The sequence below is a fragment of the Equus caballus genome, chromosome 20 (assembly GCF_041296265.1).
Source record: "Equus caballus isolate H_3958 breed thoroughbred chromosome 20, TB-T2T, whole genome shotgun sequence".
Lineage (NCBI taxonomy): Eukaryota > Metazoa > Chordata > Mammalia > Perissodactyla > Equidae > Equus > Equus caballus.
Genome location: NC_091703.1, coordinates 53,477,002 through 53,621,180, shown reverse-complemented (window position 1 = coordinate 53,621,180; position 144,179 = coordinate 53,477,002). Strand labels below are relative to the sequence as shown.

Below are 144,179 nucleotides of genomic sequence, written 5' to 3'. Positions count from 1 at the left end.
CTCCGATTCCCGCTCTATCCTGAAAAAATACAAGGGAAAAGAATCTCTTTGTGTCAGAGGAGGGAGCGGGCTGGGGGCTCCCTGGCACATCCCTTCCACCAAGTAACCCTTTCCGTGGTGCTCTGAGCACATGCGGACAAAGAACGGTAGGCTTCCTGACGGCAGCAGATCAGAGAGTAATCACAAGGCATTATTTGTCAGTGTAAAGTTAGTCCCCATTCATACTGGGCATGGTTTTCCAAAATCAACACTAAAACCCATGTGGTTGGATGTTCCTGAAGCCAGCCCGGGCTTTGTTACTGCAGTCTGAGGTCACTGGTGTCCTCAAGGGCCTGTGTCCCCCTCTTCCGTCCTTGGTAGAGGCCCCGAGACACTCAGGCAGGTGGTCGCTGATCCACAGTGGACATTGGTCCTGATTGGAGTTGGTGAGAAGCCAGTCCCAGGGCATCCTGCGCAAAGAGGGCTGTTTCTGCTGGTCGTCAGCATTGCTGGTTGTCAGAACTTAGCTGGCCCTTAGAGACTGGCTGTTTGTCCGCCTCCCCGTTTTCCCGAGGAATATCCCTGGCATGTAGGGATGGGAGAGAATTTTGCTGGCTTGACGCGTCTTCATGTCAGTGGTGGTATTGACGAGGTTAATTATTATCCTGTGGTGTTAGTATTAAGCCTTTTATTGAGGGCATAACTGCATCAGTCAGGGTCCCACAGGAAACAGATGGGTAATTAGGGAAAGGTTCTGGAAGACCCTATTAACAAGGGTGTGGACAGGATCTGGGGAAACAGGTACTCCCGGGATGGTAAAGCACCAGGGCTTGCAAAAGTGAGGAGATACCCCTAAGCCTGGAGTGATGGGGATGGCGTGGAAACAGAACTTCTTAAGATGTATGGGGGAGGGAGGCGATGAGGCAGAGGTAGGGCAGCAAGCTGTGGCGGAAGGAGAGAGGCCGGACCTTGGGAGAGGGTCAAGTCCCTGCCCCATCTGCCCAGCAAGCGGGGAGCCCGGTAGTGAGCACCCTCCTCGCGCCCTCTTGTCTCCTGCGGAGTTGGCTGCAGCCAGAGGTCCAGGAAGCCCATTGATGTGCTCCGGGAAGGTCTTCCGCTCTCTGCCCTGGGACACAGGGCAGGGTGGAGAATTATCCAGCGCTTGCAGATTCTGTCCTATCTCCTATTTGAATCCGGCCTCATTTACGCCCATAGGCAATCAGAAAGGGTGGCGCAGCAGGACCGATGCTCCTGAAATGCTACAAACTCTGACATCAGGCTTTTTGGACAGATGTTTCCTGAGTGCAATAAGCCAAATAGTGTAACACGTCTGCTTTACGCTACTTACTGCCCTGGTCTCTGGTGAGACCAGGATTGCCTTTGTTTCTGCAAAGCGGCAGCACATTAGATGCTTCTGCTTCCATCTTTTGCGGCTAGTTCAGGTAATAATCAAGTACCACTTAAACCCATTTCCTTCTCTTACCCCAGTGCTTTGCACACTCGGCCCTCAGGGACCAATAGGACTTTCCAGTGTAGCATAAATGGGGTTCTAATCGCCGCGTCCAATTACCAATAGTCTTTGGATGTCTGTATCCAACAGGAAATTACTTCCTTGACAGTTTCACCTGAAGGGGCTCCGACTCACTTGTCCATTAGGTAACTGATAAAATTTAATTGGTAAATTATGAAGTATGGGACAATTTTTAGAGTTTTGTGGCTATAATTAAAGAGCTCGAATTTTTATATTACCATGTTACCTCCCTTACTTTGAGGGAAGCAATTGTTTCTTTATCTTGCCTTGAATCATTTTAAGAAGAAAGGTTTTGAAATGCACTCCCTGCTGGAGTAGGCGACATCCCCACTGATGAACTCAGTAGGCAAAGACAGTTGACTTTGGGGCAGAGTAGCTTTGAGAATGAATGAATGAATGAATGAATGAAAGCTTCAAGGGGGCTGAGGGCCGATTTCCTTTCCTCTTCCCATTTTGAACTAGCTGGCATGACACATGTGGGGACAGCTGAGATCTAAAGTTGGCCCACACACTGGATGGTCCCCCAAAGCCACCATGACTACATGAATCTGAGCCACATCATCTTGCGGCTCCTGTTCTTTCTCAGCAGCATCATGGCCCTGTTCTAACCCTCGCCCCCTGCTCTGCGTACCCACTCTCTGTATGTCTTTCTGCTCAGCTCCCCCTCTCCCAGAAGTCTTCCTGAAGGAGAGCCATAAATCTCCAAACCCGGAACGCATTATCGAGTTCCTCCTTTGTGCCGAGGCTCCTGGTGGTGCAGAGATGAGTAAAGCCATGGTCTCTGCCTTCAGAAAGGCCAAGAGCCTCCACTTGTCCTTTGCCTAATTGTGTCCCAATTCACCACATCTTGTTGCCTTAAAACTAACTCTTCCTGCATCAAAGTCTTGCTTGCATCTTCAGTTTTAGGCACATTGCTCAGGGAGCGTGGTGGTGAAGAATCCAGACGTCACAGTCCAATGGATCTTGAGTTCCAATCCCACGTCTGGGGCTTGTTAGCAGTGTGCCTTTGGGCGAGGTCTGAGCCTCACTTGTTCTGTATAATGAGGCCTCTGGGAGGATTAGATGAGTTAATTTCTGTAAGTTGTTAGAGCGGTTCCTGGCATGTGGCAGGAGCTCAGAAATGGTAGTAGCAGCAGTGCTTCCTTCTAGAGTTGAGGGTAAATGAGGTAATTGCTGGCGTTTAGCATTTAGTAAGATGTCACAGCATGGTTGTCGATGTTTCTTACCGGGTTGTTGAGGGTTACGGGAGGTGGTCAGATAGAGGGCCTCAGCCTTGCCCAGCTTGCAGTAAATGTTCAGGAAAGGGTGATCACTGTTATCATTTCTGCAGTCAGGGAGTTGGACGAGCTTGGTAGCCCGGTTCTGATGTTGGTCCCTGAGCCTTCAAGGGAACGAGGTTGGTTGTCTAACTTTTTGCATCTCCTGTGGCATGGTGCCTTGCCCAAAGCATGCACTCAATAAATATTTTGTGATTGAAGGATTGATCTTGTATATTTTTTAATTCTGTTTTTCTAGAGACAGTGCTAAACAAAGACGTGTTTCTGGGGTGTGAAAGTGTCTCACCGGTCAGCTTTGTGCACGTGGCATGCAGGCATGCGCCCACACACACACACACACACTTGTAATGCATTCCTTGGCATGTCAGTTTGGAAAACCCGGTGTGGCCATCCTAAGGTCCAGGAGAAGGCCCTGGAATCACCCCGTTGGCCATAGTACAGTCACTGCAGGCCTTCGGATGTGGACCCTGGCCCATGGACAGATGCTTCTCTGCGTGGCTAAGGGTACTGATCCTGAACCCCATCAGTTCGGCCAGAGACAGTAAAGGCTGACACACTGATGGGAACCTGGAGGCCTCCTGATGGCCCTCTGGCCGGCACCCTACAGTTCCCCACCTTGGAACCTGCAGAACAGCTGTCCTCTTGTACATCCATCCAGGTGGCCCTGCCTCTCCCTCTTGGGAAAGGAGTGAAGGAACAGCCACGCTGAGAGGGGCAGTATGAAGAAGAATTCACTAAATCGATAGCAGGAGCATTTCCTGGTCCTGTTGTGAGTGTGATGGGGAGGGTGCATTTCGGTTTTGCCTCTCTCCCGAGTCCTCCGCCTTCCTTTTCCCTTCCTGTTTCCTCCTCTGATTCACATCAGTTGCAGGGGTTTTGACTGAGCATCTTCTCCGTGTCTAGTGTTTGTATCTAGACAAGTGTCAGAACTTCAGAGCGAGCAGAGATCTTGGGGACCTGGCGAGGCGGTGGGGCCTGATAGAGAGCTGCCCAGGCCCAGTGCTCCCCCTCGGGCACCCTCGCCTGTGCTCCTGGACTTCATTTCCTGAGGAAATACCCCTTGAGTTGATGTGTTCCCCTCTGTTTCCGCCCTGACTTCTCTGCATATGCAGCCACTTTTCTCCCCGTGGTCTGTCTCACCACACGTTGGTTCAAGGTTCTCTGTGCCTCCCTGATGTCCCACCCCATCTATCGTGGCGCCCCAACAAGCAGTCCACACATCGGTCTCCACTCTCCCGCTTTGCATGCACCCATGTCCAGCAGCTTCTGCCTCCTCCTTTCCTCCCGCATTGACTCAGCAAGGTCCCCAGTGACCTTGTGGTCCCCAAATCTGTGGGAGTCTTCATGCTTTCATTCATTCCACATATGTTTATTGAGGCTCCACTGTGTGCCGAGTGCTGTTCCAGCCGCTTGGGACCCATCAGAGAGAAAAATTAAGACCACTGCCCCCGTGCAGCTCCCACCTCTGTCCTGGGCTGCCTGGCCCTCCCTGGAGGTCTGCCGAGTTCGTACTGACTCTTGCAGTGCCCTGCTCCCTGGCTGCGGGGCCCCCTGGGTTTCCTCCAGCCTCGGACCACTGCTTCCTCTCTCCCCTCCCAGCCCCGCACTGCTGCTGTTTTCCGTCTCCGTTGATGGTCCCACCATCCGCAAGCCTGTCTGACTAACCATCATAAAACCTAGCATATTCTAGTAAATTATATATGTTTGTGCATCTGTTTCCTGAACAAGACTTGAGGCCCAGTCTTGACCACTCTCTCACCCTAATTTATTGTGCCACCGAGTCTTCTGAGATTGCTGTCTCATGTCTGTTGCCGTTACCTTCGTCCCGGCCTGCGTTAACCCTTCTTGCAGCAGCCTCTTTCCTAACGTGTCTGTGTGCTGCCCAGCTTCCCTCCCCGTCCCCAGCCATCCTCTGTGCGCTGAGCAGAATGCGCTCCCTGCCATGGGTGTCTCATTCTCATCCCCTGTGCAAAATCGTAAGCGGCCACCTCCCTCGTGTAGGATGAAGTCCACTTTTGAGACCTGCCTTAAAGGGCCCTTTGTAGACCCGGTTCCTGCCAGCCTTCCAGCCTCGCCACCTTACATTCACTCACACACACACACACACACACACACACACACACGCCAGTCACTTTCCCCAGAAGTCACATCTCTCCTGCTTCTCTGCCTAGTGCACATAGCCCCCTCCCGCCTTCTCTTAGCCTGTCCATCCCTTCAGGATACAGGCTGACAGGATCTGGATAGTGACATTCTTCATGCGAGGGGAGCTCAGTCCCTGTCTCAGTCAGGGGGGCCCCTCCGGCCTCCTGGACTGCCTCCGTGTACCCTCTAATAATGATGATTTTGTTGTGTTGTAAATGAGCCTCTGTAGACCAATTTGTCTGACTGGGCTCCAGATGTGGGTGGTGCCTTTCCTGCCTGGGATGGTGTTAGGGGTGGGGGTAGGGAGCATTCCCATGTCTGGGAGTTGAGGGGACAAAGCTTGGAAGGGTGAGGTGGGGTACCTGTGGAGTCCTGGGATACCAGGCCAGGATCCTGATTCTCTCCAAGGCACTTGGGAGTCATGGAGGACTGTGGAACAGGGCCTGGGGTATTTTAGGAGGATGGATGTCATCTTTCCCAGTGCAGTCAGGGTTGATGGCAGAGACAGCATTCTGGGATGGTTCTTTAATCTGCCCTCTGCAGGCCAGGGCCTTGGTCCCTGCCTCAGGGTGAGTGTACAGTGGGGGGACAGAGCAGGGGCTGCAGAGGGACAAGAACCTCTCTCCCTCCCCACCCCCCCCAACAAGGCCTTGGCAGGGGTGGGGCTTTCCTCTTCCTTCCCTCTTTGTGTGTGTCTGTGTCCTCCCCTCCTTCGGCTCTTACTGTGTTTTTGTCTCACATGAAGATTATCTGTGTTTCTTGGCCAAAGCTTAAGGTCACTGGTGTCCCAGGCAGTTCCTGCTCCTTCTTGTATCCCCATGAAATAAAGTTGCCCAACAGGCCCTGGGTGAGGGACACCTGGCCTTCTGGCACTTGCTCCGAGGCTGGGATTCATCAGCAGGTGGGGTATCGCTCCTCGAGCCTCGGATGCGGGTGCCGCGGCCTCCAGTCCACCTCCGAGGATGGGCTGAGTTCACACTGGGGGCCAGCCTCTCCCTCTGAGGTTTGGTTTCTTCCTGGGCTGCCTGTCCCATGTGGGGTCACAGGCAGCCTCCTGGGGTGCTCGGGGCTGTGATGGAGACTGGCTGTGCCAGACTGAGAAAAAACACTACTGATTTTTAGATGTTATTTAAAATACCACTTCCCGTTAGTAAAGTAAGATTTTGTAGTAATGTATGTAGCTATATCTAAGTGTGTGTGTGAGAGAGAGAGGGAGAGAGAGAAGGAGAGAGAGAGAGAAAAATATCTTGGAGTATGGCTTTTACCCTAAATATCCACATTTGCCTGGACTTTGTTTATGCGGTCTAGGGGTGTGGAGGGACTGGTTTGTGGCAAAGCGGGGATAGTGTTTACCTCAGGCCGTGCCTTTGGGCTTAGATTTGGGTTTTCTGTTTATCTGGGGAACTCTTGCCTTTCGTGTTGTTCTTTTTCTTCTCCACTTTGAAGACGATTGGCATATTCCCTTGGGAATATTATTTGCTGAGGAACAGGGATATTTGAGTGCTGGATGTTTTTCATTAACCTTCTTGGCTGTGATTTAATTCATCTGAGTCACATCACCATCCTCCACTTCTACTTCTCAGGTGCCCTCATACAGGTGGTCCTCGGCAGGTCCCTAGCCCCAGGCACAGTGGGCTGGATGCCAGCCCAGAATGGGGTTCTAAGACACGTCCCTCTGGAGCAGTGCGCATTCTTGTAGCGCAGAGAGTGGTAGGAACTAAAGGCGATTCAGAATCAGGATGCAAGAGCAGAGCTCCCGGCCTGACCTCGACTTCTCGCTGAGTGTGCGAGACGCAGGCTCCTGTTGGTATCAGAATGGTACCACAGTGGCCCATTCCCTGTCACCTGGCACTTAATCTCTTTCCTGCCTCAGTGGAGTAGGGGTGTGCGGAAACTGGGACATCAGGATCACACGCCTAAAATTCCTGCAGAATGGCTTATTTAATTTCTTTTGAGGAAGATTAGCCCTGAGCTAACATCTGCTGTCAGTCCTCCTCATTTTGCTGAGGAAGACTGGCCCTGAGCTAACATCTGTGCCCATCTTCCTCTACTTTATATGTGGGACGCCTGCCACAACATGGCAAGCTGTGCCGTGTCCGCACCCAGGATCCAAACCAGTGAACCCAAGGCCGCTGAAGTGGAACGTGCAAACTTAACAGCTGTGCCACTGGGCCAGCCCCATGAATGGCTTATTTTAAAAACTCATTTATTTGCCTTCCAGCCCTAGTTCACTCAGTTTAACTATGGGCAGAGGAGGATACCCAGTTAGGGCTTCTCTGTATATGCTGCGACACAGGTTCCTGAAGGCTCCCTGTGCTAATCAGCCGGCTGCCCTGCTGACAGGCCTGGTTTACACCCCTGGAGACGCCTTCCCTTTGCTCCATCCTTGTGAACTCGCAGTTCATTTTTCTAGCAAGCTCTAATCCACAGGCCTGACTCTTTAGTCAAAAAGTGGGGATCGACATGCAGATTTTGAGTAGGAAACTTTCCAGATGGTAGAGAATAATCAAAAGTGGTCGCAGTAGACTGCTGTCGGCTGTGTTCTCCTTCCCTAAGTGTAAACAAGCAAATGAAGGCAAATGCGCCTGGGCCCCCCCTGGTCCAGCTACCCTGGGGCTTGAGAGCCCTGAATAATCCTCTCATTTCGCCAAATACCGGGAAATGCCAGAAGTTCCTTGGGGATGATTCTCCCTGGCACCCGCTCTTGACCATTGCCAGTGATTAGTGACTGCCTATTGCAGACCCATCTGTGACAGTAAGGATTGCCCTGTCTCTTGGTGCTTCCTGCCTCGTGGAGCTAAAGGCTGTTTAAAAACTGCGGCGAAGACCACACTGTGGGGTGCTGGTGCGGTGGTTCCTGTTCTGCAATCAAGTCTGAAATGTTACCTAATCTCACCTCTTCAAAATCCCTTGCAGCCTAAAATTCTACAGCCCGAAAGCCTTGCTTTTTTTTTCTCTGTTTTGATTTTTAATTTACATTTAAGATGATCTTGCTTCTGAACAGGTGGCTTTTGGCCAAAATTAAAAATATTTTGTCCTGACCAATGTGTGTGTTTTAGGAAAATCCACATTGCAGCCAGTCATCTGAACTCTGCCATGTGGTGCAGGAGAAATGCATTTTAAGAACACTGATATTCTAAACAATTATTTTGGGTGCGCACTTCTTTGTCTTTATTAGGTTTTTAGCTTCCATGAGGAGGGGTTTATGAGTAGCCTGTGCTCTTCAAGTGAGGGGAAAGCTATCGGGAGTCAGCGAAGGAGAGTGAAGTATATAATCAAGTAAGAGTGTTAGAAATTTTGATCCAGGGCTCTTTCTTGAGGGGACGGATGAGGGTATATTAATCAGGCCTTCAGAGAAGAAAGATGTTTATTCATGCAAACGTCTATATTTTATCTGAGGCCATCTGTAAGGCACGTAGTCGCTCAAGTTCAATCTATGAAGCATATGTTGCATCAGTGTGCAGTCTTCTTAACGTTTTAATGAGGTGGTGCATATAAAGGCCGTGGGGAGCACTATCCCAAGGCCACCTCCTGTTTTTGAGTCCTTGATGGACTTCTCACATTGAGGATAGATAGCATGGCAAGTTCAATCTTTATATGTATCTTTTTAAAAAGCCCAAGTTCAGGGGCCGGCCTGGTGGCGCAGCGGGTAAGTGCACACGTTCTGCTTCGGTGGCCTGGGGTTCACCGGTTCGGATCCCGGGTGTGGACATGGCACCGCTTGGCAAGCCATGCTGTGGCAGGCATCCCACATAGAAAGTAGAGGAAGATGGGCGTGGATGTTAGCTCAGGGCCAGTCTTCCTCAGCAAAAAGAGGATTGGCAGCAGATGTTAGCTCAGGGCTAATCTTCCTCAAAAAAATTTTTAAAACTCTAAGTGACCCTTTCTAAATTCCTCCATATCCCAATATAAAGTTTAGACTTTGGGACTGATGAATATAATGAAGCAAATAATCTAATTTTGTCATAGCTGTTCCAATTATGAGTTTTTCTCATAAATATACATTGTCATTTTCAATCCAATATAAACTGCATTCAAGACTGTTAATGATGATCTCTTCAGCATGTGAACACGGCTCACAGAGAATCAGTTTGTGTGTGTATGTGTTTAGCTTTGCCTCATTCTTAGATCAAGGCAGTTTTTCAAGTGAGAAAACCACAATCGCTGGGCATTGTTAAAAGCCACACGGGAAGGCACTGTCAGAACTCTGCCCCCTGGTTTCAGGTGCTCGGCCCTCCCAGCCAGACTCTGATCATCCCAAATGGAGAATTTAGAAAGCAAGAGTGAAAAGCATCTTTGTTTCAGCTGTCTCTGCCTTCTCCCAAGCGATGGAGAGGATGCAAACCCACGTGCATGGAGTCCCAGCCGAGAAAACGCGTGCAGCTTATCAGGCCGACTCATGAAGCCAGAACTTCGGGGAACGAACACTCCAGGAAAGAAGGGCTAAAGACTTATTAAAAAAAGACTCTGTCCCACCAATGGGGCGTGACTTTCAAATGTTTTCCTGGTGACTGAAATTTTCCTGTCCACTGCCTCAGCATTAAGATGCAAAATCAATTTCGGGAAAGCCTGAGTCGGGGCCATTTGGCTTCCCGAGAAGAGGCTGCATTGGGGGAGAGGACGTTCCTCCTGGCTCCTCCTGGCCTTCTGAGGGAGGAGGTAGCGATGGCCTTGCTGTCCCTCCTGGGGTCACGGTTCGGACTTGTGCTCCACTTGGTGCTTCAGCCCATGGGTGGACATGGTGGTGTCCATGGGACAGAGTGGATCGGAGCAGACGCCTCATCCCCCGTCTGTCCTTGGTGGCTAGTCTGTGAACACAGCCCCTTCCAAGTGTCTCTGTTTGGATGTATCTGTCCAGAAAGACACAGCATAAACCAAACCAAAGGGTTGAGTACGTGCTACCTAAAAGAAGGCAATGAGCCTGCCTCCATCACAGCTCTTCTCTTTGATCTTCAGTGCCCAGATATCAACTTGCAGTGAACAGAGAGCAGATAGGGGCATTCGGAAGCCCGTGTGCCCAATGTCCGTGGGTGGCAGGCTGACAGGTTAACTCGAGAGGCCTTCCTTTCTTGCTGTGTCAGACGTAGCTGATACCCGGACTCGTGGTCACTTTGGGAAGACCTCTCAGCAGGTTGTCATGTAAGGCCGTGTTTTGGGTGTTGACCAATAAGTGGAATCAGGAGACGGTAGCCTTTTGGAGCTGAGGCTGGAGAGGACCTTTAAGGACATCCCTTCTGATCGCCTGAGTTGGCCTTATCCTTTCAGTGCTCATCTGTAAAATGGGGATATTATTAGTCGCTACCTTGCCAGGGTTGTTGTGAGAATTACATGAGATAATTTATATAAGCCCCTTAGATTCATGCCTGGCTCTGAGGAAGCACTTGATAACCTTAACTGCCATTAAGTTGTTGGTGTTAATGGATTAAAAACCGGTCCAGAGAGGTAAAATATTTGGCCTGCGGTCACCCAGCTGCCCCACAGCAGAGCTGGGACCGGAATCCTAGCATGCTACTCTTTGCTGGAAGCAACTGTTTCGCCAGCCTCCTTGATCTAGTTGCAACCAAGAGCTCGGATTCACGTGCCCCTAATAGAACACGGCATGTGGAACAGTTTGCGTTTTGTTATGGCTGCGCAAGCACGCTCAATGTCACTGCCTTTGTGCCTGATGCTCTGTTGTAGTTAAAAGTTCAATGAAGCTTTCTGTGTGTGCGTGAGAGAGAGAGAGAAAGAGATGTGGCCCCTCCTATGTAATTGAGTGTTCTCCCTCTGCCTTAGTGTATTAGCACGTTGTCACTTTTAACCCTTCACCCACTGAGCCTGGCATTTAAAATGCTATTAAACGCAATAATGTTTCCTATAAACAGCCTCCGAGGGATGGGACATAATTGGAATGACATTTTTAATAGGCTCCTGTTACAGCCCCTCTGTGCTACACAAACCAAACCAGCGCCCGCAGAGAGAAGCTTGTTAGTCGTTTTGTCCCTGGTCTGAGGTTGGGATAGGGTTATGGAGGGAAGTTTTGGGGCCAAAGGAGCTTTTAAAGTAGAGAGGGTGGTTTTTATGCTGGAGAAGTAGAGCGGCTTCTTTTGAGTAATCTCTATGTTTTTTAATTAATGGATGTGAAGAATCCAGGGGCTGATGCCCCTTCCTCCTTCAAGTGGCTCTGAGAAAGCTTAGAGCCAGATTTCTGGCCACCTTTAGCCAATGAGTAGGACCTCATGGTATGTGATCTCGTGGATCAGCCTCATTCCTTGCTCCGTCTCTTTGCCTTTGATATATTTTTTTTGGTCCCCTTCTGCTTACTTTTCATGTTGCGTTCTATTTTATGTGCCATGTTGTGGGTATCCCAAATTTGTTTTTGGAACAAATTTTTTAAAAATCAAGTTGAATGTTGCCTTTTCTACTTGTAACGTTGTGAGGCCTTTGGAGGCCACTTTCCGTCTCTGTGCCCCAGCTTCAGCTTCCTCGTCCGTGAAACGGGGAAACTGACACCATCTTTCTGAGACTCGGTCAAGTGGGAGCAAGCATCGCTGCCGACAAAGAAAGAGTCATGTTTTGGAATGACCTGCTGCTTCTACCAGAGGGGTAGGAATGGAAAAATACTGGAATCTAGTATTTTTGCCTTAATCAGAGTCCTAGATCCAATTGTCCTCTTAGAATCGCGTTCAGGAAACATTTGTTAAGCATTCATCTGTGGTTACTAAATAGTATAGCTGCTTGCAGTATTAGTTCATCAAATAGGTATTTATGAAATTGGGATGAAGATGATCAAGGCAAGTAAGAGCCATACTTTCCTATAACTTATGTTCCAGCGAAGAGAGAGTTTAAAAACAAAGATAAACCCCATAAAGCTGTCCACTTAACATGGGTGAATTTTATGGTGTGTAAATTATACCGCAACAAAGGTGTTATAAAAGAAGGTTTGGCCCTCGGAGCTGGCGTTCACATGTGCCTCGCTACAGTCGATCCTCATTCTTTGCGGATTGCATATGTGCCCATGCTCCTAGTCGCTAAAATTTATTTGTAACCTCAAAGTCACTACTCATAGCAATGTGGTGGTCACTTTGGGACATGCACAGAGCAGTGAAAAATCTGAGTCCCTGATGAGCGTGTTCCTGGCTGAGGTCGGACAAGAGGATGCTCTGCCCTCTCGTTGCCGCTCTCCTGCTGCAGGCGAGCGTCCTTGTTATAGTCTGTGTAGTGCCACACTTATTGCATTTTTGTGCTTTTTCTTGGTGAATTTGCTGTTTAAAATGGCCCTCAAGTGTGGTGCTAAAGTGCTGTCAGGTGTTCCTTAGCACAAGAAGGCCGTGACGTGCCTTCCTGAGAACATACGTGTGTTAGATGAGCTTCCTTAAGCATGAGTTAGAGTGCTGCTTGCTGGTCACGAGTTCAGTGTTTGCGCTGTGACAGAGGATATCAAATACTGCATCCTGAAACAAAAACACAGGTAAAACAAGGTTATGTATTGATCAGTTGATGGAAATGTGTGACCAGAGACTGTGGGAACCTATCTCTGTATTTCTCCTAGGAGCAATGGTTCAGTATCCACTAATTCAGTGTTTGCAGTGACTTCCTAGACGCAGAACCACCGTGAATAATGAGAACTGACTGAATATTCAGGAATAAGGCAAGAATATATGTAGAGCTCATAGATCAAAAGTCTGTCTTCCTTAAAAAAAAAAAAAAAACGGTGGGGTTATTCTTCTGTTAGAAGGAATAGCGGACTCTATCCCTTTATGTACACTCCCACCGACAGCCTGTTTTATTTGGCTCAGCTTTTCAGTGTTAAACATTAGGGGTAACCCTGTGGGAAATGTTAATGAAAAGCACCAGTATGTATAAGGAAGGTTTTATTATATACCCACTCATTTATATGTGGGCGTTAGTAAACATAGGTTGACCTCCACATTTTACGTGTAACTGTACTTGAATGCTTTCGTGTACATCGAATGGATTTGTACCTTGCCTATTTGTTACCAACAACCATTGATTAACAGAGCTACAAAAGTGATTTAAATATTATTTAATAACTTACAGCTATTTTAAAATTTTTTCACTCTTTAATCCCTTGTGTCAGTAAACACAGTCCAAGTTATAATGCCACAAGAACATAAAATAAATTCCAAATGGATAAGCGCATAGGAAAAGCTCTCAGAGAACTGACACCAAACATGCAGAAAGGGACATGAATATGGCCTGGGGAGAGAGAAGAAAGCAAAGAACATAGCGTGAATGTTAGATTTTTACTTACGTATTTCTGAATTGGTTCAGTTTTTTAAAGTATATGTATTTCTCTTGAAGTTAAAATTTACTTAAAAAATAAATTAAATTAATTCTATGAAGGACACAGAGAAGGTTCCAAGGCAGACTGGCCAGAGAGGCCTGCCTCGAGAGCGTGATGAGACAGTCTCGGCACAAGCGGCTGTCCGACTGGGCTGCAGGTTGGAATGCTCTGGGGAGCTTGATGACCTGCTGAAGCCCCACAGGTCGGGTTCAATTGGCGGCGGGTGGCCCAGGCATAGAGATTTTAAAAGCCGCTCCCAGGGATCAAATGTGCAGCCAGGGTTGAACACCAGCGCTCTAGGCACTGAGTAATAACGTGTCTTACAAATGGACGCTGGCCAACTGAGGGAGGCTCTCTGGGGGTTCCCACAGTTGCTGGGGCTCTGGGGCACTTCAGGGGCAGAGCTGTGGGGACCACAGTGGAAGCATCTTGGCAGGCGCACGGCGCTGACCAGCACTTCCTCCATTCCCACCCAAGATTCAGAGCCCAGGAGAGGGTGTCCGACTGGCTGGCCTCTGTCCTGGGGAGAGGGTCTGGCCCCTGCATCCTTCCAGGAGGAAGGTTTCACCAGAGTGACCCCCCCACACCCTGTGCACACACACAGCTGGGGAGAGGTGCTCCTCAGGAAACTCTGGTGCTCCCGGGAAGAGGAGAATGGGTGCTGGTGGGCCAGAACCCCAAGAGGCCCCCTCCGCTCCACGGCCTTAAAAGACGCATGTGTTTCCTGAATGGAATTGAAGGAGAGATTTGTGCTTAAGGCATGGGACAGCGTTCGGTCAATATTTTCTTCTTGCCTGCTCTCTTGCCTTTCTCCTCTCTCCTACCTCTGTCCCATTTCCTCCAGCTTCCTCTGATCTTCTCTCATAGGGATTTCAGCCTGAGAAGAGGAGGTTTACCCTCAAAGGAGTCCTGGCAGACAATATGGAGAGCCAGGTGGTCTCGTCAGGGATGACCAGCGTGACTGGAGGAGGAGGGTTGGGGAGACCACCGTGGCTGGAGTGGTGGGGGGGGTGTAGGTGGTTTAGCAGCTGGATAGGTCTCAAGGAGAAGGCTATGGGTGACAGGTGACAGAGAGGACAGCTGGAGTGATGGCACTGGGGCTGAGCGAGAAGTACAGTTGAGTGAGGCAAGCCAGCACAGACTCAGCGTTTGATTTGCATCTTCTCCAGTGAGCAGTTACTGAGCGCTTACTGTGTGCACCTGGGTTAGTGGCTTGGGCAGGGTGTGAGGGTAGATGAGGCAGCACAGTCCCTGCCCTCAAGGAGTGACACTGAGAGAACCATCTGGAAGGGATGACACAGCAGGATGTGGGCCTGAGCACTCAGGAGGAAGGGCTCCTGTGAGCAGGGGGCAGGGGCAGGGTTCCCAGAGGCATTACAGCTGAGCTGGGTTAGGAAGGATGACTGGGATTCTCATCAACGGAGCCTTTTCCTTCCTTTGTGGGGGAGGGTATAAAAGTAGGGTACCAAATGAGAGGGGCTAAAACCCCCAAAGGAAGTGGTAAGTGGCACATTTTGGCTGAAACAAAGTACATCTATTCTACAGAAGTAAAGCCATGTGCCACGTAATGACATTTTGTTCAATGAGAGCACATACGACAGTGGTCCCACAGGATTAGTACCACAGAGCCTAGGTGTGCAGTAGGCTGTACCATCTAGGTGTGTGTCTATGATGTTTCTACAAAGAGGAAATCACCTAATGATGCACGTCTCAGAATGTGTCCCTGCCGTTACGTGATGCATGACTGTACAGGCGTTTGGACTGGAAGGGAGGTCGGGAACATACTGGAAGAGGTCTCGAGGACCAAAGTAATAGATTTTGGGTCGGGGGAGGAAGACCTGTGAGACCTGTGTATTCGGATAGGGTGTTGAGTTTTCCAGAGCACCTTCTCGTGCCTAATCCCATTTGACTTTGCCCCTGCCAGTTTGGCAGAGCATGCCTGAGGCAGCAGCACAGAGACACGGGAAGGCTCGTGCATCACCACGTACAAAGAGCAAATGACCCCCCCACTGCAGAGAAACGGGGCTTGTTGACGGGGAGAGTTTTTCTCTTTAATGGGGAGGGTGGTCTCTGGGCTAGGCTGGGGACAGTGACCTCCCTCTGTGCTGTCAGGAGTGACGAGGGGCTCTGTATTGCCTCATTCGCCGGTGTCCATGCTGCTTTTGCCCCACCCAGAGTGTCTCCCCTCACACCCACGGTGCATCCTTCAAAACTTGTTGTTTAGAGGAGAAGCAGGAACTCTTTACTGATGAGGTGTCTCCAGGGGCCTCCTGGAAAAGGCTCAGCTCTGGGCCTCCTCACCTGCCCTCGCACATGCTCCGGAACAGTGTGGGTGGTGGTTGTCAGCTCCAGCTGCACATCAGAAACATCTGGGGAGCTTCAGAGAATGCCAACAGCTGCGCCAGTGCCACCCAGACTAGCGGGGTCCTACAGGAATCCCTGCTTTACGGACCAGGGAGTGGAGGCTCGAGGGGGACGTGGAGGCTCGTGGGTACCCGGCGGCCAGTGGCAGAGGCAGCACATGAGCCAGGCAGGCAGTTCCTGAATCCAAGCTTTGGATCCCCACGTTTCGGGATCTCTCCTGCAGGCTGAGTTGCCGGAGTACTGATTTGGCCATTAATAGCCAGGGGACAACCACAGGTTTTTCACAGCAAATCTAAGATTTTAAGAGCAGCTTTCGAAATAAACAAACCAGCAGTGTGCGGTGTTACGTCTTGCCCAGTGTCCCACAGGAGGGTAGATGTGAAACTAGCAGCTGGAGTTCTCGGTTTCTGAAGCTCTGGTTTAGACTTTGGGGCTGCTGTCCAGTGTGCAGTTAACCCACGTGCTGGGGAAACCCAGGCCCGAAGCTTCTTGAAGGCTGTGACCTCAGCTGTTAGTTTCCGTTTTCCACAGTGCTGGGTACATAGAACGAACCTAAATGCTTGAATGAATGAGTGGATGGATGAATGACTGGCAGACAGATTTGTACCCTTGGCCTGTGAGCTCTCAGCTGCCTGAGCAAGCTTGTCGCTTTCCACCTACAGTGAGCACAAGTCTAGATTCCATCCAGGGCCCGGGACTGCCTTGTTTGTAGTGTAGGTATTGGGAGGATGTCATTAAAGAAAAACAGAAGAAACCCAGTGTTAGCTCTGCTTTAGGTAAAACCCCTCACTGGGAGGCATGTGGGTCTGAGATGTGAAGGGGACCCTGTGGGCTGGTCATAGGCTCCACTTGTTCCTCTTGATGTGATCAAGAAGGTAAATTGGAACTTTTCCCCTTTGTTTCACAGGTCACCGCCAAGACTGCCTTCCTATTTATTTTACCTCAGTATAACGTTAGCGTGCCTACAGCAGGTAAGAAAAGCTCTGGCTCTCTCTTTCCCTGGTACTGTCAACCCGGAAGGACTAGGAAACCTCTTCCTGTGTATGTGTATGATCTTCTAAGATATTTAAATTCAGCATCCAACATCCTACCGCCCTTAAGATACAGTATGGGCCACATCCTGGTGGGGTCCTCAGGTCCCTCCACCAGGAACCATGTTTTGCGCTGCTTTCTCAGTTGCAAAGTGCTGGGCACCCTCTTGATGAATCACGGAGGCGTTTGTGTTGGCCGAGTCCTGTCCTGTCCCTTGTTCTCTGGTGGAGCGCTGAATTGTCTGGACTTCAGGGTGAGAGTCCTTTCTCTGCCTGGCTCCACCAGTGACTCGCTGAAGGACTTTGGGGCTAAATCTTTTAACCCATGGCCTGTGGAGGATGCAGGATCTTTTCTGGGCTCGCCTGCCCCCTGCAGTCACTGTAGCCAGACTCCGGAGAAGCCAACTCAGTCCTTCTGAGAATCAAACTGAGGGACGCTGGCAAGAAAGGGAGAGAACTCCATGCTCATGGAAGAGAGACAGGCTAGGCCATGGCCAGCACCGGTGTCAGGGAACAAGGCAATGATTGGCTGCTCATCCCGAGGCACAGGCCTGGGGGTGCAGTGGATTGTCTTGCTCAGTGCCATGTGGTGCAAGGTCAAATCCAGCCTTCTCCACTCCTGTCCCTTGAAAATCTTAACTAAGACACTTCTAGACCAGCTGTACTTAGGATTTATTAATTTAATTAAAAAAAATTTTTTTTTAATTGTGGTAAAATACACATAGCATAAAATTTACCCTCTTAGCCATGTTTAAGTGTACAGTACAGTGGCATTAAGTACATTCACGTTGTTGTGCTGCCATCACCACCATCCATCGCCAGAATTCTTCGTCTTCCCAAACTGAAACTCCGTCCCCATTAAACAGTAACTCCTCTTTCTGCCCCCATTCCAGCCCCTGGCAACCACCCTCCTACTTTCAGTCTCTGTAAATTTGACTATCCTAGGTACCTCATATGGTATTTATCCTTTTGTGAGTGATTAAAATTTATTTTTAACTAAACATTTTTCAAAATATATTTGCATCAGTCATGCATGACTTTCAGAGGAAATTTATAAAATGCAGGTAAGACATAAGAAGATAAAAACCACACGTGATGCCACCACTCAGCAAAACTACAATTAACATTTTTGGAGTATTGATTCATAACCCACTTTTCTTGGTGTTAGCATATGATGAATCTTTTTTCCATGGCATTCATTATTATTCCATTCAATGAGACATTTTGAAAAGCTGCAGAGTATTTCTTTGTTTTTTTTTTATTGAGTTCATACTAGTTTACGTCAATGTGAGATTTGAGTTGTACATTATTTCTTGACTGTCACCACATAAATGCTCCCCTTCACCCCTAGTGGCCCTCCCCACCCTTTTCTCTGGTAACCACTGAACTATTTTCTTTGTCCTAGTACTTGTTTATATTCCACATATGAGTGAAATCATCTGGTGTTTGTCTTTCTGAAACTGGCTTATTTCGCTTAGCGTAATTCCCTCTAAGTCCTTCCATGTTGTTGTAAATGTGATGATTTTATTCTTTTTTATGGCTGAGTAGTATTCCACTGTCTATATATACCACGTCTTCTTTATCCAGTCTTCGGTCGATGGGCACTTGGGTTGCTTCTATGTCTTGGCTAGTGTAAATAGTGCTGCAGTGAACATAGGGGTGCATATGTTACTTTGGATTGTTGATTTCAAATTGTTTGGGTAGATACCCAGTAGTGGGATAGCTGGGTCATATGGTAGGTCTATTTTTAGTTTTTTGAGGAATCTCCATACTGTTTCCCATAGTGGTTGCACCAGTTAAAGCTGCAGAGTATTTCTTAATAGGGATTACCACGAGTTATCTATTCAATCCCATATTATGGGATATTTAAGTTTCCAGTGTTTTTTTTAATTTCTTTAAAGATTTTATTTTTCCTTTTTCTCCCCAAAGACCCCCGGTACATAGTTGTGCATTTTTAGTTGTGGGTCCTTCTAGTTGTGGCATGTGGGATGCCGCCTCAGCATGGCTTGGCAGGCAGTGCCATGTCCGTGCCCAGGATTTGAACCGGCGAAACCCTGGGCCGACGAAGCGGAGCATGCAAACTTAACCACTCAGCCATGGGGCCGGCCCCAAGTTTCCAGTTTGTACTGTAAACAGTGCTACAGTAAACGTTCTTGTGACTAAGTTTTTGCATGCATTCATGATTATTTTCTTAGGATAAATTCCTATTAATGGAATATCTGGGTCAAGTAGTTTGTACATTTTAAAGGTTTTTATCTGTATTGCCAAAATCCTCTCTGTCATCTAATTCTTATGACCCATAAATAAGTTTGTTTGTAAATATATAATGTGTAGGCTTTTTCTTTTTGCTTGAGGAAGATTGTCGCTGAACTAACATCTGTGCCAATCTTCCTCTATTTTTTATATGTGGGATGCTACCACATTGTGGCTTGATGAGTGGTGTGTAGGTCCATGCCCGGGATCAGAACCCATGAGCCCCAGGCTGCCAAATTGGCGCGTGCGAACTTAACCGCTATGCCACGGGGCTAGCCCTGGCTTTTTCTTTTTTTTACTGTCAGAATTCCGATTTATTAATTTATAAAGAGATATCTGGCTATCAAATTTTGTGGTGATATTTTCATTATATTTCTCCCCAAAGTCAATTTGTATGGGATGCACCTCATAACCCAACTCTGCTTTATTAATTCACTGTGAGAAAGAGGTGTCTTGGGGTCACAACAGTTGATGTTTGTGTGACAGGGGCATGCCTTCATTATAGGAAGGGCCTGTTTGTAAAACCAAATTGTGCTAGAGGGTTGACTTTTGATTTTGACTGTTTCCCGGGGAAATTAGCAGACAAATGAAGTCCTCACAACAAGGATGAAAAGCTAGACTTTGTGCCCCAGGGCTGTCCTCGGAGCTTCTGCACATGAAGAGCTTCCCACTGTTGGTCGTTTCATGCCTTCATTCATTTGTTTTAATTAATTAATTGATCAATCCAGACAAATACTTGTGTGCCTGGCCCTGGGCGTAAAGTAGTTTATAAAACCCATCTGATCTCATGGAGCTTACCAGTGATTAGGGAGGGAGAGATAATAGACAAGTAAACAATAAATAATTGTAGCTGTGATAAGGGTGGTGAAGAAAATATACAAGGTTGTGCCATAAAGAAAAATAAAAGGGAGATGACCGAAGATGTTTCTGAGAAGCTGACGTTTGAGCCGAGCATGTGTGGGAAGTTGTGTTGAGGGTGTGCGGAGGGGGTGTGGGCAGAAGAAAGAGCATTCCAGGCAGAGGGATCAGCACGTGCAAAGGCCTCAGGTGAGAAACAGACACCTTGCACATTCTAGTAACTGACGAAGGCCAGGGTGACTGGAGCCAGCCAGGTGTGGGATTTTTCTAGGGCGGGGTTATTGAATTCTGCTCCCTGACCTCCTCCAGGTCTGTTATAGGCACATTATAATCCATACTGAATTGAGGAGGTTCAGTTACTTTGGGAAGGGAGGATAAAGTATTGTTAAATAGCGTACCTTTTGTTTAAATCTTGCCATTTGGGGCTATTTGAAATATGACAAGCAAATAATCAAGAGAGACAACGGAATCAGAATAGCCTGCTGAATTTCGTTTCGAGCTCCCTAATCACTGGCCCGGGATGGTAATGTTTGGTTTGTGAGTACTGGGGAAAGCAGACTTCTCGTGGGAAAAACAGTTCACAATAACGGATCTGTGGACGCTGCGAGTTTTAAAACCCTCCCCCGAAATCCCCGTACGGCTTGAGGTGCCTGGGAAGATATCCTTTGTGTATAACCTGGGTAAATTCTGATTTCTAAGGTTTCGTCTTTAAACAGCGTGTAACTTGTTCAACTCAGTATTTAAAATTTCAGTTTCAGTAGAGTAGTAACTGTGCCCAGACAAGGTGGCCTACCGTTTCTAAATCCCGTGTCTTCCCTCGCTGAGGGCGTCACCTTCCGCAGAAAGTAGCTCGCGGTGATGTTGAGTTTTCCTCCCGGCTCTGCTTCGCTCCCTCTCCTCTGCTCCCTTCGTCAGCATCCACCATAAATTGGGTGGCTTAATCTGGGTGGAGAAATTTATCGTCTCACAGTTCTGGGGGCAGGAACTCCAAGATCAGGGTGTCGACGGGGCCACCCTCCGTCTGAAGGCTCTAGGAGGCGTCTGTTCCGGTCCTCAGTCCTCGCTTCTGGTTCCTTGGCTGTGGCAGCGTAACGCCACTCTTCACGTGGCATTCGCTCTGGGCGCTTGTCAGTCTCTCCGTCCAGATTTCCCTCTTTTTATAGGGATATCAGTCATATTGGATCAGGAGCCCATTCTACTGCTTCATGACCTATCTTAGCTAACTACATCTGCAGTTATGTGGGTTCCAAATAAGGGCATGTTCTGAGGTGCTGGGGTTAGGACTTTAGCATATGAAATGTGTGGGGACACAGTTGAACTCATCACACCAGCTATAAAGGTATGATTTTGTCACATAATAGTGAGCTAGTTAAGAAGATCGAGAGAGAGGAATGAAACGAGATGGGCACAGTCGTATGTCCTGGTGGAGCACCTGCCACGCTGCGTCCTTATGGGTTCCTTTAAGATCACCAGCGATGAAGTAGGAAATGTTCCTTGTTACCAAACCCACACCTTCTTATTCCACTTGCACCCTGTTTTTTGTTAAGTCTCTCAAATAAAATCCAGGCCCACCAGTTAAATTTGAATTTCAGATAAATAGCAAATACTATTTTTTAGTATAAGTGTATCCCAGATTATGCATGGGACATAATTACACTAGAAATGTACTTTGTTTATCTGAAGTTTAAGTTCAACTGGCTGGCCTATATTTTATCTGGAATCTGTACACCCTGCCCAGCTCTGGCCAGGAATAAAATGTCAGCTTGCTGGTCTTATCATTAGACACTCTGACTCTTCCTTCTAATTAAATATCACAAAGAATCTGGTATTATGGCCAGAAATATATAGAATGTAAAAGGTCAGCAAAGAATAGAGGTTTGATCCTTTCCATAGACAGACTCAAGGCCTGCTGGCTTCCCTTCTTTTTTTTTTTTTTTTGAGGAAGATTAGCCCTGAGCTAACTACTGCCAGTCCTCCTCTTTTTTGCTGAGGAAGACTGGCCCTGAGCTCACATCCATGCCCATCTTCCTCTACTTTATACGTGGGAAGCCTACCACAGCATGGCGTGCCAAGCGGTGCCATGTCCTCACCCGGCATCCAAACTGGCGAACCCTGGGCTGAGAAGCGGAACGTGCAAACTTAACCGCTGCACCACTGGGCCAGCCCCCTGGCTTCTCTTCTGATCCAGAACAGGTGACCCCAGCAGGCTAAGCATTTACAAAGTCGTTTTGGGTTGTGCCACTAATCTGCTGAATTGTCTTGGGCAAAGCACTTAACGTCTGAGTCTTCATCCCCATCTGCCAAATGGAGGCGGTGGTCACTGTCTCAACCCAGCGTCTCCTGAAGACAGGAAGCTCTAGGAGGCCTGGTGAGCGCCTGCTGCTCAGATGGTCCACAGACTGTTCGCGTCACCTGGGAACTTGTTAGAAACAGAGACTCTCAGGCCCCACCGTACACCTGCTGCTCCAGAACCTTCGTTTTAACATGATCCTCAGGCGATTCCTGTGCCTGTGAAACCTGAGAAGCGTGGCTCTAGGGGCCCTGGGTGGAAAGCTCCAGGTGGGCTTTCAAATGACCCCCCTGGTAAGATAGGGAAACCCGCTACATCTGCTCAGTCATTTGCATCTTCTCTTCTCTGCCAGTTTTGGTTTGTCTATAACTGTTTGGTCTGAGGTGGGGGCGAGTATCAATGGGTGGATTTAGTTTCAGGCTGGGGCCGCCACTCCCTCAGGAGTCATGGACATGTTTGTACGGCGATGTGGGTGGGAGTCGAGGAGCTTTGATGTTCCTAAATCTGCCTGCTATTGCCCACCTAGCACAAGAAGGCTGAGGTGTGCACCTCTTCGAGAGGAGGGTTTGTTTGGGGTCATCGAAGGTGACAAGGACCCATCCCCTGGCTCTGTTGGTCTTCCTGGTTTTATGGCCACCAGCTGCTGGAGATGAAAGCCGCAGGGGCCTCCCACGCCATAGCTTGGCCATTGTTCTCACGCCCCGGAGGATGAGACACACCATCTCATAAAAGCAACCTCAGACAGATGGTTTTAAAGCCTCATTGGGCCGAAGGCCTTTGTCCAGGACTCAGAGTGTGTTTTTGTTCCTGTGCTGGCCGTTGGGAGTGCAAGGTCTTGTCTCATGCTTGTGTCGTGACCTTGAAAGATTGACACCGCCTAGCAAACCAAGCGCCTGTCTGTGAGATGAGCCTGTGCGCGACAAGAGTGAAGAGACTGGTGGGCAGCAGCCGTTCTGAAGATGGAAGCCTTACTTCATGACAGACGAAAGCTACCAGCCAGAGCTGTGGCCGCTCCAGCTGGAGACCTGAGACTCACGTAGCCTGGCCTAATCCTTTACACCAGGGGAACCAAGGCGCAGAGAGTTGATTGGCATTCCCAAGGATACACCAGTGAGGGCAGCGGAGGGGCTGGTCTGCTCACACCTCATGCGGCACCAGGCCCCAGAGAAGCTGCGAGAAGGTTGGGTTTGCAAATGGGGTGGTGGGCAGAGGGGGCGCCCAACCAGGGAGGCAGAGACCTGGCCCTGTCCTGGTCCCTTGGGCCAAATAACCACCAAGAAATCCTTTGGCCCTAAGGTACTGTCTGTATGAATGAGAGAAAATAAACCAGAGTCCTCAGTTTCCCTGGCTTTATTGGTCGGCCGTCTGGAAAAGAGTGGGCGTCTGTGACCCAGGACTTAGAGCCAGCGCTGCACTTGATTTTTTTTTCCCCCCCAGTAAACAGAAATTTTACTACTTATTGCTTCATATTAAACTTACTGTCTTAGTCCGTTTGGTCTGGGTGGCTTATAAACAACAGAAATTTATTTCTCACAGTTCTGGCAGTGGGAAGTCAGAGATCAGGCTGCAGCATGGCAAGCGAGGGCCCTCTTCCCGGTCACAGACTTTTTGAGGCATCCTCACATGGCGGGAGCTCCCTGGGGTCTCTGACAAGGCACTAATCCCATTCATGAGGGCCGTACCCTCATGACCTAAGCCCTTCCAAAGGCCCCACTTTCTAACACCGTTACATTGGGGGTTAGGATTACAACACGTGAGTTTTGGGCTGGGGTCGCCGCTCCCTCAGGAGTCATGGACATGTTTGTACGGCGATGTGGGTGGGAGTCCATTCACACAACCATTCAGACTGTTCCGTTATTATTTAAGTGTAACAGTTGTGCGAAAAAGTGGACAAACCATAACAGGTGAGCTCCATGAATTTTCACAAAATGAACACATCCATGTAACAGTGTCCCCTTCCAGCCTAGATGTGACGCGGTCCAATTCCCTGTTACAGCCCAGAGAATTATCCCATTCGGTGTGGCTTCCAGAGATGGAAGTCAGTTGACCCACTGAGCCGCTGTGGTGATTGTTAACCAGCCTGAAGCCCAGGGTGGGCGGAACAGCGGCTGGAACCCAGCCAATGGCAGCTTTGAGATGCTGCCTCTGCTGCCTTTTCCTGGGTCCTGGTTCCCTCGTGGTCCTCCTTCCCTTCCCTCCTACAGGCCCTCTGACCTGGGCCCCACCCCACTTTGTACTTCTTCACGTTCCCATTTCTCCTGATTGATCTTTTCTTCTCCTATCTAGCTAGGATAATTTTTTTCTTACTCAATTGTTCTAACTGAAATAATTTTTGCCCTTAATTTAACAATGGGCTTGTTAATATTGTTATTTTTATCCAAATTTTTAAAAAAAAGACTGATTTTAGATTTTTTTGGGTGTGTGATCTTGAGGCATTATTTTTCCCTTATGCTCTCAATGAATTAAAAAGGAAAGTTCACCCCTGCGCCCCATCAGCGTTCTTTGCATGCTGCATGTTGTCTGCCCAGGCCCGGGTCAGGTGGGTGTGGAAGCCTCCGTTGTAGACTGCAGTGGTCCTGAGGGTGCCTGGCACCCAGGAGTTATTAATGCTTCTTTCTTGAAGGCCAGAGGGAGGACTGCAGCCTTATTAAAAGGAATGGTACGTCAAGAAAACTGTTCGGGAGCTAGGCACTTTTATTTCCAAATTCTCTTTAATGCTTTTCTCCTATTTGCTACATCTCTCATTTTTGCATAAAATTATCCTTTCCTTGTCTTCCTACCTGTCTATAAAACTGGAGAAAATATATTCCAAATCATGCAATAAAGTGTTAAGATGGTAACTTCGAAGATTCCCCAGCTAGATCTTTACTGCTTGGGCAGCCTGGGAGGGAGGGAGAGGGAGTGTGTGTGTGTGTGTGAGAGAGAGTCAGCTCGGGCTGCCGTGATAACATAAGGGAGGGAGGGAGAGAGAGAGAGAGAGAGAGAGTGTGTGTGTGTGTGTGTGTGTTAGTTAGTCAGCTTGGGCTGCCGTGATAACATACCCTGGACTGGATGCTGGGCAAAATAAATAACAGACATTTGTTGTCTCGCAATTTCTGGAGGCTGGAAGTCCCAGATCAAGGCATTGGTAGGGTGTGAGGGAAGGACTTGTTCCAGGCCTCTCTCCTTGGCTTGTCGATGGCCGTCTTCTCCTGTGTCTTGTCACATCGTCTTCCCTCTCAGTGTGTCTGTCTCTGTGTTCACATTTCCCTTTACAGGGACACCAGTCATTATTGGATTTGGGCCCACCCTAATGACCTCATTTTCACTTGATGACCTCTATAAAGACTATGTCCAAATAAGGTCATATTCTGGTGGTTAGAACTCCAATGTATCTTTTTTTTGTTGGGGGCCGGGGAGCCACAATTGGAACCATCACAGTGTGTGTGCACATGAGGACCACAGCAGTGCTTGGAGTTCACACGACACTGGCCACATCTTCCAGGTGGGGAGGCCAGGGAGGGGGTGGCTTGGCAGCCTGGGGAGTTGGGGCAGGGGTGGAGGTCACAATGCTGCCCTTTGAGGCTGTGTGCCCCATGCCTGTCCTCAGCCCCTCTCTTTTGCCTGGTAACTCAGGGAGCGGGCAGGCCTTCAGGGCTCAACCAATGCACTCTCTGTGATTTGAAGGAAGGCAGGAAGCAGAGAGGCCTGGTGGGGAGACCATGGGCCTTGGCTTCTGGCATCGGCCGTATGGTTAGGGTCCTGGCCCACCCCTAACTAGTTGTAGGTCCTGGAGGCTCAGTTGCTCCTGGCATCTGACTGCCATGTCTGTAAAACAGTATTCCTCTGAGGGGTACAGGATGTCACTTATGAGACATGCTCACTACAGTGCCTGGCACAGAGCAAGTGCCCTGTAAATGGCTTATAGTTGCCGTTTGTATCATTTGTCCTAAATGAGCACCCTAATGGGAATATTTGCATGTGTGTGCTGTACACTGACTGTTCTGTTCCTTTAGTTTCTGATTCCTCCTGTTGGAAGCAGTCAGGATGATCTCATCTATTTGTGTAACACTTTACAGTTTATAGATCTCTTCTATTTGTGTAGCACTTTATAGTTTATAAGTCAGCTATCGATTTCATCCTTACAGCTTTGTGAGAAAAGGTAGATGTTATTGTTCCCATTGTCCGGAAGGGGTAACTGAGGCAGAGAGACCCTGGATCACATGATAGGCACGTGGCAGCTCCAGAAATGAGCTGCTCATGTTTTTTTTTTTTTGCCTAGGAAAATATAGAGCAATGAAGTAGGGAAGACGTCACTTTTAAAATTTTCACAAAGCAGGAAGAATTTAAAGTTATTTATTTAAAAAATTATTTTTTAATAGAAAATACATGAGTCTAAATATAAATCTGTACAAAAAGTCAGAGTGAAAGTCTTGTTTGCAGCCTGCTCTCCCTGCCTTTGACGCCCCGTCCCCATGTGGGTCTTCACCCTTGTCCCGTGTCCCCTTCCAGAATTTCTCATCTCACCTTCCAGTGTTTCTTTATGCACATACAAATGCATATTGTTCTTTTCTCCTCTTTTTCACATAATGGCCAGGATACCGTACGTTCTGTTCTGTATCTTTTTTCCCCTAGCAAGCTTCGTCATTTTCTTCAGAAATTTTATTGAGGTATAACACGTGCCATAAAGTGCACCCATTCGGAAGAGCACAGCGGGATGAAGTGTCACACGTGTGCACGCCCACGTGACCATCCCCTAGCTCGAGATGCGTACTCCCCCTTCCTCGTGCCCCTTCTCGCCAACACCTCCTCCCGACTCGGCCACTATTCTGCTGAGTCTCCTGACAAGCTTTACCTGCGCTTGGTCTTTATTTCTCTCTGAGTTTTTAAAACAGCTTCATTGTTAACACCGGTGCTTCTTAAATGTTAGCCTGCGTCAGAATCACACGGGGACGTTGTTAAACACGAATTCCTGAGCCATGCTCTGGGTTTCTGACTCAATGGGCCCCAGGTAGATACGCAGCAATATGCTTTTCTCAGCACGTTCGCAGGTGATGCTGCCGCTGTTGGCCCGCAGCCACACTCTGAGAGCCCCAGTGTGTTATAACTATGGTTTGTTTAACCGGTCCCCTATAGATGAAAACAACGTGAGTTGTTTCCATTAGTTTATTGTTAAAAACAGTGCTGTAGAACATGGCCTTGTACACGTGCCACATTTTGAACATGGCAGGTATTGGCTATAAGATTCTCAGAAGTGGACTTGCCGCATCAAAGGGCTGATGCATTTGTCGTCTTGATAGAAATTGCCAAATTGCCCTTCCAAAGAGGTGGTACACTTTGCATTGCCACCAGCAGTGTGTGAAGGAGAGCCTTTCATCACCATCTGAGCAAGAGCGTATCGTCAAGCTTTGGATTTCTGCCCATCTGATAGGTATGAAATGGTATCTCATTCTAGTTTTAATTTGCATTTCTCTTCTGTGTAAGGTTCAGCATCTTTTTAAATGTGTAAGGGACACCTGTGTTTCTTTTTTCTGTGAATTGTGTGTTCATATCCTTTGCCCGTTCTTCTGTTGGATTTCTTATCTTTTTATCCTCAAGTTCTAGGAGCTCTTTACATATTAGCAAGATTAGCTCTTTGTTTATGATCTGAATTGTAAATATTTTCCTCAGGTAATCACTTGGCTCTTGATTTTACTTATGATGGTTTTTTCCCATCTAAGTTCTGGATTTTTATATATTGTAAAAGATTTGAAATAATGTGAACACTGAGTTGGCCATAAGCACAGAAACCAGTAGAAACTAAATTTTACAAATCCAGATCTGCAGGACTTAAGAAGGAAACTGGGAGAGAAAGCCGCATCCTGGCTGTGCAGTGATGCTCTTAAACAGCCAGTTTTTCAGACAAAGGCAGAAGCCTCCTGGACAGATGCCCACACGCTAAGGAAATCTGAAAGCAGATGGGACGATGGCAACACGTGGCCACCATCCAGCTCCGGCCATGGGGTGGAGGTCAGAGACTTCCCGGTAGTGTCCAGACAAGGTCGGAACATGCAAGGGCAGGCAGGCGAAGCTGCTTACAAGTGACACCCAAGGAAACAGGAAAATATCTATTAGTCATAGGAAGCAAAACAGGAGGTCAATAAGAATGTTACTCCCGAAAAGGGACATCTGCTCACAGGGGTTGTCAAAACCGCCAAGGCTCTTATTGATTATTTTGGCTTTCTTTTCAAACTGTGATCAGACCTAAGCAGATGACACTTTTGATAGGACGTGGGATAACTCATCTGCAGTGGGAAGACCATTGTTGAAGATGGTTTCTTCCAAAGCTAGGTTAACTCCCATAGTAGGGCATGTTGCCATACTCCATGGGGGTGTGTAGGAAGAAGACTCAGAATTTTGGTGTTGGAAAGGTGTCAGGAATCATCTAGGCTGGAGATTGCAAATTGGTGGCCTGTGGTCAGAGTTGGCTTGCACATGTGTTTTCTTAGGCCTGTTTGGTGTTGGCCCATAAAGTGTTTTTAAAATTTTTTGAATTAGTCACCAACATTTTTAAATCAGATGATTTCATGTAAAGATCTCTCTCTTTGCTTTTGAAATACTGGAAATCTGTCTGCATGGGGCCGCACCCCACCGTGGCCACAGTAGCTGAGAAGCACCTTCCCCACTCCCTCCTTCAGCCCCTTGGGACATGCGCTCTCCAGTTTGCCACAGTCACCACTCATCTCTAGTGTGTCCCTGACATTGAGATTACCTGTCAGTCATCATTTATCCCAGTTTTAACTGTTGTTTTTCTTTTAGTAAGGTTAAAAACATAAAAGTGGGAAGGTTAAAAGTGGAAAGTGGTTAAAGGGAAACTTTTAAGAAAGTTATTTCTTAAACTTGTTCCTCTCTCAAAGTAGAAATGTGAAAGACAAAGAGGGCAATATGTTGAAGGAAAAAACGGTGGAAAGTGTTTGGTGGCAGTGAAGACGATCAGCTGTTTCATGCAGTGGCCCCCTGCGCAGAAAGGACTTGCCTTAAGACACCTGGACCACTTTTCTCCTTTGTGTTGCCCACCTGGTCTCTGCAGGCGTTTTGCTGAGTCACCTCCCGGGTCTAACAGCTCAGAGACATGCTGAGACTTACTCTTCTAAACAATCGTAACAGGTTAGCGCCACGCCATGGCCGTTCCTGTTGAGGGCTCACGCGAGACGGGCGGTGCTGAAAGAGGGCAGCTCCAACTTGGGTGGTGAGAGGATCTTTATAGGAATTAGTGGGCAACCCAAAATTTAAAAGTAAGAAAACTCAAAAACATCAATTTGTTGATAGCCTCCTAGAGGAACACACGGCTCCAGCCTCCAGAGCTCAGTGGGAAGCAGAAGGGACCAAACCAGTTTACTTTCCTGCCCAGCTAAAAGCAGGAGGGCGATAGATGAGGGGAAGCGATGGAGGGAATTGGACCAGTTGGAGCACCGCTGTTGAGTATCTGCAGTGATCGTGCTTGTTATTGCAGGAGAGAGAGATCAGAGGAGCGGCTTCTTGTCAGGAAAGGTGCGGCCTGGGGAGGGTCTGAGGGTCTTGTGGGCCCTGAGGTGGCTTTTGGTGGCTGCGCTAGGGCCTGGACCCTGGGAGACCTGAGAGATGGCCCATGTCCCTTAACTCTGTGCACCTGTTTCTTTATCCACTTCCCTTGCCTGTCTCATGAGATGCTTACGAGAATCACAGGATAACACGTTTTGAAACTGTGGAGCGCTACAGAGTACAGATGAGACTCCAGAAGGAACTTGAGAATCATTCCCCACAGCCAGTCCATCAGCTGGTTCTGTTGATTCCATCACCCACATCTCTCCGAATTTGTCGTCTGTCCATCGCTCTGCCATCCTAGTGCCGGGCACCTCCTGACTGCTCTCCCGGCGTCCTTGCCCCTCTGCCCATTCTCTATCCACCAGGAAGAGTGACCTTTATAAATGTGTGTAACTAAAATCCTCCACTGCCTTTCTCATCTGTATCTATGTCTTGCCATGATAACTGTACCCTTTGTTATACGACCCTCCCACCTCTGCCGCCTGCCCCGCCCCTGCTCTCCAGCTCCACTCCATCCCTCAGTCCCCCTGGATCTTCCCCGTGGGGCCTCTGCCCAGACCGCTCAGCCCTCACCAGCTCTCTCCTCCTGCACAGCTCGGCTTCAGGGTCCCCTCCTCAACCACCCTCCATGAAGCCTCTGCTCCTTGTTATTTCTCCCTCAGCCTTTGGTCCATGTCAGAACACTTATCACACCTGGCTGGTGTGGGTGTTTTTTTTAATTGTGGTAAAATATACATACTGTAAAATTTCCCATCTGAACCATTTCTAGGTGTGCAGTTCAGCAGTGTTAAGTATATTCACTTTGTTGTGCGGCCAATCTCCAGAACTCTTTTCATCTTGCAAAACTAAAACTCTGTACTCATTAAATAACAGTTCCCCATTCATCTTCCCCTCGTCCCTGGCCACCACCATTCTACTTTTTGTTTCTGTGAATTTAACTACTCTAGAAACCTCATATGATGGAATCATACAGTGTCTTTTTGTGACTGGCTTATTTCACTTAGCATAATCTCCTCTAGGTTCACATATGTTGTAGTATGTGACAGAATTTCCTTTCTTTGTTTTTATTTGAGGAAGATTAGCCCTGAGCTGACATCCGCCTCCAATCCTCCTCTTTTTGCTGAGGAAGACTGGCCCAGAGCTAACATCTGTGCCCATCTTCCTCTACTTTCTATGTGGGATGCCTGCCACAGCATGGCTTGCCAAGCGGGGTGTAGGTCCACGCCTGGGACCCAAACTGGAAAACCCCAGGTCACTAAAGCAGAGCATGCAAACTGAACCGCTACACCACTGGGTCGGCCCCTGGATTTCCTTTCTTTTTAAGGCTGAATAATATTCTGTTGTATATGTATACCACATTTTGTTTTTCCATTCATCTGTTGACAGACACTTGGGCTGTTTCCACCTTTGGCTGTTGTGAATAATGCTGCAGTGACCATGGGTATACAAATATTTCTTTGAGATCCCCTTCCAATTCTTTAGAAGTGGAATTGCTAGATCATCTGGTAGTTCTATTTTAATTTTTTGAGAAACCACTGTACTGTTTTCCATAGTGACTGAACCATTTTACATTCCCATCAGCAATGCACAAAGGTTCCAGTTTATCCACATCCTTGCCAACACTTATTTTCTTCTTCCTTTTTTTTTTTTAACCGTAGCCATCCTAATGGCTTTGAGTTGGTATTTCATTGTGGTTTTAATTTGCATTTCCCTACTGATAGTGATGCTGAGCATCTTTTCATGTATCTATTCACCATTTGTATGTCTTCTTTGGAGAAATGTCTATTCAAGTCCTTTGTCCATTTTTTAATCTGGTTGTTGGTGTTTTGTTGTCACATTGTGGTTCTTTGGCCTCTGGTTTTTACGTCTACTAGAATTTGGTGTGTACCCTAAGCTCCAGGAGGGCGGGGCCATGCGCACCTTGTTCCCTGCTATCATGGAGCCTGCACATGGTTATTGGTTGATGAACAGACATGCATGTAGCTCTCAACAGCAAAGGAATAAAAGAATGTATTAATTCATGCATTCATGCTTGTTTCGAGAAGGATTTAAGGCTCTGGTCACATCTCTTAGGAAGTACAGCATTTGGGGTAAGAATGGCAGGTGACCCTGAATAGGCTGTAAATGGACAAACCAGTCTTGACAGGTGTGATTTCACTGCTTTTGGACTGTGCCTGTTTGGTTGACTGTAAATCCCATTTCGTCTAATAATGCTGGTCCTGATGATGAAACTCTGCATGTGTTCAGTTATTTTATAGTTTCAAAATACGCAGCCATCTAATTAGTCTCCTTTGATCCTCCCTCATGAAGAAGGCAGGGAAAGCGTAAGCCGGCTTCACAGATGGAAGAGCAGAAAGGAGAGGTGGAGTCACCTGCGTCCCTTCTCTCCCACCTCCAGTGTCTCCTCTGGTCCTTGTGCCTGACTCCCCCTCCCAGACCTCCACCCCCTTGGTGGGTGAGCCCCTGCTCTTCCCAGTTCTCTGTCACTGACAGCCCCTCCCTCCCTTCTTCTCTCTTCTCCCGCTTCATTCAGGCCCTCGGGGTTCCTTACTAGGATCATGGTGGCAGCCCCCTACCTGCTGTGGACCTCTAGGCACGATGCTGTTCACTGCTGCCAGAGTAAACTTTCCCAAACTCCAATTTCCTCATTTTCCTGTGGAATTTGAATTCTTTGATGTTTCCACATTGCCTTCAGGGTAAAGTCCACACCATTCATGTGGCACCCAGGCCCTTCACAGCTCCCTCAGCACCTGCCGTGACTGACCCCCCGCCCTCCCGCCATGCCAGCCCTTCAGCCTCTTTCCCTGCAATCTTTGCAGATGCTGCTGCCTCTGCCTACAATACACCCCCCACAACCTGACTCCCCCAACTTATTCCCGAGTTTTGATGTCATCCTGTCCACCCTGACCTGCTGCCCCACCACCTCCACCCCAGCCGGAGTCGGGCCCCCGCCTGCCCCAGCTCGCTGTGTCTCTGTGTTTACCTCTTGGTACCACCTGCGCGTCTGTAGGTAATTGTACATTTCCTTGTCAGTCTCCTCGCTGGCTGTGCGCTCTGAACCTGGGCGGTGTCTTTTTATCTTTCTATTTCAACAGTTGGCCCAGTGCCTCTCACAGAGTAGGTCTTTGCGGGAAGGAGGAGGGAGAGGAAAAGGGAAAGTTTGTCTGATTTCAAAGTTCATGTGCTTGCTGTCCCTGCCCCCCCCACCCCCCCGCCCCCCCCTCCCCCCCACCCCTGCCATTGCATCCTCCCACGCCAGGGGGAGGGAGGTTATAGGTTGACTCCCAGAGTGACCCAGTCAGCTCTTCGTTCCCTGGCCACCCTGAAACTCACTGACCCCGGCCTACCTTCTGGTAAATGCATCCCAGCAAAGAGCGGTGACTCATGTGTGACTCAGCGAGGATGCAGCACAGCTGGAAAAGCGGCCCGTGTGTCCACTTGGGGGAGGGGTAGGAGGGATTAGGGAGCAGCCAAGAGCCAGGCCCTGTTCACGAGGTCTTGCAACCCCGCACCTGCTAACTGGAACGAAGGTATAAATCCTCCCGTGTCCACAGAGCAAGAGGCTGCAGGAACGGAGCCTTAGGAGACAGAGAGCTGGGATTCTAGCCAATCTATTACTGTTAGATAGTATTTTAATAAACTTCCACTTCTGCCGGGGTTACCATGGTTATAGGCACTGTGTTGAGCATCTTGCATATGAATTATCTCATTTAATCCTCACAATAGCCCAACATCAACAACAAAAATAATAGCAAATTCATGGATAGTGGTTACTACATGCCAGATACCGTTCTGAGCACTTTGCATTTATTGAGCCATCTAATTCCCCCAATAACCATATGATACAGGAACTATTATCCTTATTTTGCAGATGAGGAAACTGAGGCATAAAAAGGTCACCCATAGAGGTGCCCCAAAGTCCCATGGGAAGTAAATGGCAGCTGTGATGCACATGCAGGCTTCTGCATCTCCACTCTTAACCTCCATGCTGTGCATCCTCCGTGAAGTATGACTACAGTCCCATTTTACAGGAGAGGAAATTGAGGCTCAGAGAGGTTGGTCACTTATCCATAGTCACACAGCCAGGGAGTAAGGGAGAGTGGTTGTCTCCAACCCCTGGCTCCTCAACACTGTGCCCTCCTGCCCGGCTCAGGAGATGTAGTCGTCACGATACATGGTGGGCTTGGTTCTCCTTAGCCCGCCCCCACTGGTGCTGCCCAAGGGCTGAGTCCACAGGTTGGGTAGGATTCTGGGGAAGAAACTCTCCTAAGTCTAGGGTTACAGCAAAGGGAAGCGTTCGATGGCACGTTCTGCTGCAGGTCTCTTCTCAGTTTTGGGTCCCAGAGCACTTCCTCCCCGAGGGATGCTGACGGCGCTCTTATTACCTCCACAGACAGCGAGACCGTGCACTACCACTACGGGCCGAAGGACCTGGTCACAATCTTGTTCTACATCTTCATCACCATCATCTTGCACGCTGTGGTTCAAGAGTACATTTTAGACGTAAGTGACGCGTCTGGATTCTGAGACAGAGATGGGGGAGATGCCTTGGAGGAAACTGCAGCTCCGAACCCATTCGTCTCCTAAATTTGCATGCCCTGGTTGGTCCTGTTGCCCGATGTGCCTCCCCACACTTTGGTCTCTGTCCTTCTCACAGCCTTCTTAGGCAGGGCGTGGGGTAGCAGTGTTTATTATTACATGGGGAGACAGCTGCCTGGACTATGACAAGACAGTGTCCTTGTGGGTCTGTCAGACATAGATGATGGGGGGGTTCTTCACATCTAAGCTAAAGACGTTCATTTTGCTCTGTCTCAAAATGCTTGCTTTAAACTAAGTACTGTATGCACACAGAAAGCTTACACTAAATAACTTACATCATGGCCGGCTTCAAACTTCAGCCCTTTCGTGGGGAGAAAACAGGAGTTTATGCCTGTTCTCAATATACTTTTATATTAATACACAGGATTCTCTTTATTCTTTAGAAAATCAGCAAACGGCTTCATCTCTCCAAGGTCAAACACAGCAAGTTCAACGAGTCCGGACAGCTGGTCGTCTTTCATCTCAGCTCGGTGATATGGTGCTTCTATGTGGTGGTGACGGTGAGTGGTCCTCTGGCCTGCTGGAGGGTGGGGCCTGGGCCCCAGGCCGTGTGTCTCTTCTTGGATTTGCTAAGGAAATGTCTGTGAAGGGCGTAGCGGGGAAGAAAAAGAGTAAGGGGCAGTATGTTAACTTGGGGCAGTGTCTTAGAACGGGAGCTATTTTCGCATCCTCATGGTATTTGCCATGAGAGAGAGGCCGAGCTGTATAGATGCCATGGTGTAGCTGCAGGGTCACCCTGTCCAAAAATAAACACTTGTTATGGTTATTATGTGATGCTACAATCATGATACCATATATCTGCATAGCACTGCATCATTTTACAGGACCTTCCTACAAATGCTATCCCATGAGAGAAATTTTATGTTCATTCCGGTACCCGTGTTAGGGATTGAAGAAATGCAGGCTCCAATTTCACAGTGTGCTCATGGTCACCTGGTTCTGAAGTGACAAGGACAGGACTTGGACTTAAGGGTCTGGTTCCAAGTTCAGCACTTTCTGTTTTACCACTTTGGCCTCCTGCAGGCAAAGCCAGCACCCCCTTGTCTGCACATCTAATCCTGTGGGAGCCAATGCCATTCCCACAGAGGCCTAGAGGACCAGACAACTTGTCTACTCCCCTTTCGACACAATAGGGCTCTTACTTGGAGCAACCTTGGATACAGCAGAATTCCTTTGTATGAAGGGATGTGGACAGTCCTTTGGGGTTTGCTGTAGCCAGACCTGGCCTGTGATGCTAGGAAGTTCTTAACTAGTGCGCATGCGCTCGCACACACCCTTGGAGTCCCACCTGTCTGTAACCTGGTCTCTTTCTCAGGAGCTGGAATTGTCCTGTGGCTGGAGAAGTCCAGGCCCAGGGCTTAGAAAGTTCCGCAACCCTGTGTCACCTTTTAGAAGTGTCCTTCCCTGCCTCGCCGGTCGCCTCGCCCCCTTCCTCTTCCTTCAGCGGCAGTGAGGAGCTTTCCCATCCTAAGGAACTGTCTCCAGAGCTGAGAGCTGACTTCCTATTCTCAAAACAGGAGTCAACATGTCCTTTTGATTATTTCGGTTATTATTTAATCACAGAACAGTTTTCCTAAACAGAACACTAGGAATTTTAAATGAAGGACCCAAGACTTCTGTCCTCTCAGCTGGGCTGCCGTGTTACTCTGGCCCGGGAGGTGGACTTACCGTGAGGGCTGTGGGAGCGCCCCCTGCCGTGAGGCAGCGCACAGCCTGGTCCTCGGAAGTCTAGGTGCTTCTGGATCCCAGACCCCTCCCAGGGTCTTGGCATTTGTTCCTGGGGCCTCTGGAGACCCTGCACTGCTTTGAGGCAGACCGGCCTTAGGGTGCTACAGACATTTAACTGGTCTTTCAGGAGAAGCGTTGCCTCATCTCTGAATCACTTTTACCCTTTCTTCCTCACGCCCGGACATTCCACCCAGCTGTGACACATTAGAGCGGATTGGAGGCCAACGGCCAAGTTACTCAGCACCCCTTCCAGAGTGGGAATGCTCAGCTGCTCTGTCTCTGCTTCGCTCGGGCTTTCAAGGGCTTGAACATGGTGATGCTAATTAGCCTGGGAGCGTGTAGCACTCCTCTCGGGGAAGCCCAGCACAGGCTTCTATTATGGTGAAAGCCAGTTCCTCACTCAACTTCAACAGGAAATGGAGCCCAGGGGACCCTGGGAAGCCCCAGTGGCCCCAGCTCCTGATAGCACGTAGCTCCTGGCCCTCAACGACTCCATCTGAGCTATTCGGCAGGGGATGATGGTGAACTGATAAGAAGAGAGGGTAGTTTTGTAAAAGGAGTAAAAACAGCTAGTTTTTTAAAAAATCGTATTTTTTACATCATGATGCGAATTTTCCTTGATTCCTCCTTCTTTCACCCTCCATAGTCAGTCCATCAGCAGGTCCCGCCAACCCTACCTCCAGACACATTGAGGTTCTGTCAGCTGCCTTCTGTCTGCACCGCCGCCTCCAGTCCAGTGGCTCTCTCCAGGGAAGAGATGGTTCCCCAGGGGACGTTTGGCAGTATGTTACTGGCGTCTAGTGGGTAGAGGCCAGGGATGCTGCTGAATATCCTACAGTACACATGACAGCCCCACAGCAAAAATCTGTCCGCTCCCAGATGTCCATAGTGCCAAGGCTGGCTGAGCCACCATCATCTCTTGCCTGGATCACTGAATATCTTCCTTCTGGAAGAGGCTCTTTCCGTCCTTGTACCCTCCCACCCTAATCCATTTTCTGGTCAGCCAGACAGATGTTTTTAGAACGTAAATCAAGTCATGCATTCCCCTGCTTAAAAGCCCCCGTCCCACTTGCAGTGACATTGTTCTTCCTCACGCCTGTGCTCTGGGCCCTGCAGCCTTGCCTGTCTCGTCTCACTGGCCCTAGCCCCGCCATCTTGCCTCTGCTTCTCTAACTGTCCTGGCATTCCTCCCTCCTGGGCTTTGCACGGTGGTTCCTCGCATCAAATCCTCCATCCCCTGACATCACTTGGCTGGCTCCATCTTGCCATCCAAGTCGCTACCTAAATGTCACCTCCTCAGAGAACCCCCTCAGTTTGTATTTTCTGCCCCATGACCATCACCCGGGCGTTTTGCTTGTTCATGTGTGTATTCTTTGCTGTCTGTCACTCCCACTAGCCCCGGGGCTGATTGCGAGCAGGTGCCCTGCTCACCGCTGTATCCTTGGCATGGCCGAACTGCTCACTGAATACTGGTGGTGAGAACGAATGAGTAAACTGCGACACGTCTTCTTGCTCCAACCTTCAACAGTTTTTAAAGTAACGAAGTGATTGTTTTTGTAAACATCATAGGTGATCATTTTTTAAAAAGTAAGCAGTATATAAAAATTCAAGAAAGAAAGCAAAAATTTACCTCAGGTCACTCCCTCTAGAAATAACCAGTTTTATTTTGCTGTTTGATCCAGACCTTTCTGCATTTATACAGGCAGAGTGACAGGAGAGTGGCTGGACCAGCCAATAACTTTATAAGAATGTCAACCTCCTGCTTTTAACTTACCTTTGAACTATCATTCCTTGTTCAGGGAAATAGAGAAAAGTCACTCTACTGGGGAAAGCAGGGCCGGTGGGCGTTTGGTCTCCCTGCCTGACTTCGTGTTTTGAAACTGAAAGTCCAGGCCTCAGTGGGAACCCAGTAGGGGAACAGCGTTCACGCTGGTGCCGGTCAGGGCTGATTGCCACCAGTGGACCAGTCACGTAGAGCAGGACTTGCGTGCATGGTGCTTCCTGAAGGACCATAATAGAAGGTATGTCTGAATCTAGGAGCAACGCAGTGTCGTGCCTGGATTCTGCTGGTTCTGTGGTTTTGGGGTCGTGCACCTGGAAGGAAGGCTTCGTGGGGAGAGGGAGAGGTGGGTCCAGCTTGCTCAGGCCTCACTCAGGTCCATTTGTAGAACCAGAAGAGAACAAAGGACTTCCCAAGGCCCCCAGACCCTCTCCTGGTGCCTGTCGGGGGCGGGGTTGGGTGGGTTCCAGGCGCTGCCTCTGCCCCGCTTGGCCTCCTGCGGCCTCAGGGAGCTGGTGGGCCTGGGCTCGGAGGCACCCCCGCCCAGGCCCCCCTCGGGCAGCCGCCTGGCCCAAGCCCTGGAAGAGGCAGCGCCCAGGGCGGTGAGTCACGCTCCCCCCGGCCCCGCCCCTCCCTCCCCGCCCCTACACGGTCCCCGTGGACTGGACATCGCAGCAGGCAGCATTTTTCTGGGGAGTTTTCTTGGCTCGTTGGCTTCAAGGTCCTAACCTCGTTGTCTCCTAAGTGAAGGGGCCCAGCTGAGACAGGATCATCTGGCTGTTAGGTGTGCTGCTTCTCTCGGCCAGGCTTTTTTCTTTTTTTTTGGCAGAAATTCCTCCCCCACCTCAGTCCCAGAAGTACCGTTTTCCTCCTTAAATACCTCGCTGCTTCCTCTAGGGAGGAACGTTCTCTGATTTCCTTGACGTGAGGCAGAGAGGGTGGCAGACAGCGTGTCGTCGTGTGCCCAGGTCCGACGTTCTGATGCAGGAGAGAGGGATGGCAGCGATGTGGGGGCGGGAAGGCGCTGCTCCCACCCCCGTGTGCCCCAGGACCTTCCACCTCTGTGCGTGACCGAGGGAGGAAGGGCCGAGAGAGTGAGGAGACCGTAGAAATGAGGCCATGAGGGTTTCGGTGAGACCCCGTCCTTCAAATCTAAGTCACCGTGACTACACTGGTGCGTGAGCCTGATCGGACCTGTTAGGTCATTGGGCTGATGAGGCCATGAGGTGTGGGCTCGGGGCTGTGGACTGTCCCTGAAATGTCCAGGGGCATTTAGTGACTCAGAGGTGGGCGGATCAGCCCTCCCTCGGAAATACAATGGAGGATCCAATGGAGTCACCTGGTGCTCCTCACTCAGACACGCTGGCCTCCCTCTCCTCCTGCGCTGCTGACCCCCGCCCTTCGTCCCGCCGTGAGCAGTGAGGGTTCTCAGCCTCCTCACCAGAGCACCAGCTCAGTTCGTTACCTGACTGACTGAAGCAACCTGGCTGAGCTTACTGGACCAGGAGGTGGGTGGTCCGGCTCAGATTTCAGCTGCACTGCTGAAAAACCATCTCGTTTCAGGAGATCCTTCCAGTCTGTTCCTTCATTTCTCTATTTCTAAAATGAGGCCATACTAATCTAACCTTCTCTAAGTGACAAATAGGAGCCTTTTCTTTTTCCTCTGAAGAGAGAGATTGTCCAAAGCATTCAGCATTCATTCATTCACCCAACAAATTTTTATTGGACTCCCGTGGTGTCAGCCAACTCTTGCTCATGGTGGGTTGTTTCCCCATGTGTTTTGTAATCTTGGATCATAAACTCATCTTTAGCAAGGTTTTATGTGTGAGAATCCTGGGCATCCTTGGATGAGAGTATGTCCCAATGGTATCACTGGCCCACAATCTTACTCATACTAATTTCTTAGCTTGATGGTTCCTGGACCCCACGGGTGGTATATATTTGAACTGTAAACCCAAACCAGTATGAAAGTGAACCCGGGGTTACAGATTTTCCTGGGATAATATTTTTGTTTTCATCCTGAGCCCAGGGTGAACAGACATCTTCTTTATCTTCCTGTGTTGGTTGTCACACTCTTTCTAGTCAACTCTTTCTCTGAGGTGGTAGCCCTTTGAGGGTCCTGATTTTTTACAAGGGTCTCCGGTTCTGCCTCCCAGGGCAACATCTTCTATTCCCACGTGGGTGTGAACATGCTGGCCCCACAGTCCCACCCTACTGCTCTGGCTTTTAGCTCCTCATCCCTTTTGGGTCCCAGGGGTTTTCCCTTTCTTATTGTGAACTCAGCTTTGCCTTTAAAAGAGTATTTGTTAGATTTCATCCAGCATTTCTAGGTGTTTTACGATGGGAGGGTTTTTGGGTTACCTGCCTACTTTGTCAGAGCCCTGGGCTAGATGCTGGAGATACAGAGAAGGGAAGAAAAGACCCCAGCATGAAGGAACTTGCAGAGTGATGGAGACAACTGGCCATAGTGATGCAGTGTGGTAAGGGTCACACTGAGGCCTCAGAGCGAGGCCTGTGGGGTCCTGCCATTCTCTTTATGCACGGTGATGTGAAAAGCCAAACTAAGCTTTTCATTTTCCCAGAGGATGGTGGTTCTGGAGGCCATTTGCTTATTCACTCTGCAAGCATTTCCTGCGTGCCTACATGCCAGGCATAAGAGTGGACACTGTCATATCAACATGAACTGTCACGCATATTTCTAACAATAACTCTGGGAGGGTAAGTATTTTTATCCTCGTTTTACAGGCGAGCCAGCTGAAGCTTAGGGAGACAGACTTGCTGGGGGGTGTAGCTAGTAAGTGTCCGGCCCACGTTGAGATGCAGGGCTTCTGACCCCAGAGCAGAGCTCTCCTGCCATGTTATGGCTCTTTCACAGTCAAGAAACCGGCCAAGTGCCTGCGGCTCCAACACAGACTGGTCCTTCGGTTTCATGTTTCCTTGTCCTTCCTCTTTCTGGCCGCTGGGGGCTGGGTGCACCCCTGACCCCTGGGGCTGCCCTTTCCCCAGTGGCTGCTCTTTCCCCAGCAGGTCTCCCGTTCACATGTCTGAGTGCTGTCTCTTCTCGCCCACTGCAGGAAGGATATTTAACAAACCCACGGAGCCTCTGGGAAGACTACCCGCACGTGTACCTCCCGTGAGTATGCTCATGGCTCGGGCCCCGGGAGGAGTGAGCTGGTCCCTGGCCTCCTCATTCCAGAGTGTGGCCAGAACATTCCAGGGCCAGCTGGCCTGAGGCCTGGATTGTACCCCGAGCCTATCAGGGCACAGTATTGTGGGAGGCAGACTTGTCTGGGAGCTGCTTCCCCCCGGTATCTTGACTGCAGAATCCCAAAGTGGAATGTCGTCTACACTGGCCCCTATCACAGAGGATGTCGTAGTCATCTGCTGTAAGAGAACACCATCGGCTGGGGGGCTTATAGACCACAGAAAGTGATTTCTCACAGTTCCGGAGGCTGGAAAGTCCAAGATCAAGGTGCCAACAGCTTCAGTGTCTGGCAAAGGCCCGCTTCCTGGTTCACAGATGGCCATCCTCTTGCTGTGTCCTCAGATGGCAGAAGCAGAGAGGGTGCTCTCTGGGGCCTCCTCTGCAGGGGCACTAATCCCATTTACCAGGGCTCCACCCTCATGACTGCATCACCTCCCACAGGCCCCACCTTCTAATACCATCACATGGGGCTCAGGATTTCAACATGTGAATTTTGAGGGGACACAGACATTCAGTCCGTAGCAGGTACCTACACCGCATGAGACAGAACATCCCATAAATTCTCTGGGCTCTGTACCTTCCTGGTGACCCGTCACATTTGTAGCACTTCTTCCCTGCGGCCTTCCATGGCTGGTGAGCCTTCGGAGGCAGCATCCCCTTCCTCCCTGGCTCCGGGCCCCTGAGCTCCGCTCCCTCAGGAGGCCACGCGGCCTTCCCGAGCCCCTTCAGAGCAACAGCAGAGGACTCACAGCTGAGGCGGAGCCCGCCCTCGCTACTGAGAGCCGTCCTTCCCCCTCTGCACTCTTTCCATCATTTTTGTTTCTTTCCATGGACTTTCTGTCCCCTAAGTGCTCTTGTCTGTGGAGCAGGGTCCCCAGCTCCGGTGCAGTGCTGGGACCTCCCTCCCTCCCTGGCGCCTGGACCAGCTCCTCACACCGGCCCAGCCCTCGCCTCTCCCTCCTGGGCTTGGCAGGCACCTGCATGGACATCTGTCTCCGTCCCTCCTGTGTGACTCACTCCCTTGTCTCCAGCTTCCAGGTGAAGTTTTTCTACCTGTGCCAGCTGGCCTACTGGCTGCATGCGCTTCCTGAGCTCTACTTCCAGAAGGTACGGAAGGTGAGTACTCACTTCCTCCTCTTGGAGGCCACTCATCTCCCCTCCTGCTGTTCCCAGCACTGCCCTGTCCCTTCCTCTAGAAGCCCAGAGCGTTGGGTGCGGTGGGGATGTGCTGGCAGTCGGGTAGAATGCTGAGTCAGCCCTGGGGAAGTCTGTGGGCAGGCCTCCGGCGTGGGGCCACCAGCGTCCGCCTCTTTGCTGCCTCCCACAGTAGACATGTGGCTCGGGGCATCTCACTCTCCTCTTCTGGATCGTGGACGGAGAGGTTTCTGCCTTTCCCACAGTCTTTTTTATTTTTAAATAGCTTCCTTCTGAATTATTTCCAAAAGCCCTGTTCCCCAGTCCCTGTCTCTTCCTTCTCAGCCCCACCCCACCCTCTGCCCACAAACCCAGAGCTGCTGCCTCGTCCACCCTCAGACTGCTCAGCGGCCTGGTGCCCAGGCCTCTGGGGTTAAAGCGACCAGCCCTGTGGCCATGGGGGGAGGTGGCCTGGCCCACCCCGGCCCACCACGCTTCTCTCCCTTCCCGTGTCCTGAGCCAGGGATGAGCTCGGTCACTGTCGCCTCTCTCGTCTGCAGGAGGAAATTCCCCGCCAGCTCCAGTACATCTGCCTGTACCTGGTCCACATCGCTGGAGCGTACCTCTTAAAGTGAGCGAGACCCCAGAGCCGGCCCCATCTCCTTGCTCTTCTATGGCCGTGCATCTCTCCACACGTTCATTCAATTAGGAGGCATTTATTAGACACCCTCTGTGTGCAGAACACCATGCTCAGACCTGGGAATGCAAAGGTGGATAATGGACGATTCCTTTCTCTTTAGTGGTTCATTCTCAGCCTCGTAGGAGAGACCGTTTACAGGCATAGACCAGGATGGTTTTAGTGTGGTGAGCACTGCATTATGTTATGTGTCACCTGCCATGGGAACCCAGAAGGGTGACAGATGACCTCAACTCAAGACAGAGCCAGGGAAGGCTTCTGAGGGATGTTGGTGCTTGAACTGTGGCTTTGCAGGTTGAAGGCAGCCTGGAGCTGGGCTCTTGCCTCAGGTCCGGTGGCTGATGCGGCCAGAGCTCGGCGCCCTGGGCTCCCTTCCGTTCTGACGTGTGATGAAATGTGTAGTAGTCGCTGCGTGGTTGTTCAGAAGTGGGAAGAGTTGCTGTTGTGTTTGGCCTTGAGTGTCTCCTTTATGAACAGAATCATATTGATGAATAGGATCGGTCATTGCTCATTAGGCATTTTCTTGAGCTCGATCCTTGCAGTATGGGAGAATACCCTGTACTTTCTCTGGTCCGGCGTTTTGAGACCTTGCAGTGTGTAACTCTGCTAAGGTGCCTGGAGGTCCTGGAGCCCGTTACCTCCTAGGTCCTCAGAGCAGGCATCCCGTGAGAAGGACTGACCCCAGGTAACGGAGTCAGGAGGAAGGCAGCTGTCAAACTGCTCTCCTGTCTCGGGGGGCCTGGTGCAGTGTCGCTTCCCAGAGGGGTCTGGGAGGGGCAAAGGCTGTGTGTGGAGTATTGGGTGCTCACGTGTCTCCTGCAGACTGGGTGTAAGAAAGCCAGGCTGCGCTGTCCCAGAGCAGTGTGTGGCTGGGACTGGGGTGAGAATGCACAGGCGGGACCACAAAGGAGGAGAGCTTCCTGCTGCTCTCGGGTCCCCGCTGTATCATCACTTCTTCCTCCCAAAGATGAGAGGTACTCGGGGATCCGTTTTCCCCACATCTGACGTGTCCCGGGGAAGGATGGGCAGGTGTCTGGCCCTGTTTGGACCTAGTCTGTGAATCCTTGTTTTGGCGGAACAGACCTGAGAGGCAGGGAGGAGCAGATGCTCCAAAGTCACCCTTTCCATTCCATTCCCAGCGAGGCTGGCACTACTTTCAAGGTGAGGCCTCCTCTCTCTGCTCCTTTAGGGAGCATGGCCTCCTTTCCCCTCCATCTTATTCTAGTTTTCAGAGAGGAGTGGGGAAAGGAGAGCCCCTTGGCTGCAGGATTTCCCAAGGAAGACAGACCTTGACATGCCAAATGATACGGGGGCTCCTGTTGGTGAGGAGCTTGGCTTTGGGAGGCCTCCACTCACTCAGCACATGCCTGAGCCCCTCCTGTGGGCCAGACGCTGCTCCCAGAGCTGCACTTATACCTGGGTGAAGGGAGACAAGGCCCTGCTCTCCTGTGGCATCTGTTCTAGTGGGAGGCAGACCATAAATAAGGAAATAAATAAATAGTTTCCTAAGGTGGTATGTGTAGTGAAGAGAATAAAGCAGGATAATGTAATGGAGCAACTTGTCCACCGGCACCTTTGGTGTGCTGAGGGAAGGCCTCTTTGAGGAGGTGACTCAGATTGAGGAGTGAATGACAAGAGCCAGGTACATGAAGATCTGGGGAGATTGCTGGGCAGGCAGAGGGAACAGCAGGTGCAAAGGCCCTGAGGTGCGAGTGGGCATAAAGCCCAGTGTGGCTGGAGTACAGAAAATGATTGAGACAAGGTCGTGGGCAGGATCGTGTTGGACTCTAGGCCATGTGAAGACATTGGGTAGTTTTCACATCATCTCTTGACTATTCTCAGGATCCAGTGACCATCCTGATCGTTTCCACTTTGGTCTCCTTGGGTGGAATCGGCCAGATCCTGATTTATCACTGCCACATGATCTCAGGGACTTCCTGAAGCCCTGCGTGTTTGGCGGGATCTGTGACTTCGCTTTGCAGTCTTTTCCCATTTGTTTGAACTACAGCTGACCGTCGGCAGGAAGCTGCTAAGGAACTTAGGCCCAGTGTCACACCTGGAAGTAAGCGAGGGCCGTGTCTGAGCGGGCACTGATGCTCCAAGAGGTCAGCTCACTAGCACGGATTTTTGCAATATGTGGAGTTTGCTTCCTCTTAGCTGTGAAGACTTGGATAAGGACACATCAGACGGTGGGAGTCGCTCGTATTTCTCCATGAAAGCTCAGCAGCTTGTTATGTGCTTGGTTGCGGGCTAGGTGACAAAGACAAGGTGACAAGTGCTGTGGAGAGTCTAGGACAGGCTCCCTGTGGGAGCAGGCAGGGGCGCCTCCCCAGACAGCCCAGGTGGAAGCCAGTGGGGTCACTGTCAGGAACAATGAAAAGTGTGACAGCAGAACTGAACCCTCCGAGATGAGGCAGGGCCGGCCGTGCAGGTGGGAGTGAAGGCAGCCCAGGGCGCGGCTGCCGCCTCTGCTCCCCGGGGCGTTTCGGGGGACTGAGGCCGTGCGTTTGTCCGCAGCCTGAGCCGCCTGGGCCTGATCCTGCTGCTGTTGCAGTACTCCACCGAGTTCCTCTTCCACACGGCTCGACTCTTCTACTTCGCAGACGAGAACAACGAGAAGCTGTACGTGGTGCTGGGGGGAGGCCGGCCCCCCTGAGGCCTGGCTGATGGGGAAGGTCCTGCCCTGGGGGCACACTGCCCCCTTACCTGCAGGTGGCACCCCGAGGTCACTGTTTTCCTGGAGCATCTTATTCTAGATACCTCATCCCTCAAGCACCCTACTCGGCCACCCTTGAGCCCCCTTCCCACTTGGGGTCGCTTCTGGAGAAGTGGGTAAGGTTCCCTCACGGGCCCTAAAGGCTGACGTCCCTTTTCCACCCCCGCGAGCAGGTTTAACGCCTGGGCTGCTGTATTTGGGGTCACCCGCCTCTTCATCCTCACCCTCGCTGTGCTGGCCATCGGCTTTGGGCTGGCTCGCATGGAGAACCAGGCCTTTGACCCCGAGAGAGGGAACTTCAACACTTTACTTTGCAGGTGAGTTGGGCAGAAGCCCGAGGCGAGAAAGCAGGGCTCCCTGAGCGCATCCTGGAGCTCCCTGAACTTGACACAGCTTCCACGGAAGGTCTGAGGGTCCGAGGGCAGCAGACCCGAGTCTCCTGCTGGTTGATATTTAGCTGGAATTGTCTGGACGTCAGGTCTGAGGACAGAAGAGAGACCGGCCTTCTGCTGCCATCAGAACCACCTTCGCTTCCCGGCCCCGGCCTGCTCAGCCTGCAGTCGGGGCCCCAGTCGAATGGCAGTCCCCTCCCCTTGTCCAGCGCTTCACGGTGCACAGCAGCTTTCACATCCAGCCCCTCAACTGATTGTCACAAGCACACTTGGACTCTACAGCCGTGTCCTCGGCAGTTTGGCGAATGGCCTCCCGTAGCAGCAAGGAAGCCCTTGTGTTTCCATGGGACCCCTTGGCCTGGGAGGGTGTGTGCTTTGTCTGGGGTTGCTCAGCGTGTAAGTGGCATGCTGGATGAGAAGCCCCTCTTCTAGAATTATTTCTGCTATATAATAATGCATTTTAATTCTTCCAATATACATGGAGCTGACATGCCTTGTGTTCTGTACTTTGGGTACAAAGGCCGTGGATCCCATCAGGCCTGTGGGCAGGGTGGCTGTGGAGCTGGACGCGCGTCTGTCCTCCTTCCTGTCTCCCTAGTCTCCGTCCATCCGTCATCACCCCAGAGCACGCTAGAGCAGAGACTGGCCCTGAGATTCCCGCTGTTCCGGTGGTGGTGGAGGGATGGGGTGTGCTGGTGCTGGGGGTGATGGCCATGGGAGCTCAGGTTCCTGACTCCATCTCCCCACTGCCTGGGGTCCTGGGCCTGAGTGCATCCTGAGCCCACCGCTGTGCCCTCCGCAGGCTGTGTGTGCTGCTGCTGGTGTGTGCGGCCCAGGCCTGGCTCATGTGGCGCTTCATCCACTCCCAGCTGCGGCACTGGCGGGAGTACTGGAACGAGCAGAGCGCCAAGCGCAGAGTCCCAGCTGTGCCCAGACTACCAGCCAGGCTCATCAAGAGGGAATCTGGTGAGTGCCAGGCAGGGCCGCGGGCGGGTAGCAGGTGAGTCTGTCTGGGCTGAGTGGGAAGAACCAGGCCCTGAGTCTGCAGGCTCCACCAGGCCAGTGCTGCCCCTCCTTGTCCTGAGCTGCCCCCGGGCCTGGGCTCCTTGGCTCCTGCCAGGGCCTGACTGGCCCGTGGCTGGGCGTGGGCCAGGGACACACTGTGGGTGGGGCTGGCCCTGCCTAGGCGGGGAGCCCTCTTCGCCACGGTGGGCAGGGCGGCAGCTGGGCTAGGAACTCTGGCAAGAAGCGTGTCCTCAGGGTGGCTTCTGGACTGCAGCCAAGCTCTGCCGCCCGTTCCCTGTCCCCACCTGCCCTCTTGCTCTACATCTCGGCCTGCCTCTGCCTCCCAGGTTGCTGGCTCCTCGTCTGTCTTCAGGAGTGACTCAGGGTGGCACAGTGCTCAGTGGGTGGCAGGGGTGGGACACCCACTTCTCCTTTGACCCCTGCCACGCACTCTAGTAACCACCGCCCACCCTGGGTCCCGGGGCACTGCCAGCCCTGCACTTTCCATCCAGCCTGGGGGCCTGTCTGCACCAGGGTCTGTTTTCTGACTCATCTGCCCTTCTCCAGGTGTGGCCTGCCTGGCGAGGGTGCACGTGTGTTCGCACCAGACACGTGCGTAGTTGGGTGTGATGAGGTGTCAGGCCTGGCTGGGGGTATGGGCAGGAGGATTCAGCCTCTGACTGAGCAAGCACGCGGATGCGTTTGGCAACAGTGAAAAGATGGCACAACTTTTTGTCAGGCGTCTGAGGAGGGCCTTGTCCCTACAGCCTCTCTGCCTCCTTCTTCTGTTCCCACCATCCCAGGAGTTGTGCTGAAGTGGACTGGCGCCCAGCAGGGGCCTGGGAGAAACTGAGTGATTTTACAAGGGTCTGGCCCCGGCCTGCTCCTGGGTTACTGTGTGTCATCCCAGCCCCTCCCTCTAAAGGACAGTCAGAGACCCACCACCTCAAACATAGCCGCTGGCAGCCAGACATGGGGAAAACAGGAGCCCCGGGGGGGCTGTCTGCTGGTTTCCTCTCTCTGTCCCCCCAGGGCTCATCCTGTGTGCAGCCGCAGGGCAGCCCGGCCCCCACGGGCCCCTCTCCTGTGTCAGTCCCAGCAGAAACACCACATCTGTCTGTCTCCCTTCATTTCCTAGGTTACCATGAAAATGGAGTGGTGAAAGCAGAGAATGGAACCTCCCCACGGACTAAGAAACTCAAGTCTCCCTAAGGCCAAAGGCTGCCAACAGGAATCCTCTCGCAGGGCCCAGCAGGGAGGCGGGGAGCCTGCCTCCACCCCTGCGGCCTCTGTCCCTGCCTCCCCCTTCCTGCCCCGGACGCTCCTTCTCAAACAGCAGGCACCTGTCTTCAAACAGGGCTTCTCCTCTGTCATACTTCTTGGCTGTCTCTTCTTCCATAAACCATTCTCAATAAAACCAAAAATCTTCCTCTTTCTCTCCCTCAAGCCACCTCATGTCCTCACCTCTGTCCTGTGTTGGGTTTTCTAGAAGCCCAATTTCTCATGGTTATCTTTCTGCTTGCCTCCTCTTTCTCTTCCTTCATGGCTGCTGCCTTCTCTTTGTACTTCTTCAGTTCACCATATTGTGCAATTTTTCTGTGTCTGATTTTTACAATGAGAGGGAGCTGAGATCGCAGTCCTGGCCATCCAGCACCCAGCGTCAGTCCCCAGGACCTGTCAAGGTCTGGAAGCCTCGTGCCAAGGAGCCTCGGCCTGGGGCAGGTCGCAGGCCCCCCGGTGGCCCCCATGTGGATGGGCAAGAGGAGGAGACTACCCTTTCAGATGACCGTCTCCTAGGTGCTGACTAACTGACGAGATGTGTGATTCCAGTTCGGCACGCGCCGTCGTGAGGCCCCGCAGCGCCACTGCTGGTTGTAAATGCCAAGGCCTTTGGCTTCGGGACAGGATGTCTTGGTCCAGAAGGATGGTATGAGCTGCGTTGGGTCCTGTGACTGGAGACAGCTTACTGGTGGCCACTCCCAGCCTGGAAACCACCCTGCTCCCGCTCAGTCTGGGAGGTGCTACAGGAGGACAGGTCTCCCGCTCTGGAGCAGGGGCAAGCGCACCATGCAGCAGGCTCTTCCGGAAAGGTGCTGGCAGCAGAAGTGGTGGCCGAGTCCTCCTAGGCCTCTTGTCCGCAGCCTCAGTTGCTTTTCAGCCATTCACCAGCATTCAAAAAACCAAATGAAACCGCCATTAACAGACCAGCCTGGGATTTGCTGGTCCTGAACCCCAGACCCGGCCGGCCTTGTTCCCCGACGCCATCTCTAGCTGCAGGAACACTAACCGCCACGTCGGCCCCTTGGTGCCCCAGGGAGCGTCACCTGGGCCACTCACCCTCTGGCCTCGCTCATTGAGTGTTCTTCAGAATTGTTGTTGTCACCTGATGTTTGCTGGGCACACTGACAGCTTCCAGACCGCAGGACCCAGGGCTGAGTCAGAGTCACTCTGCTGGCTCGGGAGCAGACACAGCAGTACCGACAGGCGGCTTCTGCCCCGGCCCTCACTCATGCTCTCCCCTCCCTCCACCAAAGCTGAGGTCTCCAGGTCCTTATGATGCCTGGTGAGGGCTTCCAGAAGGGGCGTTAGGCTTTCAGAGTCCCGATTAAGAAGTGAACTCTGCTGAGGCGAGGGGCGGCGGTTCTTGATGGCACAGGACTGTCAGTGTCATTCGACGTGCTGGTTCTCTTTCTGATGTCACAGGAGAAAGCAAACCTTGGATTATTACCCAAAGGGGGAGATGGGTCTTTCCATCAGACATCACTTCTCCAGTGGCTGAGGGATTTGTTACCTGACACTGCTGTCGACCCTTACCTCGTCCAGGTTCAGGTGGCAGAAATGGGAAGAACTATCCTTGGCTTCTGATCACCCTTAGGAAAACACGCACTTCTCCCGTCCTTCCCTCTCGTCCCTGACGCTTCTCTGGGCAGCCAGGCAGAATGTTGGTAAAAGGGTGCACTGGTCTCACCCCAACAGACGCGGTCCAGACCCCTTAGCCATTTCCATCTAACAGCACTGATGCGGCTGGTGTTGTCACGCCCCCGCCTTGTCTGGTGACTGCTAATGGAGGGGGTGTTCAGCCAGTGGCCGCCTCAGCCGCCCCGTCAGCCTGGCTGCCTGTCCAGTTCTATCCGGGCTGCATCCTTGGCAGGCGCTTCTGCTCCCCCCAGGTGCGCCCTGGGGAAGCCGCTGAGCTGTGCCTGCAGCAGATACTCGAGTCCATGGTGTGTGCGGGGTGCTGCAGGTGGCGGGTGCTGAGTGACAGTCCAGGTCGTGCCATCAAGCAGCCTCCCTTCCCATGGACAGGGTGTTGGCCCCACATTCCCAAGGTCTCCCGCGGGCTCTGGGTGCAGCAGTGTAGTGCGCCTTGGTGGTGGTGGCACCATCAACCCAGGGGCCGGGCGACTCCAGCTCTGTTCCTCCAGGACAGCATTCATTCAGCAGTGAGAGTCAACAAAAGCTTTTCTGCTGTGAAAACCCTGAGACTCTGAGTAAGGCTAGCATCTCACCAGCCGGTCTTCAGGAGTGACTTAGGGAAGAGGTGGCTGAGGGGGTAGTTGCAGGGTCTTTGTCACCCCACCGGCGTTCCTGGCACATTTATTCCGAGCAGAGCCATGGCTTTGGCAGTTTGGCTCTAACCATGTTGCCAGGGGCCAGAACGACTTGGTTCCACTTCATCCTGTGAGCCTGGTGGGCTGGTCTGGCCCAGTCTGCCCCAATTTGGCCCCTCTGGCTGTTTTCTTCAGTCTCAAACACTCTCCTGCTGCCAAAGTGCCGAGCCACCTGTGACGGCCCTGCCAGACGCCCCCAGCTCGAGAGGCCGCTCAGCGCTGTTCGCCAAGAGCTGGCGAACAGATGCTAATCTACCTCAGCAACCGCTGCCCCGCTCAGCATCGCTGACCGGCACCGGCCTGGGGGAAGCGGGCAGGTGGCAGTGGCAGGAGAGCGAGGATCCCGTGCTCTGATTCCCCTCCTTGGAGGTTATTTTTACCATCCAGGCTCTGATAGCTGTACTATTAATAAGTTACATGCGTTCGTTTTGAAAGTAGAGGAAGGTTCTGGGGGAACTGAGGAGAGATGCTGCTCCCATTCCAGTCGCTCCTCACCCTGTGTGTGTCTGGGCCACCGGCCCTAAATTGTTGCTGAGAACCTTTTCCATTTCTGCCCCAAGGCAGAAGTCGCCAGCATTTCAGAAACCAAAATAGACGTCTGTGCCCTGGCCCTCTCTGCGGGTGCCTCTCGAGACGGGCATCCCTCGGGCCCTAGAAGCGCCCAAAGGCTGGGCTGGATGTTCCAGGGGTGTGCACTTCTGGTTTCTCTCTTGGGACCTTCTTCGTCAGCACCCTTTGATGTTATTGTAAGTGGTGAATAAGAGGTAGGGGCAGACAGTGCACCCCCTCCCAAAATTCCGGAGCAGAACATTCTGTTTCCTGGATGCCTTTTGAATTTGAGGCGGCTTGCTGACCCCATGTGGCCGGGGGAGGCTTGGTGTGGGTTTCCTTTGTGGCTTCAGCCTTCCCCGGTGGTGTTTCCTAGGCCTGGGGGGAGATGAAGGAGGGTGGTCTGGACAGAACTGCCCTCCCGAGGCCTGAGTGTCGCAGGGAGCGGCCTTCGTTCTCCACCTTCCAGGCCTCTGCCCTGTCCTCCTCTAACAGCGAGTGTGCTGAGTGAGTCAGGTTGCTGAGTGGTCCAGCTGCCTTCCCGTGCTCAGCCCTGGTCCTCAGGAGGGACTCTGGGCACAACTGGGGAATTGGGTCATTGTCAGATCACTTGAAAACCTAAAGAAACTCCCTCTCCTGCCCAGGGCTGGCCCAGTGAGGAAGGCTTTACTGACCTCTCCCACTCTTTACCCCGTTCTCGGTTCTCGCATGCATGTCATCTCCTCCCAAAAGGCTGAGAAAGCCTGCTCCTCCGCTGCCCCACCCCCCCTTTTTATGGAGGTCTCAGAAGAGCCCCGCGACATTGGGACTTCCGGGCTCTGCGCCTCAGATCCTTATTCTCTTGCTGTAAGAAGTGCCTTACTTGCCGGGTGGTTTTCGGTCTTCCCTTGTGCTGTGTGGCCTGCCCCCAGTTGCCAGGGCTTAGGGCTGTCCGTCATGTGCAGCCAGGGCCACTGGACCTGCTATAGTTACATGTAAAAGGGACACGGATTGGGACAGTTTTGCCTCATCCATCTCTCCCACATTGTGATGGGTCTGTGCCACGTCCTCTGTTCTTTCTGGTTTCTCCCCCGTGTCAGTTTTCTGTGAGGCCCAACCGCAGGCTCCTGTGCCTGCTACCTATTAAGGGAAGCTCAGGGGTCCCCTGCGCCTCTGGCCTCACACGGTGAGCCCTGCTCTTCCAGTTCCCCCACATTAAAAGGAAAGGCACCCTTGTGATAACCTCTTCCCATCTCTCTGGCTTCCCATTCAACCCAAAGTCTATATGATAAAGGTGTTTACTTTTACTTCCCAGTCACAAGTGTTGACTCCTGGATGCCCGTGTGACGGTGGGTTTGGTTCGGCTGTTACAGAACTTCCTGGAGCTCCTCATTCAGTGTCACCTTGTGTTGGCAGCAGTGCCCCTGTTCCCTGCTGGCCTGCCTTTCCTTGCTCTTCCGGGTTGTGCAATAACTCTCCCAGCCAGTGGTCCTTTCCACAGGCTTTGCTATCCCTTACAACACCCTGCAACTGAGGAGGGAAGGGACCATGGGAGGGGTGGTGGTCATCCCCTACAGAAGACACATCAGCCACTTTCCTTCTGTTACTGTCATTCTCGTGACCCTGGCTGGCTTTCTGTGGCACTCTAGTAGAACATTGTAGCATCATCTTAGAAGTCCATATATTTTTTTAAAAATCTGTTGAAAAGGAAAAAAAACCATCCTCATGACGGGGCATTAGTAAGTCAGCATCTGGGAATAAGATGACACCCGAGACATCACCATCACTCTGCCTAAGAGCATTCCAGAGTTTCTAGTTCATGTGGAGAGGAAGGGGATTTTCCTGAGAGCCAGCCCCGCGTGGACAGCCCTGTTCACCTGATAGGACCGGGCTGTGACTAAGTGCTGCCATGTCCTTGGGTACAGATTCGAGTGTTTATGTGATGAGACGATAAACCTCACTTTTCAGTTCCTCGTGTTTAATAAACATCTGAAGGATGAGCTGAGGCTGCTGGTGTCCTGAGCAACTCAATGCAAACGTGGACAGACCGTCTTTGTTTTTCCACTTTAGCCTGTTCATGTCATGGACCAAATTTCAACAAGGAACTCAAGGAAAACTTGTACATGCATATTTATGCTTTCATGTCAAAGGGTTTTGGGGGGGACTTTTTACTTTCAGTGAACTTTTTCCAAAATCCTTTTTCCACTGTTTCTGTCTGGTTTTAAAACAAATTACGGTTTTGTATGGATTTTTTAATGCACATTTTGAAACAAATGATCAGCAAATATTTTTGAAATAACTGAATAAAAGGTATAGAATTATCAGTCTAATTGTCTCTGGTATAATTCCTTATATTCCTTTTTAAATCTGGATGCTTCGTTTGCTTTTACTTGAAAAGTGAGTTTGCATCAATTTTAGTCTCGTTTCTAATGTTTTTCACCATATTAGTTATTTCTTGGAAATCTCCTGTGATATATTTGTTCATTGTGGTCATGTGAATTAGGGCATTGGCACTAAGGATGGAGAAAGGGTTGGTTATACTGAGTGCTAGGGAGTAATAAGCATCATTTTCTTTGGTCTCCGACAGTGAAGTATGAGGGCGGGAAGTTCCCTTGACGAGGGTCTGTGGGTAGGAAGCTGCACGAGGACACACACCATGCTCGGTGCCTACGCTGTAATGAGTCATCTGGCTAGAAGATGGGATGAAGTTTGTAAAAGCCACCACATGTTAGTGTTGGTGCTAAACAGAAGACAACCTAGTATTAGTAATAATAGTGGGCAGTGGGGATGTCTGGTGTCAATGCCTGCTATTGCCCACAGCCGCCAACCTGGGCTCTGAGGATTAACCAGGAAACGCTGACTGAGCTGCAGGGGAGGGGTACTATCGAGGGCGAGCTTTGGGGCAGAGCTGGGCTGCAGCTGCCCCGAGCGCGGGGTCACCTCCAGCAGCTCATCTTTCTGGGCCTGCTTGCTCCTCTGTGTCCTCCGTTTTGTGGTTGGTTGGTTCGCCTGCTTGCTTGTTTCTGCAGGGAGCGGTGGTGGGAGATTTAGGGATAGTGAATGCCAAGTTCATGGTACATATAAAGCACTCAGTAACTTTTTCTTAATGAACATACTCATATTCACGTGCTAGCAGGCTATTCGGGAGTCACTCACCCAAGTAACCCTTGATTCTCTGGAAACAACATTTGGAGACGTCTTCTCTACCTCTTGGTCCCAAATGCCCTCAAAGCCTGTAGCTGTGGCTTTGATACACCCTAATTAGATGGTATTTTCAAGGCCTGCTGGTGGTACAGACACAGTAGAGGCCCAGGGCCTGAGGAGTGGCTAACTCACAGCCAGTCTTCACCCACGGGCAGATTTTACTGGCCCTGACCCCATAAGCTACCCTAAAGCATTGTCACACAGCCTTCAGTTAGAGCCCCAAGCCGCAGCTACTCACCTGCCTCTGCTGCACACGCTAACAGGCAATGTTAATTGTGTCTCAGCTCCCTGGGGGCCCATTCAAAAGAGGGTCATTTCTTCTTCCCCCAGTAGTGCTTGCTGCAGGCTAGTCCTCGGTTCCCTTCCATCACCTGAGCCAGGACTCCAGGTGCATGCCAGGTGTGACTGTAGCATAAAGTGGCAAAGCTGACATCTAACAGTTGCACTGCCATTCAGGATCTTGGTAGGAAAAGTAACTGGCTCTGACTTTTGTGGCTCTTACATGTGGCTGCCTTGTGTAAACTAGTGCCTGCCGACACCGCAGAAATGACCGTCCGGCTCTGGTCTTCTGTGAAGTAGCTTTTACACCTTGTGATGGTGCTGGCAGATCTCAACTTCTCCATCCTGGGTCAATTTGCAAGGTGAGGCATGGACAGCGCCAACCTTATTCAAGGCAGGTCCAAAGACCCTTCTAACCATCACAGTGGGGCTGACATTTTAATTCTGGTCCCCATTACAGTGGAAAAGGTATAGGAGGATAAAAAGGGAAAAATATCAGAACTGAGGTTAGAAGGGCTATGAACACTTGGACCTCAAAGGCTGGGTAAGAGGGTGTTAAATGAGACTTTTTCCCACGTTTCCAATTTCGGTTAAGGACAGAAATTGGCAAGTGTCTCCATGTGCTGCAGACCGGTGCAGATCACGACAGACTTGCTGGAAGGGGCCCAGAGCTGCTGCAAACCTCCCTCCTCCCCAGGAGGCAGGGTGATGCAGAGATTACTGGCGAGTGTGGATTTCCTGCAGGGAGCTGTCAGAGTGCTCTTGTCCACAAGCTAAGGGAGGGAGGTGCTCTATCAGACTTGGGGCTTGACGTGTTTCCCCTGGAGCTGGGAGAGCACAAGATTTTGGGTGTCCGAGCCTCACCAAAAACAAGTCTCAAGGAGAGGGGCTGGCTGAGCTGCCTACCTGCCCAGCCAAGAGAGCAGTCTAGAAGGAAACAAGCAGGAGCGGATGCCCTGGAGAGCAAGTTGGTCTTATGGGCCCACCGACCCAGAGGAGCTCTGAGCGGGTGAGAAGGAGCCTGGCAGGAGCACTGTTGGGGCAGGCAATTGGTCTCCGAGAACGGGGCACGGGGGCTTCCTGGGGGAAAGTGTCTGAAGAGCTCACAGAAAAGGCGCCCAGGGAGAGCGCGAGCCAGGCTTCAGGCACATGCCCATCAGAGGGCCCTGGCCCAGATTACGACTTTACCAGCCACAGAAATAAGACTTGGCCCTGTTCCTCTGTCTCCACCCCAAATCCTTCCCAACACTACAAAGGCCACAAACAGCAGTATGGCTGAATGGGGGCAAAGGGAGGGGAGACCACAAGGAAGGCAGAAGGAACAAACCCACTCGACCTGCCCTGCCACGGCCCCAGCACACGTGCTGCAGGCTTCCAGGTTGAGGCAGCACTAGCTGGGTAGGCAGCTGCCGGGCCGGGGCAGCGTGAGCCGGGGCAGCTTCTTAGCCAGTGCAGTATTAGCTGGCGCAGCGCAGAGCTGGGGTGGGGCAGGCTGGAGAGCTTAGATTTTCTTTTAGACTGAATGGACATTTAAATACTTGAAAATTAGTTTTTTAATAGCTATGAGTGACTGGGAAAACCCAAAGAAAACATGGTTCTTCTTGAGATATCAACCTGGAGCAGAAAAGGAGGGGTCAGCAGAATCCCCGCACAGCCCTTTTCAGAAGCTGGGTAGAGGCGCCTCAGCTCAAGGAGAGGGAGAACCGAGGGAAGCTGCCCGCGAGTTCAGAGAGGGCCGGGCGTCCTGGTCCTGGTGACCCACCCTCACGTCCAGCACCCGCGAGGGAGCAGCCAGGGGTCTGAGAGAGCGTTTACACAGATGAGGCGGTGGCTGCAACTGAGGAGCAGCCCTCCTTTCACACAGCCCATCACAGCTCACTAGAGGACCAGTAACCGCTACTAGTCTTTCCCTCCCATCTCAAGGCCAGGTCTCTAAAAGCAGAGATTTTTCTAAAAAAAATTTTTTTTACTATAACCCACATCAAGAAATAGATTTTATATCATGATCTAGTAAATACACATTCAGCTGAAACAGAAGTTTCATGAAACAGTACATACCCTACTGTGTGTACACACTATTTCCTCTTCTGTTCCACTTTTTAAAAATGCGGGTCCTACTCGTGGCATAGAACCAGAGTTTGAAGAATGTGGTGTATTTCCCTCTCCTACTAGGGTGAGCAGGCAGGTGTGGCGGGTATTGGTAGCAATACTAGTACTGTGTGCTTATTTTCCAACACCCCAAATGACGCTTCTCTTAGCAAATTCTATCTTTCCTGCTGCTCGCAATCCCTGTAAACCTGTATTAGTCAGGGTTCTCCAGAGAAACAGAACCAAGAGGATGTATACAGAGAAAGAAAGAGATTTATTATAAGGAATTGGCTCACGCGATTATGGAGGCTGACAAGTCCCAAGATTTGCAGTCAGCAGGCTGGAGACCCATGAGAGTGATGGTATAGTTCCAGTCCTGTCCGAAGGCCTGAGAACCAGGACAGCTGGCTGTGCAGTCCAGTCTGAAGGCCAGCCGGCTTGAGACCCAGGAAGAGCCGATGTTTCAGTTTGAGTCCGAAGGCAGGAGAAAGCTGATGTCTCAGTTTGAAGGCAGGCAGGAGGAATTGTCCCTTACTTGAGAAAGGCTCAGCCTTTTTGGTCAATTCAGGCCTGTAATGGACCTGATGAGGTCCAGCCACAGTGAGGGGCCATCTGCTTTACTCAGCCTACCGATTCAAATGTTAATCTCACCCAGAAATGTCCCCACAGGCACACCAGAATAGAGTTTGACCAAATATCTAGGCACCCATGGTCCAATCAAGTTGACACATAAAATTAACCATCACGAAACCTCTACCCCTCCCTCCCTCAATAAGGCACCAATCTGAGCTCCTACAAGGTCCAATTTAATTTAGACTTTAGTAGTAGCGAAAGAGAAGGACCATAAAGAAATATAATCTCAAGAGCTCTGTAAATGCTTCTACAAAGAGTACAAGGTATATTTCAAAGTGTAGGTCCAACCTCCAAAAAGTGTCTTGCACTCCCTCATCGGCAGGTCAGTTTGAGAAAGCCCGAACAAAGTTGTAGTAGTCGATCTTGTCTTCTCCGTGAGAGCACATCCTGATCAACTGCAGAGAGAGCAGAGGAGCAGTGACAGACACGCAGGGCTGTCCTCGGCGTCACGGCAGAGCACTCACTCATAATACTCCCCGGCCTTGCTCAACCAGTTCCGAGTGTTAATATCCTCACTAGATTCTGAAATGATCCTGTGAACCTGGTAGGTATGTCAGATATTATCCCCATCTTACACTCTCTGAAATCAAAGCTCAGATGGAGTAAATGGCCTGCCCAGGACGTCAGGACTAACATTTGTATTTATAAGGGCATTATCATTTCCAAAGCACTTTTAATTGTTTTTATGTTCAAATACAAGACTTTTCCACCCATTCTGTGCAGAGTAATACTCTTTAAAATAGCAGGTTTCTGTTATCACAGCCTAATACCTAATAGAAGAATCTAGTGATGTCACTGCTCAAACCATGTACCTTGAAACTCAGCTGTGAGTGGTAGTAGACTGATCCGCTGTGCTACCTTTATGACATGTGCAAATCCATCCCACCCACACCTTCCCTGGCCCACTTCCCACTGACGGCAATTCCTCTCTCCCGTGTCAGGTCACAGAGAGCACCAATGACTTAAAAATCAAAATGTGGGCAGGCTGTCTTTAGAAATCTGGGACGCTAAGTGGGTGTTCAGCCACATGAACCGGTACCTTTCTATCTGCCTCCCCGCTCCTTGCTAATGTTCTGTCTGCAACAAATCCTCGTCTCCACCCTGGTCACTCTAGGCCCAAAGAGAAGCCTTCCCTAAACGAGTCTTAACTTCCGAACATCCCGTTTTGCTCAAAGATCCTTAAGATGGTCTGCAGCCCCTCTGTGTTCCTAATCAGTGAGAATGTCTCAGGGAGCTGCAGTCGTTGGCAATTGTGGGAGAAATTTTTTTGTTCTGACTTCTAGGGGAACCCTGGCTAACAGGGTTTATTATGAAAATAAAGTGCAGGAAACGCCCTTTTCAACTCATTCATAAAAATCCTAGTAGGAGAATGTCCATGTCATTCTTCCACGTGCAGCTGGCCATGTGACCCCTACTGACAGATGCCACTGTCCCTGTGCAGTGGTCACACCCTCTTCCATGCTGGTGCTACTGATGGGCCGTGAGGGGTGTCAAAGGCTGCCCACCCACCTGCTCAGTCCAGTTGCCTTTGAGTCCCCCTTGGCGGCTGCCCCTCCATGATGCCCTCTGCTGCCCTCCTTCTGCCCTGACAGGTCTCACCAGCCACTCTGTGCTGTCTACCCCCACCCCCACTTAAAGAGATGCCTGCAACAGCCATTAGAGAGGAGCATCAGTGCTAGCATCAAGGGGAAATACCATAATCGGGGCCGACCAGGAGATCTGATTTGAACATCCTCGATCATCCCCAGTTAAAACGAAATACACAGGCAACTGCCTTTAGGAGAAAATGAATCGTGCTCAGCCTCTACGATCCACCCAGGGCAGTAACTTGTACTGACCTCCTTGATCAAGGAATCATCAACTGGGAGGTTAAGAGAGTCACAGACTTTAAAGAACATCTCTTTGTCCACATATCCTGAAGCTTCCTTGTCATAAATTTGAAATGCCTCACGAATGTTGTCTTTGCATGGAGGATCTTTCAGTTGCTTCTGGATTGTGTCTATTAGTACCTCCAGTTCTTGCACGCCTGGATCCACCTCAGTTTGCTTGCTGTAGAGAAAGGAAGAAAATTACTGGACATAGTATTTATTCTTGACCAGTCTTTCTCAGTGACCAAAGTTCTCACTTGGTGAAGTGGGGGAAGCTTCTCATGACAAACAGCTTTGACACAGAGCAGACCAATAACTGACCACTTGCCCGCAGGGGCTGGCTGACGGCTGACGCCCACATCCCGAAGGCCTAAGGAGGGGCAGCTTTTGAACTGAAGCTCCGCCTCCCTTGCTGCCATCTGTTAAATCACTGCCCCACAAGGAGCCAAATCTACCTCCACCACCATCCCAAGTTCCTTGTTTGTGGGAGTCACATGACTGTCCCGTAATGCCGTTGCAGACCAGCATCCTGTACGTTACATCATCTAAAAACAAATGTCTCAGTTTCAAAAATCTTTAACCATAACTCTGCAGTCACAAATCTCTTGTACTTTTAACATCCCCTTTCCAATTCACTCTGAATTTTGTGACAGGCTGTCTATGGACGTTAAGAGACTGCCCTGTGTCGGGGGTTGAGGATCTTAGGCCTAGCATTTATTGAAACCAAGAGAGATTAGTGACCCAGAGCATCAGGAAGAGAGAAGTCTATCCTTCCAAATCACAACCAGGAGAAGCAGGAGCCTGATTCTTATTTCCTCTGAACATGAAGGTACAGTTACACAGTTAAAGAATTTTAGAGCTGGAAAGGATTCTCTCATGTTTCATCTTCAGAAATCCATTTTGCAACAAAATGGGACCCATATAAACTTAGTAAACACTCCTCCCTTTTTGTTTTGTTTTGTTTTGTTTTTTCACTGAGGAAGCTTAGCCCTGAGCTAACATCTGTGCCAACCTTCCTTCACTTTACACGTGGGTTGCCACCACAGCATGGCTGACGAATGGTGTAGGTCTGCACCTGGGATCCGAACGTGCAAACCCAGACCGCCGAAGTGGAACATGCAAACTTAACCACTATGCCACAGGGCCAGCCCCACCCCTCCCTTGTTCAATGGTGAGGAAACAGACTTGAAGACCTGAGTGACTTATTCCTGATCCCATGTCAGAGGCAAGGCAACAGCAGACATCTCACTCCAGTTCTAACCTGTTCTCTCCAGTCTGCCCAGCCACCTCTCACTGACCCCTTCCTTCTAGTCCTCACTCTACTAACCCACCACTGCTTCTCCCTTCCTGCTTTTTCTTGTATAGGATACTCAAAAAGTTCACGGCTCCAAACAGCCTTTTCACTCATTTCCCTTTTTGCCTGCTGGCGATCCTTGCTGGAGGAGGTATAAAGTGGTATAACCTTTCAGGAACAATTTGGAAACATGAAGCAAAAGCCCAGCAAAGAATTTCAAATAATTTATCTTAAGGAAAAGATCATGAGTTGTATACAAAGATACATCTATAACGCTGTTTTGAGACAGCCTAAATGTCAAAAAAAAAAAGGTCTAAAGATCAGGAATTGGTTAAATAATATACACTACCATCAGGCAATATAATAATAAGGCAGCACTGACAATGCTGCAAAAGATAAACTTAGTGAGAAAATCATGATGCAAAAGTGTGTACCTTCTGTGTAAAAGTTGTGGGGGGAATAAGAATATATTTATTATGGTTTTTTTCTTTTGTTTTTGGCAGAAGGCAACTCTGATACCAACAATGTGCTAAAACTTCAAAGTGTGGCCATTTCAATTGCAAGGGTTCCGCGTTGACCCCTTGGCCTAACCTTACTTCTTGATTCGTGATCCAGGGCCTCCCCTTTGCCCAAGTGACAGTAAACCCACTCCTAGGACACGCAGTCACTTGCCTAGAGGGCTTCAGGTAGTCAGGAAGCTGAATAAGAACATCCCCAGGCCAGCCCTGATGGCCTAGTGATTAAAGTTCAGTGCTCTCACCACTTCAGCAGCATGAGTTCATTTCCAGGCCATGGAACCACACCACCCCTATCAGTTGCCATGCTGTGGTGGTGGCTCACACAGAAGGACTTACCACTACGATATACAACCATGTGCTGGGGTTTTGGGGAACGAAAAAAAATCATCCCAATTTCTTGGTGCTTTTCTCCAGTGAGGCAGAACAAACTATAGTTAAGAGCATGGCCTCTAGAACCTGCCTCGTTCAAAATCTAGGCTTTGCCACTTAAAGGTTGCAGGAGCTTGAGTAGATTAATTAACTGTTCTGTGCCTCAGTTTCCTTATCTGCAATGTGTTAGTTTCCAAGGGAAGCCACCTCATAAAGATTGTTGTGAGAATTAAATGCGTTATTAAATATAAAGCACTTAATACCTGACATGGCAGACACATACAAATGTTAGTTTTTAACAAAGTTCTTTTGACAGTCCTAGTAGGAATAGTCATTCACTCATCTAAAACTATTTATTAAACACGAATGGCTCAATGCTAGCTTTACAATAAACTGTTGAGTGTAACAAGGAACCTGTTTCTAGTAAGGATCCCTGCTCTCCAGAAGGGGAGTTAAGGCATAGACTTTAAAATCACTAAAAGAAGAGAGGAAATGACCATTACCATTTTAAGAGGTAAAAAAGATGACAGGATCAGGAAGGGCTGAACTGGGAGGTGGCATCTGACCTAGGCCTTGGAGGATGTGAGGGCTTGGACCCACCCGTAGGATGAAATAAAGGAACTGCAGACAATGGGAACAGCCTGAGAAAAAGCATGAAGAGAGGAACTGAGGTTAATACAATAAACCTGTTTGTCTGGGGTGCACAGCGTGCAGAAAGGGAAGCCAGAACTCGCTGAGAGGGTCACTGGAGCCACAACAAGCAAGTTCTTGGATGCCAGACTAAGAACTTTAGAATTTTGTTTTTGAGTGATGGCAACCTCTTAAAAGTAGTATAATTAAAAAACCAAATAAGATCAAAAGAGAAATCAAAGAATATCTTGAAACAAAAATGGAAATACAATATACCAAAATTTATAGGATGCAGCAAAGAGCAGTTGCAAGAAGGAAGTTTATAGTGATAAATGCTTACATTAAGAAAAACAAAAAGATCTCAAATAAACAACCTAACTTTATACTGCAAGGAACTAGAGAAAGAAGAAAAAAACTAAGCCCAAAGTTAGCAGAAGGAAGGAAATAATAAAAATCAGAGCAGAAATAAATGAAATAGAGACTAGAAAAATGATAGAAAAGATCAACAAAAGTAAGAGGTGGTTTTTTGAAAAGACAAAATTGACAAACTTTTAGCTACACTAATTAAGAAAAAAAGAGATAAGACTCAAAATCTGAAATGAAAGCGTAGAAATTACAACTGATACCACAGAAATACAAAGGATCATAAGAGACTACTATGAACAATTATATGTCAACAGATTGGATAACCTGGAAGAAATCAATAAATTCCTAGATACAAACAAACAAAAAATTCCGAGAAACATAATAACTTACCAAGACTGAATCATAAAGAAATAGAAAATCTGAATAAACCAATAATAAGTACGGAGATTGAATATCAGTAATCAAAAATCTCTCAACAACAACAAAAAACCCAGGACCAGATGGCTTCACTGGCGAATTCTACAAAAGATTTGAAGAAGAATTAATACCACTCCTTCTCAAACTCTTCCAAAAAACTGACGAGAAGGGAACATTCCCAAATTCATACTACAAGGCCAGAATTACCCTGATCCTAAAGCCAAAGATCATACAAGAAAAGAAAATTACAGGTTAATATCCCTGATTAACATACATGCAAAAATCCTCAGCAAAATACTAGCAAACTGAATTCAACAGCATATTAAAAGGATCATACACCATGATCAAGTGGAATTTATCCTCGGTATGCAAGGATAGGTCAACATACACAAATCAATAAATGTGATACACCACATTAACAGAATGAAGAAAAAATCATATGATCATCTCAATAGATACAGAAAAAGCATTTGACAAAATTCAACATCCTTTGATGATAAAACTCTCAACAAATTAGGTATAGAAGGAATGTATTCCAATATTATAAAGGCCACATATGACAACACAGCTAACATCATAGCCAACAGTGGACAACACAAGGATGCCCACTCTCTACGATCAGGAATAAGACAAGGATGGCCACTCTCACCTGTTCAACACAGGCTAGCCAGAGCAATTAGGTAAGAAAAAGAAATAAAAGGCATCCAAATAGGAAAGGAACTGTCTCTGTTTGCAGATGACATGATCTTATGTATAGAAAATCCTAAAGACTCCACCAAAAAACTGTTAGAACTAGACATTGAATTCAGTAAAGTTCCAGGATACAAAATCAACATACAGAAATCAGTTGAAAGAGAAATTATGAAACTACCTGAAAGATAAATTAAGAAAACAATTTGCAATAGCATCAAAAACAATAAAATACTTAGGAATAAATTTAACCCAGGAAGTGAAAGACCTATATATACACTGAAAACTCTAAGACATTGATGAAAGAAATTGAAGAAGACATGAATAAATGACATGTTCTTGGATTAGAAGAATTAATATTGTTAAAATGTCCATACTATGCAAAGTGATCTACAGATTTAATGCAATCTCTATCAAAATTCCAACAGCATTTTTCACAGAAATAGAAAAAAATCCTAAAATTCATATAGAACTACAAAAGACCCCAAAGAGCCAAAGCAATCTTGAGAAGGAAGAACAAAGCTGGAGGCATCACATTTCCTGATTTCAAACTATATTACAAAGCTATAGTAATCAAAACAATATGGTATTGGCATAAAAACAGACACATAAACCAACGGATCAGAATAGAGAGGCCAGAAATAAACCTATGTATATATGGTTAACTAATCTTTGACACGGGAGCCCAGAATACACAATGGGGACAGGATAGTCTCTTCAATAAATGGTGCTGGGAAAACTGGATATTCACAGGCAAAAGAATGAAACTGGATCCCTGTTTTATACAACTCACAAAAATTAACTCAGAATAGATTGAAGACTTAACCATAAGACTTGAAACTGTAAAACTCCTCGAAGAAAACATAGGAAGAAAGCTCCTTGAAAATGGTCTTGACAATGACTTTTTTTTTTTTGGATATGACACTCTAAGCAGAGGCAAAACAAGCAAAAATAAACAAGTGGGACTACATCAAAACAAAAAGCTTCTGCATGGCAAAGTAAACAATCAACAGAATGAAAAGGCAATCTATGGAATAGGAGGAAATATCTGCAAACTGTTTTAGTCCATTCAGCCTGCTACAACAAAATACCAGAGACTAGGTAACTTACAAACAACAGAAATTTATTTCTCACAGTTCTGGAGGCTGGAGAGAGCTCTCTTTCTGGTTCATAGCCAGCACCTTCTCACGGTGTCCTCATGTGACGGAAGGGGGCTGGCAGGCTCTCTGGGGCCTCTTTTATAAAGGCACTAATTCCACTCATGAGGGTTCTGCCCTCATGAGCTAATCACCTCCCAAAGGTCCCATTTCTTAATGCCACCAGGATTTCAACATGTGAATTTTAGATGCACACAAACACTCACACCATAGCACAAACCATCTAATACAAGGAATTTATACAATTCAATAGCAAAAAAACAAACAATCTGATTAAAAAATGGGCCAAAGATTGGGGCCAGCCCAGTGGTATAGTGGTTAAGTTTGCCCACTCTGCTTTGGTGCCCTGGGGTTCACAGGTTCAGATCCCAGGGGCAGACCTACACACTGCTCATCAAGCCATGCTTTGGCAGCATCCCACATACAAAATAGATGAAGACTGCCACAGATGTTAGCTCAGCAACAATCTTCCTCAAGCAAAAAGAGGAAGATTGGCAACAGAAGTTAGCTCAGGGCCAATCTTCCCCGTCAACCCCCTCCCCCCGCAAAAAAGGGCCAAATACCTGAATAGACATTTTTCCAAAGACAACACATAAATGGCCACCAGGTATATGAAAAGATGCTTGACATCACCAATTATCAAGGAAATGCAAATCAAACCACAATGAGATATCACCTCACACCTGTTAGGATGGCTATTATCAAAAGACAGGAGATAACAAGTTGGCAAACATGTAGAGAAAAGGACCCTATACATTCCTGATGTTGGTGGGAATGTAAATTGGTGCAGTCATTATGGAAACAGTATGGAGGTTCTTCAAAAAATTAAAAATAGAACTACACTAGTGTGATCTAGCAATCACAATTCTGGAGATTATCTGGAGGAAACAAAATTGGTATCTCAGAGAGACATCTGCACTCTCCCATTCATTGCAGCATTACTCACAATAGCCAAGACATGGAAACAACCTAAATGTGAACTGACAGATGAATGGATTTAAAAAAAATGTGACACACACTCAGAGAGGAATATTATTCAGCCATAAAAATGAAGCAAATCCTGCCACTTGCAAATGGATGAACCTGAAGGACATTATGCTTAGTAAAATAACCTAGATAGAGAAAGACAAATACTGTATGATCTCATTTATATGCGGAATCTAAAAAAAGTCAAAACTCACAGAAACAGAGTAGAGGGTTGCTGCTGGGGACTGGGGGTTGGGGGAAAAGGGAGATGTTGGTCAAAGTGTATAAACTGCCACTTATAAGACAAATAAGTTCTCTGGATGTAATGTACAGCAGGGTGACTATAGTTAATATACTGTACTGTATACTTGAAATTTGCTGAGAGAGTAGATCTTAAGTGTTCCCACCAAGCACACACAAAATTAAATGGTAACTGTGAGATGAAGCATGTGTTAATTAACTTGATTGTGGGAATCATTTCACAATGTATATCAAATCATCACATCATACACTTTAAATACATACACTTTTATTTGTCAATTATACCTCAATAAAGCTGGAGGTGAAGAGTATGATGAATTCGGAGCCAGGTTTCAGGCAGACTGGTCTGGTAACAGTGTGTGAAATGGATTAAGGGAGAAAGAGGGTGGAGGTGGGAAGATGAGTCAGGAGGCATTGTGGAAGCCTAGGCAAGCAGGCATGGGAGTATGGCAGACACTGGTGATTACCTGTCCAATATTCTCCCTCTCCGTCTTCCTAATAGAGCCCTTATTTTGTTTGGAGCAGCAATTAGGAGTGGCCATGTGACACAGCCCACACAACGGGATGTAAGCAGACGTTGCTAGGTGGGGCTTCTGGACAAGCCCTTCAAAAACAGGAAAGATTTCAGTCTTCTAGCCTTTGACCTTCCCCTTATTCCTGCCTGGAATACAGATGTAATGCTGGAGATGGAACATTCACTTTGTGGCCACAGAGGAAAAAGCATGAGGACAAAAGCTACTTGCTAAGGATGTCTGAGAGAAGAGAGAGAAAAAGTCAGGTCTCTGTGGGCATCGTAAAGCCATCACAGCAGCCCTGGACTGCTTCCCTCCAGACACTGTGTTCCCTGAGAAACCTAAAACTTCACTGGGTTAAGCTAAAGTAAATTTGTTTTTGTTGTTATTATGTGCAGACAAATGCAACTCCTAACTGATTGAGTGCTTTAAATTAGGAAATCATGGTGGGAACAAAAAGGAGAAGTCAGAGAGGGAAGAGATATTGTAGAATAAAAGAAAAGAAATTGGGAGGATGGTGTCAAGATGGCGGCATAGGAGGACTCTGAACTCACCTCTTCACATGGACACAATAAATTTACAACTACTCTTGGAACAATTACCCCTGAGAGAGAACTGAAAACTGGATAAAAAGAACCCCCACAAAAAGGAACAGTGCTGACTGAGGTGGAAAAAGCTGAAGTCCCTTTCTGGAGAGAAAAAAGCCACCTCCAAGCCTTGGTGTTTAACGGTCAACTGGGAGCAACCTTCAGGTATGAAGCCTTCCCTGGAGGAGTGGGGGATCTGAGCAGGGGAGCATTACCACAATAAGCAGCTTTTGGACTCAGTACAACTGAGACGAGTGTCATGATATCTGGGTTTGCTGGCTATTAACTACAACGGGGAATACCCCCAGAAAAGCTATCAGACATAAGGGAAAAAAAGCCTGCTCTTAAAGGGCCCATGCACAAATTCACACATTTTTGGAAAGCAACCTAAAATCACCAGAAAGAAAGGTGCACAGTCCTTTGATGAAGAGACTCACTTGATAGGCTCTGGGTGCATCTCAGGATTGGTGAGACCTCCCCAGGGACTGAGACATTGGCAGCAGCCATTAGTGTGACCTAGTACAGTCATGTTGACACAGACGCTAGCAGATGCCCTTGGCGTTCTTCCCCAGGCCTGTTAGCCCAAAGCCTGCCTCACCCACTGGAGCACCAATTAAATCCAGCTCAGCCAGGGCAGACAGCCCATCCTAGGGATTGGCCCAACCCAACAGCAAGCCCTCAGGCAACTTGTGGGTCCACATAGGTGGGGTGCCTGGAACCTCAGCAGCTGGGTGAGGGGGTCCACCTCTGTGGGGCAGGGCATGCACAAGGGGTGGGCCTGTGTTGGTGGACTGTTGCCCCACTTTGCAGTGGGGCAACTGAGTCTGCTTCAGTGGGTCAGGGCATGTGCATAGAGCAGGACTGCGGTGATGTGGTGTATGGCCCTGCAGACAGTGGGGCTTGTCAGCTGCAGCTGACTTGTGCTTTTCAAACAGCCATATAGGGGATCGGCCCCCACCTTCCAGAGCCTGAAAGAATTGGGTGCTCCTATGCCTGGGGCCAGCCTCACTCAGCTGCAATCCTGAGAGAGCTGACAAGAGCCTTGCAAGCAGGAGGCCTATAGCAATTGTAAGCCCCTGAGCCTAGCAACCAGCCACCCTGGGGGCCTACTCCCTTAACAGAAAAACTGCAACAGGAATGTGCTATTAGACCTTGCAGCCAACTGTGCTGGGGCTCCCCGTGCCTGATAAAGTGACTGAAGGGTCCATAGCAGCCACACGCAGCTGAGCATTACAACCAGCAGCTAGGGGGACAGCCTAGCGTCCCCAGACACCTGCAGCAAGAGCAATCCTGCCCCAACAGAAGGACACAAAGAACCCATGCAGGGGTCACTCCTGGAACACTGGGGACTGGTGATGAGAGGGAAGCACACTGCTGGGCCTCATAAGGTATCTCTTACATAAGGCCACCTCTCCAAAATCAGGAGACATAGCTGACCTACATAATACATAGATATAAGCACAGAGAAAAAGGCAAAATAAGGAGACAAAGGAATATGTCCCAAATAAGGGAACAGGACAAAACCCCAGAAAAAGAACTAAATGAAACAGAGATAATCTACCTGACAAAGAGTACAAACTAAAAGTCATAAGGATGCTCACTGATATTGGGAGAAGAATGGATGAACTCAGTGAGAATTTCAACAAAAAAAGTGGAAAATATAAAAAAGAACCAATCAGAAATGAAGAATACAAACTGGAAATGAAAAATTCACTGGAAGGACTCAATAGCAGAGTAGATGACACAGAAGAATGGATCAGCAAGCTTGACGAAAGACTAGAAGAAATCACCCAAGCTGAACAGATAAAAGAAGAAAGAATTAAAAAGAACAAGGATAGTCCAAGGGACCTCTGGGACAACATCAAGCACACTAACATCCACATTATAGGTGTCCCAAGAAGGGGAAGAGAGAGATAAAGGGGCAGAGAATCTACTTGAAAAAATAATAGCTGAAAATTTTCCTAACCTAAGGAAGGAAACAGACATCCAAGTACAGGAAGTACAGAGAGCACCAAACAAGATAAGCCCAAAGAGGTCCACACCAAGACACATTATAATTAAAATGTCAAGTATTAAGGATACAGACAGAATCCTAAAAGCCACAAGAGAAAGACAACAAGTTACATACAAAGGAAACCCCATAAGGCTATCAGCTGACTTCTCAGCAGAAACCTTACAAGCTGGAAGTGAGTGGTATGACATATTTAAAGTGCTGAAAGGAAAAAACCTACAGCCAAGAATACTCTACCCAGCCAGGTTATCATTCAGAATAGGAGAGAGAGTTTCCCAGACAAGCAAAAATGAAAGGAATTTGTCATGAAAAAATCAGCCTAACAAGAAATGCTAAAGGGACTTATTTAAGTGGAACAGGGAAGACCACAAACAGGAATAAGAAAATTATCAAAAAAGAAAAAAAACAATAAAGTCACTGGTAAAAGCAAGTATGCAGTAAAGGTAGCAGATCAATCACCTATGAAGGTCAAAAGACAAAAGTACTAAAATTATCTATTTCCATGATAAGAGGATAGTGGATATGCTCAAAAAAGAGGTTATATATGATATCAAAAACATAAAATGTGGGAGGAAGAAAGTACAAGAGTAGAGCTTTTAGCAGGAGGTCAAACTTAAGACACTGTCAACTTAATATAGATTGCTATATACGTAAGTTATTACATATGAACCTTATGGTAATCATAAGCCAGAAACCTATAATAAACAAACAAAAAATTTAGAGAAAGGAACCCAAACATAATACTAAAGAAAGCCATCAAACCGCAAGAGAAGAAGACGAGAATAGAGGACTACTAAAACACCTAGAAAAAAAGTAACAAAATGGCAATAAGTACATTCTTATTAATAGCAACTTTAAATGTCAATGGACTAAATGCTCCAATCAAAAGGCATAGGGTAGCCAACTGAATTAAAAAACAAGAACTATATATACGCTGCAAACAAGAGTCACACTTCAGACCTAAATAGATTCACAAACTGAAAGTAGAGGGATGGAAAAACATACCCCATGCAAATGGAAATGAAAAGAGAGCTGGGGTAGCAATACTTATATCAGACAAAAGAGACTTTAAAACAAAAACCGTAACAAGAGACAAAGAAAGGCACTACAGAATGATAAAGGGAACAACCCAATAAAAGGATATAACATGTGCAAATATTTATGCACCCATCATAGGAGCATCTGAATATATAAAGCAATTATTAACAGACATAAAAGAAGAAATAGACAGCAACACAATAATAGTAGGGGACTTTAACACTCCACTTAGACCAATGGATAGATCACCCAAACAGAAGACCAATAAGGAAACATTGGCCTTAAATGACACTTTAGACAAGATGGAGTTAGTAGATATATATAGAACATTCCATCCAAAAATTGCAGAATACACATTCTTTTCAAATGCAAATGGAACATTCTCCAAGATAGATCACATAATAGGCCACAAAACAAGTCTCAATAAATTTAAGAAGATCGAAATAATACCAAGCATCTTTTCTGACCACAATGGTATGAAATTAGAAATCATCTACAAGAAGAAAATTGGAAAAGCCACAAATATGTGAAGATTAAACAAAATGCTACTGAACAACGATTGGGTCAAAGGAGAAATCAAGAAATACTTGGAGACAAATGAAATGAAAATACAACATGCCAAAATTTATGGGATACAGCAAAAGCAATTCTAAGAGGGAAGTTTAGAGAAATACAGGTTTACCTCAACAAACAAGAAAAATCTCAAATAAACAATCTAACACTACACTAAAGTAACTGGAAAAAGAAGAACAAAGCCCAAAATCAGTAGAAGTAAGGAAATAATAACAATCAGAGCAGAAATAAAGACTAAAAAAAAAATAGAAAAAAATCAATGAAACTAAGAGCTGGTTCTTTGAAAAGATAAACAAAATTCACAAACTTTTAGCTAGACTCACCAAGAAAAGAAGAGAGAAGGCTCAAATCAATAAAATCAGAAATGAAAGAGGAGAAATTAGAATGGATACCTCAGAAATACAAAAGATTATAAAAGAACACTACAAAAAGCTGTACACCAACAAACTGGATAATCTGGAAGAAATGAATAAATTCTTAGAATCATACAACCTTCCAAAACTGAATCAAGAAGAAACAGAGAATTTGAATAGACTAATCACCAGTAAGGAGATCAAAACAGTAATCAAAACCTCCACCAAAATAAAAGTTCAGGACCAGATGGTTTCCCTGGTGAATTCTACCACACATTCAAAGAAGACTTAATACCTATCCTTCTCAAACTTCCAAAAAACTGAAGAGGTGAGAAAGCTTCCTAACTCATTCTATGAAGCCAACATTACCCTGACACCAAAACCAGACAAGGACAACACAAAAAAAGAACATTACAGGCCAATATCACTGATGAACATTGATGCAAAAATCCTGAACAAAATACTAGCAAATCGAATATAACAATACATTAAAAAGATCATACATCATGATCAAGTGGGATTTATTCCAGGGATGCAGGGATGGTTTAACATCCACAAATCAATCAACGTGATACACCACATTACCAAATGAAGAATAAAAATCACATGATCATCTCAATGGATGCAGAGAAAGCATTTGACAAGATACAGCACCCATTTATGATAAAAACTAAATAAAATAGGTATAAAAGGAAAGTACCTCAACATATTAAAGCCCATATATGATAAACCTGCAGCCAATATCATTCTCAATGGAGAAAAACTGAAAGCTATCCCTCTAAGAATAGGAACCAGACAAGGATGCCAACTTTTGCTGTTCTTATTCAACATAATATTGGAAGTCCTAGCCAGAGCAATCAGGCAAGAAAAAGAAATAAAAGGGATCCAGATTGGAAAGGAAGAAGTGAAACCGTCACTATTTGCAGATGACATGATTTATATAAAGACTAAAGAACCCATCAAAAACTTTCAGGAGTAATAAATAGGATACAAAATCAACATACAAAAATCAGTTGCGTTACTATACACTAACAATGAAGTAGCAGAAAGAGAAATTAAGAATACAATCCCATTTATAATTGCAACAAAAAGAATAAAATACGTAGCAATAAACTTTACCAAAGAGGTGAAAGACTCATACCCTGAAAACTATAAAATGCTGTTGAAAGAAATAGAAGATGACACAAAGAAATGGAAAGATATTCCATGCTCTTGGATTAGAAGAATTAACATAGTTAAAATGTCCATACTTTCTAAAGCAATCTACAAATTCAATGCAATCCCTATGAAAGTTCCAATGACATTTTCCATAGAAATAGAACAAAGAATCGTAAAATTTATATGGAACAACAAAAGACCCCAAATAGCTAAAGCAATCCTGAGAAAAAAGAACAAAGCTGGAGGCATCACAATCCCTGATTTCAAAATATACTATAAGGCTATAGTAATCAAAACAGCATGGTACTAGCACAAAAACAGACACACAGATCAATGGAACAGAATTGAAAGAAATAAAACCACACATGTACGGACAGCCAATCTTCAACAAAGGAGACAAAACATATACTGGAGAAAGGAAAGTGTCTTCAGTAAATGGTGTTGGGAAAACAGACAGCCACATGCAAAAGAATGAAAGTAGACCATTTTCTTACACCATATACAAACAGTAAGTCAAAATGGATTAAAGACTTGAATGTAAGACCTGAAACCATGAAAGTTCTAGAAGAAAAACTAGGCAGTATGCTGTTCGACATCAGTCACAGCAGCATATTTTCAAGTATCATGTCTAACTTGGCAAGGGAAACATTAGAAAAAATAAACAAACGGGACTACATCAAACTAACAAGCTTCTGCACAGCAAAGAAAACCATCAACAAAACAAAAAGATGACCTAAGAACTGGGAGATGATATTTGCAAACCATGTATCTGATAAGGGGTTAATAGCTAATATCCAAATATATAAAGAACTCATATATCCCAACAACAAAAAAACTAACAACCCAATTAAAAAATGGGCAAAAGATCTGAACAGACATTTCTCCAAAGAAGATATACAGATGGTCAACAGGCACATGAAAGATGTTCAACATCACTACCTATCAGGGAAATGGAAATCAAAACTATAATGAGGTATCACTTTACCTGTCAGAATGGCTATAATTAACAAGACAAAAAATAACAAGTGTTGGAGAGGATGTGGAGAGAAGGAAACCCTCGTACACTGCTGGTGGGAGTGCAAACTGGTGCAGTCACTATGGAAAACGGTATGGAGATTCCTCAAAAACTTAAGAATAGGAATATCACACAATCCAGCTATTCCACTGTTGGGTATTTATCCAAAGAACATAAAAACACGAATGCATAAAGACATATGCACTTTTATGTTCACTGCAGCATTATTCACAATAGCCAAGACTTGGAAGCAACCTAGGTCCCCATCAAGGGATGAATGGATAAAGAAGATGTGGTATACATACAAGATGGAATACAATTCAGTCATAAAAAGGGTAAAATCTTGCCATTTGTGATAACATGGATGGACCTTGAGGGTATTATGCTAAGTGAAATAAGTCAGAGGGAGAAAGTCAAATACCCTATGATCTCATTCATAAATATAAGATAAAAACAACAATAAACAAACACATAGAGACAGAGATTGGATTGGAGGTCACCAGAGGAGCAAGGGGAGGGAGGAGGGAAAAGGGGGTGATTAGGCATATATGTATGGTGATGGATTGTAATTAGTCTTTGGGTGGTGAACATGATGTGATCTACATAGAAATCAAAACATAATGATGTACACCAGAAATTTATATAATATTATAAACCAATATTACCACAATGAAAAAAAAAGAAGAAATTAGCAGCTATTGAATGTGGTGTAAAATAGAAGAAGTCAAAGGTATCTCCAAGGTGCAAATCAGGGTAAATGGAACTCTGACGTGATTTAGAGAAAGAGGGGTTAAGAGTTACTGCTTGTCTCCTCTGTGCTGGTGTTTTCCATGTGTTATCACAACTCGTTATCACAACTTTATGAGACAGTTGAATGGGAAGAAGGAAGAGCAGGTGTGCTAGAAAGATGAAAACGATGATGGTTTCATTCTTAGTTGTGCAAAGTGTGAGGTGCTGGTGACTCAGCTGGAGGAAGACACACCCAACAGGCAGACAGGAATCCGGGAATATTATCAGAAGGGTAAGGATGGAGAGCAACTTACTTAGCCACTCTGCAATGAGATGAGATGAGATTTCCAGAGTATAGACCAAGCAAACAAGAGGATCAAAAACAGGACCTTGAGAAACACCAACTTAGTAGACAGAAGTAGGAAGAAGCTTCAAAGAGTAGGCTTCCAGAGAAGGAGGAGGCAGAGCAGAGACTCTGACTTATCAGAACTCAAAAGAAAGGGTTCCAAGAGAAGGTGGTAAAGAGTAAATTGTATTATATGTAGATAGAAAAGGCTAAACACTTGACCAGGGGGTTGGCAAACTTCGGCCCACAGGCCAAAGCCAGCCTCCTGCCCGTTTTTCCAAATAAAAGTTAATTGTAATACAGCTCCCCCTACTCATTTACACAGTGTCTATACTGCTTTCACTGACAAGGGTGAGCTGAGTAGTTACAACAAAGATGGCATGGCCCACAAAGCCTAAACTGTTTACTACTTTCCTCTTTACAGAAAAGCCTGCCAACTCTCGCCCTTGACTATGAGCTCCCTATTCTCTCATCTATCTGCCTAAGCATTTATTAACGTCTAGTACATGGTGCGAGCTTAAATATCTGTTAAATTAATGAATAAATGAAAAGAGACCATTAGATTTGGAAACAATCAATGACCTTCAGGAAAGCAATTTATGAAGAGTGTTTGGAGACTGGAGCAGTCAGAAACGAGGCAGTTAGACACAAAATAGAAGAATTAAATTTGGAGAAATGGGAGCTACTTTTCTCTAACAAGAAGGCAAAGAGAAGATGAGTGACAGTATAGAAACATTCTAAGGTGAAGAGTGGGAAAAGTGAAGAAGCTCACATTGGACCATTTGGTCTCATATTTGACACCAATTGCAAAGTGAATATGAAAGAGCTTGGGGCTTAAAGAAAAAGGAAGAAGAAACAAAAATAGTTGGAAATGTCTACATGGGAAAAGTGGCTGGAAGTGAAAAATAGAGGATTAAAAGGATCATCAATCATGGGAGGAGGATCCTCTTGAGGCTGAAGAGCACAAATGAACATACTAACAGAACAAGAATAAAATATATGAACCCATGGGTGTGTGTATGCTATTCATATACGTAGATTTCATGTAGAGGGTTGGATTTATGACCATTTGTTATCAGTAAATCTGAGTTCAATATACTGCAATGAGGACCCAAAACCCAAAAGAACTTCAGATGAAGTCAATACTCATTACCCGTGCACTATTTTAATTTTCTTGCTCAGAGAAAGAAAATAGCTAACCCCAAATTTTATCATCCTGTAATTGACACCTGATATAAAAAATATTCAGGCCTGACAAGTACTTGGGAATCCCCTTTCATTAACCTTAGAAATGATTAGTCAAATAAAGGATTTGTATTTCCTTAGAGTGGGATTCTTTACCAGATGGGAGGAGTTAGAAGCCAAAGACAGAATGGCTAGAAGAACTGGAAGGCACGACCCTTGGATCCACACCATCTTTGAGCATCTTCTCTCAGTCATCTGTCCGACCCATCACAAAGGAAGAAAGGGAAGGTGAGGATCAAAATGAGAATAGCAGTGGATTTCTTAACCCAGAACTTGAATTTCTCTTTATTTTTATTGGTATCTTATTCTAAGTGCCATGGTGCTCTTTTTCTCATTATTAAATCAGATTAAAAAAAAAAAAAAAGATTCTACTGGTAGTATGCCAAAGCAAGAAGCTTTCCAATGTTGCTGGTATTTGCATAGACATGGGAAAACTACAGAAAAAAACTTCTGAGAAGTACATGAATTAAACGTATGACCATGAATCTCAACTCAGCACTTAATGCTGCCCAGCCACCAAATTATGCTTCGCTAGTGCATTTGTCCTCCCACTTTCTGAGAGAGCTGCCATATTTAATCAGTCCTGAGACAACATTTTTTACATCTCTGGAGTCAGGATGCACTTTTTATTGATGGTGAATATCAACTATACTTGTTGGATTTTCTTTCTCAGTAGTAGATAAAATAATGCTATGTATTTATTTTCATTTTATTTTTATATTCATTTTTCTTATATAGTCAACAGAATAGACAGCATTTCACAACTTTTCCTCTCTCCTGAAACTTCCAACATCTCCCCATCCTCACTCTTCCTACTGCACTACTACACTGGAAACAATGACATAATCAGAAGGACCCCTCAACCGTCTCTACCCGCAGCAGCATCTGTACCCACACACTCTGCCTTCCTGCCTGTTACCATAGATTAAGCTTTCAAAGAGTAATCCCAGGACCCCTGGGGGTTCCTCAGACTCTTTGGGGGTCTGTAAAGTCAAAACTATTCTCATACTACTACTAAATCCTTATTTGCTTTTCTACTCCTGTTTTCTCACACATGCACAGTGGAGTTTTCCAAAGGTTACATAATGAATGATATCACAGAAGGCTCAGTACAGAAGCAGACGAAAATCCAGCTGTCTTCTATTAATAAAGTCAGACATTAAAGAGATTTGCAAAAATGCAAAACAATTCCACTCTTCTCAATAAATTTTTTTGTTTGGAAAAAATAGTTATTTTTCATAAAAATTACGTTATTTGTACTAACATGAAATAAGTTTATTATTGCTTTGTAGAACATTAATAAATATTTTAAATGTCTCAGATTAATTTCTAACATGGTAAATATCAATAGATATAAACTACATAAACGAAAGCCCTTGGAGGTCCTGGATAATTTTTAAGAGTACAAAGGTGTCCCGAGACCAAAGAGCTGGAGAACTACCGCCCGAGATGAACGACTGGTGCTTCTCTCTAGAGCCGTTCCTCCACTTGTGTACTAGACTCCATCCTCTCTCACACGCTCCACAACTCTCCCCACTCTCACATTTATCAGCGTTTCCCTCTAAAGAATCATTCGCATTTATGTACAAATATGTCGTTATTTATTCTATCTTAAAAACAAACAAAAAATCCTTCTCTTGACTCCACTTCCTCTGCCAGCTGCTGCCCCATCTTTCTGCTTCCTTTTGCACCAAGTTTCCTCAAAAGAGCTGTCTATACATACTTAAGATGTCGAATTCCTCTCCTCCCATTCTCTCTTAAATCCGCTCCCATCAGATTTTCCTACCCTCCCATTCCACTGAAACTCCTCATTAGGGTCCCCAATGCTCCCTACATTGCTAAATCCCCGTGTGACACAATGAACCATTCTGTCTTCCTTGATACACACGCACTTCTCACTTTGCACAGTTCCGATACGCATGAATTTCAGTTACCACCGTTGGCAACAACATGGTTCAAATTTCAACTACCTCAGTTGATTAACTGTGAGTAATTGCATAAAGTACAAATTCATTGTTACGTTTTCAATCCACCAACTTCTATATAAATAACAGATGTGCATGATGATCAGTGACAACTGTATCAGCTCTTTCAAGTCTACTGATGACTGGTCACTGGGCATCTGTTTTTCAGTTCACACAGAGAAAGCAAAGTGTGTAGCTATGTTGCCTTCTTGTCTCTCAGTGATAAACCCACATGACATTTTACAAAAATGGATAACTGAATGAGGGAATTGGCCAACAAAGATGAAAGTGCAGCAGAGAAACAAAGAGCAATAAAGCTAGAAGTGAAATTCGAATCAAACATAATGGTGTTATAGAAGAAAGAGCTGATTGTGGGAATGCTGACACTGCCACCATCCAACAGACTCTTGACGTGCAGCCAGGAGAACTCGGTGAAGGCCAACTTACTGACATAAAGCGATGGTAAAGAAAAGGCTGAACACAGCCCAGATGCCAGCAAAAAACTGCACATTAAAAGAACTCTGAGATATTTCGTGTCATTAAAGGAACTCTAGGAGACCTTTCACAACATTGAAAGCAAAAATAATAAAGTGTTGGGAGTTGATCCAAACTTAGAAAGGAATATGACCATTTACCAAGGCATAGAAAAGATGTTCATTCTGTATCATAAGTTACACAATGAAAAGAAGGCAAGCACCGTTCAAACCACTCTTGAAAAGCTGTTCACAAAGAAATAAAACTTTAATTTTCAATGTTGCCCATGTTTTAAATTACAGTGTACTAAATAAAAATTAGTTTCACTAATCTTTCATTGCCCTATACATTTATAACCATCACAGTTTTTCATGTTTTGACAAAAATTTTTCAAGGTCACAGAACAACAGTAAATGTTCGCACTGATTAGTAAGACTGTCATTTTTACAGCCCCGCACTACTGTGCAGAGCGAGGGCCGCCTGCCCTTTCCTCATCTGGCTTCCAGGATACCACACCCACTTGGCTTCTTCCTGCCTCACTAGCTGTCCTGCTCAGTCTCCTCTTCTCAGCTCTTGGTGTTGGAGGACCCTGGAGCTCAGTCCTTGGAGCTCTTCTCTTCTTTATCTACACAGACTCCCTTAGAGATTTCACCCAATCCTGTGGCTTAAAATATCATCTATACGCCAACAACTCCCACATGGACATCTCCAGCCCAGATCTCGCATCTGCACTCTGGATTTATATATCCAACAGCCTGCTTCAGATCTCCACTTGGATATCTAATAGATATGTTAAACGTAGTATAACCAAAACTGAAGTCCTCCCCCCTCAAAAAAATCTCCTCGAAAAGATAGCCTCTTCAATAAATGGTGTTGGGAAATCTGGGCAATCATTTGCAAAAGAATGAAGGTAGACCATTATCTCATGCCATCCACAAAAATAAACTCAAAGGATCAAAGAGTTGAAGCTAAGTCCTGAAATCCTGAAACCACTAAACTCCTGGAAGATAATGTAGGCAGTACACTCTTTGACATTGAACTTAAAAGGATCTTTTTGACTACCATGTCTCCTCAGACAAGGGAAACAAAAGAAAAAATAAACAAGTGGGACTTCATCAGACTTCTGCAAGGCAAAAGAAACCAGGATCAAAACAAAAAGATAACCCACCAACTGGGAGAAAATATTTGCAAATCATATATCCAACTAGGGGTTAATCTCCATAATATATAAGGAACTCATACAACTGAACAACAAAAAAACAAACAACCCGATCAAAAAATGGGCAGAGGATGTAACAGACATTTTTCCAAAGAAGATATACAGATGGCCAATAAACACATGAAAGATGTTCAACATCACTAATCATCAGGGAAACACAAATCAAAACCACACCAAGATACCACTTTACACCTGTTAAAATGGCTATAATCACAAGACTAAAACCAACAAATGTTGGAAAGGGTGTAGAGAAAAGGGAACGCTCATATACTGCTGGGGGGAATGCAAACTAGTACAGCCACTATGGAAAACAGTACGGAGATTCCTCAAAAAGCTAAAAATAGAAATACTGTATGACCTAGCTATCCCACTACTGGGTATCTACCCAAACAACTTGAAATCAACAATCCAAAGTAACATACGCACCCCTATGTTCATTGCAGCACTATTCACAATAGCCAAGACATGGGAGCAACCCAAGTACCCATCAACCGATGATTGGATAAAGAAGATGTGGTATATGTATACAATGGAATACTACTCAGCCACAAAAAAAGACAAAATCATCCCATTTCCAACAACATGGATGGACCTGGAGGGAATTATGCTAAGGGAAATAAGCCAAACTGAGAAAGACGAACAACATATGATTTCACTCATATCCAGAATATAAACAAACACATGGAAAAAGAAAACAGTTCAGTGGTTACCAGGGGAAGGGGAGTGGGGGGTGGGCACAGGGGGTGAAGGGGAGAACTTATGTGGTAACAGACAAGAAATAATGTACAACTGAAATTTCACAATGATATAAACTATTATGAAATCAATAAAAAAATTATTACAAAAAGAAAAAGAAAGAAAAAACACCTCCTCTACCCACAATGCACATCTTCCCCATCTCAGCTGATGGCAACTTCTTCCTTCCAGTTGCTCAGGCCCAAAAGCTTGGAGTTATACTTAACTACTCTCTCTTTTATAGCACCTATATAAGCTGCTGAAGTCCCATTGGCTCTACCTTCAAAATATATCCAAAATCAGACCACTTCTCCCCACCTTCACTGATACTACCTGGGTCCATGCACCATCATCTGTTGCCTGGATTACAGCATGTTCTCCTAACTAGTTTCCCTCCTGATCTATCTCAACACAATAGCCAGGGTAGTTCTTTTAAAACATATGTCAGATCTTGCCACTCCTCTGCTCAGAACCCCCACAGTGGCTCTCCATTTCAGAGAAAAGCCAGCATCGTTCCAAAGACCTAGTAGGTCCTACACGACCTGGCTCCTTGTTAATTTTCTAACTCCATCTCCGACTCCTCTTCCTCTCACTCACCCCATTCCAGCCACGCTCGCTGGCCTACTTCTTGCCAGCGTTACTTGAGTATTCTAGGCATGCTACTATTCAGGGCCTTGACAATCACCATTCCTTCTTTGTGGAAAGCTCTTCCTTCAGATATCCACACGGCTAACTCCTTTACCTTCAAGTGTTAGCTCAATGTCACCTTGTCAAGGTGTGACCACCTCCCCTGATCAACGGCAACCCACCACCACCCTCCAGAAACCCTTATCACCCTTATTTTCCTCCACTGTTCCATAGTACTCAGCACCTAATATCCTGTATAACTTGCTTGTGGTGTTTATTGGCTATCTTCCACTGCTTAGAAGGTCAACTCCATGAAGGCAACAATTTGTTGTCTACTTTGTTTACTGATAAAAGCCCAAGGGCCTAGTGATAGTATCTGACACAGAGTAGGCGTTCAATTATTATTTGCCAAATAAGTGAAGTTGAAAAAGTTTAAGTTACTAGTTATTATATTGGACCCAGGGAACCTTCTGTGTATAACTAATAACTCCCACCTGGTGAGGGAAATCTGAAAATCTAAAATGTGATTATCCATTCATTTGATCAAGAACTATTTCCTGAATATTTCATATGTGCCAAAGCCAGAATGGACCCTAGACAGTCAAACGTACTTTTCCAATTCTGGTGCAGGACCTTCTCGCTTTCGAACACGGTTCTGAACTGACAAGAGTGCTTCTGGTGAATACTGGGCAGCATTGCTTTCCATGTACTTCAAAACATAGTCATCTGTATCAAGGATGACGAACCGGTGGCCAAACACTGAGGAGAAGGTAGAAATATACTTAGCTTGGTTATGTTTTTATCATGCAATCAGGAGTAAAATAATAGTGACCCTCCAATGACAAATTCACAGGTAAGCATTTGTGACCTAGACTAGGGAACTTTCAAAAGCTCTCTAAACTAATATGCAGCAGTTTGCTCAGTGTTTAGGAAGCTCAGGGTCTACATCTGTAGCCAACCAGTGCAACCAATTTACAGCTTAATTGATAAGGAAGGAGATTAAGACACTGCATTGCATATACAAGTATATTAGCTTTATCTCAGCTGGAATGCAGCCCAGCTGCCTCTTACAAGGGTTAATTGAATTAAATTCCAACTAAGAACCCAGTCACTTGGCTAGTAGGAAAGCCTACACTGTGTTTAGACCTACCCTCAATCACAGCACCAATGAAGAAGTCACTAGGGCTGTAGTAGACCGGGTTTTCCACCGACGAGTATGGTTTAATAACTTTAGTTCTGCCAAGGTACTTGCCCCCAATGATACCAGAATTGCGAACAGGAGGTTCAAAGATACTGATCATGTCGGTGGCTAGAAAATAAGAGAAGACGAATCGGCGGTCTTTGTCTTCTGGGATGGGGGATTCCTAGAAAGGTGAAGAAAAGAGGATATTATGAAGGTACATGATCTATACAGATGCTCCAAACTTACATACCTACAGAGACTAGGTATATAATATAAACCTAATCTATAAAGTACCATATAAATGAACGGTATGGGGGGACTCTGGTGGCTTGGAAAGGACATGTCCATCTAAAAGAGGCTGCCCCAACTCAACTCCAGGTGATTGTTGCTTTGTGGGAACGTAGGCCCAATGTTGCAAGATCTTCCAATTTTTCATGAGGAGATAAACATCTGGATTACTATATAAAACCCCTGATATTAAAATGTTGACTCCAACTCTTTTAAAGCACCATGCAGGCCAAATAAAACACTTAAGTGGGCTACATTCTGCCCACAGGCTGCCAGTTTGAGACCTCTTGGCTGACATTATGTTCAACTTCGTGGACACTAAGATGATTATGCAAAGTTTCGTTCTTTAAACAAGTCCATTTGTATATATAATTTTAAAAAAAATTTATGAAGGGAGGAATGAGTAATATAACATCATAGAGTTGAAAGTGATTCTGAGAAACTGACTTGTAGACAAGACACTTCCTAAATCAAATCACTGAAGAGTGATCACATAACCCTTAAGAAACAAATTCCAGATTGAACAAGCCTAAATAGAGACATGCTTGTTCTTGACTCAAATCCTCTCATATCACAACTTCAGCACGTTATCTTTTCATTCAGACCATGGAATTATTTGTGTAATCATTTCTTGGTTATCAGAGAAAGTCATGGGGCTTCCTCTTAGCAAAATAATTTCCTCATACCATTCCCTAATCTAATATTCTTCAAGACTTTTTTGATTGGACACCCCTATAATAAAAAAAAATTAACAAACATCCACAATATAGTTAATAAAAATCAAACCACATCACTCCTCTGCTCTCAAACTTCCAGAGGATTCCCCCATCACACTTAGAATAAAATAGTTCTGAGCAGGGCCACAGGCAGTGGTGCACCAAGGGGGTTGGGGAGATGGCAGCAACAGCTCACCCTGGCAGGAAGGAGGATTTTAAAACTTACAAAAATTTTTTTTACCTTTTTATTTTTAACTAAGTTTAGACTTACAGAAAAGTTCATAAATAACAGAGAATTCTCATATGCCCTTCACCAAGCTTCCCCTAACATTAACATCTTACATAACCACAGTACAACTATCAAACCCAGGAAAATAACAGTAGTACAATCCTATTAAGTAAACTACTGCCCTTGTTCAAATTTCACCCATTTTTCACTTATGTTCTTTTTCTGTTTCAGGAGCCTATATGGGATCCCATACTGCACTGAGTTATTTCTCTGTAATCTCCTCCATGTGACAGTTTCTCAGTTTGCCCTTATCTTTCATGACCTTGACACTTTTGAAAGGCACTGGTCAATTATTTTGTTGAACGTCCCTCATGCATCTTATTTCTGCATCTATGGCAAAAATACCACAGGAAAAAACAGTGTGTCCTGCTCAGTGCATATCAGAGTTCACAATATCAGTATATCTTGTTGTTGGTATGTTGAGCTTGACCACTTGATTAAGAAGACATCTGCTGGCTTTCTCCCCTATAAACTTACCATCTTTCCCTTTGCAGTTAATATCTTAAGAGAAATGCTCTGAAACTATGAAAGTCTTGTTTCTCTTCACAGGTTTTCCCACTAATCTTAGCATCCACTGATGGATCTTATCTGCAACAATTACTGCTGCCGTGTGTGCTTAACAGTAGTTTCTATTGTCCTCTTCTCTCCTACATTTAAGAGTTGAAATTCTACTATATGGAGGAGCTGCCTCTTTGGGGATGACTGTTTTATCAGTGATGCTGTTTAGAATTACAGGCACACGATGACAATAAGAAGTAGATCAGCTTTTACTTGGTTTTACTTTTCAATTCTCCACAGGCTTGTTACCTGCACCCTGGGTGACTGCTCCCACCACCCACCCATCAGGCCTTATGCCACTGGCTGCAAAGCCCCAAGCTGGCCCCCGAGCCCCTCTTCATTTCTGCCCCTCTACGCTCCATTCCCTGTGTACCGCCCTTGCCTGAAACACAGTTGCCTCAGATAGTGCCCTGGCGTGCTCGCTTGGTTATTCCTTCTGGTCTCTGCTCAGCTGTGCCCTCCTCGAAGACGCTTTCCCTGATCTTCCAATGTAAATGAGCCCCCTCCCCATCACTGTCTCCTGCTTTCTCCCGAATGTGCTATTACCTATCCTGGTATGATATCTTTCCTTATGGACTAAAAGTCCTCCGTGAAGGCAGAGATTTGTCTGTCTTCCACTGTACCCTCAATGCCTAGAACTATGCCAAGCTCCAAGTAGTTCTTTAATATTTGTTGAACAAATGAATAATTAAACATACGTTCTTCTATATAACTATGTTTTGTGCATTACAATATACATATATATATATATATATATATATATATATCAGGGGCTATAAAATAAATGCACTCCTAATAAAATAAAAACAGAGGCTGTCATCTTTTCTTAACAACCTCCATCGATTACATTGTCTTGCACACTCCCTGGAAGGGTGTGCACGCTGCTTCAGAGATCACCGCTCAAGTCAGGTTTCTTATGCTCTTCCAAAGCTTCCTCAAGTTTCTCAGCCAGCACCCAACTCTGAGCCCCAGATATTTTTACTTAGGCACCAATTGCCTACCTGGGTTTATATACTTTATTTCCTCACAACATGTCCAGTGCCATCTGAACTTAATCTATATTTGTCTCTGATCATTCCTCCAGCATATTCCCGTCTTTTGAATTTCCACATTTTCTTCTGAAGTCCTCACCTTATTCCTAAGCCCTTTCCCCTTATTGTCAGATACCCTTTCTTTCATCCCAGAGCTTTTATGATGAGCTGAATGAATACACCCTCTATTTCACCAAACAGGTCAGGAAAAACCTTTGAAAATTACACTATCAGAATACCACATCTTCTTTCTTGTCTGTAGGAAGATATCCGCTACTTCCTTACTAATAGTTCTGTTGGTGTTCTTCTAAATATATATAGATATATTTTTTTACTGTGTCCCATAACAGAGAAAACTGCAAGAAATCAAAATGTATAGTTCAAAGAATTTTCACAGAGTGAAAACTCATGGAACCAGGACCCAGGTCCAGGAACAGAACACTGATGGAACCCAGAAAGCAGCCTGCCCATCACCACTCCATCCCTCCCTCACCAAAAAGCCAGTATCCTGAGTTTTATGGTTTTCTTTAGTTTTACTACAAAGCGGGGGTCCCCAAACAGTTTTGTTTTGCCTGTTTTTTAATCTTCATATAAATGAAATTACATAATATCCAAGTATTCTTTTGTATCTGGATTCTTACATTCAAAATTATGCTTACGTGATATATCTTTGTTATTTGTAGCTACAGTTCCTTAATTTTCACTGCTAAACAGAATTCAAATCATTGTATATTTGCCATAATTTATTTATCCAGTCTTCTATGGATGGACACTTCGACCTATTTTTGGCTATCATGAATTATGCTGCTATGAAGATTTTCATCTCTTGGTGCACACACACGGTACCATTTTGGCACAATTTAGTGTACCTGACTATGCCAAACTGTTTTCCTAAGTGAGTGTGTCACTGAGAGTATGAGATTTCCAGTTGTTCCATATTCTCACCAATGCATTAGCGATCCTGGTGAGTGAGTAGAGGCAATTCGCTCTGGTTATAATTTGTAGTTCCCTGATCACTAGAGCCCAGTTCACATGTCTACTAGCCTTTTGGATATCCTCTTCTGTCAAATGCCTGTTCAAGTTTCTTGCTTATTTTTTTTTTTTATTTTTTTTTTTAAAGATTTTATTTTTTCCTTTTTCTCCCCAAAGCCCCCCGGTACATAGCTGTGTATTCTTCGTTGTGGGTTCTTCTAGTTGTGGCATGTGGGACGCTGCCTCAGCGTGGTCTGATGAGCAGTGCCATGTCCGCGCCCAGGATTCGAACCAACGAAACACTGGGCCGCCTGCAGCGGAGCGCGTGAACTTAACCACTCGGCCACGGGGCCAGCCCCCTTGCTTATTTTTAAAAATGATTTCAGAGTGTTCTTTATGTACGCTCGATATGAGTTCTTGGTTGATTTCTGTAGTAACATCTTCTCCCACTCTGACCTTGCCTTTTTTACTCTCTTAATAGAGTTTTTTGAGGAACAGAAACTTTCCATTTTAATACGGTCAAATTTATCAATTTTTAAAAGAATTACTGCTTTTTGTGTCCTCTAAAGAAAGCCTTCCCTACTACAAGGTTAAGATTATATTATCATTAAGAAGTTTTGTTGCTTTGCCTTTCACACGTAAATCTTCAATCCACCTGGAATTGACTTCTATTTTTGGTGTGAGGTGGGGGTCAAATTTTCCTCTTTTTTCCCATATGGATATCTAATTGTTCCAGTATCATTTCCTGAAAAGACCTTCCTTTCCCAACCTTCTGCATTGCCATGTTTGACATATATCTTAAGTGTGTGTGGGTCTGTTTCTGGGCTATCTTTTCTATCCCATTGGCCTAGTCATCGATCTTTGCACCAATATGAGGTTGTCTTAATTACTTTATATGACTTTTTAACATATTGTGACATTTGGTTGAGCAAATCCATTGATCTTGTTCCAAGAATGTCCTGGCTATCCTCGGTACTTTACATCCCACACAAATTATACAATCAGTTAGTTAAGCTCTGCAAAAATAAAAACCCTTTTGGATTTTGACTGTAATTGCTTTGAAACCACACATCAATTTGGGGCAAATATCTTTATAAGACTGAATTTTCTAACCAGTGAACATGGTATGTCCCTTCATTTATTTAGGTCTGCTTTAATTTTCTCTCTCTGTCTTAGGTATCACACACCTTTTGTTTGATTTATTCCTAGGAATTTAATATTTTTGTGCTATGGTAAATGGCATTTTTCTAACTTTATTTTTTGTCTGTTGCTGTCTATACATTGACTCCACTAACATATTATATAGCTTCTCTTTGATTCTCTGCATATATAATCATTCATTTTAGACGATAACAGTGTCATTTCTTCCTTTCCAATCCTTACACCTTTTATTTCCCTTACTGTCTCACTGCTCCAGCTAGGACCTCTGGTACAGTGTTGAATAAAAGGCGTGACAGGGAGCAGTCTTGCCTTGATCCTAATCTCAGAGGGTACACTTTCAGCATGTCGTCACTAAGCATGCTGTTTGCAGTAGATTTTTGGTAGATACCCTTTATCAGACCACAGAACTTTCCTTTTATCCCCTATTTACTAAGAGTTTTGTTTTAAAACCATAATAGATGAATTTTATCAAATACTTTTCTGCATCTAATTTTTTCTTTTATTGTTACTGTGATAATTTTCCAAAATACAAACACTTTGCTTTGTTTATAGATCTCTGCTGAAATTCTCAATCTTATCCTTTAACTCCTTAAACATAGTAAACATAGCTTTTTTAAGTTTGAGTTTGATAACATCAGTATTTGAAGCCCCTATGGATCTATTTCTATTAACTGTTTCTGCTCATTTTCCTTCATATCATCTTGCCTTTTGTCTGGCCATTGTATTGTTAATATTGTTTTTTTGAATGAGTGCCATACATTGTATTACTTAAATTGTTTGCAGAAATAATTTGAAACCTAGGACAATGCAATCTTCAGAGAATTTACATTTGCTTCTGCCAGATACCTGGGGACATTAGTAATCCAGGATTATCTTAATCTGATTTCCGGAATTTAGGTAATTCAGGGACTGAGATAATTCAAAAGCAGACAATAGTCCCTTCAAGGATAAGCCACTAAGGACTAAAGCACAGAGGGTTTACCAAGTGCTTCTGCCTTTGATGGGCCCTAGATTCCAATGTTTGCCCTCAGAGAATGCCCTAAATCCAACGTTTGCCTTCTAGAATCAGCAAACATTCCCAGGGGAGAATGGCCCCCTTTTCCAGGCTCACCTCTCTGGTTGTCAATATTCTCCTGGTTCTTGCTCACTGATTCTTCACATCTTTCTAGTTGTTCAGCACCCTCAAGCAGTAGTAAATACACACACACACACACACACACACACACACAAACGAGTTTTTCTAGTTGTCCTCAGCAAGAGGGCTGATCCAAATTACCTAGTCTATCATGGCTAGAAACAGAAGTCCTCTACCTACTTTTCTACATTTTGTGACACATCACATTTGCCTGGATTTGTCAGTATAGAAAACTGCAGTCAATATATACATATTCTTTCTCCTCATTTAGCAATATCTAATGTTATTCATAGAAATTTTTATAATCAATCATGTAACAATTTTCCCAGGATTTTTAGGTAGGAAAAGTAAGCTTAGAACTATGTAGTTTACAAACTCATGTGAGTCCTTTTCCCTTTTCATAGCCTAAGCACTATACTGGTTCTTCATCAAAAGAATGCTGGGTTGAGGATTCTCAGAGCTGCAGGAATAGGATTTTTTTCCAACTTCCTTCCTTATCGTGACTCTTCATGTCACCCTCTTGAGGGCTGTGGTAACTACTTCTCACTAGTAAAAACAATTGTGATCATCTTTTCACTACTGCTTCTCTCATATATAAGACGGCAGTATTAAAGCTGCTTACATGAATGTACTGTCATATTTCCAAAATAATATACATTGTAAAATAAAAATACACTATTTTTTTCAATTACTTTATTGAGGTCATAATGGTTTATAACATTGTGTAATTTCAGGTGTACATTATTATTTATCAGTTCCTGTATAGACTGCATTGTGCTTATTACCAATAGGCTAATTTTTACCTGTCGTCATATATGTTGGTGCCCCTGTACCACTTTCACCCACCACCCTACCCCTTTTCCCTGGTAACCACTTATCTGTTCTCTTTAACCATGGGTTTATCTCCACATATGAGTGAAATCATGTAGTGTTTGTGTTTCTCTGTCTGGCTTATTTTACTTAAAATAATACCCTCAAAGTCCATCCATGTTGTTGCAAATGGGACGATTTTGTCTTTTGTTATGGCTGAGTAAAATTCCATTGTGTATATATATACACCACATCTTCTTTATCCATTCATCCATTGATGAACATGTGGGTTGCTTCCATGTCTTGGCTATTGTGAATAATGCTGCAATGAACATAGGGGTGCATAAGTCTCTTTGAATTGTTGATTTCAAATTCTTTGGATAAATACCCAATAGTAGAATAGCTGGATTGTATGGTATTTCCATTTTTAATTTTTTAAGAAATCTCCATACTGTTTTCCATAGTGGCTGCACCAGTTTGCATTCCCACCAGCAGTGGACAAGGGTTCCCTTTTCTCCACACCCTCTCCAACATTTGTTATATTTCGCCTTGGTAATCATAGCCATTCTAACAGATGTAAGGTAATATCTCATTGTAGTTTTGATTTGCGCTTTGCTAATAATCAGTGATGTTGAACATCTTTTCATGTGCCTGTTGGCCTTCTGTATCTTCTTTGGAGAAATGTCTGTTCACATTCTCCTCCCATTTTTTGATCAAGTTGTTCGTTCTGTTGTTGTTGAGGTGTAAGAGTTCTTTACATATTTTGGAGATTAACCCTTTGTCAGATATATGATTTCCAAATATTCTCTCCCAATTGGTGGGTTGTCTTTTCATTTTGTTCCTGCTTTCTTTTGCCTTGCAGAAGCTTTTTATTGATGTAGTCCCATTTGTTTATTTTTTCTTTTGTTTCCCATACCTGAGTAGACATGGTATTTGGAAAGATGCTGCTAAGACCGATGTCAAACAATGTACTACCTATAGTCTCTTCTAGGAGTTTTATGGTTTCAGGTCTTACACTCAAGTCTTTAATCCATTTGAGTCAATTTTTGTGTATGATGTAAGATAACTACTTTCATTCTTTTGCATGTGGCTGTCCAGTCTTCCCCACACCATTTATTGAAGAGACTTGCCTTTCTCCATTGTGTGTTCTTGGCTCCTTTGTTGAAAGATTAGCAGACTGTAGATGTGTGGTTTTATTTCTGGGTTTTCAATTTCAATCAATTTCGATCTAAGTGTCTGTTTTTGTACCAGTAGCATGCTGTTTTGATTACTATAGCCTTGTAGTATATTGTGAAGTCAGGGATTGTGATGCCTCCATCTTTGTTCTTTTTTCTCAGGATTGCTCTAGCTATTTGGGGTCGCTGGTTGTTCTATATACATTTTAGGATTCTTTGTTCTATTTCCATGAAAAATGTCATTGGGATTCTGATTGGGATTGCACTGAATCTGTAGACTGCTTTAGGTAATATGGACATTTTAACTACGTGTATTCTTCTAATCCATGTGCATGGAATATCTTTCCATTTCTTTATGTCATCTTTGATTTCTTGCAATAATGTCTTATAGTTTTCAGTGTACAGGCCTTTCACTTCCTTGGTTAAATTTATTCCTAGTATTTTATTCTTTTTGTGCAATCGTGAATAGGATTATATTCTTGAGTTCTCCTTCCGCTGGTTTGTTATTAATGTATAGAAATGCAACTGATTTTTCTAAATTGTTTTTGTACCTTGCAACTTTTCTGTAGCTGTTGATTATTTCTAATATATGGTGGATTCTTCAGTGTTTTCTATATAGAGGATCATGTCATCCACAAACAGTGAGAGTTTCACTTCTTCCTTTCCAATTTGGATACCTTTTATTTCTTTTTCTTGCCTAATCGCTCTGGCCAAAACCTCTAGTACCATGTTGAAGAGGAGTGGCAAGAGTGGGCACCCTTGTCTTGTTCCTCTTCTCAGAGGAATGGCTTTCAGTTTTTCACCACTGAGTATGATGTTGGCTGTAAGTTTGTCATATCTGGCCTTTATTATGTTGAGGTACTTCCTTCTATACCCATTTTATTAAGAGTTTTTTTTTTATCATAAATGGATGATGTATCTTGTCAAATGCTTTCTCTACATCTATTGAGACAATCATGTGATTTTTATTTCTCATTTTGTTAATGTGGTGTATCACATTGATTGATTTGCAGATGTTGCACCATCCCTGCATCCCTGGTATAAATTCCACTTGAGCATGGTGTATGATCTTTTTAATGTATTGTTCTATTCAGTTTGCCAATATTTTGTTGAGGATTTTGCATCTATATTTGTCCATGATATTGGCCTGTAATTTTCCTTATTTGTGTTGTCCTTGTCTGGTTTTGGGATCAGGGTTATATTGGCCTCACAGAATCAGTTGAATCAGTTAGGAAGTCTTCCATCTTCTCCAATTTTTTGGAACAGTTAGAGAAGGACAGGTATTAACTCTTCTTTGAATGTTTGGTAGAATTCTCCAAAGAAGCCATCTGGTCCAGGACTTTTGTTTCTTGGGAAGTTTTTGATTACCGTTTCAATTTCTTTACTTGTGATTGGTCTGTTCAGATTCTCTATTTCTTCTTGATTCAGTTTTGGGAGGTTCTATGAGTCTAAGAATTTATCCCTTTCTTCTAGGTTATCCAATTTGTTGGCATATAGTTTTTCATAGTATTGTCTTATAATCCTTTGTATTTCTGTGGTATCTGCTGCATTTTCTCCTTTTTCACTTCTAATTTTATGTATTTGAGCCTTCTCTCTTTTTTTTCTTAGTGAGTCTGGCTAAGGGCTTGTCAATTTTGTTTATCTTCTCAAAGAACCAGCTTTTACTTTCATTAATCCTTTCTAGTATTTTTTTGGTCTCTATTTAATTTATTTCTGCTCTAATTTTTATTATTTCTCTCCTTCTGCTGACTTTGGCCTTTGTTCTTCTTTTTCTAGTTCTGTGAGATGTAGTTTAAGATTACTTATTGAGATTTTTCTTGTTTGTTGAAGCAGGCCTGTATTGCTATGAATTTCCCTCTTAGAACAACTTTTGCTGCACCCCATAAGAGTTGATGTATTTTCATTTGTCTCCAGGTATTTTTTAATTTCTCCTTTGATTTCTTCACTGATCCAATGGTTATTCAGTAGTATGTTGTTTAGTCTCCATCTATTTTTCACTTTCCAGCTTTTTTTTCCCCTAAGATTGGCACCTGAGCTAACATCTATTGCCATTTTTTTTTTCTTCATCTTCTCTCCAAGGCCCCCTGGTACATAGTTGTATATTCTAGTTGTGAGTGCCTCTGGTTGTGCTATGTGGGATGCCACCTCAGCATGGCTGATGAGCAGCACCATGTACATGCCCAGCATCCAAACTGGTGAAACCCTGGGCCAGTGAAGTGGAGTGCGTGAACTTAACCAATCAGCCATGGAGCTGGCCCCTTTCCTAGCTTTTTTCTTGTAGTTGGTTTCTAGTTTCATAGCATTGTGGTCAGAAAAGATGCTTGATATGATTTCAATCTTCTTAAATTTATTGAGGCTTGCCTTGTTTCCCAACATATGGTCTATCTTTGAGAATGTTCCATGTGCACTTGAGGAGAATGTGTACTCTGTTGTTTTTGGATGGAATGTTCTATATATATATATATATATATATATATTAAATCCATCTGATCAAGTGTTTCATTTAAATTCACTATTTCTTTGTTGGCTTTCTGTCTGGATGATCCATCCATTGATGTAAGTGGGGTGTTGAGGTCCCCTACTACTAATTGTGTTGCTGTTAATTTCTCCCTTTAGGTCTTTTAATAGTTGCTTTATATACTTTGGTGTTCCTGTGTTAGACTCATAAGTATTAAGTCCTCTGGGTGGAATGTCCTTTTTATCATTATACACTGCCCTTCTTTGTCTCTCACTGCCTTTTTTATCTTGAAGTCTGCTTTGTCTGATATAAGTATGGCAACACCTGCTTTCTTTTGCTTGCCATTTGCTTGGAGTGTCGTCTTCCAACACTTCACTCTGAGCCTGTGTTTGTCTTTAGAATTGAGATGTGTTTCCTGGAGGCAGCATACTATTGGGTCTTGTTTTTCAATCCATCCAGCCACTCTGTGTCTTTAATGGAAGAATTCAGTCCATTTACATTTAGAGTGATTATTGATAGATGATGGCTTAATCCTGCCATTTTATCTTGTTTTCCAGTTGCTCTTTATTTGCCTTGTTTCTCTTCTCTTGTATTTCTGACTGCCATTTCAGTTTGGTGGTTTTCTGTGATGGTTTTCTCAGTTTTCTCTTTATGTATGATTTTTGTCTCTGCTCTGATTTTTTGTTTTGTGGTTACCATGAGGTTTATATAAAAGATCTCGTAGATGAGATAGTCCATTTTCTGATAGCCTCTTATCTTCATTAATCTAAGCAGGTTCCATCCCTTTCTCTTCCCCATCTACATTATTGTTGCCACAAATTATTGTTTTGCAATGCGTTTGTGATTAAAATGAAGCATTTATATTTATTTTTGATGTTTTCCTTGTCTTTATCTTTTATGTTAAAATTAAGTGTTTGCTAACGTGTTCTCATAGAAAGCTGCAATTTTCTGATTTTGTCTATTTATCTCCTTGCTCAAGACTTTGGAAACCTTTGCCATTTTGCTTCAGGTATGAGGGCATCCTTGATCATTTCTCGTAGTGGCAATGAACTCCCTCAGCTTTTGTTTATCTGGGAAAGTTTTTATTTTTCCATCATATCTGAAGGACAGTTTTGCTGGATGAAGTATTCTTGGCTGGAAGTTTTTGTCTTTCAGTATTCTGACTTTATCATTCCAATCTCTCCTAGACTGTAACGTTTCTGCTGAGAAACTGGCTGAAGGCCTGATAAGGGTTCCTTTGTAGATTATTCTCTTCTGCCTTGCTGCCCTTAATATTTTTTCTTTGTCATTGACTTTTGCCAGTTTTACTATTATATGCCTTGGAGAAGGTCTTTTTACATTGATGTGATTAGGAGTTCTACTGGCTTCATGTACTTGTAAGTCCAGTTTCTTACCCAGGTTTGGGAACTTCTCAGCTATCATTTCTTTGAACAAGCTCTCTGCTCCTTTCTCCCTCTCTTATCCCTCTTGAATATCTATAATCCTTAAGTTGCATTTCCTAATTGAGTTGGATATATCCCAAATAATTTCTTCATTTTTTTTTTAAGTCTTAGTTCTCTCTCCTCCACCTGAACCATTTCTATATTTCTGTCCTCTAAATTACTAATTCTGTCCTCCATAACATCAGCTCTGTTTTTTAAGGTTTCTAGATTCTTTTTTATCCCATTCATTGTGTTCTTCATCTCCAGCATTTGTGGATTTTTTTAGAGTTTCAATCTCTTTTGTGAAGAATTCCTTCTGCTCATTAATTTTATTCCTGAGCTCATTGAACTGTCTTTCTGAGTTTTCTTGTAACTCATTTAGTTTCTTTATGACAATTATTTTGAATTCTCTCTCATTTAGACTGTAAATTTCTGTGACTTCAGGATTGGTTTCCAGAGACTTGTATTTTTCCTTCTGCTCTGGGTGTTAATGAGGTTCTTAATGGTGTTTGATGACTTGATCCTTTGCTGGTGCATAGTGGTAATATCAGGTCACAGATTCCACCTGCCACCACTGGGAGGGCAGGAGCTATATTTTCTGAACCCACTGCATCTGCTGGAATTCGTCCCAATAGGGCTCATCTGTATTTGCCTGCTGGCTACAGCAGCTTGGCGGGTCACACACGCATGCACAGGCACTCTGGTGTGGATCTGCTGCCTTGGCTGGGGACTAGGCCAAGCTGGTGCGGTAGGCTGGGGGAGAGGAGGGGCACTTTCTTATGCGTGCATGTGAGCCCACTCTGCACTCATGGGCAGTTCACCCGGGCTGCTGCGCTTGGTCAGGGCGCCCACACAGTGGCTGAGCTGTGCCACTCAGTGTGGAGCATTCCCACGGGTCTGGCTGCCACTCTGAAAGCAAAAGCATTTGTGCACAAGCCTGACTGCTCCCCCACCTCCTTTTACAGTTGCACGCCAGTTGCTGCATGAGGACCTGTGACCTAGATCACTGCTGCTGGGGAGGAGAGGGGATCCGCTCATCTCCCTCCACTGTTTCTTGGCCATCCAGGACCCCTACCTTCAGATATATGGCTGCATGGATCTCTCAGATGTCCTATTGTGCTTTGAAGGGAATCTTCTGCTGGTTAATGAATGTTTGTTTTATTCTAACTTGGTGGGGAGAACCTAAGGGAACAGTTCACTCCACCATGATGCTGATGTTTTATACTCTTTAATTTAAAAAGAATGCTGGGTTGAAAGTCAGAAGGTTCAGTTTTACTCCTGCCTCTGCCTAAGAAGCACTGAGACTGGGACAAGCCAATTAGCCTCTCTGATTCTTATGTTTTGAAACATAAAATGGGTATAATATTCTATTGCCTAACTCATAGATGTTAAATGTGCAAATAAATTCATTTACCCATTCAACCAACAGTTACTGAGTACACACAAAATCTAGAAAGACATGATCCCTGCCCTCAAGGAGTTTACAGTTACTACCTCGTAATTCAGCAAGCCCCTGCAATTTGAACCATAACTCAAGAACTTAGTAATAATGCAAACCTTCATTCATCAGAGTTCTTATGGTATGGAGTGTTCTGGTTGCCCTAGAGCTTGCTAGAACTCCCTTCTTATTTTAAGCTTTTTTCAACATTTTCCTAAAATACACAAGTTGATTGTGCTTTCATTTAAGTTTTATTTTTTTAAATACAAGTATATAGTTTGAAAAATCATCTGACCCACCCCTACCCACTCCCAATTCCTATTCTCAGAAGTAACTTATTTCAATTTCTGGTATTTAAGTCCATATTTCTAAATAAAATGTTTATGTTCCTATTTCTATATTTTTCCCATTTATAAAGACGTTATCCTTTGAACTCCTATCAGTAATTTGCTCAGGTAATTCAGCCAGTGAGTAGAATATTCAGGATTTGCATTTATGTCTGCTTCTACATCCATGCTCTTAACCACTATCCATATGACCTCTCAAAGGCAACATCTATTAAACTGGTATGATTCCATTTAATACATTTAATGAATATAAAATGCATCAAGCAAATATCACAGGTAATGCTAGAAATTAATAGGACATGGTCTCTACCCTCAAGGAAATCACAGGACACTGGAAAGGCATACAGATACACAAATAATTTGAATGTAAGTCAGGCTTTTACAATTGATTAACAAAAAAGGCAAAAAGATCTGTCAAACTTGACAGGTAGAGTAGAGAGATTAATGATCTAAGAAAGATTTGGGGAATAGATAGGATTTGAGCTAGGTCTTGGTTTGAGGGCACTTAATACTATCCAACCTGCCCAAAGGCTGGGTACTAGACCCAATGGTTGAGTAAACATATAACTCTGACAGCTATCACTCTACAGCTTACAGACAAAATGGACAACTGTGCACAGTACTGAGACAGGATAGAGTCTTGGTATATAAAAATTAACCTCACCAGTGCAGCCAAATAACGAAGCACCTTATTATCATTCAGCAGCATTTTAATAACATCTTTTCTTGGAGCTTTTGGAATGAGAGCAAAGCAATTCTGAGCAGAGTCTTCCACTAGTCCATAACCATTATAGGGAGGTAATTCCTGAAGAAATACGGGAAACAAGAAATAAAGCAGACGCTCTTTGTGTTAAACATTACATTAAGGGTAACTAGTTTCCTTTTAAAAAAAATCTAGACATCATTTATTCAAAAGCAATTTCTACATATACAAATATAGTCAGAAAAAACAACATACTGCATGTTCCATTCCTCTTTATTTATATATTTTACCCCATGACCACTGCTCATAGAAGTGACTGATGATTCTACAAAGTAATCCTCAGGGCTAGACTGAAACTATCGCTGATGTCCACTGACCCCTTACTGCCAAAGCAGGGCCTGGCCCTACTCCCAGTCCCAATCTTGGCCCTTGTGGTCATCCTAGCATGGTGAAGCCCATGGGTCTGTGACTTCTTTGTTCAAGGGTGTGGGCCTCAGCCTGGCAGATCTGGAAACCATTTTCTGAGTTCACTCCAAGTGTGTACATGTGTAGGAGTTGGGGCAGGGGGAGAGTCAGGACTCGGTTCATGCTACTTTTTTTCCCAGTTACCTCCATATTTCTAATATTATTATTTCTTGATTTTTGTCTCACAGAAGAGGAATGAGAGCCATACTTTACTGAGAACTCATACCCCTTGTCCACCCAGGACTTTCCCTTCCTAGTGAAGGAGTAAACTCAAGAAAATAAATTTCAGATGTGAAGGTTTTTGGTGAGTTAGTTATGTAAGTATAGGATGAGCTTATATTTTCCATTCAGGTTCCATGAAGAGCTGAAGGCATCACTCTAGGATACTAGGGTTTGTTTGTTCAAAAACTTTAGTTCAGAGGCCGTTTCCCCACTCTCATCAATGTTCAGTAGACTGAAGCAGAGTACTTTTTCTCTGACTTCTTTTCACTATGCTTTCTCAGCAAACTCAGCTCAGACCATGCTTTTCACTTGTAAATACCTTCCCTAAAACTTTTTTTATTTTACTTTTTTGGTGAGGAAGATTTGACCTGAGCTAACATCTGTTGCCAATCCTCCTCTTTTTTTGCTTGAGGAAGATGAGCCCTGGGCTAACATTTGTGCCAAATTTCCACCACTTTGCATGTGGAATGCCTCCACAGCATGGCTGATGAGTGGAGTAGGTCCGCACCCAGGATCCGAACCCGTGAACCTGGGCCACCAAAGCAGAGTCGAGGGAGCTTTAACCACTCAACCATGGAACTGGCCCCCTCAAATCTTTTTATGTATTGTATCCAGGTACTTTAATAAATTAGTCTACACAATCCCTGGTCCACCTCTAAGAGAGTACTCCCTCAAACACTCATGACTCTGCCTCGTTCGTCCAAGGTGTAGTGCTTGGAACACCAACCTTTACCCATCTCCCAGGGCTGCAGTTAACGTGATCATCAAGGCTGGAACATGACTAGTGGATCCAGTCACTATGGAACACGACTAATTGGCTCCCAGTGCAAAACTACTACTCAATGAATATAAAAGTTGCCATGGACAGAGGGACCTTGGGTGAGACACCAAACACTAAGAAGCATCTGAGTTACTCTGGGGGCTAGGCAGAAATGCACGGTGATGGAAGCTAAACTTGCTTTGCATCCTCATCCACACGCAATGAGAGCAGCCTGGTTGGGGGATCAGGGTGGAGGTTGACGGATTTTGAATTAGGGAGGTAACTGTAAGCCTCTAGTCTTCCTCTCAAATTCCCTTTGTGTTTCAGTAGGCTTCTACTTGTTTTTCCTTAACCGCACGTCATTTCTCCTGCTTGGAATGAAGACTTTCCCTAAATATCAGTCCATATGCTTGGGGTGCTGGCACCACGCTTCTTGTGCTCCAAGCTACTGCCTGGGTCCTGTTCTAAACTAGATGAGCCATTCCTCTGACTGTAGATTTATCACTCCTAGATGCACTTGCTCATATGACCCACCAATCTGCCCAGGCTTTCTTAACAAAGCAAGTACCTGCGGAGCCTGAGAGTCCCATAACCCCTAACATACTGCTTTTAGGGGGCAGTTCCATAGCAGATGAGCTCTCCTAGTCCTGGATTCTCCCTCCTCCCTCCTAGCATGTCTCCAGATGAAGCTAGCCTGAGACAGAGCACATCTGGCCATGGGATCCATGTTTACTTATTCCTGATTTAGCAGACCAGCCTGCCCTACAAGTGTTGTGATTCTCCAACTGAGTACATCTACTTCATATCCACTTCTGTCCCTAACCATCAGCATGACTCAGCCTTTATCCCTTTAGACCCTGCTACAGCTTCCCATCCCTGCTTTCCAACTGCGTTGTTCAGGGTTTAAATGACTGAAGTGTAATGACTAAGGAGTGCTAAACGGTATTTGCTATTCGGTAAGTGGAGCTCTTCTACTCACTGCCCACAAAGACTTTCATGGACAGGCAGAGAGAATTTATTTGTAACAGAATTGTTTATGATAGAGAATTCACTGAAAATAAACTGACCAAACACCATGATTAATATGCTCTATGTGTAAATGTAGAATTAGTTTTATTATCCAGAGTGACCGAAATAGGGCAAAACAAACAAACAAACCAAAATCTACAGTGGTTCTTCAGTTCTCTCTGCTCTCTATTCAAGCCTTCCCTCCCTTTTCTTTCTTTAGAAGAGAGGTAAGGAGAAAAAAGATGAAAGGCCCGAGGATGGGGAGCAGAGGTATTCTAGGACTCAAAAGCTTTTATCAGCTCCAAAGATGGATGGATGCTCTTTGACTAAGAAAAGTGCACCACTGTGTTGCAACCCCTCCCCATCCCACCTCCTGGGTAGCTGAGACTCCTTGTAAGAATGTTTGACATTTATAGAATCACCTTGTAGTTTGCAATGTGACCTTGGGCAGGACCCTTGGAATGCTAGCTCACACTATACTTACTTATAAACTAAAGTGGTGGAATAGTTTGCTTGATCAAAACCTAAAGCTGTTCCCATTGTATTTTTTCCTGTATACTCATCAAATGCTGCCCCAAAATTGGGAGTTTTATTATAATTCTTAATCAATGAGTGCACTCATTGGTAAGGAGTTCTATCAGAGAAAAAATTGACAGGGAGAGGTATTATCACCTACATTTCCTTCCAGAAGTTTTATTGCCCCTGGGAACTCACAGCATACCAAAATCCAAATCCTTTGTAATTGTTTTTATGAAATGCTGGTTCTAAGACCCTTGCCTAAAACACCACTTGCCTTTTTCGGGAATAAATATATACTTCATAAGCAATCTCTTCAGTCTAGTTCACGGAAAATACCACATACTTCCTATTTGCTAGGCACTGTATTAGGTGCAAGAAGTACAAAGATGAACAGGACACAGTCCCTGCCCTCAAGTAACTTACAGTCTAATTGAAAAAATTTATAAACAGGTATTTTAATATAATAGATAAACGCCAGTGGAGGGAGGCACAGAGTACACCAGGACAGAGAGCAGAGGTGGTTAGTCTGCCTGGAGCATTAGAGAAGCCTTCTTGGAAGAGAGGCAGCCTACAATGAGTCTTGAAGGATAAGAAAGAGTTCTGTAAAGAAATGATGGAAAAGTGGTTCAACAGGTGGAAGAGCATCAGCAAAGGTCCAGGAAGTAAAACAGGATGCTGTACCAGCTGAACTACATTGATTCCGTACAATTGGAGGACCAGTGCAAGTGGTATGAGCAGCAGATGTGGGGAAGACAGGGGCCTGGGCTGGAGGAATTCAATAATTCCATCCCTCTAGCTACATCTTTCTTTTGAAAAGGAAAAGCCCAGTGACATTAGTTTATCCATACAGTGGCAACATAAAGATGGGCCGCAGGTATTAACACCCTATTTTATACATGGGCAACAAAGAGGTTGTATGAATTGCTCCTGATGCGAACACATATAACAGGCATCATTACTGTCATCCATGAAACTATGCTGCCTTTATACTTCAGATACTTGAATTTGCTGTGTAATATGTAACTTTTTAAAACATGCAATTCTCACTTAAATCTCTAAAATATGTGGCTGAGCCACTCTGAAGGCTCAAGTTTATCAGATTACTATTTCGGTGCATTAAAAGCACCATGAACTTACGCTCAGATCAGTGGACTTTTGTGGTGCACAGAAGTGAATTTTGTGGTTCAGTGTGATCGTAAGGAAAGCTGTGCTGCAATGAAAGGGAGCCATCTTCCAACATCTTCAATTAATCAGCTTTTGTTTTGTTTGATAAATAGGCACGGAACAATGAAATGCCCTAAGGGTCTGAAATTTTAAAAGATGTCTTTTTTTTTAATAAAAACAAAAAAAATATAAAAGTAATATAAGACTTGGTATAAAAAGGGAAATTAAAACCACAGAGAGTATAAAAAGAAAGGTCCCTTGTCATCTCCCACCTCCCTCCCTACTCCCCACTCCCACATGTTGAACTAACCACTGCTCACAGATCGGGTGGATATTCCTCCAGGTCTCTTCCTCAGTGCAGATAAGCAGATGTTGTATACAGTCACTGACAAAGACGCCACATATCACGTATACACATTCACTTAAAAATGTCATGGACATTTTTCCATGTCAAATGCATAGACTTACTTCCTCTGTCCTCTAACTGTATGGATGGATATACTATAATTTATTCTGCCAGTCTCCGTATACTTTATTATAAATAATGCTACAATACACATCCTTACACATACCTTTTTATAGTCTCCCAACCAGATCTTCTGGGTCAAGAGATATGTAATATTTTATTTTGAAAAAATTAAAATAATGACAAACTGTCCTTCAGAAAGGTATTTCTCATTGGCTCTCCTATTAATAGCTATGAAAATGCCTGTTTCTCCATATCAGGGCAAACATTGGATATTGTGAGTCTTTTAAATCAAACAGATCCAAAACCTCATTATTTTCATTTCTATTTCTTTATCAGTTAAGTTGAGGGTCTTCTCATATGTTCATTAGCCATTTGCACTTCTTCTTTTGTGAACTGCTCATCTGCACTGTCCATTTTTTATTGGGCATTCGCGTAAGAGTCTTTTGTTTTTCTTTTTCTCAAACCTCTACATGAAAAGATTCATTCTCTCACCACACTCAGAACTGGTGTTCCATTACCTGTTTTACAGGAGCTGGTTCCTTCTTGCTCACATCAATACGTGGTAAATCGGAGATGCCAAACTTTTCTTTGTAATACTGCCGAGTAAATGGATCACAATCGTAAATGAAGAACGTTCTCCCGAGGATAGTGAGTGATTTCCCCACGAGGAAGTCTTTGGCGGTATACCATTCCAACACCTCCTGATCAGAGATTTCCAGCACACACTGAGGGAAGTTCTCTGACATAAGACAGCAAGGAGAGAGGAAAGAAAAAGGAATGAGGATGGGAAGAAAGACTGACCCACAACAGCCGGGCATTCTTGAGACCCTGAGAGGGGACGGTCTTTAGCTCCGGTCGAGGGTCAGGGACTCCTCCACATTCCCAGCAGAACATAAGGCTGTGTATTTCCATCTCTTGACAGGACAGAAGTCCTATCAAGTAATATCCTAGACGGTGCTTGTAAAGCCTCCCACATTCAGCTCAAACTATCACTACAGGTCACTACTCTCAGCAGAATGAATGCCTAGAAGAAATCATTACAGGAGGAAAGGATAAATGTCCTTCTACAAAGATAAGCGTGTTAGATCTAGGAGGGATCCACATCGTTTAGTTCAACCTCCCACCCATTTATTCATTCATTCAACAAATCATTGGTGACCAGGGGCCAGTCTGGTGGTGCAGCGGTTAAGTTCTCACGTTCTATTTCAGCGGCCTGGGCTTCACCGGTTCGGATCCCGGGTGCGGACACGGGACCGCTTGGCAAGCTATGCTGTGGCAGGCATTCCACATATAAAAAGTGGAGGAAGATGGGTATAGATGTTAGCTCAGGGCCAGTCTTCCTCAGCAAAAAGAGGAGGATTGGTGGCAGATGTTAGCTCAGGGCTAATCTTCCTCAAAAACAAAACAAAACAAACAAACAAAAAATCATCGATGACCGCATACATGTATCATGTACTAGGTGCACTGCTAAATACTTAGATTACAATTAACAACATAGATAAAACTCCTGCCTTGATGGAGAAAACATGCCGTCTGGGGTGAGAGACAGTAAACAATTAGACAAATAATGGTTTCCTTTCAATTGTGATCACTGCTATTAGGACAGTTGGACCTAGTCCTGTGGCAGGAGGTGGGGACAGTCAGTGAGATGATTACAGTAATCCGTTCATCTGGGGAATCAGTAGATTTCCAAATATAGACTGAACCTCGCATTTTGGAATAAATCCAATTGTGTCACACTGTTTTATGAGAACCAAGGGTTGACTGGTTTAGGATCGCTTCCCTGCAGCCTGACCTCCATGGAAACCATAAGGTAGTCAGTCGATTCCGTTGAAGAGCCACATTGTATAACTGTAACCAAAAACTTGGCCCCAGAACTCTGATCACAGAGGCAGGAGAGGTAGGCCGGTATTCTCCCAAGTGACAATTGCCCAGACGGAAAAATAGGCAGGGAGGTGAAGGTTCTGCTACATCAGACAGAAAGGCTTGAACTCCAGTCCTTGATCGTGCCAAAGGGCTGGAACCTTCCTAATCAGGCATCTGAAAAGCCCTACAGACCAAGGGTTCCTTCTCCCAGCGTCTAGTGCTAACCTGCTAGATCCCTTTGAGTTACCGCAGGCAGTGATGGGCAACGGGCGACACAGCTTGGGACTCCACGGGTTTCCCTCAGGAAAGTGTTCCAGGACATCTGTGTGTGTGTGTGCGCGTCTGTGTGTGTATATGCTGTCCAGCCATTCAACTTTGTTTGCTCAGCAATTGTGTTTTTTATACACTGCTGGATTTCATTTACTGATATTTTACTTAGGTTTTTTGCATGTATGCTCATGAGCGAGACTATACTTCTTTCTCATGGTGTCTTTGGTTTTATTGGGTTTTTTAAAATAAATGAATTATATTCTTTTTCTTTCCCATGAAAGAGTTTGTATTAAGTTTGGAATTATCTATTCCTTAAATGTTTGGCAAAACTGAAAATTATCTGGACCTGGTGTTTTCTTTGTGGAGAATTTTTAAACTGATTTTATTTTTATTAAAGCATTTCATTTCTATTTCTAAAAATTTGCTCATTTCACCAAAGTTTTCAAATTTACTGGCATAAAGTTGTTGGTATTATTTTCTGTTTAATCCCTATTGTATTTTTAAGTATGCCTCTTTCACTTTTAATATGGTGTATATGTGCCTTCTTTTTTACTATCTTGATAAATCCTGTCAATGGTTTGTCATTTATCAGTCCTTTCAAAGAAATAACTTTTTTTTTAAATTGGCACCTGAGCTAACATCTATTGCCAATCTTTTTTTCTTTTTCCTTCTTCTCCCCAAAGCCCCCCAGTACATAGTTGTATATTCTAGTGGTAGGTCCTTCTAGTTCTGTTGTTATGTGGGACGCCACCTCAGCGTGGCTTGATGAGCAGTGCTAGGTCCACGCCCAGGATCTGAACTGGCAAAACCTGGGCCACTGAAGCGGAGCACACGAACTTCACCACTCGGCCAAGGGGCTGGCCCCAGAAATAACTTCTGATTTGACAAAACTTCTCTGTTACTTTTGTTTTCAATTTCATTAGTTTCAGGCTCTTATTTTATTATTTCCTTCCTTTTAATTTCTTTAGATGTACTCTGTCATTCCTTTTCTAACTTTTTAAGAAGAATGCCTAGTCTATTTTTTCAGTCTTTCTTAAATAAGCATTTCAGGCTATAAATCTTCCTCCAAGTACCACTTTATACGTATCTAAAAGTTTTCAGGGAATTTTTACTATCATTCAGTTCTAAGTATTTTCTGATACTAGTTTTTTACTCATGGATTATTTAGAAATGTGTTTTTCAATTTCCAAATATATGATTTTTGAGTAACATTTCCAAAACTGCATTCTAACTTAATTGTGTTGACATCAGAAAATATGGTATAAGATGTCCAGTCTTTAAAATTTAAGACTGACCAGTTTTTATAAGTGTTCTATATTTGTGCTTAAAAAAAGGGGAATTCTTCAGGTGTTGATGCAAATACATATTCATTAAATCAATATTGGTAATTAAGTTGTTCAAATCTTATATATATACACATATGCTTATTGATTTGTCTTTTTGATATAACAACTATTAAAAGAAATGTTTTAATGATTCCCTCTATTTTGATGGATTTGTCCATTCTCTTTGCATAATATTGCTAAAAACTTTTTTTACGTTTTGAAGCCATGTAATTAAGTGCATTCAAGTTTAGAATTATTACCTTTTCCTAGTAAATACAATTCTTGCAATAGGTAATGATCTTCTTTATCTCTAGCAATACTTTCTGGACTAATTATACTAATATAGCTTCCTCAGTTTCTTTTGATTGCTTGTACATCTTTTTTAACCTTTCTATGTCCCTATATCTTAAGTATGTTCTTAAAAATAGCATTTATTCAAACTTTGCTGTTTTTTTAATCCTATCATCCCCTCCTATGCCGTTATTGTAAATATATTTTAATTCTACCTTGATTTTTTTTTAATGTTTTTTTGTTGGTTTCTTTTTTTTTTTTGGAAGATTAGCCCTGAGCTAACATCTGCCACCAATCTTCCTCTTTTTGCTGAGGAAGACTGGCCCTGAGCTAACATCCATGCCCATCTTCCTCTACTTTATATGTGGGATGCCCACCACAGCATGGCTTGACAAGTGGTGGACAGGTTCGCACCCAGGATCCAAACCGGCAAAGCCCAGGCCACTGAAGCAGAACGTGTGAACCTAACCACTGTGCCACCGGGCTGGCTCCTCTACCTTGATATTTTTCAACCCCCAGAAATTCAACATTGTTCCTTTCCCACACTTTGCTATTTCCTTTATTTATCACTTCTTATATTGCAGATCTTACTTCTGGAATCATTTTTCTTTCTACTAGAAGTATACTCTAGAATTTTCCTAGTAAGGGTCTATTGTTAGTAAAATTTGTTTTGTTTGCCTGGAAATGTATTTTACCTTCTTCTTGAAAGACAGTTTCTCTAGGTATTAAATTTTACTTTTTCTCAGCACTTCAAAGACATTATTAGGCTATCTTCTGGTAACCACTATTGCAACTGAGAAGTCAGCTGTCATTCTACTGGACATTCCATATGGGTAAACTTGTTCTTTGGGGCTGCTTTTATGATCTTTTTGAATTTGGTGTTCTTAAGTTTGACTATGATATATCTAGGTATGAATTTATATTTTTACAACTTTATTGATGTATAATTAACTATAATAAGTTGCACATATTTAGAGTGTACAATTTTGATGCTGACATATATATTTACCCAGAAAAAGGCAAGACCAAAGTATGAAGGCCAGTCTAAAGGATAAGTAACAGACTTTCAGAACCTAGTGTCAAAGGAGAAGGCTTTTGGTGAACCAAATACCCTCCTTTTGACATTACTCATCTCATACTGTAACCTGCAGTTACCTTCAACACAGAAAGAACTTTTAGAATTCCTGATATTTTAATTCCATCCATCATAAAGTTATAATTTGGATTCAGCTTAACTACTTAAAAGAAGGTCCTGGCAGAGAGAACTTTGGAAGGATACCGCCGTAATTTCCTGTTACTGTCCAACACAAACTCTCCACGCAGCCGCTGTCTCTTGGATGCCCCCAAACATACCCAACTTGTTCCCAATTCCCAGCCCTGGCTCTTGCTCTTCTCTCAAAAGCGTTCGTGCCGTTTCCCTGCCATTCTAAATCTGGGTCCAATCCCAGCTCCGCCACAAGGCTTCTTCAGTCTTTCCAGCTCACCTTTCTTCTTCTGAGCTATCTACATGACACGACCAGTCACATATTCAGATCGTCTGGTAGCCTGTGCCACTGCTGAACAGCTTCATGTACTCATGTGACTTGTCTCCCCATCACTAGAAGTGACTGAAGAACAGGGATCCTAGGTCTGAGAGTTACATTTTCATTTTATCCACCACAGGACTTAGCACATAAAATAGCTCCCACGGCAGATATTTAAGTCTTGTTTAACTGAATTTAACAAAAATCATCCATTGGATAATGCCTTTGAGTCAATTAGACGCCACCTCTTTAACACCATGGCTCTAGTTAAAGGAATTATTTAGCTGATGGGAACTTAGCCTTTTCTGTCATGCTAGTGCATGATTAACAGTGACTTTCACAAAAAGATGTTTTCTACCTCTTAAAAGGACCCCACATATGTCACCAGGCTGCCTTTCCATATAATTCTGATAAAAATTTTGTTGAAATTTGAGAAGTTAGAGAAGAGGATGATTACATATTGAAAACTTTAAACACTGGCCAGATTGACGAGGCAGAGATGAGCAGGGAACCCAAGATTTCAAGGGATCCAGTTTCAGTGACATTTTTTTTGCCACCCTGAATACATGCCCATTCTTTCCCTTAATCTACTGTAAATCTAACATTTGTTAGCTCCAGGTGGCAGAAATTTCAGGCTCATTTAAGCATTCTGGAGGGCCAAAATTCGTTCATTAGTCCCAATGTCAGGAATTCTAAGCGGGTTCCACAGGAGGCTGAGTATAAGGATATGCCAGGCAGCAGCCAGACCATGTTGAACTAGGGAACAGATCCAGTTGTTGCCACCTGAGAATGCAAGCTGTGTCAGCAATTATTCTCATTACTCAAAAAAAAGAGATTTTTCTTTAAATTTAATTTTTTATAGCAGTAACATTGGATTATAACATTATATAACTTTCAGATGTACATCATAATATATTTCAAATTCTGTATAGATTAGATCATGTTCACCACCCAAAGACTAATTATAATCCCTCACCACACACGTGCCTAATCACCCCTTTTGCCCTCCTCCCTCCCCTCCAAAAAAAGAGATTTTTTAACATTAACTCTCTCAATTTTAAAATGATGACAAGTTTTACTCTCTTTTTTCCTTTTCCCCAATCTCATTCTCCTCTCCCTCACATACAACCACTCTAATGTGCAGCTTTTTGATTACATATGTACTATGCATACTGTTCTGTGTGTATCATACTTTACGTAAATGTTACTGCATTGTTCATCTCATTTTACTTATTTTTCCACACAGCACTATGTATTTAAGATGCGTCTATTTGCTTTCTTGTACAGTGTTTATTGCTTCTTACTATTACATGTTTATCAAGATGTATCTTTACCACATTTTGTTTATCCACTCTCCGAATGACGTAAATCTCCAACTCCCTGCCCCCAAATAATACTGCATTTTTCTTTACCACTGTGCAGGCCAAGCAATACATGTAGGTAGGTTGAATTTAGCCTTCAGACTTCCAATTTTTCTATAACCTCTAACTCAATTTGTTTATAACCTCTAAGACAAACCTCTTGCTCAATATCTGGAATTTCTTATCTTCCAGTTCCAAAAAATAGAGTAAAAAGAAAAAAAATCAATGAAAGTATTTACAAAGTTCTGTCAGGCAGCCACCCAAGCGTGAGAGATGTCACTACACACATCCAAGATGACATTTTTGTAAGAGAGACTTCTTAAATTACTAAATCCATAACTACAACAAGCTTGTTTATCCCAGAGAAACAGTGGTGGACGGCAGGGTCAGCTGCACTTTCTTTCCTTCTCTCTCTTCAATCCACTAGGTCAGTTTATAGCAACAAGGAAAGAGCAGGGGTGACACAATGGGGCTCCCCTCTGTGAGTCACAGACATGCCTTTTCCAATCCTAAGCTATACCGCAGAGAAACTTCCTAGTTAGGAAGTTGTTGGGGTGAGAAGCAAAGTCAGGAAGGCACATGAGGAAACAGTAAGCTACGTCTTTGAATGAAAACAAGCTTGTTTTAGAAATGCATTACTCCACCAGACCATTTCGGAGGCAAGCCTGGACCAAGGAACAAGTAAAGAAGGAAATTATAGAAGAGTCGTTTTTTGAGTACCTCTGAGAACACAGCAAGAACCTCCCAAGTCCTCCCAAGGGAATGATGACACTGATTAAGTAACTCCTTTGAAATCCAAAAAAAGGTCCCAATTAACAGAGGACAAACTGAACCAAACATACCTGCGTTCTTCACCAAAACCTTGGGCACTCGCTGGCGGCTCATCAGGAGCGGGAAGGGGTCGCGTCCGTTATTCCGTTCGTGGACCTCTCGAATTTCCACCGTATCATCCATAAGATAGTAATGAATGATGTAGGTCCGACATTCACCAAACATGCTGTCTGTGTCATCCCAGATCGCATAGAATCGAAGAACCTCGAGGAATCCAAAGCAGTGACTGAAGTAAGAATTCTACACAAGGAGAGTCTGACTTACCTACTTTGGTGTTTACATACCAGTCAATGATGAAAAGATTAACTGGAAAGACAACAAAGTAATCTCAGATGGCAAAAAAAAAAAAATACAAAAACATCTGAAATTATATGCCAGATGTCAACAGCTAGAAAATACTAAATAATAGACTTGTAAGTTTGCACTGAGAAAGAAGAATTCACTTTGATCCAAAATATTAGTCACTGAAAGAGAAGCTGAATTAAGAGAGCAATGAGTCCTTTAGGGATTTATAAGTATTAATAAAGGTACATGTGAATAGTTTATATATAATTAGTATGGAAAGAATTTTCATTTATTAATCAGTCTTTTTTTTAGTTTCATCAATACACATCTTCTAGTAACAGTATCAACAACACAATCTGCGCTCCATTTCGGTGACCTGGGTTCAAGGGTTTGGATCCCAGGCACGGACCTACACCATTCCTCAGCCATGCTGTGGCAGGGACCCACATACAAAATAGAGGAAGACTGGCAACAGATGTTAACTCAGGGTGAATCTTCCTCAGCAAAAACAAAAAACAAAAAAATACAATCTTAAACAGCTAAACATTTTTAAGGGCTTTTTTTTTTTTTTTTTGCTGAGGAAGATTCACCCTAAGCTAACATCACTGCCAATCTGTTTCTTTTTGTATGTTAGCCGCCACCACAGATAGCCACCAACAGACAACGGTGTAGGTCCGCCCCTGAGAACTGAACCTGGGCTGCCAAAGAGGAGCATGCTGAACTTAACCACTAGGCCACCAGGGCTGGCCAACAACACAATCTTTAAATACAAAATAATAACAGATATATGACTGATATAAAGCATGTCCTTAAAAGACCATGTTGTGCTAGGTAAAAGTTTGTGAACTAAAGGAATTGCATTTCTGAGAGAAAAAGAAGAGCAGCAAAGAAGCACTGAGAGTGACCTCTGTTTTCTCTTTCCCTTTAGTACAGGAGAAGACTCAGATCTGCCTCTACACACCAGCCCACAAGGGGAGGACAGGAAGGCTGGAACAGAGCTGGAAAATAACCAGAACACTCTGTTCTCACACATTAACAAAAAATTTAACAAGGAAGCATTTGCAATGGGATTTCTGTGAAATGACTATTTTAACATTAGAAACCTACATATATGCAACAGTTCTGAAATTTCCCAATAATTCATTTAAGGTTTCCCAAAGGATTCTATGAGATTAACTCATACTTGAGAAAAGAAGTAATCAGCTGGAAATGTAAAGAGAGCAGCAGCTGTAGCTCAGGAACCGCTTTAAGACTTAAAAGTTTGGTGGAACTCACAAGGCTTCACTCCACAACCTCCTCTGAATCTCTGCTAAGAAACTTGGGCCTTCCTATCCCTCTAACTCTAGATGCAGCCAGATGACAGCACCGTATCCAACAGGGAAGTTACAGATGTGACACACAGCTATCAAAACACACAGCTGTCAAAGTAGCTCGCATGTGCCACATTTGGAAGCAAGGAAACCTACTGAAGTGTCTAGCTCACTTACCTGCTTGTCGAAGGTGAGAAACTGCTTGAGTTGATCAAAGTCCGATGGCGTGACATACTTACGAAGAGGCTGTTTCCGGAGTTCAGTGTAAGGATCGAGAGCCATCTTCTCTGGCGGATTTAGTTCAATTCCTTGACTTTCCAAAAATACCTAAATAATTCAAAATTAATAATCATCATCTTGAAGTTTCTTAACATATAAACTGATGGTGTAAAAATAAGCGTAATAATAATTTCTGTGCCATTGCCCAAGTTAACCATTAGTTTGCAGCTCGAGCATATCTTAGCAGTATTAAACCTCCAACTGACCCAATTCTATAATGCAGATGATAATTGATAATTACCTTAAGTCTTCTATATTGTAAAATTGCTGGCAATGTGCTAACCTAATTGGAAGACATAATGGTAATGTAACTGGCTCCAAATATGAATTCAAATCAATGAAATTTAGTTAGGCACCCAAAAACAGAGTGAGTCCTAGGATTGCTTACATACACACATCCAGAACCCGACCATAGTTTCAAACAATATGTAATTCATATCAGGTACAGGGGTGAGCTGCACAACAGCGAAGTTAGCTGAAATCAAATCCCCAACTTTCCAACTCACTTAAAACAAGAATATGATCACGTCTCCCCCCGAAAAAAGAAAAGGGAGCATACACATTGGTTATTTTAGCCCAGAAAATATTTTCGCAAAATAGAAAAGACAAATCAAGTTCTCAAATCTCCCAGAAAAAGTTAAGGAAAGCACCTGCACTTGACATAATCTTGAATTTTATTTTGTGAATTATGAATACAGTTCGTCCCTTGGTACCCATGGAGGATCGATTCCAGGACCCCTGCAGATACCAAATTCTGAGGATGTTCAAGTCCCTTACAAAATGGTGTACTATTGCAGATAACCTACACACATTCACCCGTACACTTTAAATCATCTCTACATTACTTATAATGCCTAACACAACGTAAATGCTATGTAAATAGTGGTTATACCGTATTGTTTAGGAAATAATGACAAGAAACAAACAGTTCTGTCCATGTTCAGTACAGATGCAGCCATCGCAGGCTTTTCAATCTGAGCTTAGTTGAACCCATGGGTAGAGAGGGCTGACTGTAAATATAATATTCTTCTCAGAGTCATTATATCTTTTAATATAACTTGACATCTCTTCTTCTTAAAAGCACCAGAATAAACTGTGCCTTTTTTGATAATCAGAAAAGAAAAGATCAATTTCATGGGATCTGTTTACATTCTGAAACTGGAAATTGAGCTGAAATCTGGGTTTCTTTTGGGAATCCTGTGGTTTGCTTTTGGACAATTAACAGAAAATATACAGAACTCAGGGCCAAAATATTTGAGTTCTGGTGCTAGCTCTGCTGCTAACTAGCTTGTAATCTTAGTATTTAAAATTTTACTAGGCAGTCTCTAATATCCTTTCAATATTAAAATATTATGCTCTTAACATCTATTAAAACTAATGAGCTGGAGATAACGACTGACAATTCAATTCTCTTCTCCCTTGAGATGGTGTATTACTGCAGCAGGATTATTGACCGAGGTATTAATGGGTTTTTACTCCTTTCTGTTGCTTATAACAGCTAACCAGGCCCTGTGTTAACCTTACCTTGGGGATTTGGACAGGAATGTAGACACTTCCTGAAGCTGACTGTTCTTCCTGTCTCTTAAAAAAAAGCCTAAACTCTTTGAAGAGATTATTCTAAAGTGACCCAGAAGGAGAGGAGAGAAGGGAATGTCTTTGAGAACAAGAAAAGGGGAGGGGGAATTCCCTGGACGGGTCTCAGAGGAGCACGCCTGCGCACGTGCTCTGCAGGGTGCTCCGAGCACACACACCGCCTCTCAGCACCTTCAGTCTCGGCATCAGAGTCCTGGTATCTCACCTAGCACCAGAGCATCAGGTAGGGGCCCTTGGTCCCGGGACAACCTATGGACCCTGCCTGTATGTCCCCTGTAGGCCTGGGAGAGCCCTGCTTCCTGATTCTCAGGGCTTGGAATCTTTGGCAAAGCTGAGAGTGAACAGAAAGCCAGCCCCATTGGATTGGGGCTCAAGTAGGTTTTAAGATACTTTTAAAGAACAAATCAATATTTCTTGCACACCCACATTTGTGGAGTAGGATTCACATCTGCTATGCTAGCAATAATACTTTAATAAAGACAAGAAACTCCAGATCTCTGATTTCTGGAGCGTTGTTTGTTTATTTGTTTGAGGAAGATTAGCCCTGGGCTAACATCTGCTGCCAATCCTCCTCTTTTTGCTGAGGAAGATTGGCCCTGAGCTAACATCCGTGCCCATCTTCCTCTACTTTATATGTGGGACGCCTACCACAGCATGGCTTGCCAAGCGGTGCCGTGTCCGCACCTGGGATCTGAACTGGTGAACCCCGGGCCGCTGAAGCAGAACATGCAAACTTAACCGCTGCACCACTGGGCCGGCCCCTGGAGCGTTGTTTAATTCAGTTCATTCTGTCTATGGGACCAAACGTTTATTTGGAGCAGACAGGAGAGGGTGAAAAGGGGTGCTGTTGGTGATATATTCGAATAGAGGTGATTCCTGGTTCAAAACACACCACTAAACAGCTGTCTTCCTTAGCCACTCAGAGGTCCAGCCCTAAAGAAAACCGTGAAACCAGAGAAGGTGTGTATAATTGCTATAGGAGCCAAGTTCAAACTTAACAATCAACTATTAAAACACAATTCAATCTAATCATTAGTGGCTGAAAGACACAGCTCTAGTCAATTATCAGTCATTAAAATACAGTTGATCATCACCATTCACAAATTCTGCATTTGCAAATTCGCCCACTTGATAAAATGTATTTGTGACCCCAAAACCAACACTCATGGCGCTTTTGTGGTCCTTCGCAGACCTGCGCAGTGGTGAAAATCCTGAGTTGCGTGATGTGCACATTCCCAGCTGAGACTGAACAAGGTTATGTTCTGCCTTCTTGCCTCAGCTTTCATACTGAAAAAGCGTCCCTTTCGTGGTCTATTTAGTGCCACTTTTTCTCACTTTGTGCTTTCTTTTGGTGTTTACAATGACCCCCAAGCTTAGTGCTGACGTGCTGTCTCGTGTTTTAAGTGCACGAAAGCTGTGATATGTACTTAATGCCACTAAACTGTACACCTAAAAATGATTAAAATGGCAAACTTTATGTTACATATATTTTACCACAGTAAAAAAAAAGAAGGGCTGCCATAATGTGCCTTAAGGAGAACACACGTCTGCTGGAGAAGCTTCCCTCAGGCATGAGTCACAGTGCTGCCGGCCGTGACTTCAACATTAATGAATCAACAGTATATGTATCTTAAATATGGCATCTTTAAACAGAAACACACATAAAACGAGGTTATGTATTGATCCGGTGACAAAAATGTGGAGACCAGAGGCTTGTAGGAACCTAACCCTGCATTTCTCCTGGGAACGATGGTTCAGCATTTGCTGATTGGTGTTTGTGGTGACTTTATAGAACACAACCACCGTGAACAATGAGAACTGGCTGTAACTGGCTCAGATCAACTGCTCAGGGATCAACTTGCAAATGTTCAAACTGTCCATAAAGACACAACCATAAAAATAATCCTAATACCTTAAATTTATATAACATTTTATAATTTCTCATTGTTGGTACAATTCTGTAACTGTCTATGATAATAAAGACCTAAAAAATGAGAGATCAAAACACGTGTGAAGGAGACAACAGCTCAAACATGGTTGCGTACCTCTACCGTCTATTCCGTTTCTCTCTGCTGCTGGGGACGCCATGCATGCCGCAGCTCCTTTCTTCACTTGCTCGAGGTCTCTATTCACAAGTCGTCTGCCCAGTGAGGCCCTCCCTGACAAGCCTTTATACACAGCACCCCGCTCCGATTCCCATCACCTTTATCTGCTTTAGTTTCATCCACAGCTCTTAACAGCATCTGATATATTACTTATTTGGTACTTATTGCCTCCTCCAACCAGAATGTAATAACCTCCATAAGGGCAGGTCTTTAAACCTGGTACCTAGAACAGTGCCTGGCACATACCAGGCACTCAGTAAGTGTTTGCCAAATAACTCACTAGATGAAAAAAATAAATGAGTGAATTCACAGGAGCACAGTGCACGGTAAAAATTAATCACTCTTGGCATTACATAACGTGGGATAAGGGGCATAAAGTAATTCAGAAACTCTATCTTTGGGGCCAGCCCAGTGGCACAGCGGTTAAGTTCGCACGGTCCGCTTTGGCGGCCCAGGGTTTGCCGGTTCAGATCCCGGGTGCGGATATGGCATCGCTTGGCAAAAGCCATGCTGTGGTAGGCGTCCCACGTATAAAGTAGAGGAAGACAGGCACGGATGTTAGCTCACGGCCGGTCTTCCTCAGCAAAAGGAGGAGGATTGGCAGTAGTTAGCTCAGGGCTAATCTTCCTAAAATAAATAAATAATAAAATTATATATATATATATATATATATAAAGAAACTATATCTTTGCTTCTAGAAATTTTTTTTAACTAAGATAAATTTGGAATTGATTTCCTAATACCTACATTTTGTACTAAAGATAGGTCACCATCTCTTCTCTATTTCTCTCGGTATACACATGTACACATAACTTTAAGAAAAGTTGTCAAAAATCTCTATTTATGAAATAAAGAAAATCAAGGGTTTCTCTCAATATAAAAGCGTTTTCCTTTACAAATGGTTTTTTTTCAGGAATTCTTTAGATAGCAAGTTTCCCTAGAATATAGCAAGCATAATTTACAGAAAAAACATAAATTGCACAAAAAAATTTAGGCTCTATCTACTAACAGAAGTAGTACTATTTTGTAAACTCAAACTTCAGATACATCGTCCAATGCCTCTTCCATGTTTCTATCCCAGAAAGGGTGTGGCCTCTCCTACTCTCTATTGGAACTGGCATGTGAACTGGTTTCTTATCAAATGATTCAGCTATGATGGGAGTTTAACCTTATTTGAATGGATGTGTATCAATATCACTGTAAAAAAGATGACATCACTACATAGTGTTGGCACATGTCGGACCATACACCATACCAAATTAACCTGTATAATAATCCACACAGGACAGATTATCAGTGTCCTCCTCTCATCCTCATAAATGAAACGTATCCTTCCATAAATTAGGATGACACCTCAGAGACCACAACTTCCAAAAATATATACTATACCTGTGTGAATCGGTCGCAGTCAACAACACGGAAAGTTTTGCCATAAATTGTAATGTCTATTCCTCGATTTAGGTCTTTCCAATGGTAATGGTCTCCCCGGTCATTCTTGGCTAGCCGCTGGCGTTTGATTAACTTGCCTTGAGGGATCCCAGAGTTTTCCACAACAGGCTCGATGACAGACATGCTGTCATCTTCGAGATAGTAGTAAATTTTCACTTGACGGATCCTATAATGTTCCTCAGTCGACATAGGAACATCTTCTTGGAAATAGGCATCAAATTTCAGCACCTGTAACCCATAAGGAACGGAGAAATGGCGTTGTCTTATTTTCTCATCCACAAAATAGCAAGTACCCTCCAGTAAAGAGAATCATTCAGGGAGATTTGAATACTCATCACTTCTATCTTCTAAATCAAAAGTTACCAAACTACAGTCCACAGGACTAATCTACCCCTGCCACCTGTCTTTGTATGATCTGCAAACTAAGGATGCTATTTTACATATTTAAATGGCTAAAAAAAATAAAAATAAGAATAAAATTTCACAACACATGGAAATTATATCAAATAAAGCCATACAAATAATTAATATTTATTTTCTAATGGCTGCTTTCCCATTACAAGGGCAGAGTTGAGGAGCTGTGATAGACCGTATGTATGGGCTGCTGCTATGGGCTGAACTGTGTCCCCCCAAATTTTATATGTTGAAGCCCTAACTCTCAGTGTGACTATATTTGGAGATGGGGTCTTTAGGAGCTAATTAAGCTTAAATGAAGTCTTAAGGATGGGGCCCTAATCCAACAGAACTGGTGGCTTTATAAGAAGAGGAAGAGAGACTCTCAGCACACACGCACTGAGGAAAGGCCATATGAGCACACAGCAGCTGTCTGCAAGCCAGGAAGAGAGCCCTCGTCAGAAACCGAATCAGCAGGAACCTTGATTTTGGACTTCTAGCCTCCAAAACTGTGAGAAAATAAATTTCTATGATTTTTTTTGTTTTTATTTTTTTGCTGGGAAAGATTTGCCCTGAGCTAACATCTGTCGCCAACTTCCTCTCTTTTTTTTTCTTCCCTAAAACCCCACTACATAGCTGTATATTCCAGTTGGAAGTCCTTCTAGTTCTTCTACGTGAGCCGCCACCACAGCATGGTTACTGACAGATGACTGGTGTGGTTCCACACACGGGAACTGAACCCGGGCTGCCCAAGTGGAGCGCGCAGAGCTTTAACCACAAGGCCATCAGGGCTGGCTCATAAATGTCTATGTTTAAGCCACCAGTCTGTGGTATTTTATTATGGCAGCTTGAGCAGACTAAAACAGCTGAAAAGCCCAAAATATTTACTACCTGGCCCTTTACAGAAAAAGTTTGCTGACCTCTGCTCTAAATACTCAAACTATATGTAGACTATTTATTGAATGTGTTCCTTGATGAGATGGCTTAAAGACCTTAAGTCTACGAGCTTCACCTCCATGTCAAAAATCTCTCTTAGAATTTCTGGAAAGAGGAAGAAATTTGAGCAATACTATGACTTGGTTTCAAAATGAAAATGAAAGCTCAAGTTCATTTCTTTAGAAGTGGAGTTCCTTGTAAATGAATATTAATGACATTTTCATCGTTAGAGACTTTATATTAATGACTCAAATCATCAACCCACCACAGAATCTTTGGGAGGTATGCAAATACTGTCCTTGTGCTCAGAAACATATATGACAGAGCAAACAAGTGGTCCTCTGGGGCGCATCAGCACCAGGTGAAGTCAAAATGGCCCACCTGTACATTTAAAAAAACACTAAAATATCATAAAAAGCTTATGTTGACATGCTTTGGGATTCTTGGATTTCTGTTATTCGGTTTCTATTTTTAATATTTCTTTTTCAGGGAGAGAAAGTATTAGAACGATGTTTTGGGTAGGCAACAGTGTTAACCCAAACCTCTACTAGAATAAGAGGAACAAACCAAGGAGACTCTTTAGTGAAGACACAAATATCGCTCAATGACAGGAAGATGAAATAATTTTATACGTGAGTGCTATTGCTAAAAAGGTATAGTGTCTACTGTGGAAGAACAGGATAGTTGCATAGGCGAAATATGAATATAATGGAGCGAAGGCCTTGAAAGTAATAATAAAAAGAGAAAATGGATGAATGTAATGGAATGTTAAAGAAGAAAAACCATATGGTAAAAGCAAAAGACAAAGATCATTTTGAAGTACACAGATCAACTGCCAAGAATTCAAAGTGGGGATATGATCAGTAACTCATCTATGAAATGGTCCGTGTTGGAGCCAGATTTATAAATACACAAAATGTTGGAGCCAAGAGTGATCAGCTAATTGATCCTCCCGCATTTCACAAAGGAGGAAACTGAGATTCAGGAGGGTAGAGTGGTCTGCCTGAGGCCGAACAAGGGGTGAGGGGCACAGCTGGGACTGAAACCCAGACTGTAGACTCACAGCCCAAAGTCCTCTCCACACACTTCACTACTTCTTACTTAACAGGCGCTAGAGTGGTTCAGAAAAGGAGTCTGTCTGAGTGAAAGCGGTCGGAGAAAGTTTAAGCAGAGGGGACAAGAGGAGGTTCAGGCCTGGTAACAACAGAAGCCGAGGAAGGAAACCCAGCAGGAACATGCAGGCTATCACGGAGGAGGAAGGAGCTAGGCATGACCATCAGATTGAAAGCCCCTCCAATGGTCCAGGTCTGCAGTAAGAAATTAGCAGCAATGAGAAAACAAAGGGAGGTTGATGGGATTGATAGTGAGGAAGTGGGAGGATGGAAGCCAGAGGGTATTGAGGAGAACACGGTACTAAGGATATCGTGGTGATCCTCATAGAAATGGATACATTAGGGGAAGATAATTTTGGTAGGGCAGATGGTGAGCTCAATTTTAGACTTAACGAATTTCAGTGACAGCACAAGTTGATATTGCAGGGGGCACTCTGAGATACAGGGCTTGGTTAGGAGAAAGAAGTCAGTATTAGAGAAAAATCAGGATGACATTTTGACAGGAGCAACTGAAAGCACGGAACTATTACCAAACTGATTTGGGGAAAACTGTAGGGAAGCAGATTCGGGGGATGGGGAGACAAAATTAGGAGTTCAGTTTTGAACGTGCTTAGTTCGAGATCTCTATTAAACATTCAAGAGGAGATGTCAAACAGGCAATTACATATACCGTCTAGATTTCAGGACACAACTCGTCATCATGCCAAGGACATTTCTTTTCATTTTTATTTTAAAAGACTGGCACCTGAGCTCACATCTGTTGCCAATCTTCTTTTTTGTTTTTCCTTCTTCTTCTCCCCAAAGCCCCCCAGTACATAGTTGTATATTCTACTTGTAGGTCCTTCTGGTTCTGCTATGTGGGACGCCACCTCGGCATGGCTTGATGAGCGGTGCCATGTCTGTGTCCAGGATCAGAACTGGTGAGATCCTGGGCCACCGAAGTGGAGGGCGCAAATTTAACCACTTGGCCACAGGGCTGCCCCTGCAAAGAACATTTCAAACCATGAGTCTGGACCAAAGGAATAAGCACAGACAGAGAACAAGACCAAAGATCAAGCCCTGGGGCAGCCTCACTTTCCCAGCCTTCTGTTTTCTAAGATGAGAGGGGATGACAATGCCTCCAGGTACTGGCCTCAGAACAGGAGGCAGGGAGGAGATATAAACACACACACACATTTTAAAGGCTCAAATAACCAGAATATTTTGTATTTTTTTAAATTTAAATGATTATGAGTTATTTAAAAACAGACCTTATAGACTATGCCATATGACTGGTACAGATGAACCCTAATCTCCCATCTTTGTGTATCTGCAGCAGTGAATTATGAACACAAGATCATTTTGCAAAATCCAAAAACTTCCCTTTGAAGCAAAGAAAAATTAAATAATATACAGCTTGGTTTTTTATTCATTTTAGTATATTCAGATTGTGTAGGGAAAAGAAGTAACCGATTATATATATATGATACATTTGGTATGCATTGAAGAAACTGACTATTCAATTAACTAGGGCGCTAAGTTCTCAAGTTCGCTAGTTATTTGGGAGTCTGCTAACTGACATAAATTGTAGGTGGCAAAAATTTTGCCATTTAAAAGTACAGATCAGTTTGTCCAATAAAATACCTGGGTTTCCCCTGGCATAGGATCTAGACATATGGCTAAAACTACATCTTTTCAACATGTAATTCATGTTACAGAGAGCCAGGCTAATATGTGAGGTCTCAGGTAGAGAATACTCTATCCCCAAAAGTGCTTATTCATTTGACTGGTAATCAAAAAGGCACTAATCTATTTACTTATTAAGAATAGAATTAAGAGTTCTGTGCTCCTCCCACAAAGAAATGACTGTGAAGGAAGTTACCACAGAAAGCTCTTCAGCAAGCAGTCAGGATAACATTCGCTTTGCCAGCTGGAGTAAGACCTTAATGTTTAACGTAGAGAGGAAGGATATTTAGATATTGTGCTGAAAATGTATTTCTCACGGAATTCTACAGCTCACGGACTTCTAGTTATCACGTATTCTAACCTAATTTTATAGATGAGCAAACCAGAGACGGGGACTCCCCAAGGTCACAGCACTAGCTGGAAGAAGAGCCAGAACTAGAATCCAGGTCTCTTGACTCCCAAGAAGCTAAGAATGTGATAACAAACGAGGAAATGTTCGCAATTACTTCAAGATTGAAGGGAAAATGCTGAATGAATATTTTCATATCACATACAAGTATAAAAAGCCTAGTCATAGTTTTTATTGTTTTTTATTTTACTTTACTCTGTGTGAGTATTTCGCATGTTTGGCTTGTCGTTTTTCAGCAGTGACATAGACAATAAGTTAATTTTGTTAAATAATGATTCTTCTCATTTTTTCAACTAGTGTTTATTGAGTACCAGTTACAGAACAAACCAGATGAGTCCTCGCCCTCATGAAGTATGCACTCAGATGAGACAGATAAACACCAAACAAGTCAGCAGGACAAACTGTCAGACAGTGCTATGAAGGACCCACAGAAAGGGAAGTGACAGGGAACAATAGGGAGGAACCTCTGTAGTATGGTGGCCAGGAAAAGCTTCATGCAAGCCTCCCTGAAAGATGAGACAGAGTCAGCTGCTCAAGGGCAGAGGACAAGCTATTCCAGGTAGGGAAAACAGCATGTGCAAAGGCCTTGTAGTGGGGGGAAAAAGTGCTACAATTTCAAGAAAGTTAGGAAAATAAATCTAGTGTGACTGAAACACAGTGGGTGAGGAAAAGAAAGGCCCAACATGAGGTGAGGGAAACAGCAGGGAGGGCCAGATCCAGCAGGGCTGTGAGGAACCTGCAGAGTTGGATCTCAGTCCACATGCAACGGGAAAGCCATGGAAGTGTCTTAGGTCAGTATGTGACATAATCTGATATTTAGTTTTAAAAGATAAGCCTAGCTGTTCTATGAAAAATAAATTAACTAATCGTGGAGATGGAAATAAGTGGACAGATTAGTTACATATTTTAGAGGTAGAAATGACAGAGCTTGTTAATAAGATTGGATGTGGGCTGTGCGGGAAAAGAAGAGTCAAGGGTGACTTTCAAGTCTGGGGTTTGAGCGGCGAGGTAGACGGTGTTAACGTTTACTGCACTGGGTAAGAGAGTCTGAAGGCATTTCCCCAGAGAAATGACATAATCAGAACTGTGCTTTGGGGACTAACCCAAGCAGCAGACCTGTCATGAGCACAGTAAACAACTGTAAGACGAATCTAACAGTTAGCGATATGTTAACAGTTAACACATTGCTTGTTTGAACTGTGGCAGTGGTAGAGGAAGGGCAAGTGAGAAACACCTGAGTGGACGACTCACTGAATGTGGGGAGAGAAGGGGAGAGAAAGTCAAAACCGGCTCAGGTTTCAAGCCTGGATTATCTGGAGGAACCGGACAGGAGGAGCGGATCTGTGGGAAAAGGTGATGAGCTGACAGAGACATACAGAACCTGAGGTGCCAACAGCTCATCCAGGTGAAGACATCCCCTGGCAGGGGACGTAGGTCTGGAGTTGCAGTGAGGCCAGAATTGGAAATAAATATCGATCGCTGTCTACATTATGATAGTTGAAACCACAAAAGTAAGTCAGCTCTCTCCAGAAGATGGTATAAAGAATAAGAACAGAACCTTGGAAATGCTTACAGTTAAAAAGTGAGAGGAGGAAGGCAGGCCAGAACAGGAGCAACCAGATGGAGAGAAAGAGGAAAACCAGGAGAGTGAAGGGTCCTGGGAGCAGAAGAAAAGCAGAGTTTCAGGAAGGAAGGGAGAGTCCACCACAGCAGATATTGCCAACAGGTCAAAGAGAATGCTAGCAAAGAAAACCCCTCTAGATTTGGCAAAAAGGACAACACTGCCTACCTACGGAAAAGTGGCTTGGGCTTGAGGGCGGACAGAAGTCAGATAGTAAGCAATGTGACAGTCCAGTGAGGAGTAAAGTGCTGTTGCTTAAACAGGCCACAAGGCAGAAAGGAGGTTTTTTAGGATAAGATAGTATGACCCTAGGTAGAGAAGTAGTCACAAGAGTGTTTGAAATGGAAGTTAAAGATGAACAAGATGAAAGAAGAAGAATATCGGGAACAAAGAGTGGGGAGTTAGCCTGGGAAACAACACAGCGGGTGATGAGGAAGAGAACCGCATGGGAGCTGAGAGAAAAGATGAGGCGCTCACAGTCGACGTCCTGGTCCTTCTCACCTGCGCAAGAAATGAAGTCATAGTCTAAGGATGAAGAACAGTACAAAGAATGTCCAAAATATGGACAAATATGTTGACAATTAAGTGGACCTCCAGGAGGAAGTCCTAAAAAATTTAAACTCTGATTTAATTCAGAAAAGCCATAATTCCCTTATTGCAAAAAAAAAAAAATCTTAGTTTCAAAACCATGCATTCAACTACTTTCTACCTTGTTATCTATGGTAAGGATCATTTATCTAGAAATTGTGATGATCCAAGTAAAATGAATAGGAAAATAAAAACACAAATATTCTTCTTTGTACCCACTATCGTTAAAGAAATGAATTATGGACAATATTTTAAAAGTCCAAATTAAGTAATGACAACTAGCACAAAATAACACAGAAAAACAAAAAATAGGAAGCCTGTTTTCTATTCAGGCACAATTCCTCCCTTTCTGAATTTCACAAATACCTTCTTATGACATGTATAACTTTGTCACTTTCTAGTTTATAATAGTTACTTGCTATTCTTTTCAGCAAACATTGAACCTACCAGGATTTGTATCTTGATAAATTGTTAAATGCCTACCCCACTCCTGTCTTATATTTTCACCCCTTTCTCTTATCTACTGATTTTACAGTGCCTGTCACAGCTGTGAATAAACAAGAGAAACCAAAAAAAGGTAAAGAAATACTCAGTCACAGAACCAATACCATTTAGTGGATGTTTAGGTTCAGCCTATGAATATATATGTGAATGTGTTCCTATCAAATGAGTGAGCCGACATGGGGAAGAGAGGATTATATGGATTCTGGCTGAGACATTTAAAAATTAAGTGATTATTAATGCAAATGGTATAGTTCCATCAACAGATTATTTTGTACCTTCCAGCCTTTAGCTTCGACAGGTACTCAATAAAGCTTGACTAGCTGGAGGAAAATGGTATAGAAATTTAACAAAAATAATAAAATAAAAAGAGGAAGAAAATAGGCAAGGAGTAAATTAAGAAAGCTAACTTATAAAAACTGGTCAGTAGTTCTAAGACCCAGTTATGCATAAAAATTATCTGGGAATTACAATCAATGAGGGTTGGGGTGACATCCAAGTTTCTCAAGTCCGCCCAGGGATTCTGCTGCAAGGCCAGGGTTAGGACTACCTCACCTTAGTGAAAAGAAGAGGCCTCCTGGGGCTGGCCCCGTGGCCGAGTGGTTAAGTTCGCGCGCTCTGCTGCAGGCGGCCCAGTGTTTCGTCGGTTCGAATCCTGGGCGCGGACATGGCACTGCTCGTCAGACCACGCTGAGGCAGCATCCCACATGCCACAACTAGAGGAACCCACAACGAAGAATACACAACTATGTACCGGGGGGGCTTTGGGGAGAAAAAGGAAAAAATAAAATCTTTAAAAAAAAAAAAAAAGAAGAGGCCTCCTGACAAGGGAAATCAAGCATGATGTAGAAATGCCAACGGAAGGAAATAAGGCAACTCACATCACAAAAGCCTGGGTAAATGAGACCCAAACAAAATGTTATACTACCCTTTGGTCATGTCATGCCAAACCTGCAATGTTCCCTTAAAAACAGAAACTTATGGAGACAGCCTGGAGAAAACTGACCACAGATGGAGCTGTTGTCATGATGACATGCTGCATTTCACAGAGATTAGGGATTGTCATCATTACAGAACACAGGACTGTTAAAAAGTAGAGAAAACAGAGCAGATAAACAGAGAGTAATATGAACTCAAGAATTCAGAATTCATCCAACTTCTCTTTAACTGTGTTTGGAAAATTTTTCACTGACATCTACAGGGAATTATTTTTTGTAACTGGCTTCCTGACTAAAGACAGCCTCTTCCAAGCCCGAGTTCAGCTGTCTATGACTAAGGGTGGAGGCAGCGGAACAATTTTCTCCTCAGAGCATCAAGAAAACCTGTGGTTTACTGTTGACTTTTCAGCAAACAGTTGACCCTCAGAAATTGGAATTCAAGGGTCAGCCTAAAATCCCAGATGATACCTTTTTGTCAAAAGCCACATGAGCAGGAATGAACTCTGCAGGTGGGGCCTGCTTAGGTTGGCCGTAAGTCAGAAGTGGTGCCTTACTCGCCAAGTCATCCAGTTCAGCCTGGGACAGCTGGGTGACTTGGAGCCGGTCCCCGCCTATCCCAAGTGTTGGACGTTGAACAACTGCATAGCCGTTTCTGTAGCCCAGTGTCTGGCATCTATGAAATGCAGTTTTCTGAGGGAGAAAAGAAGTATGTCAATAACATTTTACAAATATTTGTCAGGCAAGAAAGCTAACTTTCAAAAATATTACAACTTAAACCTTTGCTTATAAACACCACAAACCTTATAGCTAAAAGGCTACCCTAGAAGGTTCTTGTATTTTAAGCTAAAACACTTGGCTAAGAACAAGGAGGGAAGCAGCAGCCAGAGCTTAAAATAAAACTTAAAGCCCTGCTCCAGAATGCCCAACTGAATTACCAGCTCGCTTTTCACAAGAAACTAAAATATTATCTCATCTAAACTCTTAGGACCAGCTCTGTAGCTGAGTGGTTAAGTTTGCCCTCCACTTTGGTGGCCTGGGGTTCGCCAGTTCAGACCCTGGGTGTGGACCTACGTACCGCTGGTCAAGTCATGCTGTGGCAGCACCCCACATACAAGAACTAGAATGATCTAAAACTAGCATATTCAACTACGTACAGGAGCTTTGGGAAGAAAAAAAAAAGAGGAAGATTGGCAATAGTTTTTAGCTCAGGGCCAATCTCACCAAAAAGCATACTTTAAAAAATAAAATAAAATAAATAATAAACTCAATCTTTCACTAGTCTTCCCATGTTTTTCATCTTATCTGGTGGTCATAAACCACAGGACCTAGAAGATCTGGTTCTGTGAAGTGAATTTTTGCCTGAAATGAAAGGCCCCTGTTACAATGACATTGACACAGTCATACTCCTTGGAAAGTAGGTAGATGCTATGTATTTAAAGTCTTAAACTCCATAATTCCACCCCTGATCCTTTATTTTAAGGATATAATCCAAAATTATGAGAAAGAACAATACACCCAAAGCTGACCATTATAATGTTAATTACAATAGTAAAACACTGGAAACAATGCAAAGACAAACATACAGTTAAATGACGGAAAACTCACTCCAAGGACCATTATGCAGTCATTAAATTAAAGACCATGTGGCAATCTCGGAAAACTGTTCACGATTTAATAAACCCAAAAAAGCAGCATATAAAATTATATGTGAACTACAATTACAAGCAAACACGTGCATGAAGACACTGGATTTGGAGAATGTTCTCTGTCTATATTACACATTTCTCAATTATGCTTTTTTTAAGCAAACATAGTTTTATAGTAATTGAGAAAAACAAAAGATTAAATATAAAAAGGAAAAAGTGGAAGGGAAAGATTTTTAAGGGCTGAGGAGACTAAAATGGTGACATAGGCGACCCCAGCCTCCTCATGTCTCCACAAAGCTCAATGATTGGATTGCTAGCCACAAACAAAAACAGCTCTGGAAGAGCTCTAGAGTCCACCTTGAGAAGGTTTTAGCCACACAGTGAAACAGAAAATTTCAGAATAACCCCAGAAGAAGAGAAAGAAAACAGCTTCATCTTGCTTGCATCATCCCATGCCCCAGGCCAGCATTCTTCAGTGCCAACAGGGAACTTCTCAGCTAGAAAGAGTTCCTCTTGCCAGGAAAGGAAGAGGAGGGTGAGCACCCAGCTTCTCCAGTCTTTTGGGGGCACTGTATGAAGGTCCCACTTCAGTTTCATCCCATGCAGATCGGGAAAGCATAGGTGTATAAAGCCAGCTAGGAACAAGGAGGAAAAGCAGTGGCGACTGGCAGCAGGCACTTAGTAGGAGTGACTGTGGTTCAGAGACCTGCTCAGCAGACAAACCCAGCAGATTTTGCCACTGACTCAAAGCCAATGGTCATCACAGACACAGCCACCATGTACTCTCTGCAGATTTCATCAGCCTTCAACTCACAGGTATTCATGTTTGCCGACACCAGCCACCTGCAGCCCTCCTCACTTCCTCCCCTACCCGTCCCCACGAGAGCCCAGGAACTCCAATGGCAGCCAGCTCAGGCCTCTGCAGCTGCTCAAGAGCAAGATGCCAGTATAGACCCCGCCCCCCTGGCTGACCCCCACTGCAATGCGTGTACTTGGAGCTAGCCCCTCCAGCAGTGCAATGGCACATGACCAGCCCAACCCCCATCAGTGGCTTCCACTGCAGTGTGCATGCCCAGGGGGAGAGTGTGCAGCCACAGGAGAGCACACTGACAGCCAGCGCCTCTGCAGCTGCCAGTGAGCTTAAAGTTGGCTCAGGTCCTTGCTGCCTGCTCTGGCCCTCACCACTATGTATGCAATAGGCCCCTGCCACTACATAGGCACCTGTAGCTGGCTCCCTGCAGCCAAGTATGTGTACACCACTGGCTCTGGCCACCACTACTGCTTGCGCTGGTCCCTAGCTGCTGGACCTGGAGGGACCATTGAAGACCATAACAGCCCTTGCAACCACTGTGGACCCCATGCAGTGCTTGCCAAGGACCACACAGTTGTTGATGCTGTAGACCCCAGTGGCCTGAGCTGAAGAGACATCACAGACCCTCCCCACCAACCCAGTGCTGCACACACCCCTGTACTTGGTGCCCTGCACATCTAGGATCACAGCATGCTTCAGTGTGCTCGCATCCACAGGTGAAAGGCTGCCCTTACTGAAGTTAGTCCATAAAGTCTGGAAGACAGGACCACTTCTTCAAATGTGAAGACACCTATGCAAGAGATCACAAAGAATCAGGGTAACACAACTCCACTAAAAGAACACAGTAAATCTATAGTAACTGGCCCCAAAGAAATGGAGAACCAGGAATTGCTTGATAAAAAAAATTCAAAATAACCGTCCTAAAGATGCTCAGGGAGCTACAAGAGAATACAGATAAACAATTTAGTGATCTCAGGAAAATGATACAAGAAGAAAATGAGAAGTTCAACAAAGAGATAGAAAACACAAAAAAGAGCCAAACAGAAATTTTAGAGCTGAAGAATACAAGTGAACTGAAGAATTCAATAGCAGCTTCAACAGAAGCCTTGAACAAGCAGAAGAAAGAATCAATGAGCTAGAAGACAAATCAATTGAAATTATCCAATAAGAGGAGCAAAAAGGAAAAAGAATGAAAAAGAATGAAGAAAGCCTACAGGACTTATGGAACATCAACAAAAGAAACAATGATGTACCACTGAAGTCTCAGAAGGAGAAAAGAGGAAGAAAGCAGTACAAAGCTTATCTAAAGAAATAATGGCTAAGAACTTCCAAAACCTGGGGAGGGATTTGGACTTCCAAGTTCATGAAGCCAATAGGTCAAGATTTCAATCCAAAATGATCTTCTCCAAGACACATAATAATAAAATTGCCTAAAATCAAAGATAGAATTTTAAAAGCAGTAAAAGGAAAAAAAAAATTCTCTCATACGAGGGAACCTCCATAGGGCTATCAGTGGATTTCTCAGCAGAGACCTTGCAGGCAAAGAGCGAGTGGGATGACCTATTCAAAGCACTGAGGGAAAGAGACTGCCAACCAAGAATACTTCACCCAGAAAACTAGTCTTTCAGAAATGAAGGCGAGATAAAGACTTGCCCCAGTAAACAAAAGCTGAAGGAATTCATCACCGCTAAACCTGCCTTACAAGAAATCCTGAAAGGAGTTCTTCAAGCTGAAACAAAAAGGTGTTAATTATTAACATGAAAATATATAACACACTGGTAAAGGTAAGCATAGAGTCAGATTCAGAATACCCTAACACTGCAATATGGTGACGTGTTAACTACCTAACTCTAGTGTAAAGGTCAAAGGAAAACAGTATTAAAAACAGCTATAGCTTCGACAATTTGTCAATGGATACACAACATAAAAAAATGTAAATGATGACGTACAAAACATGAAGGGAGGAGAGTAAAAGAGTAGCTTTTGTATGTGATCAAATTTGAATGGCTAACAGCATAAAACAGAGTGTTTTATATATATATATATACACACACATATATATATGTATGTATGTTTTATGTAAGCCTCATTGTAACCATAAAGAAAAACCTACAGTAGAATCACAAAAGATGAAGAGAAGAGAATTCGAACATACCACTATGGAAAATCATCAATTCACAAAGGAAGGCAGCAAGAGAGGAAGAAAGAAACAAGGGAACTACAAAACGGCCAGAGAACAGTAAGATGGCATTAGGAAGTCCTTTACCTACCAATAATTTCTCTAAATGTAAATGAACTGAATTCTCCAATCAAAAGGCAAGCTGGATGGATTTAAAAAAACAAGACCCAAATACACGATGCTTACAAGAGACTCACTCAGTTTTAAGGACACACAGGCTGAAAGTGAAGGTATAGAAAAAGACATGCCATGCAAGTGGAAACAGAAAAAGAGCAAGGGTAGCTATACTTATATCACACAAAACAGACTTTAAGAAAAAAACGGTAACAAGACACAAAGATGATCATTATATGATGAAAAGGGGGTCAATTCATCAAGAAGATAGAACAATTGTAATATATATGCACTCAACATCAAAGCTCCTAAATATATTAGGGAAATGCTAACAGATCAGAAGGGAAAAGCAGACAACAAACCAATAATAGCAGGAGACTTCAATACCCCACTTTCAATAATAGATATATCAGCCAGATAGAAAATAAAAAAAAACATGACTTGAACCATACTTCGGATCAAACAGACCTAACAGTCATATATAGAATAATCCATCCAACAGCAGCAGAATACACACTCTTCTCAAGTACACACAGAACATTCTCCAAGATAAATCATATGATAGGTCACAAAACAAGTCTCAACAAATTTAGTAAGACTGAAATCACACCAAGTATCTTTTCTGATCACAATGGTATGAAAACAGAAATAAATAACAGAAAGAAACCTGGAAAATTTACAAACGTGAAAATTGAACAACACACTCCTGAACAGCCAACAGGTCAAAGAAGAAATCAAAGGGGAAAATACAAATATCTTGAAAAAAACAAAAATGGAAGCACAACATTTGAAAACCAACAGGACGCTGTAAAAGCAGGTCTAAGAGGGAATTTTAAGATAAATGAGTGCATTAAGAAACAAGAAAGATCTCAAATAAACCACCTCACTTTATACTTCAAGGAACTAGAAAAAGAACTAAGCCCAAAGTTAGGAGAAGGAAGAAAATAACAAAGATCAGAGCAGAAATAAATGAAATATAGACTAGAAAAATGTTTGAAAAGATTAATGAAACCAAGAGCTGGTGTTTTAAAAAGAAACAAAATTGACAAACCTTTAGCTAGACTATTTAAGAAAAAAAGAGAGAAGACTCAAAGAAAACAGAAATGAAAGAGGAGACACTACAACAGATACCACAGAAATAAAAACAATCATGAGAGACTACTATGAACAAGCATACGCCAACAAACTGGATAACTTAGAAGAAATGGATAAATTCCTAAAAAGATACAACCTACCAAGACTGAATCATGAAGAAACAGAAAATCTGCACAGACCAGTAAAGAGACTGAATCAGTAATCAAAAACCTCCCAACAGAGAAAAGCCCAGGACCAGATGGTTTCACTGATGAAACCCACCAAACATTTAAAGAAAAATTAATGCCACTCCTTCTCAAGCTCTTCCAAAAAACTGAAGAGGCAGGAACACTCACAAATTCTTTTTTGTTTTAAAGATTGGCACCTGAGCTAACAACTGTTGCCAATCTTCTTTTTTTTTTCCTTCTTCTTCTTTTCCCCAAATCCCCCCAGTACACAGTAGTATAGCAAAATTCCAATGACATTTTTCACAGAAATAGAAAAAAAAATCCTAAAATTTGTATAGAGACACAAATGACCCCAAATAGCCAACGCAATCCTGAGAAAAAAACAAAGCTGGAGTCATCACACTTCCTGATTTCAAACTACACTGCAAAGCTACAGAAATCAAAACAGCACGGTACTGTCATAAAAACAGACACACAGACCAATGGAACAGAATCAAGAGTGCAGAAATAAACTCTTGAATATATGGGCAATTAATCTTCGACAAGGGAGTCAAAAACACACAATGGGGTCAGGATAGTCTCTTCAAAATAAATGGTGTTGGGAAAACTGGATAATCACATGCAGAAGGATGAAACTGGACCCCTATCTTACACCACTCAAGAAAACTAACTCAAAATGAATTAGACTTAAACATAAGACCTGAAACCAAAACTCTTAGAAGAAAACATAGGGGGAAAGCTCCTTGACGTTGTTCTTGGCAACAATTTTTTGGATATGACATCAAAAGCATATGAAACAAAAGCAAAAATAAATAAATGGGACTACATCAAACTAAAAAGCTTCCACACAGCAACATAAACAATCAACAAAATGAAAAGGCAGCCTATGGAATGGGAGAAAACATGTGCAAACGATATATCTGATAAGGGCTTAATATAGATATAATGGAATATTATTCAGTCATGAGGAAGAAAGAAATCCTGCCATTTACGACAACTTGGATGAAACTTGAGGGCATTATGCCAAGTAAAATAAGTCAGAAAGGGAAAGACAAATATTGTATGATCTCATTATATGTGGAATCTAAAAAAGCCAAACTCAAAGAAACAGAGAGCAGAGTGGTGGTTACCAGGGGCTAGGAGGTAGAAGAAATGGGGAGATACTGGGCAAAGGGCACAAACTTCCAGTTTCTTCAGTTACAAGATGAAAGAGTTCCAAGGATCCAATGTACAACATGACGATTACAGCTAATAATACTGTACTATATACTTGAAAGTTAAGAGAGTAGATCTCAAATGTTCTCACCAAAAAAAAGAAACGGTAATTATGTGACAGGACAGTGGCATTAGCTAATGCTATCTGGTAATCATTTTGCAAAACATAAGTGTATCAAATCAACCGGTTACTCACTTGAAACTTACACAGTGTTGTATGTCAGTTATATCTCAATAAAACTGGAGGAAAAAGTGGAAAGGAAAACTGGAGGTTATGTTAGGTTGATGGAATATTTTTTCCTTTTTCTGTTCTGTGCAATGTTAGGTTACTTTTTAAATCATATATATACACACACATATAAATATATAGACATAAATATAAAATTGAGGATTAATCATAAGATTTTTTTTTAAGAAAAAATGACTTACCTACCTCCTAGTTTCTTTGCAGCCCAACCTACCATTTTCAAGATCTGTACTAACATAAAAGATACAACAGAGTAAACTTCTTCTGCTAAAAGAGTTATAGACTGTGGACCTTTTTTTGGGGTCACAGGTTCAGGGTCACAAACCAGTTGAAAGGACTGCTCCAGATGCATAACACACACAACTTAGAACAAAGTGGGCTGAGCTGACGTCTTCACTGGGTAACTCGGATAACGTCAAGCTCCTTTTCTTCCACCTCTAAAGACAGAAGCAACATCAGCTGCTTCGTTTGCTTTCCCGCTTTTTTTCTCTACCATCACTCAACTATATGATCTTTATCGGTGGAGCCTCATGAGCACCCCAGGCAGGGCAACCTCAGGCCCCCTGACCCTTCTTAGTCATTATGGTCACCTCTGAATGACTTGAGAGTTAGACACACCTAGTCCTTCAGTGCTGAAGACAATGACTATGTTTTTTAAATCTCAAATAAGTAAATGGGTTGGCACTTGGCCAGTGTATTTAAAATATGAAAGGGCTCCAGTGCATAGCTCATCTTACTTGTAGTATGGCAATATATGTTCTCAGAGACTGGCACCTCCAGTCCACACCTCTGTAACCCCCAAATCAACTCAACCCTGCCTTGTGGGTAATCCACACTCACCACCACCAAATGCTCAGGTGGCTCCTGCACAGGGCAGGAATGTGCCTACAACATTTTCTAAATTACATAAAACTGAAAAGTCCACGGCAGTGAAAAATCTATGATGCTGTCCTAATGCAGGAATAATTACAAAGAAGAGATTCAGAATCCAAATCCTTTCACCAGCCTTTCAATTTCAACTCATTCTCTCAAAGAAGATAAATTGACTACATATTTTGTCTTACCTTTATGACCACGGAGAGAAACCTATAAATTCTGAAACTATATAAATATAAAATATTATGGCCTCATCTATGATAATCAGCCTACTGAATCTCAATATTGATCTTCCAACATATATTTCAATAACCCCGTTAAAATTAAATACTAAATAATTTTGTCAGTTAAACTATGTCAGGAGAAAAAAACAAGCATTATTTTTCCTCTTCAATTTCGTCTAGCGAACACAACTAAAAACACTTAAGGTAGGAAAGGAGCAAAACAAAATCTAAACAGGAATCTTTTACAAAAATGTTAGAACAAAAAGAATAGGGCTGGAGGAAGGAAAAACACAACTTGTCAATTGTGGTTGAAGGAACTGGAATGGAATTCTCTCCCACAAAGCAGGGAAGGCCGGTTTGGGAGGAAGATAGGCAAGGGTTGAAAGTCTAACTTTTGGAGAAACAGCAACTAAGAAAGAAGATAAAACAAGAATGAGAAGGTGACACCAGATTGTAGAACAGGCAGAAGTGCTGGACAGAAAAGGGATGGGGTTGGGCAGAAGCATAAATGAGAAGGGTGGAGATTGCGGAAAAGGACAAGGCAGGAGAGAAGAGAATGAGTGGAAATGATAAGACAGGAAATGGAGCTGGGAATGGGAAGGATTACTGGGTCCAGGATTCAGAAGAGGAAGGAGGAGGGGCGGGAATGATGGGCCTGGGGAGTGGGTGGGAATAAGGATGAAGATGTAGAGAGGCTGAGTGGGAGAAGGGGACGAGGCTAGGGGGCGGGGGTAGTGCTAAGGAAGACGCTAGGCAGAGACGGGTAGGGTGTGGGAGAATGAGCTAGGGAGAGGACTTAGAACTTGGGAGTAAGGAGGGGAAAACCGTGATCTAGAGGGAACAGAGGCCGGGGCTATAGGAGCAGAGCAGCAAGGAAGAACGCGGCTCCGAGGATGAGAAGGAACGAGGCCAAAGACTGCCAGTGTGGAGTGGAAACACTAGAGAGGGAGGGAGTGGAGGGCAAAGCACGGGAGAGAGAGGATGAGGCTGGGTCTGGGAGGACGACAAATGCGGCAGAGAAGACGGAACAGGGCACCAGTTTGAAGGGAGAGAGGACAGTCGTGGGTGCAGGAGAACAGAGGTGCACCACGCGGCCAGCCCGTCGAGGCCGCCGGGCAGCGGGGACAGGTGGGGGCCGGCAGAGAAGTCCTCACCGTGGAGTCCTTAAAGGACATGCCCGGGAGAAAGGGCAGGCCATGCACGGGGTTGGACGCCATCGCAGCCGCTCTTGCCGCCGCCACCTGGGTCGGGTTTTGTCCTCCCCGGTTGCCCGGGCGACCAGGCGCGTCCGCCGGCTTCCTGAAGCTCCATGGCAATGCCAAACATCCTGCGCGCCCGCGTGGGGAGGGCGGGGCCGGAGGCGCTGGCGTGACAGGTCTGCGCGTGCGCCGCCTGGGGGCTTCGCGTTCTCGCGGTAAGTGGCCGACGAGAAAGGGGAGGGGCTGGCGGGCGTTGGGGACTGGTCCCGCCCTCCCCGCTCCAGCCGCAGAGATTTGGGAGCTGGTGATATGGAGACGCTAGTTCTCGCGGTGCAGTCCATGGGTCCTAGCTGCCTTGAGATGGGTTACGGTAGAAGGGACGTTGCCTTCTTTCCCACCCCACTTCCCGCCGCGCCCCGCCTGCGCCGTGAGCTCACGCCCTCTGCTCCCAACTCTGGGAAAAGGGCCCCTTGTCCCAGTTCACACTGTGATGTGAATGGTTGCTTCCAGTCAAAGTGTTACCTACCCGGGACCGTGCTTCTTGGGGACAGGGGCTGTGGATTATTCATGGTTGTATCTCTGCGGGTCAAGGATGTAACTGATGCATCCATCTGGTCCCTAATCCTCCCACAGCCCCATTATCTTTTTTCCGTCTTCGCCTTTCTTTATTCTACTTTATATTTTTTGTTCAATCTCTGCAGTTATGCACCTTCTCAGTTCTTGTAGGCCGGGCCTTGCATATCGGCCTCAGGACACTCAGTGTTTGTTGACTGAAGAGCTACACGGTGCTCATTCTCACTTCTGATCTCTAGTTTATGCCTCCCTGCAGCGGCCAGGAAAATCAGGACCAAATAAGTCATAAGAAAGAACGAAATAAGTGAGGTGAAGTATTGTCAGGATTGTAGCTGTTCTCGTCTCTGGCGCTTTTTACGAAACCTGTTTAAATTATCATTCCTTAAAAGAAATGCAATCCTGTTCCTGAAACATTTTCAGGAAAGAAAAAAAAAAAGCTATCCGTCAGCGCTAAGGAACTTAGAAATAAAAACAAAAAGTAAGCAAAACCCGGGTGCCCACACATTGGATTCGTTAGGTCTGAAAGGAGGCCCAGGAATCTTATTTTTGCCACAGCTATTTCTGATAAGCCAGTTTAGGAAGTGAGTGGCAGGCCTGACACAGAAGGCAGGTCTCCGTGTCATGGATCGTTTTACTGCCAATACAGACAGCAACTTTAGTTTTCTTGCTGCTTCTCAGAGCAAATCTCCCTGTTGGGTTTCACTAGTAGGCCTCGAGCTCAGGGGGCCCAGGACGTGAATCCCTTGGTGGCACCTGAAGTAGTTACTGGTGGCTGTCTACCACACTCTGCCCAAAGTTTCCTTTCTACTAACTCTTCCTCTCCCCTTACTACTTCTATTTTCCATTCTTGTCCTTTTTATTTTTTTCACCTTTTAAATTTTTCATTTGCTATTGGTCTACTACCTCAATGCAGGCATTGAATACATGTTTTTAAAATCAGTGAATTGCTTAGCATCGTTGAAGTTACTGAAAACTTTAAAAGTATGTGTCCAGTGCATTATACCGTAGCCACTGACCTAGGGTGGAAGACAGCCACCAGGAGACTATTTCAAGATGGCAAGTTCAACCTTCGAAGAGAAGATGCCTCTCCCACTTTGCTCCACCTCACTGATGCTGAGTACCCAGAATCACGGGTGACTATCGTCTTTGCCGACTCTTCATGATAGCCGTGAACTCTGTCGACGAAAATAACCCATAACCAATCTATAAATGAAAATTTGGGTGAGTTTATTCTGAGCTTAAATCTTAGGATTATAACCCGGGAGAGCCTTTCCACAAAGGAACAGAGCACTCCAAAGAAGTGGGGGTATACAGGGTGGTTATATACCCTTAAAGAGTATGTTTCACATATGATTGAAATGTCCCTTTTACAATAGTCACGAGGCTGCTCTGTCAGCACAGCGATTGATGGAAACGGCAGATAGGTCTGCTGTCTCAGTGAACGCCGCGCGGTGGCAGGTGTGTTGCCTCAGGCTGGGGGGGTCACAGATGAGCGCTGCACTCGGTTCCCAGCCTAAAGAAAGATGCTTAATCTTTAAGGAGATGCCAACATTGGGAGGGGGAGGGACGTTGCACCTTTATCTCAAGGGCCTTTGCTCTTGCCATAGGGAATCTCTAAAGCAGATATACAGTGCACGCTCAACGGCCTCGGTCAGGCCCTTTTGGAAAGACAAGGTCAGGCCAAATTAGGTTTACACCAAATGGCTTCCTCGTATACTCCAATATATCCTATTACTTGCCATTTTTATTTGTCAACTCTTACCAGTTATACGATCCCTCCCTCCCTCTCCCTTAATAAAAGTAAATCCATGGCATTAGGGTACACTTTGAAGAGCCTTCTGGGCTACTGCACACTGCACGGTCTCTATCCCCTGGTTGGGTAGGGAAGGAGCCCATGGAGGCTGGAAATGGTGAGTCACGTGAAAGCCTATTGTCCACTGTGGCATCTGTTTTCATTTGGAGTGCCCTCTGCTCAAATGCCTTTCTTTCCCAGAAGAGCACACTAGTTACTTGGTTAACAGAGTGGATTTTAACCACTTTCCCACCCTAGAAATGCTTGATGAAGAAAACTTCTCTTGGTCTGTGGCCTCGTAAAAATGCCATCACCTCTGAGGAGGGGAAGCCAGGCAGTGCCGCATCAGTGCTCAAAAGCACAGGGACAGGTCTGTGAAGGAGGAGAGAAAAAGGCAGGGTTTCAGAAAACTGCTTGGACCCTGAGAAGGTTTGGTGTGAGAAAGACTTTATGTCCCGTTTCTCCCTGTCGTGACCACTCCACATGGATGTGCTTCCGTCTGTCCTCGCCGTTTCCCATGTTGTGGAATATATGGGAGGGAGCACGAATGTGACCGCCCCTGGCAGCTGGAGTAGAAAGTGTCATGGTTTTTGAAGGCTGTGCATTAAGCCTGGACTCAGAAGACCACAGAGACGGTGCATGACCTTAGCAGGTGTTGCAAAGCTTGGGGAATGGCAAAAACGGAAAGAGCAGACTGCCTGAAGGTGAAGCCCAAAAGAGGGCCTCATGGTGGATGACGGCTCCCAGGAACTCCTGATGGGAGATGTCAGACTTACAGAGGCTATAAGCAGTCACCAAAAATAAACATTTCAGCTTCACCCAGAATTTGTTTTCAGTCCTGTGACATTCTTATTCTTCAGTACCTAAAATCACAGGACAAATATCAAGCACACGTGTGTGTGTGCAGACATGTGTGTGTACATGTGTGTGCATGCATGTGTGTGTGTGTGTGTGTCTCCTGGCTATTTCTGCAGTGATTTGGTGCTCTGCTTCCCTCTGCTGGATAGAAGTGGTACAGCACAGTTTCTGGAAAACAAACCAAATTAATTACGCACCTGTAGGTTTGAACGGGCTGGGGGTGTGGTGAGTGAGTGACTGCAGAGAACACCTTGCAGAAGAGTGTCCCTGGGTCAGAGTGCTCTCTACCATTCATTTCCATCACTCCTTGGTCTCTGGGATCTCCTACCTAAAAAGAGTGCCCGGTCAACCACTTTGATCTTTGTAAACTACGGAAAAAGGAGAGAGAAGCAGCCACAGTGATTTCCGAGCAGATTTAGGATGTGCAGGAAATCTTCATTTGACGCCAAATCACACAATTCGGATTCAGACTATTTTAGTCTTGCAGTTGGCTCCTTCTAGGGGGTTGAAAAAACTTGTTTCTGCTGCTTTTTCCTCCCTTCAGTCAGACCCACTCCTTCCCTCTGGCAAAGCCTCTCAAACCTTAGCTCACAGAATTAGAGATTCCTCAGAAGGTAAGCTTCTGGGGGAGGTTCTTCGTTATGTTCATTGCCATTTTCTAGCTCCCATCCCAGTGCCTGGCACCTCACACTCAATAAACAGTGGTGAAAGGACTAACCAAGTAAATGAATGAATGATGACTTGGAAATCACCTGAAAAAGTATTTTGCAAACTGCTAGTGGATCCCCACTAGTAGGTTTTAAAATCAACTTAGTGGATTGTGACAACAACCAGAATTTAAAAAAAAAAAAAAAAAGGAAAGAAATGGAATATAAATTACCAGGATGCATCCCATGTTGTATGGGTCAAAATAATTTAGTGAAAAAATTTTCGAGATGTATACATACACACCCACTCAAATTAATTTTCGTGGTCAGAGTCAAAAAACTTGGAACGTGATTGACACAATCCAGCCCATTCATTTCACTGATGAGAAATCCCCAGACCAAAAATGATTAAGAAACCATCGTCTAGTGACTGGTTCTCAATCTAGTGCTTCAGTCCTCTCACAGCTGGGAAAGATATTCCTCCTTCAGCACACGAGGGACCATTGATCTTGGCATCCTGCTTGTCAGATATCTCTGGCCTAATAAGGCTCTTACCAGTAGGGGGAAAGAGAAATGTGACAGCAATGTGGCAGTAATATTGATTCCAGTTTTAGATTCCAAATGTAGAGAGGAAGTGAATCCATTAATTCAAGCATTGGCAACCTGGAAATAACAGGGAAATATATGCATTTGATACCTCCTCTCCCGTCCCACGTCTCAAATCACTCTTCCTTCTCCCCTTTCGTGTATGCGGCATGGAACAGAAGATGAAATGCCAGATCGGGGGGCTTGACAGCCATGTTTTTGTCCTCACTGTGTTATGAATATTTGTGTGAGCTTGGACAACTCAGCTACCCGAGTGTCTGTTTTTTATATCTCTAAAATGAGTAACCTGGACCAGAATTAATGATCATTAATTGTTTGGGGGACATGAGATCATTTGGAAAACCCAGTGGATCCCATCTCCCCAAAATGCACATATTCACATGTAGAGGTTTTACTTAGAATTTCTTGGAGTTAGTGAATGAGCTCCAGCCGGCCTAGGGTCTAAGATCTAGAGGTCTGCCCTCTCTGAAATCTTGTGGAATAAGAAGTGCATATCACAGCTCCCCAGAGGCAGAACAATGTAGTGGTTGAGAGTATGGACTGTAGGAAGCTCTTTAGGACAGATGACCCTTTTTTACCAAGAAATGAATTGCACGTGTTGGGGTGGGGTGGGGGAGGGGAGGGGTGAAGTGGGAGAGGAACCTATAAATTAAAAGAGATCTAAATAACAGGTCAGCCAGTTGCAATGTGTAGGCCCTGTTGGGATCCTGATCCAAACAAATGCACTTTAAAAGTAATGATGACATTTGTGAGACCACTGCAAATTGGAACACTGGATATTTGATGAAGTTACGGGATTGTTCTTCAATTTTTTAGGGAAGGTAATGGTATTGTAGTTTTGCCAAAATGTTTTCATCTTTTAAAGATTCATACCCAAGTGTGTATTATGGAGAAAATGATAAGGTGTCTGGGATTTGTTTCAAAATAATATGGGAAGGAGCAAGTGAGTGGTGGTATCCATGAAACTAGATTGCCTATCAGTAGGTCATTGTTGACATGATTACATGGGGGTTCATTGTACAGTTCTGTCTACTTTTGTATAGATTTGAAGTTTTCCATAATAAAAAAGTTAATTTTTTTTTTTTAAGTATGGACTCTGGAGCCAGACTGCCTAAGTACAAGTCCTGATTTTATCACTTGGCAGCTCTGTGACCCTGTGAGGCATCTTAACCTTTCCTTAGCTATAAACAGTGACCATAATAATTATCACCAACTGCTAAGGTTGCTGTGAGCATTAAATGAGTGAATGTATAAGCACTTACAGTAGTGCCTGGTACTCACTGAGCCTCAGTGACAGCTTGCTATTAGCACCATCTGGGGGACCATTCTGAATGGACAGTTTGGAGAGTGACTGGGGACTGGAGAAATTATGGATGATTAATTAGAGGCAGAATAAGGAAAAAGAAGAGAGGAAGTGGGGAGTGTGTTGGGCATTTTAAAGCTTGTGTAACATTTTGAAGGTTTGGCACCTTGACTTAAGTCTTTCATTCTTATTTACTGCCCACCCCCCAAACTCTCTATAAACATCTCACGCACAGACACATACAGACAACCCGCCCCTGCCCCTGCCAACCTGGGTCCTTTTAGAGGGTAGAAAGTCCTCCAATCTCTCTTTGAGGTATGGGTTACAAAAAAGCACGAAGGTGCTCCTGGGTGCTATGGAAGAGGCTGGGGGACTGGAGCTTCCCAAGGAGCCATGGACTTTTCCCCTGTTCCTTTGGGTCATCATCTCCTTTTTGTCACTACTGGAATGAGAGCAGACAGTGAATCTGAAGCCTTTGCACCCAAGGGTGAAGGTGTGTGCCGGCAGATGAGTCAGTGGTGAGAGCTGAGGAGTAGAGGCATGGACGCAGGTGGGAAGTTGCCAGGGTGGCCCGGGATCACCTGCTTCAACAGGGTGGAGTCAACAGGAAACACAGTTATCCACGCTGAAACTGGTTGTCCTGAATTTTTTCTCTGTATTTAACTTCCTTCCACAGAGGTTCCATTGCATTCTCACACGTGACAGGCTTCCCATCGGTGTTTCCACTGAGTTTACACCGGAGACCAGCAAATCCCATTTCTCCCTTTAGAGGAGTGTAGGTGGGGAGAGGATGGGGTCTTCATGTTCCATTCTCTATCTGTGCTTTCTGAGCTGGGAGACCAAGAGCCACTGGTTAGGGCAAATTGTGTCAATTGAATAGAAAGATCAAAACTGAGATTGGCCTAGGAGGGTATATTAATTTCCTAGGGCTGCCATAACACCGTGGCCCACCTGGGTGGCTTGAAACAACAGAAATGGATACTCTATCAGTTCTGGAGGCTAGAAGTCAGAAATCAAGGCATGGATAAGGCCATACTCTCTCTCCATCGTCACATGGTGTTCTCCCCTGTGTGTGTGTCTCTCTGCCTTTGAGTGGCCATACGTTTTCATGTTCCCTCTGTGTCTCTCTCCTCTTCTTATAAGGACACCAGTTACATTGGATTAAGGGTCCACCCTACTCCAGTATGACCTCCTAACTACTTATATCTGCGACTACCTTTTCCAAATAAGGTCACTTTCTGAGGCACTAGGGGTGAGGACACCAACATATCTTTTTAGGAGACATAATTCAAGCCACAACAGATGGGAATCAAGAGGGAAAAAATGGGCAAGTGAAGTGGTAGGGTTTCTTCCGTAGGCTGAGAACACATGAGGACCGTAGTGAAAAAGGACAGCGCTGCCAGCTTGTCTGGGTGGGTCTGGATATGGAGGGAGGGGTCTCTGCGGATGCCTGTGGTAGTCTGTGACATGCAGACAGAGTGTGGAGAAAGGAATGTGGAGAAGAGCAAGAAATTCCCCACCAAAACACACACAGAACCTTGGGAAAATACAGTGCATCTTATTTTGAGCGGAGAGAAATCCCTTCCAAGAGCAGAGAGCTCCCACCCTGGTGAGAAACTTGTGGGAGCCCAGGAGAGGGTGGAGGCATTTGTATAGAACCCGCAGTACCCTGCTTGGCATTAAGTGATAGAAATACTAACAGTGATTGCCACCAGCACTTATTGACCACAAATTTTATGGGGAGGGATTTTCTTGACAGTAAAATTAGTCAGATTCCAAGATAATTTGTTCTTGTTTGAAAGAGAAAAAACATTGAGCGGTGATGTGTTGCATGTTGCCATAGCTGTCTTTAAGAAAAGGACATTGTTTTAGCCTGGAATAGTGCTCCAATTCACTTTAATGAGGAATAGGGGTATATTTAATAGGTCCTGAAGACGAGGAGTTCACTAGAGAAGTGTAGGGAAACAATTTGAAGATAGTCAGTGGTTCGGAAAGCTGGTTGGAGTCCTTGGAGGTCTTTCAGGTCATCACATATGGCCTCTGAGTCTACCATTTGTAATGTGACTAGGTCCACACTGGGTTCCAGCACAAAATACATTTAAGAACCTCACCATTGGTACCCCTTCAACACTAACAGCTTAAGGACTTTTGCTTGGCCAGAGTGTCTAGAAATGAAACAAAACTGTATCTTTAGTTTTATTTGATGTATCAGGGCAAAAAAAAGAAAATCCACATTACATTTCCCTCTCAATTCTACACTTCTTCTGATCCACACGCTTGGCAGTGAGGAAGTTAGACCTAAGGACTTTCCATATTCACTTTATTTTGGTGGTTAAAAATATGGACTCTGGGTTCAAAGGCATGAGTTTCTGTGAGATTCCATTATTTAATAGCCAGGTAGTCTTGGGCAAATTTACCTAATCTATCAGTTTCCTCATTTATAAAATGGGGCAATAACGGTGCCTACCTCACAGGGAATACTAAATGATAACCTGGTGTTGTGTACATTACAGGGGACAGAATTTGCTCTATTTTCTACAGGCATGGTAATGCGGAATTAGGAATTAGTCCATAAAGATAAACATCTACCCTAAATTTCCTTGGGCAGAATTCTTCCTGGGCATGCCCCTTCCTGAAGTCACAGTAAAAGCCAAAGTCCTTACAAGGCTCTCACAAACTGTCCTCATCTCCTACTGTCCTCTCCCTCTCTGTTCGTGCTGCCCTCCTGCTCTTCCTGGCATGCTCTGGCCTCAGGGCCCTTGCACTTCTCCCGTCTACCTGAGAGAGAGACAGGGCTGGCTCCCTCACCTCTTTCATTGGTCTTCCCTGGTCCTGTTTAAAATTGCACATTCACCCCACCCCTCCAGCCTATCTTACTTCCTTGCTCTCCTTCTCCTTGGCACCATCACCTTTAACATCCTATATAATTTGCTTGGTTCATTGTCTGTCCTGCCCCCAACCTCCATCCACCAAACATAAGCTCCCTAAGGGCAGGGACTTGTGTGTTTTGTACAGTGCTGTATGCCTGGTGCCTAGACCAGGGCCTGGCTCCTGGTGGTGTTCAGTGTCTGTGGAGTGACTGTCGATGAATCCACATACTCACCAGTTCACCAGGCTGGGCCCTGCCTCCCGTGAAGGTCTTCCTCGCAGAGCTCTCTCAGAGGGCTTGATTCAGGAGAGGCATCTCAAAGAATTCTTTCAACACCAGATAATGTATCACTGGCTTTGTTTCACGAGCCAGTATCTCAGCCAAAGCATCATCAAATTACCCACAAAAGGTAATGTCAGAAGACAGTGTGGTGTAACTATCTCGGTATTCCTGTAAACTGAGCCAAAGACTGTTGATTTTGTACTTTATAGATGAAAGTATTAGGTTGCTTAAAATTCCTAGTTCCCAGTTTCTGCTTTTTCAGGAAGCTTTATATGACAGTGCTAATTTACCTGTCATTGACAACATTTTGACATAGCCTTATTTTTCCCCTGAAGGCATTTATTTTAGTGATGGGCGCATGGATTATCTTTTCCCCCGATTTTTCTGCCTTTTCTTTAATAAGCATATATTACTTGAAAATTAGAAATAATCAGTGACTTTTTTTGGACTTTCTACTAAGTCTACATAAGTCTTTTACAAGGCAGAGAAACTTTTTTTTTTAAATCCCACGTTCAAAGTCATCACTTGTCGAAATCCCTGGGAGACTCAACTGTTTGAAGGACAGACTATCCCACTGAAAGATGAGAGACAGGGGTGCATGATGTTGGCAAGATTATCAATACTACTTGAGTTGTCATGCAAGGATTCGAAGGTATTTTCAAGAAGCTGTGACTGGAGAGCAAGATTTGACTTTAGCCTCCAGGCCACCAAGGGCCTGCAGCCAACGGAACTTTCGGACTTCTGAGAAAACTGTGAGGTGCAAAGAATGCTTTCCTTGACATCTAAGAACATGGCGTGATCCCTTGAATCTGAAAAGAAATGATACAACCCTGGCTATTCACAAGGTATTTAGGATCAAAAGTTAAAGTGAGATTAGGTTAAAGTACGCACAATGTGTGAAAGTGTTTCACCACTGTAAAGGGCTCTGCAAATATTTGGTGTTGATGTTTCTGATTAGCTGAGCCCTGAATTTATCTGAAGGAAAAATGAGTTTGAGTTTAAATGTTACAACTAGTTGTGTGACTCAAAGTCACTCCACTTTCTTAGTGTGTTTTCTAGTTTAACGGAGATCTTGTTGGCCTTACGTCACACGATTATTTAAAAACTCAAGTGGACATGGAAATGTTTGGAAAGCATAATGCGCCGTAAGATCTGAGGGGTTATTCTGTGGCCTTTCAGTTGGTCAAGGCCCCCTGGAGTCTCAAATACCATGCCCACCTCTTGTGAGAATCACGGGAGGGAAGAGAAACGCTTCCCTTAGATAGATATGCTCCCAAAGTTAATATTTAGATTCTCTTTTTAATGTACTGATTTCCCTTCCATGTTAAATTACTTCCATAAAAATTCCTTAAAGGATAAGGTTTTTTGGGTTTTTTTTGTTTTTGTTTTTTTTTCAAAAAGAGGCAGCCAGAGTGTAGCATGCTCCTTCCAATTTACCAAATCAAGAGCCCATACTCAGGTTGGAACCCTACATCCACTTCCCAAAAGGATGGGACTTCATGTACCTGAGCAGTCTATACTACCTGTGGAAATATGGGGCCTCTGCGTCTGGGTGTGTCAAGGATAGCCAAGACTGAATTAAAACACTAGAGGAGGTTGAGAATGGCTGGAGAAGCAGCACGAATAATAAGAAGGGTTGAGGAGGTGGCCATAGGTGACAGCCTTGCTGGTGGGGGAGATGTTTCCAGCCTGGGGGGGAAGAGGGAGAGAACTCAATCCTTGTGAAAAGCTTCTGGCTCAAAGCAGATCCCAGCCTTCTGTGGGTTTGGCAGGCCATCCGGCCCTCAGGCTATGATTGGGACCAAGACTTGCAGGGGGGGCATGCCATGGCCCAAGGTGGGAAGAGGCTGTCCTCATTTAGCAGACTGCAGACTCTCTATGTCAGGGTCCCTATTCTTTTTCCTCACTGTGGTATCTCCAGAGCCAACATGGTGCCGGCCATAAGTACCTGGTGCTCACCAGTACCTGCCTAATCAGTAACTGAAGAGCTGTTCAACTGTTAACACTGACAACAGAAGCAAAGGTGCAAACTGCCTAGGGCTACTGCCCAGTATGATAGCCTGAAGCTGGAGTAGCCCAGAGAATCACTTTTTTTTTTTTTTGGAGGAAGATTAGCCCTGAGCTAACATCTGCTGCCAATTCTCCTCTTTTTGCTGAGGAAGATTGGCCCTGAGCTAACATCTGTGCCCACCTTCCTCTACCTTATATGTGGGACGCCTGCCACAGCATGGCCTTCTGAGTGGTGCCATGTCCACACC

At 44.6% G+C, this 144,179-nt stretch overlaps 2 protein-coding genes and 1 long non-coding RNA gene across 11 annotated transcripts in view; 1 reads left to right on the top strand and 2 right to left on the bottom strand.

The window, feature by feature from the left end:
- The window catches only part of TRAM2 (translocation associated membrane protein 2), a 76,287-nt gene extending 23,008 nt beyond the window's left edge, over positions 1-53,279 (top strand). The window contains exons 2-11 of the mRNA XM_001499006.6: positions 16,488-16,551; positions 33,948-34,057; positions 34,537-34,653; positions 40,736-40,794; positions 41,898-41,982; positions 42,561-42,631; positions 45,215-45,319; positions 45,587-45,730; positions 46,608-46,771; positions 47,949-53,279. Of these exons, the coding sequence (XP_001499056.2) occupies positions 16,488-16,551; positions 33,948-34,057; positions 34,537-34,653; positions 40,736-40,794; positions 41,898-41,982; positions 42,561-42,631; positions 45,215-45,319; positions 45,587-45,730; positions 46,608-46,771; positions 47,949-48,022 (993 nt within the window). The 3' untranslated portion in view covers positions 48,023-53,279. The remainder of the gene's footprint in view (positions 1-16,487; positions 16,552-33,947; positions 34,058-34,536; positions 34,654-40,735; positions 40,795-41,897; positions 41,983-42,560; positions 42,632-45,214; positions 45,320-45,586; positions 45,731-46,607; positions 46,772-47,948) is intronic.
- Positions 53,280-56,775: 3,496 nt separating this feature from the next.
- EFHC1 (EF-hand domain containing 1) lies at positions 56,776-133,176 on the bottom strand. 9 transcript variants are annotated; one of them, XM_070245681.1, is made up of 13 exons: positions 132,947-133,035; positions 126,329-126,465; positions 123,687-123,908; positions 118,242-118,478; positions 114,996-115,283; positions 109,807-109,956; positions 108,046-108,238; positions 101,086-101,306; positions 95,922-96,062; positions 81,426-81,639; positions 80,887-81,034; positions 58,992-59,202; positions 56,776-57,548 (listed from the first exon to the last, which is right to left on the bottom strand). In XM_070245681.1, exons 5-13 carry the CDS (start codon positions 115,242-115,244, stop codon positions 57,477-57,479), a joined length of 1,599 nt encoding a protein of 532 aa, XP_070101782.1. In that variant the 5' UTR covers positions 115,245-115,283; positions 118,242-118,478; positions 123,687-123,908; positions 126,329-126,465; positions 132,947-133,035; the 3' UTR covers positions 56,776-57,476. The 9 variants fall into 9 exon arrangements, with proteins under 9 accessions (XP_070101782.1, XP_070101781.1, XP_023480843.1 ...); XM_070245680.1 differs by lacking the exon at positions 126,329-126,465 and having other exon boundaries at positions 132,947-133,109; XM_023625075.2 differs by lacking the exon at positions 118,242-118,478 and having other exon boundaries at positions 132,947-133,078.
- Positions 133,177-134,774: 1,598 nt separating this feature from the next.
- On the bottom strand, positions 134,775-142,730 carry LOC138919663 (uncharacterized). The gene is made up of 5 exons (XR_011430058.1): positions 141,874-142,730; positions 139,041-139,601; positions 137,417-137,524; positions 136,412-136,582; positions 134,775-135,728 (listed from the first exon to the last, which is right to left on the bottom strand). It is a non-coding gene; the product is annotated as an uncharacterized lncRNA (long non-coding RNA).
- Between the last annotated feature and the right edge of the window lie 1,449 nt (positions 142,731-144,179).

Coding starts and splice junctions, on each gene's coding strand:
- EFHC1 (XM_001498967.7), bottom strand. CDS start 133,009: ATGGCGTCCAACCCCGTGCATGGCCTGCCCTTTCTCCCGGGCATGTCC. Junction 108,239..109,806: donor TTCTCACCTTCGACAAGCAG/GTAAGTGAGCTA, acceptor GGATTCCTCGAG/GTTCTTCGATTCTATGCGAT. Junction 81,640..95,921: donor TTCGTTATTTGGCTGCACTG/GTGAGGTTAATT, acceptor TCACCTTTCTAG/GAATCCCCCATCCCAGAAGA.